The sequence below is a fragment of the Staurois parvus genome, unplaced genomic scaffold (assembly GCF_062004578.1).
Source record: "Staurois parvus isolate SC_StPar_1 unplaced genomic scaffold, SC_StPar_1.0 ptg000184l, whole genome shotgun sequence".
Taxonomy (NCBI): Eukaryota; Metazoa; Chordata; class Amphibia; order Anura; family Ranidae; genus Staurois; species Staurois parvus.
In genome coordinates, this window is record NW_028317980.1 from 6,124,869 (window position 1) to 6,269,047 (window position 144,179).

General features: G+C 43.6%; 4 protein-coding genes across 6 annotated transcripts; 1 reads left to right on the forward strand and 3 right to left on the reverse strand.

Annotated features, from left to right (window-relative positions):
- Window positions 1–24,833: 24,833 nt before the first annotated feature.
- IFTAP (intraflagellar transport associated protein) lies at window positions 24,834–93,417 on the reverse strand. 2 transcript variants are annotated; one of them, XM_089677337.1, is made up of 7 exons: window positions 93,337–93,417; window positions 73,313–73,461; window positions 60,584–60,708; window positions 57,634–57,699; window positions 53,341–53,407; window positions 39,284–39,396; window positions 24,834–25,139 (listed from the first exon to the last, which is right to left on the reverse strand). In XM_089677337.1, exons 2-7 carry the CDS (start codon window positions 73,443–73,445, stop codon window positions 24,972–24,974), a joined length of 672 nt encoding a protein of 223 aa, XP_089533463.1. In that variant the 5' UTR covers window positions 73,446–73,461; window positions 93,337–93,417; the 3' UTR covers window positions 24,834–24,971. The 2 variants fall into 2 exon arrangements, with proteins under 2 accessions (XP_089533463.1, XP_089533464.1); XM_089677338.1 differs by lacking the exon at window positions 24,834–25,139 and adding an exon at window positions 28,430–28,700.
- RAG2 (recombination activating 2) lies at window positions 87,192–100,121 on the forward strand. 2 transcript variants are annotated; one of them, XM_089677336.1, is made up of 3 exons: window positions 87,192–87,441; window positions 95,546–97,038; window positions 99,982–100,121. In XM_089677336.1, the coding sequence occupies exons 2-3, from the start codon at window positions 95,551–95,553 to the stop codon at window positions 100,003–100,005; spliced, it is 1,512 nt and encodes a 503-aa protein (XP_089533462.1). In that variant the 5' UTR covers window positions 87,192–87,441; window positions 95,546–95,550; the 3' UTR covers window positions 100,006–100,121. The 2 variants fall into 2 exon arrangements, with proteins under 2 accessions (XP_089533462.1, XP_089533461.1); XM_089677335.1 differs by having other exon boundaries at window positions 87,203–87,441; window positions 95,546–97,127.
- Window positions 100,122–114,631: 14,510 nt separating this feature from the next.
- Window positions 114,632–115,561, reverse strand: LOC149462156 (olfactory receptor 13D1-like). The gene has a single exon (XM_089677360.1). The coding sequence runs from the start codon at window positions 115,559–115,561 to the stop codon at window positions 114,632–114,634; it is 930 nt and encodes a 309-aa protein (XP_089533486.1).
- Window positions 115,562–133,707: 18,146 nt separating this feature from the next.
- LOC149462157 (olfactory receptor 13D1-like) lies at window positions 133,708–134,637 on the reverse strand. The gene has a single exon (XM_089677366.1). It carries the CDS (start codon window positions 134,635–134,637, stop codon window positions 133,708–133,710), a length of 930 nt encoding a protein of 309 aa, XP_089533492.1.
- Window positions 134,638–144,179: the final 9,542 nt, after the last annotated feature.

The window sequence follows — 144,179 nt, forward strand, 5'->3', positions numbered from 1 at the left end:
GCCGGTCGGGTAATGGGACTTGGCACGGGGGTGGCGGCTGAGGACACGGCGGAAGAAGAGGTGGTAGAGGCGGACATCTTTGCTGGACCAAGGACGTGCAAACGTGGAGGCAAAAGCGGCGTGACCTGTCCAAGTTGCTGGTGCGGCTGTGCCGGCACCACGTTCACCCAGTGGGCCGTAAATGACATGTACTGTCCCTGACCGTAGTTACAGCTCCACACGTCGGCGCTGCCGTGCACTTTGACAGAGACCGACATGCTCAAAGACTGGCCCACCATCTCTTCTACATGTGAATGCAGGGCTGGCACTGCCTTTTTGGCGAAGAAATGCCGGCTTGGCACTCTCCACCGCGGCGCGGCACAAGCCATCATTTCTCGGAAAGGTGCTGAGTCCACCACTTGGAAAGGGAGGGACTGCAGCACCAGCAACTTGGACAGGAGGACGTTCAGCTTCTGCACCGTCGGGTGCGTGCTCGCAAACTGTTGTCTCTTGGAAACGGATTCCAAGAAAGACTGCTGACGGAATCCGTGAAGAGGAGTAGCAGGAGAAGGAGCATCTGAACGAGCGGAAGATGCCAACGAGCGACAACTCCCCTCAGCAGAGGTGTTGGAGCCTTGACTGGCTGATAGAGGGCGATTGACGTCGGGTGACGGAGCAAGTAACGGAGCGGGTGATGGAGCGGGGGCTGGGGCAGGCAGAACCGCCGTATCTTTATCACGGTTTTCCCAGGCCACCGAATGGCGACGCTGCATATGCTGACGCAACGCTGTAGTCCCAACATGGGCCCCCTGGCCACGCTTGACTTTCTGGCCACATAGTCGACATACGGCTACGTTTACTTCCTCGGGCGGCTTGACGAAAAATTGCCACACCGCCGAGTAGGAAACTTTGCCCCCGCTACTCCTCACTGGCTGACTGCTACTTCCTCCGTGCACACCGGCACCACTACTGGCCGTGGTGGTAGGCTGCAGTGGAGCTGGTGCTGTACTCCGTGGCCGTTTGCCTCCACTGACACTGCTGCGACCCTGCTGCCTCCTGGGCAACCCACCGACTGTTTTGCTCGCTGCCAAGCTGGCACCCTCTTCTCCTGATGATGCGGAAGCAATAGCCTGATGACGACGAGGCTGCCAAGTGTGATCAGCCTCATCATCATCAATTAGGGTCTTCGCCTCACTACTAGCCCCCTCGGCTGCGTGTGGGTCAGGAGACAGACCTGTCTCTAGACCGGCTACCGAGCCACTCTCCTCGCCAGTACTTCTTCGCCTGGCTGCTGAAGAGGCGGATGTCTCCCCCCGTTCCTGACCGCCCTCTGTTAGCTCTTCCTCACTGTACAGTGGGGCTGAGCCCACAGCATACGATACTTCGCTTGGTGAGGGAACACCAAAGGACAGGGGCAGGTAGAGGACACGTGATTTCAGTGGGCTTGCTCCCGGGCCATGCCAACTAACGGTTGTGTCTGACGTACCCACCGACCGTTGGCTGTAGGTGTCAGAGGTGACCTGGGAAGAGGAAGACGACCGAGCCAACCAATCGATGACGGCAGGGTTGTCGGTGGAGACACGACCGCTGGATGACACCGGGAGCACTGGCCTCTGGCTGCGACTAGTGCTGCCTCGACCCCTTCCTCTGCTGCCACGTCTCCTTGCTCCTGAAACATTGCCTCCTCTGCCACTCCTCTGCGTGCTGTCTGACATACTCTTTAATTCAACGATTCTGTGTCCCTGAGTAACGATTCTGTGTCCCTCAGTAACGATTCTGTGTCCCTGAGTAACGATTCTGTGTCCCTCAGTAACGATTCTGTGTCCCTCAGTAACGATTCTGTGTCCCTCAGTAACGATTCTGTGTCCCTCAGTAACGATTCTGTGTCCCTCAGTAACGATTCTGTGTCCCTGAGTAACAATTCTGTGTCCCTCAGTAACAATTCTGTGTCCCTCAGTAACAATTCTGTGTCCCTGAGTAACAATTCTGTGTCCCTGAGTAACAATTCTGTGTCCCTCAGTAACAATTCTGTGTCCCTGAGTAACAATTCTGTGTCTGTCCCTGAGTAACAATTCTGTGTCCCTGAGTAACAATTCTGTGTCCCTGAGTAACAATTCTGTGTCCCTGAGTAACGATTCTGTGGCCCTAAAGTCTCTGTGGCCCTAACTCTGTCCCTAATACAGACAGGTCTGTCTCTCTTGAATGACCGGAGGCTAATGGAGAATTCTAAGATGGCCGCAATTTATAGCTCCACCATTACACAGTGCTGGCTGGCTGCTGATTGGCTAATGCGATCACGTCATGAATGAACGCATTATGGGTCAGCGCGCCTTGTCTGCGCCCCTTCCCAGAGATCCCCGCTCCGTCGCCACACATGTCGCCGCCATTTTTGGGAAAATTTGATTCGTGCATCCGAAGTTTGCTAATTTTCGGATTCGGCGCGAATCGAATTTTTCCTGATCTTCGAAACGAATTCCACTTCGCCATGTTCGATTCGCTCATCTCTAATGAGTTGTTTCAAGATAAGTGACAATACACATTTGACATCCGTTCCTTGGGTTGTCCGGGGTCCATGCCACAGGGTCCTATGTTTTAACATCCATTTACCATCCATTTCCCTCATACGTTCTGATCAGAAAAGTATGCTATGTATATTGCTATGTAAATTAATGATGATGTAATCATTTAAGACGTGTATATTGATACCAGGGGCTGACTGACAACTCATGGGACCCCCGGGCAATAGGGGATCATGGGACCCCTGTGTCCTTGCCCAAACTCAAAAAAGCCTATGAAAAAGGTACCAGGGGCATCTCATGGGGCCCCCTACTGACCCCGGGCCCTCGGGCAGTGCCCGAGTTTCCAAATGGTCAGTCCGCCCCTGATTGATACCAATGCTTATACCTTATATACTACTGCCAGGGCCACGGATAAGGGGGTACCACCAGTCTTGCTGTATGGGGCCCAGGCCAGTACGGGGGTGCAGGCAGCTGGGTGAATCAAATGTGGGCAGGGAGGGTGATTGGCACGGCAGGAGGGCAATTACTGGACCCAATCCCCTGTATGGTTCTCTCTGCAGGAGCTGAAAGCTGGCTTCTTCTCCCCAGCTGATTGCAGAGAGAGCCATAGATGGGATTGGTTGTGCACCATATATTTCCCCTGGTGCCCAAGCCCCCCTGTATGCCCCCACTCCCCACAGTGCTGCCAGCTATCCTTCTCTCCTTTCCACTGCTGCAAGGACACAATAGGATCTTTTGGGATGGAGAGTGTTGGAAGGGTTTGGTAAATATTTCACATTTACCAGCCCTTCTTTTCCTGAACGGATACAATGAGTGATCAGTACCAATCACTCACCGTGTTCATTCATAATTACATCATGGTAAACTGTGTTTTGTTTTTTGTTTTTGTTTTTTGGGGGGGCTGTCAGGTTGGCTGTATGGGGCCCTGTGGTTTCTAACAGCAGTCCTACCTACAACAATACCTACCCAACCAGTCCTGAGGAAGCAAGAATCTTCAAGAAACACATTGACTTATGGGTATGGAGAAACTATGGACTCTAATCTAGAGGACTGAGGCCAGGTTTATGCTATTAAACTCTAGACTAGAGTCCATAGTTTCTCCATACCCATAAATCAGTGCGTTTCACAAAGATTCTCGCTTCCTCAGGTCTGGTTGGGTAGGTATTGCCAATGAATGGAGCCACAGCGCACATGCACAGTATTAAAAGGAGTGGGGTGGGGCCAAGTTGGTGGAAAAATTGCTGAACCTAGGAGGAAGATATGTATTATCCCAGGTGGGCTGTGTTCAAGGGGGCTTAGGAGGATTTATAACTAGGATGAAGCGGTCTTTTCATTCTGCCTTCCTTTTGACTCTATGGCATTTAATGGAATGGTTCACAGAGAGTGACAGGCAAGCGCAAACTCCTGATTTTGTTTACCCCTACCCCCACCTGGGACAAGGCAATTTAAAATCTTACCATTGTACTAAACCTTTTGTACTTTACCAAATAACAGGATATGGATTCTAACCCTTCCCTATTCTATAAAAAAAACAAAAAAAAAAAGGAACTGGGGATAGCTGGGGCCTGAAATCCAGCAAAAATGCACACCAACCCTTTGCAGGGATGTATTCTTGCAGTATTTCAAGTTCCCAACTATCCCGAGAAGCAAAGCGGAGGCACAGAGACATCACCCGAGCCTCCTGGAAGTGCAGGAAGCCATGGTCAAGTCAAGTTGATTTTCGGTTTTATTTTGGGATTTTCTTTTTTACCAACAGCTTTAATATTTAAAATGTCATCACTGGCAATTTGCCTTTGGCAGAGCGGAGGCACAGAGACATCACCCGAGCCTCCTAGAAGTGCAGGAAGCCATGGTCAAGTCAAGTTGATTTTCAGTTTTATTTTGGGATTTATTTTTTTACCAACAGCTTTAATGTTTAAAATGTCATCGCTGGCGATTTGCCTTTGGGGGATGGGGGGCTTTTCAAAGAGCAGACTTTCCATCTTCAAAGAAGGTCCACTTTAACCCTTTGAGGACCATAAGATTACGGAAGGGTTAAGACTGAATATTCAGATTCTGTTATAGGCCCCATTGTGAATGGTTCTCTAGAAGGTGATTCCAGCACATATTTAGTTCTATACACAGGAGATGAAACATTTGCCAAACTAACAATTTTTTATTAAACAGGTCACGCCCCAAAAGGACGGAGCACAATGTAGAATTATGAACATTTTAGAAGAAATTTGTTTTATGGTATTTAATATATTTTGATATGGAAGAGGGAAGAAGGTTCCAGAACAAATATCCCACACGTAGAACCAAAAATAATAATAAAAGCCAAAGCCTTAAAAGTAACCATTTTTTATATAAAGCAGAATGGGAACTCTTTCTACATTTAACGTTTGACTGACTTTATCTCATATTGCAGGTCAGTTGGCGCAACTTGTATTATTTTTTTAGTGTCCCGAGAGATTCAACATTAATCTCGTCACTTTCTGCAAGAACAGTTCTTGTCTGTGACTCGACGCCAAAGGATGTGGTACAGTCCCCAGAGCTCCCTTGGGTCTGCCCCTACATAATATTGTTCAAGTGTTCGCTTCTGTGCATCAAAAAAATGTGATATGATATATTTTATAGCTCTATGCCTAATTTACATTACTTACTATATGGAACCACAGGATACCTCCTTTTACCTTTATTAGAGGAGAAACCTTTCTTTGTGAGCCTCCTGGATGTTTTAAAGTAGTCCTACAGTAAATTCAATGACTTAAAGCCGTACTCCAATCAGCAGTAAAATATTTTTTCATGTGATACCCCTTTCTGGAAAGCAAGGCTTAATAGCTCATTTAGTCTAGTATTGTGCAAAGTAGAGGAATACGTACCTTTTTTCCCCAGAGTCAGCAACCGTTTCCACATCAAGGGTCAATTTACAAGCGTTAGACAGCATGCCGGGGGGGAGAAACAGCACGCTAAAGATCTCAAATCAGCTTCCTGCACCTCAGATCAGCCCCAATTCCTACACCTTCAGAGCTCAGATCAGCACCAGTTCCTGTCTCATCAGACCTCAGGTCAGCCTCAATTTATGTACCATTAGACCTCAGATCAGCCCCAATTCCTGCACCTTCACACCTCAGATCATCCTCAGTTCCTGCATCATCAGGCCTCGGATCAGTCCAAAATACTGCACCTTCACACCTCAGATCAACCTCAGATCAGCACCAGTTCCTGCCCCATCAGACCACAGATCAGCCCCAGTGTATGTACCATCAGACCTCAGAACAGCCTCAAATCCTGCACCTTCAGACCTCAGATCAGCCCCATTTCCTGCACCTTCACACCTCAGATCAGCATCAATTCCTGCAAAAATCAGACCTCATATTAGACCCATTTCCTGCACCATCAGACCTCAGATCAGCACCAGTTCCTGTCTCATCAGACCTCAGGTCAGCCTCAATTTATGTACCATTAGACCTCAGATCAGCCCCAATTCCTGCACCTTCACAACTCAGATCATCCTCAGTTCCTGCATCAGCAGGCCTCGGATCAGCCCAAAATACTGCACCTTCACACCTCAGATCAGCCTCATTTATTGCATCATCAGGCCTCAGATCAGCCCAAAATCCTGCAACTCCAGACCTCAGATCAACCTCAGATCAGCACCATTACTTGTCCCATCAGACCACAGATCAGCCCCAATTTATGTACCATCAGACCTCAGAACAGCCCCAAATCCTGCACCTTCAGACCTCAGATCAGCCCCATTTTCTGCACCTTCACACCTCAGATCAGCATCAATTCCTGCACCATCAGACCTCATATTAGACCCAGTTCCTGCACCATCAGACCTCAGATCAGCAGCAGTTCCTGTCTCATCAGACCTCAGATAGCCTCAATTTATATACCATTAGACCTCATATCAGCTCAATTCCTGCACCTTCACACCTCAAATCAGCCTCAGTTCCTGCATCATCAGGCCTTGGCTCAGCCCAAAAGCCTGCACCTCCAGACCTCAGATCAGCACCAGTTCCTGCCCCATCAGACCACAGATCAGCCCCAATTTATGTACCATCAGACCTCAGAACAGCCCCAAATCCTGCACCTTCAGACCTCAGATCAGCCCCATTTTCTGCACCTTCACACCTCAGATCAGCATCAATTCCTGCACCATCAGACCTCATATTAGACCCAGTTCCTGCACCTCCAGACCTCAGATCAGCACCAGTTCCTGCCCCATCAGACCACAGATCAGTCCCAATTTATGTACCATCAGACTTCAGAACAGCCCCGCAATCCTGCACCTTCAGACCTCAGATCAGCCCCATTTCCTGCACCTTCACACCTGAGATCAGCATCAATTCCTGCACCATCAGACCTCACATAAGATCAAGTTCCTGCACCATCAGATCTCAGATCAGTACCAGTTCCTACATCTTCTAACCTCATTACTAATTCCTGCACCATCAGAAATGTAGGAATTTTACATTTGTATTTGTTTCATCTGGTAGTTCTAGGAAGAGAAAACGGTAGGCACTGGAACATCAGTGACATCAGATGAAATGCTTTGATGTATTATGGTTGTTGGTTGGCCTGAGCCAGGCTTTGCAATCAACAACCTAGAGAGCTGTCACTTAAAACTCTGTATGGGAATCCTGGTGAGACAATTGGCGAATAGAAGTGCACATGCGCACAGAAATGAACGATCGTGCACACGCACGGTGAAGATTGGTGCCAGACGGACTATTTAAAAGGTGCCTCTGCCTGTGCTGAGTGCTGACTGGTCTTCAGCTGTTCCCCATTTCCTGCTCGTTCCTGAGTGTGATTTCCTTGTTGCTGACCTGACTCTTGATTACTCTCCTGCTTGATACTCTCCTGTCCTCGGCTCTGCTCCTGACTTTGGCTTGCTTATGATTTGGTACCTCGCTGTCCGCCCATTGATGACCCCGGCTATTCCTATGACATTGCTCCTGTCTCCCATCTCAGCTTCCCGCCTTGCTCTGGTGCACACCTGGTGACCCTCCATACCAGCTCTGCATATCACTACTGTTCCTGAATCGGAGGTTCATCAGCCTTCCAAAGTCTCCAGCTGCAAGAGCTGCAAACAACATCTGCTGGCGCTCTTGCCCCCCTGGTCCCTAGACACCCTCTGATCCACTATCAAATTGCTAATCAGCCAATCACATGGCAGCAACTCAATGCGTTTAGGCATGTAGACGTGGTGAAGACAACTTGCTGAAGTGCAAACTGAGCATCAGAATACACTTATACAGAGTGCAGAATTCAGGAGTGTGTTTTGTGCAGAGTGCAGGATTCAGGAGTGAGTTACGTGCAGAGTGTAGGAGTCAGGAGTGCGTTACGTGCAGAGTGCAGGATTCAGGAGTGCGTTACGTGCAGAGTGCAGGAGTCAGGAGTGCGTTACGTGCAGAGTGCAGGATTCTGGAGTGCGTTACGTGCAGAGTGCAGGATTCAGGAGTGCGTTACGTGCAGAGTGCAGGATTCAGGAGTGCGTTACGTGCAGAGTGCAGGATTCAGGAGTGCGTTACGTGCAGAGTGCAGGATTCAGGAGTGCGTTACGTGCAGAGTGCAGGATTCAGGAGTGCGTTACGTGCAGAGTGCAGGATTCAGGAGTGCGTTACGTGCAGAGTGCAGGATTCAGGAGTGCGTTACGTGCAGAGTGCAGGATTCAGGGGTGCGTTACGTGCAGAGTGCAGGATTCAGGAGTGCGTTACGTGCAGAGTGCAGGATTCAGGAGTGTGTTACATACAGAGTGCAGGATTCAGGAGTGCGTTACGTGCAGAGTGCAGGATTCAGGAGTGTGTTACGTACAGAGTGCAGGATTCAGGAGTGCGTTACATACAGAGTGCAGGATTCAGGAGTGCGTTATGTGCAGAGTGCCGGATTCAGGAGCGTGTTACATACAGAGTGCAGGATTCAGGAGTGCGTTATGTGCAGAGTGCCGGATTCAGGAGCGTGTTACATACAGAGTGCAGGATTCAGGAGTGCGTTATGTGCAGAGTGCCGGATTCAAGAGCGTGTTACATACAGAGTGCAGGATTCAGGAGTGCGTTTCATAGAGGGTGCAGGATTCAGGAGTGTGTTTCATTCAGAGTGCAGGATTCAGAAGTGAATTTCATTCAGAGTCCAGGATTCAGGAGTGCGTTTAATTTAGAGTGCAGGATTCAGGAATGCGTTACGTACAGAGTGCAGGGTTCAGGAATGTGTTACGTACAGAGTGCAAGATTCAGACGTTAGTTAAACCGCAAAGACACCAAATAAACATAGCGCACTTACGTTCTAAAATCTTGATTAACAGCATACAGAGGCAATAATGCAGGTATCAGACAGATAACAAATGAGTGCAGCCGAGGAGGACCCGCAGCAGTGTGAACATCCAGCACAGTCAGGGATTGGCAAACAAGCCGGCGGGGGTACGGCTGCAATGAGAGGGCCAATATGCATTTCAGGGGCTCCGCTTCCTTTTAAAAACAACCTGTTCATAGGGAAACAGCCGGCATGTATACAGTGCCAACTGGGAAAAAGGTGGCAAGGGGCAGGACCAATTGGAACTACTACATATGCACCCACAGCGGTGTATAATTCAGGTTTATTATACACCACTGCAGGTGCATATGCAGTAGTTCCAATTGGTCCTTCCCCTTGTCACAGACTTACTTGACCAGCAATGCATAAATGCTGGCTGTTTGTCTATGCAGTGCTTGTCAAAGGGGGCGGAGGCGCCAACTAAGTGCAGTAGATAAGTATGTGATTTAATGATACAGGATAAAAAAAACACTCACGAGAATAAATATAAAACATGGCTCATCTGTGAATCCATGGGTCGCTCCTTTCTGTCCTGCAGGAGAAACGCCAGCTACGATCCTAGGGGGTCCACGAGGTGGAAATGGGCACAGGAATGCTGGCAGGTCCAGGAAACTGTGCGCCAACCAGCATGGAACGTGTCGGCAGAAAGGAGCGACCCATGGATTCACAGATGAGCCATGTTTTATATTTACTCTTGTGAGTGTTTTCTTATCCTGTGTCATTAAATTTCATACTTACCTACTGCACTTAGTTGGCACCTCCTTCTCTTTTCTGGAGTTGACAGCTGCACACTATCTGATTGCAGCTACAAGCCCCGCTGGTTTGCCTGCTAATCCCTGGCTGTGCTAGATGCTCACACTGCTGCAGGTCCTGCTCGGCTGGAAGTTAGCAAATAAAAAATAGAGTAATGCGGGACAAAGCCCCTGTACACTGGACCATGGGACAAAGGTGAAAATGCGGGAAGGTCCCGTCCAATCTGGGACTGTTGGGAGGTATGGGGACCGAAATGGTGGGAAGGTTGGATTAGTTGAGTATGAATCTCTTCTATTGCTGTGGCCTTTAAAAAATCACACCTATATATTAAGTATTTTGGAGAAAACTAGCTTTACTCATTTTGGAGAACACTAGCTTGGTTGATTCATTTCGAAAACCTGTGTCAATAAATTACATACTTATCTACTGCACTTTGTCAAAAATTGAAGGAAGGTCCCACCAAATCCGGGACTGTTGGGAAGTATGGGGACCAAAATGGTGGGAAGGTTGGATTAGTTGAGTATGAATCTCTTCTATTGCAGGGGCCTTTAAAAAACATACCTATATTTTAAGCATTTTGGAGAACGCTAGCTTGGTTGATGCATTTTGAAAACCTGTGTCATTAAATCGCATACTTATTTACTGCACTTAGTCGGCGCCTCCTTCTTCTCTTTTCTGGAACTGACAGCTGCATTCTCTCTCATTGCAGCTACAAGCCCCGCTGGCTTGCCCGCCAATCCCTGGCTGTGCTAGATGCTCACACTGCTGCAGGTCTTGCTCGGCTGGAAATTAGCAAATAAAAAATAGAGTAATGCTCAGGGGTGGACTGACAACTCATAGGGCCCCCGGGCAATAGGGGATCATGGGGCCCCTGTGTCCTTGCCCAAACTCAAAAAAGCCTATGAAAAAGGTACCAGGGGCATCTCATGGGGCCCCCTACTGACCCCGGGCCCTCGGGCAGTGCACGAGTTTCCAAATGGTTAGTCCGCCCCTGGTAATGCGGGACAAAGTCCCTGTACACCGGGACTATGGCACAAAGGTGAAAATGCGGGAAGGTCCCGCCCAATCTGGGACTGTTGGGAATTATGGGGATCAAAATGGTGGAAAGGTTGGATTAATTGAGTATGAATCCCTTCTATTGCAGAGGCCTATACCTATATTTTAAGTATTTTGGAGAACACTAGCTTGGTTGATGTATTTCGAAAACCTGTGTTATTAAATCGCATACTTATCTACTGCACTTAGTCGGCGCCTCCTTCTCTTTTCTGGAGTTGACAGCTGCACACTATCTCATTGCAGCTACAAGCCCTGCTGGTTTGCCTGCTAATCCCTGGCTGTGCTAGATGCTCACACTGCTGCAGGTCCTGCTCAGCTGGAAGTTAGCAAATAAAAAATAGAGTAATGCGGGACAAAGCCCCTGTACACTGGACCATGGGACAAAGGTGAAAATGTGGGAAATTCCCGCCCAATCCGGGACTGTTGGGAGGTATGGGGACCAAAATGGTGGGAAGGTTGGATTAGTTGAGTATGAATCTCTTCTATTGCTGTGGCCTTTAAAAAAAACACACCTACAGTTGTGACCAAAATTATTCAACCCCCAATGCTGTAAAGGGGTTTAGGGACTATAGTGTACATTTGGAATTGTATTCAGAATCAAATCCTACAAGGACGTTGTAACTACCCAAATGCAACTAAAATGACATCAATTGTTTATGTAATACAGTAGTAAATGGTTCTTATGTGGTTTCTTCATTGCCACAATTATTCAACCCCTTAAAGACTACCACTCTGAAGAACAGAGGTTCATACAGGTGCTTTCCATCAGGTATTGAAAACACCTGTGGATGTCACCGAGCAGCAATCAAGCATAATAAGCACCAATTAGGCAGCTTTAAAATGACTGTGATACTCAGCTCCTTCTAGACATTTACTGGTGTGGTTACAAACATGGTGAAGGCAAGAGAATGGTCCAGGAAGACAAGAGAAGAGGTGATTTCTCTTCACAGGAAGGGCAATGGCTATAAGAAGATTGCAAAGATGTTAAACATACCAAGAGACACCTTAGGAAGCATCATTCGCAAATTCAAGGCAAAGGGCACTGTTGAAACGCTACCTGGTCGTGGCAGAAAGAAGATGCTGACTTCGACTGCTGTGCGCTACCTGAAGCGTAGAGTGGAGAGAAGTCCCCGTGTGACTGCTGAGGAACTGAGAAAAGATTTGTCAGATGTGGGTACAGAAGTTTCAGCCCAGACAATAAGACGCACACTGCGTAATGAAGGCCTCCGTGCCAGAACTCCCAGGCGTACCCCCTTGCTGTCTCCAAAGAATAAGAAGAGTCGACTGCAGTATGCCAAAAGCCATGTGGACAAACCACAAAAGTTGTGGGATAGTGTTCTGTGGACTGATGAAACAAAATTAGAACTGTTTGGGCCCATGGATCAACGCTATGTTTGGAGGAGGAAGAACAAGGCCTATGATGAAAAGAACACCTTGCCTACTGTGAAGCATGGTGGAGGGTCAATCATGCTTTGGGGCTGTTTTGCTTCTGCAGGTACAGGGAAGCTTCAGCGTGTGCAAGGTACCATGAATTCTCTTCAGTACCAGGAGATATTGGATGGAAACGTGATGCAGTCCGTCACACACCTGAGGCTTGGGAGACGTTGGACCTTTCAACAGGACAATGATCCCAAGCATACCTCCAAGTCCACTAGAGCATGGTTGCAGAGGAAAGGCTGGAACATTTTGGAGTGGCCATCGCAGTCACCAGACTTAAATCCGATTGAGAACCTCTGGTGGGACTTAAAGAAAGCAGTTGCAGTGCGCAAGCCTAAGAATGTGACTGAACTGGAGGCCTTTGCCCATGAAGAATGGGCGAAGATACCCGTAGATCGCTGCAAGACACTTGTGTCAAGCTATGCTTCACGTTTAAAAGCTGTTATAACTGTAAAAGGATGCTGTACTAAGTACTAAGATTGAATGTCACTTGGGGGTTGAATAAAACTGATAATGCTGTGAGCACAGAAAAGACATTTGTGGTTATTTCATTATAACTGTTATGTTATATTTGTCTGACCTACAAGTGCCTCTTTAATGTAAATGTAAGCAAGATGACTGAATGATCAAAAGCAATGTCAAACTGGCCAAAACACTCAATTTCAGTGGGGGTTGAATAATTTTGGTCACAACTGTATATATTAAGTATTTTGGAGAAAACTAGCTTTACTCATTTTGGAGAACACTAGCTTGGTTGATGCATTTCAAAAACCTGTGTCATTAAATTGCATACTTATCTACTGCACTTTGTCAAAAATTGCAGGAAGGTCCTACCAAATCCGGGACTGTTGGGAAGTATGGGGACCAAAATGGTGGGAAGGTTGGATTAGTTGAGTATGAATCTCTTCTATAGCAGGGGCCTTTAAAAAACATACCTATATTTTAAGTATTTTGGAGAACACTAGCTTGGTTGATGCATTTCGAAAACCTGTGTCATTAAACCGCATACTTATTTACTGCACTTAGTCGGCGCCTCCTTCTTCTCTTTTCTGGAATTGACAGCTGCATTCTCTCATTGCAGCTACAAGCCCCGCTGGGTTGCTCGCCTCTGGCTTGCACACCTATATTTTAAGTATTTTGGAGAACGCTAGCTTGGTTGATGCATTTCGAAAACCTGTGTCATTAAACCGCATACTTATTTACTGCACTTAGTCGGCGCCTCCTTCTTCTCTTTTCTGGAATTGACAGCTGCATTCTCTCATTGCAGCTACAAGCCCCGCTGGGTTGCTCGCCTCTGGCTTGCACACCTATATTTTAGGTATTTTGGAGAACGCTAGCTTGGTTGATGCATTTCGAAAACCTGTGTCATTAAACCGCATACTTATTTACTGCACTTAGTCGGCGCCTCCTTCTTCTCTTTTCTGGAATTGACAGCTGCATTCTCTCATTGCAGCTACAAGCCCCGCTGGGTTGCTCGCCTCTGGCTTGCACACCTATATTTTAAGTATTTTGGAGAACGCTAGCTTGGTTGATGCATTTCAAAAACCTGTGTCATTAAAGCACATACTTATTTACTGCACTTAGTCGGCGCCTCCTTCTCTTTTCTGGAATTGACAGCTGCTTTCTCTCATTGCAGCTACAAGCCCCGCTGGGTTGCTCGCCTCTGGCTTGCACACCTATATTTTAAGTATTTTGGAGAACGCTAGCTTGGTTGATGCATTTCGAAAACTAGAACCACACCTATGCTTTAGAGATTCAGTTTAAATAGAACTGACTGTCAACAACAGTTTCCAATTCACTCGCCTGTGACTCAGCTCCTGTGTGCACGCCACTGTTTGCTCCAGCAGACGGCGTTCCCGCTGGCTTTTCCACTATGAGATCCATGCACACAAAGAAAACAAAATCACTCGCCGCGTTGGAGAAGGAGTCAAGTGAAACAGCGTGAACCCAACACAAACAGAGCATTTTCTACATACACCTGACAACTCGAATCGAGGATGTCTGCTAAACATCACCCAAGCTGAGAAGGCGCCAGCTACTAATTACATTACGTGGACTTGATGCGGTGTAAATCTCGCTATCAATCTGCGGCTCCCTAATTACGTTTAATCTGCTTTAGCAGATTCTTCTGAAAGCACAGACTGCGTGTGCGTGGTGTGTCGTTATTCCTGACATCTGTAAATAAGACTTGTGTTAAAGAACCCCACTACTTACTTGAAGGATCTCAGACAAGCCACCTGGGCGAGAAGGCTGCAAAGCAGGAACCAAGGGAAGCCAGGATGGATCCCAACCCTACCTTTTGCCTCCTACCTAACGGGTGAGACCTCCAAAATATGGGTGACCTAATAAGGGGTGGACTGACAACTCATGGGATCCCCAAGAAGGCTGCAAAGCAGGAACCAAGGGAAGCCAGGATGGATCCTAACCCTACCTTTTGCCTCCTACCTAACGGGTGAGACCTCCAAAATATGGGTGACCTAATCAAGGGCGGACTGACAACTCATGGGACCCCCGGGCAATAGGGGATTATGGGGCCCCTGTGTCCTTGCACAAACCCTAAGCCTATGAAAAAGGTACCAGGGGCATCTCATGGGGCCCCCTACTGACCCCGGGCCCTCGGGCAGTGCCCAAGTTTCCAAATGGTCAGTCCGCCCCTGGACCTAATTAAGAACGCACTGGCAGACCCCTTTCCCAGGAAACAATTCTTTATCCTGCATCCTGTAGTGTAGACTGGCAGGTTAATTTAGTTGGCTCCTCTGTAATCAGGAGGAGCAGGGGTTAATTACTTAGGGCGGCTAAGTGTCTCAAAGGCTGCTTCTCCGATTGCGTCCTCCTGTCGTCTAGAGGATTCTAGAATACAGGTGTACCCCGAATTTAATTACGTTCTGCAGGACTTTTCGCATTGCAAAAAATTCGTAAACCGAAAAACGGTTTCCCATAAGAATGCACTGAAATCCAATTCATCCGTTCCGGAGGTCAGAAAAAAAATTAAAAAAAGTCTTTTATCTGTTCAAAACACTTTATCAAGTGAACTTTAAAGACATAAATACTGTACAGGGACATGATTAAAAATTAATTTGTAAATGCATTGAAAAGCAATAATCCGTTCTGGAGGTCAGAAAAAATAAATCTTATCTGTTCAAAACTCTTTATAAAGTGCAGTTTAAAGGCATAAATACTGTACAGGGATATGATTAAAAAAATTTGTAAATGTATTGAAAACCAATTAATCCGTTCCGGATGTCAGAAAAAAGTAAAAAAAAGTTTTACCTGTTTAAAACTCTTTATAAAGTGCACTTTAAAGACATAGTACTGTACAGAGACATGATTAAAAAAAAATTGTAAATGCATTGAAAACCAATGAATCCGTTCGTATTGCGAAAAAAATTCGTAAACCGAGGCATTATTTTCAATGGGTTTTTATTCCTGAAAATTACGTTAACTGAGGCGTTCATAAACTGAAGTATGCCTGTATAGTGGGAGGAAGAACAGAATATGCAGCCAGAATATTTATGGGACGCCAACCAATCCCAAGGGAGGTGTGCCCAGTAGGTGGTTGGAGAGCCCTTAAGTAGTGTGAGGCCTGAGGCTGCTGCTGCAGAGTTCCTGGGTCCAGTCCTGCTGGAGAAGACCCCTGTGTAGGGAGCTCTGGCCCTTGGGCAGAATATAAAGAGAAATAATATTATAGGAAAAAAACCTGACTAAAGCCGGCCATGCATGGGTTGAATTCCGAAAGAATTTTCTTCGAAAATCTTTTCTAAAAATTTTAATTCGAATTTCGCTCCATTAGTGGGCCACAGCAACGACTGATCTTCGAGAGACCATTGAATTTGGGTGATCGGGCATGTTGGAAATATTTTGAAAAACAAACAAATTTCCAATGATGGGAGGGTCGTGTGAGAAATGTAATCAAAAAAGAAATGAGCATGAGCTGTGACCTGGAAAGAAAAGAAAATTCTTGGCCACAAAAATTATTTTCTGGAGCAATATGAAGTGAAATTAAAAGCTTGGTTGCCCCTTTTTTGCTCCCCTTTCTTTCTTTCTTTTTTTTTTTTTTGTAACTATTTCTGTTAAAAATTTTGTAAAGATTATTTGAATAAAAAGGTTAGTCGAATTTCAAAAATCAATGGTGGCACCATGGGATTACAAAATGCACAAAGTTTCTGATTTTCTAAAGAAATTTAATTTGGAATTCGACCCATGTATTGCCGGCATTAGGCTCCACCTATATTCATAAATATTTACGAACAGAGGTGGAGCTTTAGTCTGTTTTTTTTCGTATAATATTGTTTCCTATTTAAACACGCTGGCGGCTCCCTCTTATGCAGGTCATACACGGGTCGAATTCTGAACTAATTTCCTTTTAAAAAAATCAGAAATTTTGTGCGTTTTGTAATCGATGGCGCCACCATTGATTTCGAAATTCAACCAACCAAGCCTTAAATTTCACCTCGTGTTGCTACAGAAAAATTTTTTTGTGCCCAAGAATTTTATTTTCTTTCCAGGTCACAGCTCATGCTTGTTTCTTTTTCAATTACATTTCTCACACGATTCTTCCATCATTGATTAGAAATTTGTTCGTTTTTCAAAAAATTTCCAACATGCCCAATTACCAAATTCGATGGTTGCTCAAAAATCGGTCCTTGATGTGGCCCAATAATGGTGTGATATTCAAATGAAAATTCTTAGCAAAGATTTTCTAAAGAAAATTATTTCAGAATTTGACCCATGTATAGCCGGCTTTAGGTTTTTGGGGGGGTTTTGTTTTACATTTTTTGATAGTGTTTTTTTTCTACAGCCAGTAAACCCCCCAGCATGTTATCCTGTGTGTCCATCCCCGGCGTGTTATCCTGTGTGTCCATCCCCGGCGTGTTATCCTATGTGTCCATCCCCGGCGTGTTATCCCGTGTGTCCATCCCCGGCGTGTTATCCTGTGTGTCCATCCCCGGCGTGTTATCCTATGTGTCCATCCCCGGCGTGTTATCCCATGTGTCCATCCCCGGCGTGTTATCCCATGTGTCCATCCCCGGCGTGTTATCCCATGTGTCCATCCCCGGCGTGTTATCCCGTGTGTCCATCCCCGGCGTGTTATCCTATGTGTCCATCCCCGGCGTGTTATCCTATGTGTCCATCCCCGGCGTGTTATCTTATGTGTCCATCCCCGGCGTGTTATCCTATGTGTCCATCCCTGGCATGTTATCCTATGTGTCCATCCCCGGCATGTTATCCTATGTGTCCATACACACCATGTTATCCTATGTGTCCATCCCCGGCATGTTATCCTATGTGTCCATACACACCATGTTATACTATGTGTCCATACACACCATGTTATACTATGTGTCCATACACACCATGTTATCCTATGTGTCCATACACACCATGTTATCCTATGTGTCCATCCCCGGCATGTTATCCTATGTGTCCATCCCCAGCGTGTTATCCTATGTGTCCATCCCCGGCATGTTATCCTATGTGTCCATCCCCGGCATATTATCCTGTGTGTCCATCCCCGGCATGTTATCTTGTGTGTCCATCCCCGGCATGTTATCCTGTGTGTCCATCCCCGGCATGTTATCCTATGTGTCCATCCCCGGCGTGTTATCCTATGTGTCCATCCCCAGCGTGTTATCCTATGTGTCCATCCCCGGCATGTTATCCTATGTGTCCATCCCCGGCATGTTATCCTATGTGTCCATCCCCGGCATGTTATCCTGTGTGTCCATCCCCGGCATGTTATCCTGTGTGTCCATCCCCGGTGTGTTATCCTATGTGTCCATCCCTGGCGTGTTATCCTATGTGTCCATCCCCGGCATGTTATCCTATGTGTCCATACACACCATGTTATCCTATGTGTCCATCCCCGGCATGTTATCCTATGTGTCCATACACACCATGTTATCCTATGTGTCCATACACACCATGTTATCCTATGTGTCCATACACACCGTGTTATCCTATGTGTCCATCCCCGGCGTGTTATCCTATGTGTCCATCCCCGGCATGTTATCCTATGTGTCCATCCCCACCATGTTATCCTATGTGTCCATCCCCGGCATATTATCCTATGTGTCCATCCCCGGCGTGTTATCCTGTGTGTCCATCCCCGGCGTGTTATCCTATGTGTCCATCCCCGGCGTGTTATCCTATGTGTCCATCCCCGGCGTGTTATCCTATGTGTCCATCCCCGACATGTTATCCTATGTGTCTATCCCCTGCATGTTATCCTGTGTGTCCATCCCCTGCATGTTATCCTGTGTGTCCATCCCCGGCGTGTTATCCTATGTGTCCATCCCCGACATGTTATCCTATGTGTCCATCCCTGACATGTTATCCTATGTCTCCATCCCCTGCATGTTATCCTATGTGTCCATCCCCGGCATGTTATCCTATGTGTCCATCCCCGGCATGTTATCCTATGTGTCCATCCCCAACATGTTATCCTATGTGTCCATCCCCAACATGTTATCCTATGTGTCCATCCCCAACATGTTATCCTATGTGTCCATCCCCAACATGTTATCCTATGTGTCCATCCCCGGCATGTTATCCTATGTGTCCATCCCTGCATGTTATCCTGTGTGTCCATCCCCGGCGTGTTATCCTATGTGTCCATCCCTGGCATGTTATCCTATGTGTCCATCCCCGGCATGTTATCCTATGTGTCCATCCCCGGCATGTTATCCTATGTGTCCATCCCCGGCATGTTATCCTGTGTGTCCATCCCCGGCATGTTATCCTATGTGTCCATCCCCGGCATGTTATCCTATGTGTCCATCTCCGGCATGTTATCCTATGTGTCCATCTCCGGCATGTTATCCTATGTGTCCATCCCCGGCATGTTATCCTGTGTGTCCATGCACACACAGACTGGAATCAACGTTTTTTGGCTGGGAACGTTTCTTGGCTGGAAAAAAACCCAGAACTAGTGGAGTTTCTAAAGGAGTTTTTTAGCTTTTTGGTACAAAAAAAACACTAAAAAACAGAAACACAGAAACACGCGGGAAAACACTGCTAAACGCAGCAAACCGCTAATGCAAAAACGCTAAAAAAAAGCTGAATAAATCATGTTTATAATGTGACTTTACACAGCTAACGTTACCAGCGTTATCAAATCACCTCGTGTGCATGGAGCCTAATGAGGAGGCAGCTGGGGCCGGGCCAAGCCACACTCTGTATGTCTTATGGACTCATCAAGCATGCATGAGTGGCTTGCTATTGATACAGCACTTTGGGACATCCAACTTCCTTTGCAATTACCTTTTGAGGCTTTCCCTCCTTATGGAGGGTGTCAATGATGGTTTTCTGCACAACTGTCAGGTCAGCAGTCTTTCCCATGATTGTGATTCCTACTGAACCAGACTGAGAGACCATTTAAAGGCTCAGGAACCCTTTGCAGGTGTTATGGCTTAATTAGCTGATTAGAGTGGGACACTTTGAGCCGAGAATATTCCACCTTTTCACAATATTCTCATTTTCTGAGATTGTGGATTTGGGGTTTTCATGAGCTGTAAGCCATAATCATCACAATGATGACAAATCACGACTTGAACTATCTTGCTTTGCATGTAATGAGTCTATCTCATATATTAGTTTCACCTTTTAAGTTGCTGCACTGAAATAAATGAACTTTTGCACAATATTCAAATTTTTCGAGTTTCACCTGTATCTTGTAAGGGAGATGCTTTTTGCACTTTAGAGGTAAAGAAAGGCACAGTGACCTATGTGTATTATACTTCTGAGAAAGATTTTCTGATGGTGACAACAATGAACCTTGCATGGCAAAATGACAGGGTGACAACACAGGAGCACAGCTTCAAAGAAGGAAAAAGTGTAGTTATCCTGTATTATTTCAGTAAAAGCTGCAGCTTTGAAAAAAATTAAAAATTACTTTTGAAATGATAAACATGTTAAATATTGCATGAGGTTTAACCACTTCCTGTCTGTACACTTTTACCCCCTTCCTGTCCAGGGCAATTTTCAGCTTTCAGCGCTATCACACTTTGAATGACAATTGCGCGGTCATGCAACACTGTACCCAAATGAATATTTTACCATTTTTTTGAGACAGATAAAGCTTTATTTTGGTGGTATTTATTCACCACTGGGATTTTTATTTTTTTTGCTATGTAAATGAAAAAGTCTAAAAAGTTTGAAAAAAAGAGGTTTTTTTTTTATAAAATTTTGCAAATAAATACAATTTCATCATAAATCTTGGCCAAAATGTATTCTGTCATCTTTTTAGTAAAACAAAAAATCCAAATTAGTTTATAACCAAAAATTATAATTTTTACATTTTTTTTTACATTTTTATATTATTTTTTATTTTTATTTTTTTACATACTGTCACCCTAGCAGTACAGTGTAACCATGGTGACACTGTACTACTTGTGGGGGGTGATGAATATTTTATTTTTATTTTTTTTACACTGATTGCATTTACACCCATATAGGATGTAAAAGCAATCATTTGTCTTTCTCTCTGTCTGCATTCTTGCACTCATTTAGAAGTACTAAGTGAGTTGTGATTGGTCACAGCTTGTCACATGGTACAAGGCTGTTGTGAATAGCTTTGTACCATGTGACCTCTGTGATCATTCACAGATTTCACACGTAGTAAGCAATGATGTCACAAGTGACATCTTGCTTACTACTTTGCATGTGATCACTGATTGGCCAATCAGTGATCACATGATCGGGACCTCGTACAGAAGTCCCGTCTGACGATCGGTGTTTCACTGTGTCCGGTGGACACAGCGGGCACCGGATCGCGGTGCTGCGCGCTCCCAGGGAGCACGCACAAGCAGGGTGCGGGGAGGCCATTTATAAATGGCCACCCGACCCTGCAGTACCACCGTCCGGCCGTTTATATGCAACGGCCAGTCGGGAAGTGGTTAAAGTGATTTGTAAAGGTTTACATTTTTTTTTTTAAATAAACATGTTATAATTACCTGCTCTGTGCAAAGGTTTTGCACAGAGTAGCCCCATCCTCTTCTTCTTGGGTTGTCTGTTGGCGCTACTGGCTCCTCCCCCCGCCAAATGCCCCCATAGCAAGCCACTCATGCATGCTTGCTCCTGAGCTGCGCTTGATGTGTCCATAAGACATACAGAGTGTGGCTCGGCCCGGCCCCAGCTCCCTCCTCATTAGGTTCCATACACACGGGGTGTTTTGATAACGCTGGTAACGTTAGCTGTGTAAAGTCCTCAACAAAAATACAAATATGAATCAAGCAGGAAGCAGCAGCAGCACTAAGATGCAACAAAGGATGAAAAAAAAAAAAAAGGTGAACACAGCTATTTTACTTTTAAAATGTAATTTTTTTACACCGTGCTTTGTAGATGGTTTCCTTTCCATCCAGTCCTGAGATTTACACAGCTGTGCCACACAGCACAGTCCTAACTGGCAGGGGAGGGGACCTGATCTTACTCTGCTACAGTTTCCCTTTTTATTGATATGTCTCATCCCACCCCCTGACTAGGCAATAAAACAGTGGTTCTCAACCTTCCTAATGCTGTGACCCTTTAATACAGTTCCTCATGTTGTGGTGACCCCCAACCATAAAATTATTTACCCAGTAATTATAATTCATGAGTGTCGTTTTACCTCCAATACTGCTGCTTTCAACACAGCAGCTGCTTTCTACACAGTAGCTGCTCTTTACACATCGGAAATGTGTTTTCTGATGGTCTTAGGGGACCCCTGTGAAAGGGTCGTTCGACCCCCAAAGGGGTCGCGACCCACAGGTTGAGAACCACTGCAATAAAAGGAGAAGCAGCATGTGATGGACCACTTGGCACCCCACACTGGGTGCTTCCGCCAAACCGTGCCTCCTGCTCACCAAACCCAGACTGATAGCTAAGACCAGCCCTTTACCCCAAGCATCATACACAGACAGGATGTTGAGATAAAACCAAAGGAATAACTGTTTATTAAAACCCAGACACATAATTTGTACCCCCAGGAGGACATTCCCTCCGAAACAGAAGTCCGTCATGAAGCTGTCAGGTTTTGCTCTTCTGTGTCTTTGTCTTCTACCTTTTGATGCCCTCTGTCTTTCAAGAAGTTCAACTCCACTGCGGAAAATTTCGGGGTCAGCGCCACACAGTCGTAATCAAAGCTTTGGTCCAGAGCGAACGGCTGGATCTCATCATCTAGATGCTGCGGAGGAAAAAGCAAGGGTAAGAAAAGTAACCGGATTCCAGTATTATATCTCACACAGAGTATGTATGAGACAAAGAACGGTTTGTAAACCTTCAGAGCCAAGAGCAACTTCATTTATGGTTTCTGGACTCTGCTCGTGGTTGCTGGTCTCAGCACATCTGTCAATTACTGATCAATATAAGGTATGATGGATTTTGCTTTTAAAAAGTAGATAAGGCAAAAAGGTGTGTGAGATGGCTACTACTGCTGCAAGAGAAGTGAGACTCTATAATAGGGGGCAGACAAAGAAAGGAGCTCCATTGGAGAGATCTTTCTGCATGATACTGGAGAGATAAAAAAAAATCCTTACAGTGGAAGTAAAGCCAAGATAGAGTGGGGAAAAGTTCATACCCATGTTAGGTTTTTATTGCTCTCGGTGACTATTCTAGATCTTGGTGACTACTGTTACCAGTATAGAAATTTACATTTTTAAAGTTGTCACAGAAACAGGAGATGAGGGGAAATCTTGGAAAGTGGACACCAGTTCTGGAGATAACTGTGTAAGAGGGGATTCCCCTTTGTATGATGGATTTCTTCCTGCATCCTGTTGTGGCGTTAATAGCCCACCAGATTTTACTTATAAGTAGTCCACTGCACTTTCACGCTGTATGGCCCGTATCCATGTAGGATGTGGAGGTAAAACCAAAAGAATGACTGTTTATTAAAACCCAGACACATAATTTGTACCCCCAGGAGGACATTACCCTCTTGGAGATATTAGTGTAGATAAGACGTGCAACTAGTAAAAACATGACAATGCAACCTTTAACTAGTTGCCGACCGCAGATAGCCGGATGACGGCTACACTGCGGCCGGCCAGTTCTGGGTGGGCGTTATATGACGTCCATCCAGAACGCACTCTCCTGCGCGCCCCCAGGGGCACGCACCCGGTGATCTCCGTAATCGCTATGTCCTACGGACACAGCAGATCATGTGATGTGGTAAAAGGCCAATCACAGTGGCCTTTTACCACGTGATCAGCTGTGTCAAATGACACGCTGATCACCGGGAAATGCAATTGCAGGTTCTCGCCTGCTCTTTCCTTACGCTGTCAGAGCTTGAGGAAAGTACTGGCGAGAACTGGCAGTTGTCAGAGCAGGGATGTAGCCAATATATATATATATATATATATATATATATATATATATATATATATAAATACAGAGGGCAATAACACAGCAAAGAGATAACAGAAAGAAGTTTAGAGAGGTAGATACTTGCCATCAGCCTTGGTTTAAGCAGATCAAGTTTCAGAGCAAAGGGTACCATCTCCTGAGTTGGTTCCGATGTTAAAAGGGAGATTTCTTCAACTCAACTTAACTCTAACTCTCTGCTCCAAGCATAACAGCCTTTTTCTAGGAACTCAGCAGGGTGTCTCCTTGAAGCAGAGAACCAATTGCCTCATTTGGGGAGGGTGTTGTAGGCGGGGGACTCAGGCTAGAACCCAAATCCCTCACAAGTTATACCAGGGCAATAACCTTCCCTAGATACATGTAACATTCTATCCACGGGTAGATTAATATGCAGAATCATCTGCTGAACGTCTACATATCAAACATGGCATAGTTCACTATTTCAGCTGGAACAATATGCTTTCTGCTCTCCTGTAGACTTCAACTAGGGGGTGTAAGATATCAGGCGACTTGTATCGAACTGAGCTATCCGAATATATGCTTTATGTTTATGTAATTATTTCCTACCTTAAGATATAAAATTATATGGAAAAGTTGGTTTTTAAATGTGAGTCTGTTTTACAGCTAGCTGGAATGTCTTTTAAGCTCAGTGAAGGACTGGTTTATGGCTTTACGATCCTTTCCAAGCAAGAGTCTCACAGACATACTGGGGCCAGGCTAATTGGGGTTTATAACCATGAAGCTCATCAGCTGGGGCCTGATGCCCGTGATCTCTCAGCATCATACAGACCACATGTCACTCAACAGAGAGGGAGGGGGGGATTGGAGGAGAGAGAGAGAAATACAAGATGGAGGGTCTTTAGCAAGATGGATGACCGCGTCCATCTCTGTGTGCAAAATTGCTACACTACTATCAACATGTAATATTATAAAAAGTTAATATAAAGTTGGCAGTAGCCAGGCAAAATGGGCAAATGTTGTAATATGCAGCTCTCGAGGACCAGCCAGGGCAAGATAAGAACTATGCCCAAAAAGAATTCTATATTCCCGGCTGATGAAGGTGCGTCTGCATGATCTGTCCGACACAATGTTCCCGTAGACGCAATACTGTTCTGGGGACTTCCTGCCTGCATAATCCTGTTAGATACTCTCAGTCAGTCAAAGGGTTTCAGGACCTGACTCTCCTCCATGCTCTGATCAGGAGGAGACAAAATCCACAAGGCTAATCCATGGTCCATAATTTGTGGGTAGAAGGCTAGCCCATAGTCCCCTCCAAAAGCTCCTATCCTGGTTGGGTCTGTCAGCATACTAATGAGCGTGATTTTCTATCTGCCCTCTCCTTCTGTCAACTCTCGCACCACAATACACCTAATAGGCTCTTTGTGCTGCTTCTCCCTTCCCCCTCTAAGCTCTGGAATGCCGAAAGGCTGATTTTAAGCCCAAATAAGGTACTTGCACTTCTTGCATTTAAAAAAATACATTTAATGATGTTTTAGTGATTACATAGTTGAGTTAATGTGTGTCTTATATACAGTAGCTGCCTTGGATTTTAGCTTTAAAACAACATCCAGCTTTTCCCTCTGAAACAGAAGTCCGTCATGAAGCTGTTAGATTTTGCTCCCCTGTGTCTTTGTCTTCCACCTTTTGATGCCCTCTGTCTTTCAAGAAGTCCAACTCCACTGCGGAAAATTTAGGGGTCAGCGCCACACAGTCGTAATCAAAGCTTTGGTCCAGAGCGAACGGCTGGATCTCATCATCTAGATGCTGCAGAGGAAAAAGCAAGGGTAAGAAAAGTAATTGGATTCCAGTAATATATCTCACACAGGGTACGTATGAGACAAAGAACGGTTTGTAAACCCTCGGAGCCAAGAGCAACTTCATTTATGGTTGCTGGACTCTGCTCGTGGTTGCTGGTCTCAGCACATCTGTCAATTACTGATCAATATAAGGCATGATGGATTTTGCTTTTAAAAAGTAGATAAGGCAAAAAGGTGTGTGAGATGGCTACTACTGCTGTAAGAGAAGTGAGACTCCATAATAGGGGGCAGACAAAGAAAGGAGCTCCATTGGAGAGATCTTTCTGCATGATACTGGAGAGATAAAATAAACTCCTTACAGTGGAAGTAAAGCCAAGATAGAGTGGGGAAAAGTTCATGACCAAGTTAGGTTTTTATTGCTCTCGGTGTCTATTCTACATCTTGGTGACTACTGTTACCAATATAGAAATTAAAATGTTTAAAGTTGTCACAGAAACAGGAGATGAGGGGAAATCTTGGAAACATCTATTATTTTCGGTGGGTGGAATGATCCTTTAGCTTAATTATAGTTGCTGCTTTTAAAACCTCGTAGGCACACAGTGCGTTTTTGCAGCCACATTTAGGGCTGTCAGGTTTTTTTGTTTTTTTTTTACAGCTTCCAAACACCGCTCCATGTTATCTTTTTAGGAGCTGTAAAAAAAAAAAAAAAAACACTGCCAGTGTGTCCAGGAACAGCAACATTTTTGCAGAAAAACGCTTGATGTGTGTAAAAGAGTCTAAATGCGCCTAAACTCACGCTAACACTAGGTGCGTGTAGCACTTGAGCGTTAATTCATTTCAATATCCAGAAAAAATTATTATTCTGGCCAATGAAATAACGCTTGAATGAAATGAAATAACGCCATAACGCTTGATGCCTGTAAACGCGCCTAAATGCTGTGCATGAGGCCTAAAAGACAAGTCTTAAAATGTCAACTTTTACCCATAAAGGACTCGTCAGGACAGAAATACATGGGCTGTTATTGCTAGCCGCTTTTCCTGAAAATGTTAACTGCCTGGCTGTCTGATAATTTGGTTGTGATGCTTTCTTACACAGGGACCCAGGAACAAGTAAAAAGTTTGGGATTTATGGCACTTTTTTCATAATCATATGCTCGGGGTGTGTAATTCAGAAGTGACAACCTTTGTAATTCTCTCATGACAAGTGTCCCCTATGGGTCAGCAAAACTGAAAAAGTTATGGCTTATGAAAGTGGGAACTAGAATTGACTTAAAGGACCAGTCCACCATTGGCAGTCCACATATTTCCTTCCTGACGTGTTCCTCAACATCAAAAGCATGAATTAATCATTCATAAGGTATAAAATGCAATACTTTGCTACACAATGGCCACTTCTTTATGCAAATGACACCAGGGAAGGGGTGGGCAGTCATGTTGAAGCTACATTAAGGTGACGTTATATGGCCACCAGCTCCAGGACAGAAGCATCCTGATGATACACCGGTAGTGGCATTGTGGACACCGGCAGCAGAGGACATACTCAATTGCAGATCTCCTCTCAAGGATTTCTGGCTTTTCTTTGGGTTGGACTGTTGCATTTGCCACCATTAGCCGTGCATCCAAAAAAATTGGAATCTAACTGTTACGTGTGCAGAATGATATTGGATTACATAGCTAGTCAGGTTGAAAAGAGAGGCAAGTCATGTATGGTTAACTCTGACCTCATGCTCCAGCAATGTCCTCACTATGGAATCAGCTTTCAAAATGGTGACAAGATGGTCTCTTGTCCCTTCCCGCTTAGCATTTCTTCACCCATCAGCCCCCAACATTTGCTTCCGAGGCTGTAACGCATCGGGTGATGCTCTACACATATGGTGGACATGCCCCATGCTTTCCCGATTTTAGTCAAAGGTTCTCAAACCACTCCAATCATTACTTACTTATCCCTTCCCAAGAGACCCTTGGTATACTCTCTTACACCTAAAACTTCCAGGTATGTCTAAACATCAATGCAAAGTAGCCACTCACATACTATTGGCGGCCAAACAAACCATAGCGAAAGACTAGAAACAGCAGTTTTTATATTTTCCAGAAGTTCACTGCCGCCTTGACTTCTTAATAAACGAAAAAATGTCTAGTATCCTCTTAGACACCCATGAGAGATTCTTTAAAACTTGGACTCCATGGATCCAATACGCCCACCCCGAGATTTCAGTGAATAGCTTCACCTCACTATAGCCTCATTAAACTTTACAAACTGAACTCAAGCGTTTTGAAAGTCCACCTGCCCCCCCCCCCCAATCTGTCTCCATTTTTCCTTTTTCTTTCCTCTTTTGATTCCTGTACTTTGGCTCTTCCACAGGGATGCCCCATGAACCTCGAGATGTCCTACGTATCCCTTGTTTTGGTAGCATATTAGCATATCATACATAATGCAACCCTTTTACCGACGTCGGCTGTTGAGCTACAGTTAGGCAGCCTTTCTAGGCACTAATTAATCGACCGACACAAGATGTATGTTCTGTTTCTATTTCTTTGACAAGTTATCTAGAACATTATCTACTCCAAATATATTCCATTTGTATAGGACCGCTGTTGACTGTTGTTAATAGTTGCGATTCTGTTTTTGTAGTAGAAAGTGGTTGAAATTGTACTTTGTACTTAAAATATCAAAAAACTAATAAACATCTATTGAAAGGAAAAGAGACGCAAGTCCATCTAGTTCAGCCAAGAGCGAACCATACTCATTCAAAACAATTAGATCTCCTTTACAAGATGGCAGCCTGGAGACCAGTCTTGTAGTGGTTAGGTGGATGACGAGAAACCCTGGTCTCTGAACCAGGACTCAGGACTCCTATGGCCCATTACTGAAGTCACCTGTAGGGTGGTTATTTAAAACCCCCTACATTAAAAACCAGGGTGGATTTGATTTAAATCAAACTGATTTAAATCACGATTTAAATCACGATTTAAATCACTAGTCAGTAAGGCTTGATTTAAATCCTAGTTTTCTACATAAAGACTAATTCTTGCTGGTATAACTTTAATATGCAAGTAGATGAAGATTTTTAGAATAACAACTTTTCATATTAGTTTTTTTATCCCCAGTTTAATAGGTTAATCATTCATATTTGGACAACTTTTCTGTTGTACTTAGAAAGGAGAAAAATAATCATTACCTTAATAATAACAATTTAAATAGATTTATTCAACTGAAACAATAACATTCCAGCATATGTGATTTGCTTAAACATCCATGTTTGTTAACTAATTTGGCTAAACAAAATATATATATTTGAAGAAACTTATACTGTCAGCCCCTTCCTACTCACACTTAGTTTCACTTTCTTCTTGTGCAGATCTATTCCACTCCAAACAATCAGAAAAATATTGTTTCTATTCTATTCACTGAACTTCTTGAAACTTAGCACTGAAGGGGTTGATTCTGTATTCATAGGTTTGTAGAAGTTAGGATGAAGGTCTTTTTCTTAACTCTGTTCATGTTATAACATTTTTGCTGTGAAGAAGAGGCATGTGATCTCCGCTGAGTCAAATTCAGTTTTGAGAACTGTAAAAGTAAACCAATCATCTGTGATAATATCTTGTAGGCAGAGAAACTGCCCAATAATCTTACAGAAACCTCTGGAAGAGCATGACATGGTGAATGGATTCATGGAATTTATTTACCAAAAAAATTAAACATATACAGCCTTATTCTACATAATTAAAAAACTAATCTTTATTTCATGATGGAATAACCTTTGGATGGTTATATATTTTCCTCAAAAAGCATTTTATTCAAAAAATCCAATTTAAATAAAAAAAATCTGATTTAAATCAAAAAAATCCGATTTTTTTGATTTTTGTAAAAAAATCATTGATTTTTATCCACCCTGTTAAAAACTCAAAAAGTGTTCATTGTCTGTTATTGTGTGCATAATTCTATACAGCAACACCATTTGTATTGTTCCGCTTTAAATGTTGGTTTTCGGTAGGCTGATCCATCACAATAAAATAATAACAGTGCAATAAAAGAAGAACAGTTGCCATCGTTACCAAAGAGCAAAATCTTTTCTGTAAGTGACAAACTGCTACCTAGCCCAGAAACTATTTGTGCCTCTCATCTCATTTTACAATTAGATCTTGTCAATGGGCAGGGCCACCTTCTTCTAGCCCACATTTCACTTCTAAGCTGCCTTTGCTTTCCTATTGCATTGTATAAGGGGAGAGGCAGGTTTGACACAAACAAAAGCTGGTTGTCACAAACCCTTAAAATGTTAGTGATTTGAAGAAACGAAAAATCAGCATCGTTCTTAAAGCTCCACTCCGGTCTGCTATTAAATTTAATGGTGTCCCAAGCACTGCATGGGTTAAATACTCATTTTGCTGGAAAGGAGTATTTACAAATACTCAACATATTCATCGCTCCCCCAGCAGCAGATGCTTTTTTCTATGCGGTCTGTAGCTACCAGTTGTGAATGGGCCCTTGCCATCCTCACGTACAATGCACGACTGCTGGTCCTGCAAAGTACGTGATGACGTCAGAGAGTTGTGACCAACTGGGCAGCAAAGTGAAGCTTCAGGGGACTGATCACACAGATAGGAGGAATCCTTGAGGTAATTATTTCAATTGATTTCTTTAGCTCCCAGCCAAATGAGCATTTAACTTATGCAGCACAGGGGGTAAGCCCACTGCATGGGTACATTTAATCACAGCCTAGAGTGGGCTTTTTGGAACTATTCTGAGAGGAGGAGAACTAAAACTTGCACAAAATTGGACAGCCAAGATGTGAAAATAGCTTTTTTTTTTTTTTTATAAACAGTGCCTATTTGTATGGGAAAGACAGCAAATGTTCAGTAACTTATAAGGAGTGGGGGGACACTCCATCTGATCACCCTCCATCATAACATAGTGGTCACATGAAGATTTTATTGACAAAACACGCCTTCAGCCTACAGGTGAACACTACCAGCTTTAGGATGTAGAGGGATTTGCAGTGCCACCTATTTAATCATGTAATTGTTAGATACAATCGCATTATGAAAAAAGATTAAAAAAAAAAAAAGAGAAATGTACAAAAAAGTTTTGTTTTTATTTTACTTTTTGGTCAGAGAACAATAAAAACAGTTTACTGCTAATATTAAATTAAATGTAAATATTAAGGAAAAGACAGCAAATGTGCAGTAACTTATAAGCCTACCCCACCCTCACCTAACTGCTGCTCTCCTTCATTCCTCCTACCACTCCATCCCCCACAGCCACTTCCTCCTGTACCACTACCCCCTCCCTCCTAGATTGTAAGCTCGAAAGAGTAGGGCCCTATAACCCCTCGTGTGCTGTTTGTAGTTGCCTGTAATGTTTCATGTATTGTCCCCCCCTCTATTGTACAGCGCTGAGCAAACCCTTTGGCGCTATATAAACTCAATGTAATGTAATGTAATAATAATGTGGGGACACTCCATCTGATCACCCTCCATGATAACATAGTAGTCACATGTAGACTTTATTGACAAAACACACCTACAGCCTACAGATGAACACTACCAGCTTTAGGATGTAGTAGGATTTGCAGTGTTAATCATGTAATTGTTAGATACAATCACATTATGAAAAAAAAATATTAAAAAAAAGGGAAAGAAAATGTAAAAAAAAAAAAAAGTTTTGTTTTTACTTTACTTTTTTGCCAGCCAATAATAAAAACAGTTAACTGTTAATATTAAATATTTAATTGTTTTAAAAGTGTACCAAATAAAATCCTTCTTTGCACTTAAAATGGGATTCTGGGATATAACATTTTCTAAAACTGCACTTCCCTTTCTAACACCTATACTAACTTCCTTGTGGAAGAAAGATGTACATTACTTTTTGCATAATATAAATTGTAATTTTAAGGAAATTATTTTTGTGTTAGAAGGTTGCCTTAAAAGTCCCATCATGAGTGAAAAAATGTCTTACAGGCTGGTCTGGTCATGTGATCTCTCCTGTGTCAGCCAGCACCAGCTACAGGGGAGAGCGCTCTAAGATGGAATGCCTGAGCAGTGACATCACACATAGGCTTACTAGGGCCAATCTATTGTTGCCGCTCCTCTTCGCTGAAGCCGCTGCTTGCTGACATGTGCTAATCAAGTGACCCAACCGGAGCAGCTTGAAAATTGGTGTGTGTGTGTATATATATATACACACACAGTGAGAAACAGAAGAATTTGAACACCCTGCGATTTTGCAAGTTCTCCCACTTAGAAATCATGGAGGGGTCTGAAATTCACATTGTAGGTGCATTCCCACTCTGAGAGACAGAATTTTAAAAAAATTCAGGAAATCCCATTATATGATTTTTAAAGAATGTATTTTTCTTGCACTGCTGAACATAAGTATTTGAACACCTGAGAAAATCAGTGTTAAGATTTGGTACAGAAGCCTTTGTTTGCAATTACAGAGGTCAGACGTTTCCTGTAGTTCTTGACCAGGTTTGCACACACTGCAACAGGGATTTTGGCCCACTCCTCCACACAGATCTCCTCTAGATCTTTCAGGATTCGGGGTTGTCGCTGAGCAACACAGAGTTTCAGCTCCCTCCAAAGATGTTCTATTGGATTTAGGTCTGGAGACTGGCTAGGCCACTCCAGAACCTTGATATGCTTCTTACGGAGCCACACCTTGGTTATCCTGTCTGTGTGCTTCGGGTCGTTGTCATGTTGGAAGGCCCAGCCACGACCCATCTTCAATGCTCTGACTGAGGGAAGGAGGTCAAAATCTCACAATAAATGGCCCCATTCATCCTCTCCTTAATACAGTGCAGTCGTCCTATCCCCTTTGCAGAAAAGCACCCCCAAAGCAAGATGTTACCACCCCCATGCTTCACAGTAGGGATGGTGTTCTTGGGATGCAACTCATCCTTCTTTTTCCTCCAAATACGACAAGTGAAGTTTAGACCAAAAAGTTCTACTTTGGTCTCATCTGACCACATTACTTTCTCCCATGCCTCCTCTGGATCATCCAGATGGTCATTGGCAAACTTACGACAGGCCTGGACATGTGATGACTTGAGCAGGGGAACCTTCCGTGCAATGCATGATTTGAACCCATGACGGCGTAGTGTTCTACCGACAGTGACCTTTGAAACTGTGGTCACAGCTCTCTTCATGTCATTGACCAGCTCCTCCCTTGTAGTTCTGGACTGATTTCTCACCTTTCTTATCATCAGTGATACCCCACGAGGTGAGATCTTGCATAGAGCCCCAGTCTGAGGGAGACTGACAGTCGTCTTTAGCCTCTTCCATTTTCTAATTGCTCCAACAGTTGATCTATTTTCACCAAGCTGTTTGGCAATTGCCCGTAGCCCTTTCCAGCCTTGTGGAGGTCCACACTTTTGTCTCTGGTGTCTTTTGACAGCTCTTTGGTCTTGCCCATGGTAGTAGTTGGCGTCTGACTGACTGTGGGGTGGACAGGTGTCTTTAAAGAGCTCAGACAGGTGCTACTAAGTTAGATTAATGAGTGGAGTAGAGGTGGACTTTTTAAAGGCACAATAACAGGTCTTTGAGAGCCAGAATTCTTGCTGTCCCTTAGGTGTTCAAATACTTATGTTCAGCAGTGCAAGACAAATAAATTCTTTAAAAATCATACAATGTGATTTCCTAAATTTTTTTTTGAAATTCTGTCTCTCAGAGTGGCAATGCACCTACAATGTGAATTTCAGACCCCTCCATGATTAATAAGTGGGAGAACTTGCAAAATCGCAGGGTGTTCAAATACTTCTGTTCCTCACTGTATATATATATATATATATATATATACACAGTTGCAAGAAAAAGTATGTGAACCCCTTGGGATTACGTGGAGTTGCATGAATTGGGCATAAAATGTGCTCTGAACGTCATCTAAGTCACAACAATAGAAGAACACAGTCTGCTGAACATAATACTACACAAACATTAGATGTTGCCATGGTTTAATTGCACATAACATGTAAACATTCACAGTGCAGGGAGGAAAATGTATGTGAGGCCCTAGCTTAATGACTTCTCCCAGAGCTAATTGGAGCCAGGAGTGAGCCAAACTTGACTCCAATCAGTGTGATGATATTGGATGTGTTGCTGATAGCTGTCCTGCCCTTAAAAAACACACACCTGTTTTGGGTTTACTGGTTTCAAGAAGCACTGTCTGATGTGAACCATGCCTCGCAGAAAAGAGCTCTCAGAAGACCTACGATCAAGAATTGTTGACTTGCATGAAGCTGGAAAGGGTTACAAAAGTATCTCCAAAAGCCTTGATGTTCATGCGTCCACAGTAAGACAGACTGTCTACAAATGGAGAAAGTTTAGCACTGTTGCTACTCTCCCTAGGCGCGGTCGTCCTGTAAAAATGACTGCAAGAGCACAGCGCAGAATGCTGCATGAGGTAAAGAAGAATCCCAGAGTGTCAGCTAAAGACCTACAGAAATCTCTGGCACATGCTAACATTTTTGTTGACACATCTACAATAAGGAAAACATTAAACAAGAATGGAGTACATGGGAGGACACCACGGAGGAAGCCATTGCTGTCCAAAAAGAATATTGCAGCACATTTGAAGTTTGCAAAAGAGCACCTGGATGTTCCACAGCACTACTGGCAAAATATACTGTGGACAGATGAAACCAAGATTGAGTTGTTTGGGAAGAACACACAATACTATGTGTGGAGAAAAAAAAGGCACAGCACACCAACATCAAAACCTCATCCCCACTGTAAAACATGGCGGAGGGAGCATCATGGTTTGGGGCTGCTGTGCTGCCTCAGGGCCTGGACGGATTATTGTCATTGATGGGAAAATGAATTCCAGAGTTTATCAAGACATTTTGCAGGAAAACGTACGACCATCTGTCCGCCAACTGAAGCTCCGCAGAGGATGGGTGATGCAACAGGACAATGACCCAAAGCATACAAGTAATTCAACAAAACAATGGCTGCAACAGCACAGAATACGCCTTCTGGAGCGGCCCAGTCAGAGTCCTACAGTGTCCAAAAATTCAAAATATAAAAATATATAAAATCAAAAAATATGACAAAAAATAATCCCCACAGGTGTAAAGTAAAAAACTGATTCTTCTTCTTTCATCACCAAAAAAACCTTCTTAATATCCACAAATCCTGATGTTCATACACCTCAAAAAGGAAAAAACAAACTCGACATAGTGTCATACCTTAAATAATATTAAAACACACGTGCCACTCACTGTGCAGCATGCAAAATATTTTTTGTAAATGTGTATGCTCTGAACGAGTGTCTATACACATGCAAATATATAAGTGAATATCAGTATAAGTGAAACACATTCACATGGAATGTAAAAATACAACGTGTGAAAACCACTCCAAAAATATCACTGCCAGTGTATATCACCACACCCTATATATATCAGTGATAGCCAAAAACCACTCTCCAAACTCTTATGCTGATGGGTAATTACCCTATAGAAGAAACAGCAGGGCAAGACACCACTCTGGGTTAATTTCACCTCACAACGATTTTCTCCAAGACTAGGGCCACTTCCTCCACCATCCTCAAGAAAATCAGTCACAGTATATAAAAGATATCCTCCTTTATTGGTAACTCACATAAAAATTCGGATGGCAACAGTTCCTCCTCACAAAGGTACAAGCATGGACAGGTTCAGGGAAACATTGGCCGCATGTTCCCACTTCCAAGATGGCCGCGATCGCACTTCCGGTCAACGTCGATACGTCTGACGTCATGTGACACGCGGCCATCTTGTGTTTTAATATTATTTAAGGTATGACACTATGTCGAGTTTTTTTTTCCTTTTTGAGGTGTATGAACATCAGGATTTGTGGATATTAAGAAGGTTTTTTTGGTGATGAAAGAAGAAGAATCAGTTTTTTACTTTACACCTGTGGGGATTATTTTTGTCATATTTTTTTGATTTTTATATTTTGAATTTTTGGACACTGTGGGATTTTGGACAATTCTTCATGGTTTGATGTTTTTGTGTTGGTTTTATTTTATTTTATTTATTTTATTTGTTTAAAGGAAAGTCATATATATTTTGTCTAGTTGGCCTTCAAGGGTGGAGGTGGATAACTTTTCTGGGATACTATAGGGTGTAAGTGTTGCTATATAGAATTACCAGTCAGAGTCCTGACCTCAACCCGATTGAAATGCTGTGGCATGACCTTAAGAGAGCGATTCACACCAGACATCCCAAGAATATTGCTACACTGAAACAGTTTTGTGAAGAGGAGTGGTCCAAAATTACTCCAGATCGTTGTGCAGGTCTGATCTGCAACTACAGGAAACGTTTGGTTGAGGTTATTGCTGCCAAAGGAGGGTCAACCAGTTATTAAGTCCAAAGGATCACATACTTTTTCCTCCCGGCACTGTGAATGTTTACATGTTATGTGCAATTAAACCATGGCAACATCTAATGTTTGTGTAGTATTATGTTCAGCAGACTGTGTTCTTCTATTGTTGTGACTTAGATGACGTTCAGAGCACATTTTATGCCCAGTTCATGCAAAACTCCACATAATCCCAAGGGGTTCACATATTTTTTCTTGCAACTGTATATCCATCTTTCTTCCACGGGGAGGTTAGTATAGGTGTTAGGAAGCGAGGAGGGAGCAGTTTTAAGATTATTTAGTTGAATCCCAGAATTCTACGTAAAAAAAACCCCATAAATATGATTTAGGTATTAGTTATAGAGTAATCGTGAAGATAATGGACTGCTAAATTAGGCCTGGACATCTTTGAGGGTTAAATGTTTGCTGCCCTTTTGATGTCCGATTATCCATAGACACCCATGTTTGCTCCTGATATGAAAAACAACATACACTGCACGAAGTCCAAATATTATAAATATTAAGTGGAACTCAGTGGCAATAGGAATCTCGGTGGAGATAGGGTAGACTCAGTTTTCAGCAAGTCCATAAAATATGAACTCTGAATGCAGCTCAGCCCCCAGTGGGAAATAACTTGCTTACTGAAGCATGACTTGAGCACAGAATGCACAACATTGTGAGGATAGTCCTACCAAGGGATGTTAATATTTTATGGCCATGTTTGTTCCTATCACTTGCCAATATTTTTCTTGGAAAGTTTTCCTTGGAGAGAGTGCACACATACAAGAAGGTCAGGGGGCAAGTCTGGACCAACATGCACAACATCCAGGGTGTCTTCTATCCACCACTAAACTAAATAACTGGAGTTTCAGTGATGTGATTAGGGAAGGAACGGTGTCCATCTATACTGCCCATTCACAGTAACATAAAGAGAACGGTCCTAACCAAAATTTCTTCCAAGGATCTCACTGTGAGAAGTCAAACCACTGGAAATGGTGAAGTATCACAGTGATATAGTTTCCAAATGTTTAGGCAAAAGCCAATCAATACCTCTGAGATCCTTCAGTTCTATCCAGTTATCTGATTGAAAGAGGCTTATCCTCTCTGATCATGTGACTCACCTTGAACGGGTTCCATGGGAGAATGGTAAAATGTCAGTGCCGAGATTGTATACCAGGATAAAAAAAAAATCTTAAAATGCAAGTCCAGCTAAAAGTGGAGAAGGATTAGAACCCCCATCAACCTCCGTTAAAAGAGTTTTCCCCTTACTTACGGTCACAGCGGCCATGCTTTCACCAGACAGGAAGTAAGGGAAAATCTATAATAGGGACACATACATTAGCAGAAATGTTAGCTTTTCTCTATGTAGCACCACCCCATGAATTGCTGAGTTGCACAGTCAAACAACATGCATTTTGTTCAGACCTTGCACACTGGAGACAAACAGTGTCCTTGAGCTTTTTTTTGTTTTGTTTTATTAAGGGGTATTGAACTTGGATGGGGTTGAGGGCTGTAAGAGATGCCCAAGGGAACTACAACTTGAGGACAACTCCTAGCAACTATGTACAGTTGCAAGAAAAAGTATGTGAACCCCTTGGGATTACGTGGAGTTTTGCATGAATTGGGCATAAAATGTGCTCTGAACGTCATCTAAGTCACAACAATAGAAGAACACAGTCTGCTGAACATAATACTACACAAACATTAGATGTTGCCATGGTTTAATTGCACATAACATGTAAACATTCACAGTGCAGGGAGGAAAAAGTATGTGAACCCCTAGCTTAATGACTTCTCCCAGAGCTAATTGGAGCCAGGAGTGAGCCAACCTTGACTCCAATCAGTGTGATGATATTGGATGTGTTGCTGACAGCTGTCCTGCCCTTAAAAAACACACACCTGTTTTGGGTTTACTGGTTTCAAGAAGCACTGTCTGATGTGAACCATGCATGCAGAAAAGAGCTCTCAGAAGACCTACGATCAAGAATTGTTGACTTGCATGAAGCTGGAAAGGGTTACAAAAGTATCTCCAAAAGCCTTGATGTTCATGTGTCCACGGTAAGACAGACTGTCTACAAATGGAGAAAGTTTAGCACTGTTGCTACTCTCCCTAGGCGTGGTCGTCCTGTAAAAATGACTGCAAGAGCACAGCGCAGAATGCTGCATGAGGTAAAGAAGAATCCCAGAGTGTCAGCTAAAGACCTACAGAAATCTCTGGCACATGCTAACATTTTTGTTGACACATCTACAATAAGGAAAACATTAAACAAGAATGGAGTACATGGGAGGACACCACGGAGGAAGCCATTGCTGTCCAAAAAGAATATTGCAGCACGTTTGATGTTTACAAAAGAGCACCTGGATGTTCCACAGCACTACTGGCAAAATATACTGTGGACTGATGAAACCAAGATTGAGTTGTTTGGGAAAAACAAACACTAGGAAACAAAGGCACAGCACACCAACATCAAAACCTCATCCTCACTGTAAAACATGGCGGAAGGAGCATCATGGTTTTGGGCTGCTTTGCTGCCTCAGGGCCTGGACGGATTGTTGTCATTGATGGGAAAATGAATTCCAGAGTATATCAAGACATTTTGCAGGAAAACGTACGACCATCTGTCCGCCAACTGAAGCTCCGCACAGGATGGGTGATGCAACAGGACAATGACCCAAAGCATACAAGTCATTCAAAAAAACAATGGCTGCAACAGCACAGAATACGCCTTCTGGAGTGGCCCAGTCAGAGTCCTGACCTCAACCCGATTGAAATGCTGTGGCATGACCTTAAGAGAGCGATTCACACCAGACATCCCAAGAATATTGCTACACTGAAACGGTTTTGTGAAGAGGAGTGGTCCAAAATTACTCCAGATCGTTGTGCAGGTCTGATCTGCAACTACAGGAAACGTTTGGTTGAGGTTATTGCTGCCAAAGGAGGGTCAACCAGTTATTAAGTGCAAAGGTTCACATACATTTTCCTCCCTGCACTGTGAATGTTTACATGTTATGTGCAATTAAACCATGGCAACATCTAATGTTTGTGTAGTATTATGTTCAGCAGACTGTGTTCTTCTATTGTTGTGACTTAGATGACGTTCAGAGCACATTTTATGCCCAATTCATGCAAAACTCCACGTAATCCCAAGGGGTTCACATACTTTTTCTTGCAACTGTACATGTCCACAGTCAAAGATTCTTTTCTTGGAGAGCTCTCCATCCCTCCTGGTGTACCACCGCAGACCCCAGATAAATTCTCCTCTTCACCCAGCTGCCTGTGGGAATCCCTGAGCAAGGGGGGCCAAGAAACTGCCACTTTTAAATCAACAGTCCCAGATGGGGGGTAGTCAGGTTTCTCAGGGGACCGGTGAGGCTGAGAGATCCTCCCTTCTAGCTTCTGCCTGCAGGTAGTCCTCTCTCCCGGGCCCTCTCCCAGGCACCACACTCCAGCCTTCTGTCCATCTTCCACCCAACACTACTCGTTCTGCTGAGCAAGCTCAGTCATACTTAAAGGCTGCCCTGGCCCCATGCCAAGCCTCCTGCTTGGGCATTGGCCAGAGACCCTGAGTATGCAGATCAGCCCCTTCTCACCACTGCCTTCTAGAAACTTTTGAAGCTTCAAGAGCAGGGGGAGGTATCAGGGAACGGATCTGCAGAGTCCTCAACCTAAAAATGACCTGGCTGACTCATCCCAGGCTGACTCATCCCAGGCTACTACTCAGTCTCTGACTGAAAACCTATCTAGCTCTACATCTACTAAAAAAAAAGGAATTTCCCCAAACATTCTGCGATAACTAATCATTTTCTTCATACCGCATCAGGTGTAGTCTGCTGCTGGAAGAATGTCTGAATATCCAAACAAGTATTTCTCATGATGGGCTTATCATTAAGTGATTCTTCCGTGTCCGCTTCTCCTGGATATAATACTAGGAAAGATAAAAAGTCAGTGAAAAGTGATATATTTTGTCATTGTATATATTTAAAGCCGTATTAAACCCAAAAACAAAAATGTATTATATTGCAACTTACCCGTTCTTAGATATGGCAGTTTTATTGGTTTCCTTTTTTAGGCGTTCTTTCATCTATTTACATCTAGTGATCTAACCATGAAGGTCTGCTGTTTTTCAGAAGCTCAAGCTCTCCAGCTGAATGTATCAGTTTACATGAATGAGACAATCCTTTTACCACTGGCAGGGATGATTAAAATGATCAGGTTTTATATATTCATGTAAAACCTTTATTCCGAAAGGTAAAAAAAACTTTTTCTGTAACTGGTTACAAAGTGTGAGCTGTAGTTTGGCTTCAATTTGTTATTGTATTCAAATCTGCTAATACATTTAACACTCCCCTCCTCCCCAGACTGGCAATGCTCCTATCCTCTGTGCCTCCTGTGTTTATTCCTCCACAGTTGTGTTTCTCATTGGGCAGATCACCAGAGAAAAAAAGCTAAAGAAAAGAAAACTGATCCAGCCAACACATCTAAGGATTGGTAAGCTGCAATATATTACATTTTTAGTTTTGGGTCTAATATTGCTTTAAATTTTAATTACAGGTTCTGTATACGTGAGTTTTTTGGTGAAAATTGTGTAATTAAAAAAAAACATGAAAAATTAAAATTGTGTAGTAAAAAAACTATGAAACATTAAAAAGAGACATATGCCATACAAAGCCGTCCACCATACTGCCCCGAACTACATCACTGACCTAATATCCAAGTACCGCCCACTCAGTACACTCTGCTCCTCACAAGACCTCCTTCTCTCTAGTTCCCTGGTCTCCTCCTCCAATGCCCGCCTCCAGGACTTCTCCAGGGTGTCACCCATCCTTTGGAACTCCCTGCCCCAACCCATCAGATTATCACCTACTCTCCTCTCCTTTAGGTGCACCCTGAAAACCCATCTCTTCAGGGAAGCCTACCCCACCCCCTGCTAACTTGCCGACCTCCTCCACTCTTCCTACCACTCCATCCCCCACAGCTATCTCCTCCTGTGCCACCATCCCCTCACTCCTAGATTGTAAGCTCCAAAGAGCAGGGCCCTCAATCCCCTCATGTTTTGCATTGTATTGGTATTGTTCTGTCACATGTTCTGTCCCCCTTTGTAATGTACAGCGCTGAGCGAACTATTGGTGCTTTATAAATACTGTATAATAATAATATAATAATAATATGCAAGTGTAAATAGATACCCAACTCAAAATTGCAAGCAGCTGAGAAATTGCAACAAACTTCAGTATCTAATATTGTTCGTAGGTGACGCATTAAAATCCTTTACAGGTTATCAGTGTAGAGGTCATCTTGAATAATGGCCCTAGAATCATCGCTCTGATGATCCTGGCAATACCTTCCATATGTGGTGCAAACGCTATTTATGTATGTATGCGTTCAGGACCTGTGAGCACATTTGAATTTGTGTGTATGCAGAGGGGTAGTTTTCAATGTTTAACATTTTTTTTTTAATTCAACTTTATTTCTTTTTACACTTTTTCTTTTTATTAACCTCTTCACGCCGGCCGCACACAAATGTGTGGCCTCCCGGCGTCTGGGCCTAGACGCAGAGTGGCCGCACATTTGTGTGCAATTAAGAAAAACATATGTTCTGAGAGCGCGCGCCCTGCGTGCTCCCAGCACACATGTCCAGTACTCAAGGAAAGATCTCGATCTTCTCTTTCGATCAGGACCTTTCCCAATCATGTCACCACCGTGATTCGCCATCGGCGGTAACATGACCCTAAAACTCCGCCCCATCTCCCGGCTTCTGAAACCCTTAAAGGGCTGGGAGGCGCCGGCGCCAAGGGGTTACACAAGCCATCTCTGTGATAGTTTTAGGCAGTGACAGGTACACTTTATGGAGACATCAAGGGTTGCAACGTCTCCCCTGCTGTCAGGCACCGCCCGGCGGAATCTTTAGTGATCCACAGAACGGGATTCCCCAGGACGCGGAGTCTAAGTCCCAGTCTGCCTTTTCACCAGAGCCCCTGATGGTGGGGATGGACTTGGTGCGAGACAAACCAGGTCGCGACCCGAGTGCACCCAACTGTGGTAGAGGGGTCCCGCCAAGGGTACGTGCCGGGGGTGTGAGCCTGCTGTGAAGAGGCTGACAAGTCCAGGTCCCGAGCGGGATGGATGGATGACAGTCAGGAGTGAGCGTAGTCAGACTAGCTAGGTCGGTAACGGTGGAGGCGGGTAGGTACCAAACAGTAGACAGAGAGCAGGTGGGTCACGAGCCAAGGATCAGCAACAGGAGGTCCTGTTATAGTAATATAACAACAGGCAGGAGAGTAGTCAGGGACGAGCCGGGGGTCAGAGCAGGAGAAGGTCAACACAAATCAGGACAAGCAGGATCGGCAACAGGAACACACTTCAGAACACGGGTACAGGAACTAGACCTTGCGGCAACCTAGTCACCGTCTGGCCAGTTTAAATAGTGCGCCCTGCACCATCAATGGTGCAATTGCCGACGCCGACACCCAGGTCCTAGTGCCTGCACATTAGTGCACCTAGACCTGTGCCCTGCTGCGAGGCCTGCAGTCCCTGACACCTGCCCTCCAAAGCACAGATCATATTTGATCAGCTGCTTCCCTTGCTGCAACAGCCAGGGCATGACAGCTCTGAAACCAGAAGTGACAAAATACAAAATACGTGTCACTTCTGGCTTCACTTGTTACAGAGGAGATGGGGGAACGGATGTTCCTCCATCTCCTCTTTGTGAAGGGATCCCAGCCATTTAACATAGTTTTGAGAACCATCGTGGTTGGTGGCGAGGGGGGTTTGTGCCTCATTACTATAAAAGTGATGTAAAGCCGACCAGATCACTTTTACAGAGAATTGCAAGCTGTATAAAACAATATCAAGAACATCCAGTTGCAGCCATGATACTTTAGTGACCACTTGCTGGATATACTGTATATATCCACTTAAAGACCCACTTTTTATTTACATGTAAAAAAACAGTATTTTTTGCTAGCAAATTGTAAAAATAGATAGAACCCCTAAACACTTATATATATATATATATATATATATATATATATATATATATATGTATCTCTTACCAGAGGTCCTAGAGAATAAAATAGTGGGTTTTGCAATGTTTTATGTCACATGGTATTTGTGCAGCAGTTTTTTTAACATAATTTTTTGGCCAAAAATACACTTTCATGAATTTTTATGCACACAAACACAATATAATACCGGATGTTTGGGTGTTACGCCAAGTAATTAGATACCAAACATGCCACAATTTAAAATTGTGCATGCTTGTGGAATTGTGTCAAACTACGGTATTTAAAAATCTCCATAGGCGACGCTTTATAAGCCCTTACAGGTTACCAGTTTAGAGCTACAGAGGTCTGGTGCTACAATTATTGCTCTTGCTGAAGCTTGCAGCAATACCTCACATGTGTGGTTCCATTTACATATGCGTATGGGAGCAATGTGTGCTTTGTCCTTTGCGTGTGAGCAACTGGTCACTTTAAAAAAAAAAACATTTTATTATTATTATTTATTTGTTTGGTTTTTACACTCTTTTTTTCTTTAATCACTTTTATTGATGTCACATGGTATGTGAACGTCACTTATGACAGCCATAGGCAGTGACAGGTCCTCTTTATGGAGAGATCTATTAGACCCCCGACATCTCCTCTGCCCTAAAAGCATCTGATCACACCAACGTCAGTTAGATCAAATGCTTTCAAGATTTAAAAATGGCACGTTTACTTCTGGGGAAACCAGAAGGGACAATAGTACTCTTCGTATCTGGTTTCCAGTATCAGAGTTCATTGGAGACCTTCCGGTCCTCCATGGGCTCTATGATAAGTCAACCGTCTCCTACGGCCTGTAAAAGCAACCCAACGGCTAATTAGCTGCCCAGATGACTTTTACAAAATAGCCAATCACCTCCAGGAAAAAACAATACCGGGATGATGCCTGCAGCTGCAGGTATCATCCCGGTATATCACTTGAAAGCCATAACGTATATGTATTAATTTCAAGTTACTCATACATTGACACCCTGATGACATCAATTGGATGACGAAATGCGTCAGTGGAGCTTCGGCGTGTAACGTCATCAGTTTTTTGGAGGAATAGCGGCCATTTTCTTGGTTGGAAACTCAATTCAAATGCTGGTAACCATCCAAAACAATGTACAAGTAACTTGAAATTAAACAGGGTGATTTTATTACTTAAATACTACACTATGACTGGCCTTTTTCTTTTATCCTGTATCTAAATATTGGATGAGAGTATTCTTTTTAGATCCGACTTCAGATCTTTAAAGGGGAAGATTGATATCCACCTGGATGAGGATTGCTGGTTCCATGATTTACATGTTCGTCTCCCATTTGAGTTGCCTATATTGACCGGTGTGTTTCGGTCAGAATGTCTGGTAAGAGGCTGAACCATTCGGGTGTCTTGTTGATGGTGGATCGTGGGAATATTTTTTGGGACTTTATGTTTTATTGGACTATATGTTTTTTTTTTATTAGCGCTGAATTTTTATATTTGTTTATTATTATATTTATTGCCTAATGTGTTTCTATGTTATTTTTTAAGATTAGTTGATTTACCCAAGCGCAGGTTATTTGTTTTTGTTTTCATAACGTATATGTAATGTATATGTGGGCAGCACAGTGGCTAAATGGTTAGCACTTCCGCCTGGCAGTACTAGGGTCGTTGGTTCAAATCCCAGCCACGGCACCTGGAGTTTGCATGTTCTCCCTGTGCCTGCGTGGGTTTCCTCCGGGTACTCCGGTTTCCTCCCACACTTCAAAGACATGCTAGTAGATTAATTTGCTCCTGTCTAAATTGGCTCTTGTATATGAATGTGAGTTAGGGACCTTAAATTGTACACCCCTTGAGGGTTAGGGACTAATGTGAATGTACAATATATATGTAAAGTGCTGCGTAAATTGACGGCACTATAGAAGCACCTGAAATAAATAAATAAAATAAAAAAATACACAATGTGCTCTTCAAGTGGATATATACTGTATGAATGGCAGTCAGCAAGTAGTTAAAGTAGATCTAAATCTGAAGCTTTTATTATAAGAATATTTGTGATTCTGACATGAAGGTTTTTGTTCAGTTACTTCCTGTTATGGGGTGACAACTATCTTCTAAATGTGCTCCTGAGTTGTCACTGGTGGAGACAAGTGGCTGTGCTGGCACGTAATGCACAGACATGGTCAGGCATCATCAGGAACCCGTCAACTTGGAAAATCAATTTATCAGAAAAAGTGGCATATGACAATTTTCCTGCAAAGCGCTAAAACAAGAGACAGCCGGCAGTGCATACTAATAGAGAATTTCATCTGGAACGTATCGGCAAAATGAAGAAATCAGAAATGCTGCACATCAAATTCCGTCCGGCAGCTGCCTGGGAAAGTGGCGGGGCTATTTTTGAAGTTGAAAATAAACATGTTTGCGATTAGCGCCAGTCACGGCCACAAGAGCGGAGCAATCAGTCTGTGTTTACCGGGATGATGTGTCAGACAGGGAACATCGCAGCTCTAAATTTAGCCGGTGTGACAATAAATGAAAGTGTGTAATCTGCAGCCTTCACTCTGACTGGTAATGTTTAATCAAGCATCTTCTTCACATGCAAAATGTCCCTGACAGCACTAATCAGGAGGAGGGATGTGCCAACGGGAAGACAGACCAAGGTATGGATGCATCAACGCTGAGGATGATTTGTATTGGAAACGTCCATCATCAAACCACAGTAGACTGCAACTGGTCTGCAACATATAACTAGAATCGTACCATACATGTCACAATGTCATTGTACAATCCCCTTTATTTATTTATTTCAGGTACTTATATAGCGCCATCAATTTACACAGCACTTTACATATATATTGTACATTCACATCAGTCCCTAACCCTCAAGGGGTGTACAATCTAAAGTCCCTAACTCACATTCATATATACACATACTAGGGCCAATTTTTTAGACAGGATCCAATTAACCTACCAGGTAGGTCTTTCGAGTGTGAGAGGAAACCAGAGTACCCGGAGGAAACCCACGCAGGCACAGGGAGAACATGCAAACTCCAGGCATGAGGTGCCGTGGTTGTGATTCGAACCAACGACCCTAGTACTGCCAGGGGGAAGTGCTAACCATTTAGCCACTGTGCTGCCCTTTACCCTAGGTTCACATCTGTGCGGGTGGTGCCACTGCGGATCCGCATGAAAATCCTGCACAGAGAAATGCGGACCTGCAGGTGGGTGCCATTCGTTCTAATGGCACGCCGCCCGCACTGGATATATATCATACATTCACATCAGTCCCTAACCCTCAAGGGGTGTACAATCTAAGGTCCCTAACTTACATTCATACATACACATACTAGGGACCATTTTTTAGACAGGATCCAATTAACCTACCAGGTAGGTCTTTTAAGTGTGAGAGGAAACCAGAGTACCCGGAGGAAACCCACGCAGGCACAGGGAGAACATGCAAACTCCAGGCAGGAGGTGCCGTGGTTGGGATTCGAACCAACGACCCTAGTACTGCCAGGGGGAAGTGCTAACCATTTAGCCACTGTGCTGCCCTTTACCCTAGGTTCACATCTGTGCGGGTGGTGCCACTGCAGATCCGCATGAAAATCCTGCACAGAGAAATGCGGACCCGCGGGTGGGTGTCATTAGTTCTAATGGCACGCCGCCCGCACTGGAAAACGCAACCGTACTGGGAACCGAGGTTCCCGTGCGGGCTGCATTTTCCAAAGAAGTGCAGGGACTTCCTCCTTGCGTGTCACAGGCACGAGAGTCCATTCAAATGAATGGGCTCTCGTGTCCATGCAAAAGGCGGCCCGCACGGCCACATAGATGTGAACCGGGGGTTAGAATGGCTGACTGATTGGATACAAATTGGTATTTTATATAGGTTCTTTCATTACATGGTTTTGGGAGATCTAAAGCTGATTGTACATAGATTGCAGGGTTATATTGTAATGTGCATACTGAGCCTTGGATAAAAGGGGGGCCCTGGGTAAAATGTCATTGTACAATCCCCTTTACCCTAGGTTCACATCTGTGCCGGTGGTGCCGCTGCGGATCCACACGAAAATCCGTGCAGCCACACCACCCGCACAGAAAAATGCGGACATGGTGACGGGTGTCATTAGTTCTAATGGCACGCCGCCCGCACTGGAAAACGCAACCGTACTGGGAACCGAGGTTCCCGCGTGGGCTGCATTTTCCATAGAAGTGCAGGGACTTCTTCCTTGCGTGTCAGGGGCACAGGAGTCCATTCAAATGAATGGGCTCTCGTGCCCGTGCAAAGAGCGGCCCGCACAGCCGCATAGATGTGAACCGGGGGTTAGAATGGCTGACTGATTGGATACAAATTGGTATTTTATATAGGTTCTTTCATTACATGGTTTTGGTAGATCTAAAGCTGATTGTACATAGATTGCAGGGTTATATTGTAATGTGCATACTGAGCCTTAGATAAAAAGGGGGCCCTGGGTAAAATGTCATTGTACAATCCCCTTTACCCTAGGTTCACATCTGTGTGGGTGGTGCTAGTGAGGATCCGCATGAAAATCCGTGCAGCCGTCCAACCCGCACAGAGAAATTCGGACCCGCGCGTGGGTGCCATTAGTTCTAATTGCACGCCGCCCGCACTGGAAAACGCAACCGTACTGGGAACCGAGGTTCCAATGCGGGGTGCGTTTTCCAAAGAAGTGCAAGGACTTCTTCCCTGCGTGTCACGGGGCACGATAGTCCATTCAAATGAATGGGCTCTCGTGCCCGTGCAAAACGCAGCCCGCACGGCCGCATAGATGTGAACCGGGGGTTAGAATGGCTGACTGATTGGATACAAATTGGTATTTTATATAGGTTCTTTCATTACATGGTTTTGGTAGATCTAAAGCTGATTGTACATAGATTGCAGGGTTATACTGTAATGTGCATACTGAGCCTTAGATAAAAGGGGGGCCCTGGGTAAAATGTCATTGTACAATCCCCTTTACCCTAGGTTTACATCTGTGCGGGTGGTGCAACTGCGGATCCGCATGAAAATCCGTGCAGCCGCACCACCTGCACAGAGAAATGCGGACCCACGGGTGGGTGCCATCACTTCTAATGGCACGTCGTCCACACTCGAAAACGCAACCATACTGGGAACCGAGGTTCCTGTGCGGGCTGCATTTTCCAAAGAAGTGTAGGGACTTCTTCCTTGCGTGTCACGGGCACAAGAGTCCATTCAAACGAATGGGCGCTCGTGCCCGTGCAAAATACAGCCCGCCTGGCCGCATAGATGTGAACCGGGAATGGCTGACTGATTGGATACCAGCTGGATACAAATTGGTATTTTATATAGGTTCTTTCATTACATGGTTTTGGTAGATCTAAAGCGGATTGTACATAGATTGCAGGGTTATACTGTAATGTGCATACTGAGCCTTAGATAAATGGGGGCCCTGGGTAAAATTTGAAATGGACTGAATACTGATCACCTTCCAACGTGATCAAGTTCATAAAGTACAAAATACTATACCCCTGTAAGGGAATTCCTGTACGGCGACTGGCGCATAGAAATGAGCAAGGGCGCGTTGCTAATAAAAATGGGCATAGGCTGGCGCATGCGTGCAGGAGCGTGCCCGTGGTTCTTGGCGCCAGACGGACTATTATGTACATGTATGTACGTATGATCTCAGCAGGGATGATAGACTGCAAGTACCTTCAGGGGCAAGCATCACTTGTTTGGATGTGCCATGTAGAATGTGTCATTAATGTCATAATGAGTCAAGTGCCCATGAGATGAATGCAGAAGGAGAGGGGATGCGTCAGCCTCCCATCCTTCTTCATTCCTTTTGCTGCCGATTGTCTCAGGTAACTGCTTGGAACTGAGCACCTATAAAACCGCCATCTCCTTCCAAGCCATGTTATCGGATGGCTGCGGGGCGAGAGGGGGCACCCTGTCCAACCTCATAGCTAAGATTAGGATGCATCTAGCAACATGTCTCCCATGGGGGACAGCACAGCAAAATAAATTGAATGATCGATCTTCTTTAACCCCTGCAGTGCAGGAGGTCCCCACTGCAACAGGAAGGTCCGGAGTAAGAAAAAAGAAGACCTGAACGAAGGGCCGGCATTAAATGGAGTTGGGAGAGGCAAAGTCCCATTAGCATAAGGGGGAGTCAAAAATAGTTAAGGAAGGAGAGGGGGGAGCTACGAGGGGTGGTCTTACAGGGTGTGGCAGGGGGTTTTCAGTCTGAAGAGAGTTTTCACAGGGCAAACTTCCCTCCCACCTGCCCGTTGTTTGATGCAAGGGCGGACTTACCATTCGAGCACACGGGCACTGCCCGAGGGCCCGGGGTCAGTAGGGGGCCCCGTGAAATGCCCCTGGTACCTTTTTTATAGGCATTTTTGAGTGTGGGCAAGGACACAGGGGCCCCATGATCCCCTATTGCCCGGGGGCCCCATGAGTTGTCAGTCCATCCCCTGGTTTGATGGTTTGCCTTGGTGGTGGTTGTGCCATATTGGTGCTGGGGGATGTCCGGTGGGGTGCAAGGTCCTCTTTGGTTAATGTGGGCACGAGAAAAGGCACTTTGTAGGAACCTGTCTGAGGTACAGCTTTCATTTGCTCTGGTGGGGGTATCTGCGATGGTGTCTCAGAGTCGGTGATGTTGCGGTTGGATGCCTAGTTAAGCTGGACGCAAGTATTCATTTTTTTGAGGCCTACTGGGACCTTGAAAGTACATATGTTTATAATGTGTTTTTCTGTTATTTAAAAAATGTTATTTATTGATGGTTGTAATAAAAGGCCGGTTTTGGGCCATTAACTCCATTTTTTGTCAGTGGGGTTACTTAGGTTAAGGATGGGGGGGGTAGATATTGGTTTAGTGGGACTTACAAGCCATCTTTAGTCCCCTGGTCAAGTATTTTTTACCAAAAAACCCCAGTTGGATTTAGATGGCACACGTCCACAAAGTTTAAACAAATGGTGCAGAGTAAAAGTATAGATCTTATATATAAGAGCGATCATGATAACTTCTTTGAAAGGAGACCTCCCTTAACCAGGGATGCAAGTTAGATTACATGTGCCAAATAAACAATCGTCCAGCTGCCAGCTAAATTAATTGGCGCTCGTTCATTATGCAATCTAATTACTAAGAACCAAATAAGTGCAGTTCCTCGTGGCTCTCCTGTATCTCCCTGTGCTGTGAGCTCCTCTGGTCTTTGTGAATATTTGATCCCGACTCATGCTGAGATCTCTGATAGACCGACCTGAATTTTTCCTGCTCATCTCTACCACTCCATACAATTCCATGCTCATAACCTCTGCGGGGCAGCAGCTTGGGGCGAGTGGGCGGCGGGGGGTTTGTATCAGCTGTATCTGCCCCGTGAAGTTGGCTGCTGGTGCTTTTGCAGCACAAGGCCGCGATGATCCTAATTAAGCTGCTAATTACATTCTCAGTGGAGGTGATTAATGAGGAATAGGAATGCAGTGCTTGCTGCCAATGAGAGGGAGATAATTGAGCAAGTATTGACATGTCATGCTAGACACAATCTGCAAATTATTTTTCATGTTCTTGACTTAGATGAACTTAGATGTCTCAGTGACCATGCTTGGGAGATGCAAAACAGGAGCAAAGCAAGGTGTGGACCGTATCTGGTACGGCACCATAAGGACATAGACAGGCAGCATTTTATATAATTTTTTACCATAATGTATCATTAAACGTACCCTTCACCGGAAACACCTGAACTCAATACATGGAGGAGTGTCTAAAAATACATTTTTTTTCCAGTTTGATCCCACGGTGCACAAAAACTAAACATCAAAATTAAGTGCACACATTATAGTGCACTAGAGTGTGTCATATGGTTCCTTCATGAAGTGGAAGGACCCTTCCCTGACCCCCCCAAGGATGTAAGACTTCTGACGGAGGCAAGGACCCTTTCTCCTCGAGATCAGGCTAAGGAGATACTAAGGAGAGACCGCCAAAGCAGGGGAGGAAGGAACCTAATGGCCACACATCTTCCTTCTAGACTTCAGGGTAGGCCCAAAGACCCTCACCCTACCATCCTTTTGGAGTGAAAAAAGACACAAACACAAGTGCAGTGACAAACAATTGGAAAAAAAATAAACAAAAAGTGCCAATGTCTAATACAACGGTCAGGCCTTGAGGTCTGGTATCAAAAATTGCCCCAGTCTCAGCCAAAAAGCCTAGCCTATGGGGCAAGAAACAAAAAAAAAGCATTTGGTGTCACGGCCTAAATTCTATTTTAAACAGTAGCATTCCAAACCCATAATGTTACTTCAGCATCCCCCAGGTTGCCATTCTCAGGGAGCGCTCGACACAACAGGCTCTCTCCCTACCCAGCCCAGGCAAGTTATCACCACAAGTCTAGAGGCACTGGGCCCCTCAGGATCCTCCACACTAGGGGAATACTCAGGACCCCAACCTAACCCAGTGGACGCTTTATTCAGTTTCATTCCCATGAGAGAGATCACTTAAGATCCCATCATACCAGCAGGGATGCCATACAGCCAGCCATTCCAGCCAGAAGGCCACACTGGAGGTGGAGCATCCTACTGGACACTGATATGAACAGACAGTACACTTGATCTTAAAGGTGTTTGTTTTGGCACCTGCACTAAGGCGTGCCTAAATGCCCACCTGCCACTCTACAAAATGTGCGCCCCCTGTTGTACTGTAGTGACTAAAATATAAACATTTAGGGCCAGCTCACACCATGTCAGGATCTGACTTGCACAGGAACGCGCTGCGTCTATCAAACCGCATACGAAATGCACTACATTTGCAGTCTGTAGCGGGTGTCAATAAAAAGTTAACATCACCCCAAATGCAGGTCACAAACGCAGTACACCTGCCCTTACCGGATTGCATGGTACTTTTCTACCATGCAATCCAGTTGCAGTGAGTTTTAAAAACGTGGTGCATGTACTACCTTTGGTGTGGTGCGGTGCAATTTCAGCCCATTGTAAATGAATGAGCTAAAATCGCACCGCACAGAACCGCATGTGAATCGCTCTGGAACTCACAGTGCAATCCTGCGCGATTCAGAGGTGGGCATGGTGTGAACCGACCCTTGGTTTTGATTTTGCGCTAGTAATCCACATTTCAATAGTGCCGCGCTTCTTTAGTTTACACTTGATCTTAGCCACAAGGCTGAGAAGTTTTTGGCCATATACAGTCAGGTCCATAAATATTGGGACATCGACACAATTCTAACATTTTTGGCTCTATACACCACCACATTCAAATCAGGTGAACGGTGTAGGAATTACAACAGTTTGCATATGTGCCTCCCACTTGTTAAGGGACCAAAAGTAATGGGACAGAATAATAATCATAAATCAAACTTTCACTTTTTAATACTTGGTTGCAAATCCTTTGCAGTCAATTACAGCCTGAAGTCTGGAACGCATAGACATCACCAGACGCTGGGTTTCATCCCTGGTGATGCTCTGCCAGGCCTCTACTGCAACTGTCTTCAGTTCCTGCTTGTTCTTGGGGCATTTTCCCTTCAGTTTTGTCTTCAGCAAGTGAAATGCATGCTCAATCGGATTCAGGTCAGGTGATTGACTTGGCCATTGCATAACATTCCACTTCTTTCCCTTAAAAAACTCTTTGGTTGCTTTTGCAGTATGCTTTGGGTCATTGTCCATCTGCACTGTGAAGCGTCCAATGAGTTCTGAAGCATTTGGATGAATATGAGCAAATAATATTGCCCGAAACACTTCAGAATTCATCCGGCTGCTTTTGTCAGCAGTCACATCATCAATAAATACAAGAGAACCAGTTCCATTGGCAGCCATACATGCCCACGCCATGACACTACCACCACCATGCTTCACTGATGAGGTGGTATGCTTAGGATCATGAGCAGTTCCTTTCCTTCTCCATACTCTTCTCTTCCCATCACTCTGGTACAAGTTGATCTTGGTCTCATCTGTCCATAGGATGTTGTTCCAGAACTGTGAAGGCCTTCCTGTTTTTGAGGCTCACCAATGGTTTACATCTTGTGGTGAACCCTCTGTATTCACTCTGGTGAAGTCTTCTCTTGATTGTTGACTTTGACACACATACACCTACCTCCTGGAGAGTGTTCTTGATCTGGCCAACTGCTGTGAAGGGTGTTTTCTTCACTAGGGAAAGAATTCTTAGGTCATCCACCACAGTTGTTTTCCGTGGTCTTCCGGGTATTTTGGTGTTACTGAGCTCACCGGTGCGTTCCTTCTTTTTAAGAATGTTCCAAACAGTTGTTTTGGCCACGCCTAATGTTTTTGCTATCCCTCTGATGGGTTTGTTTTGTTTTTTCAGCCTAATGATGGCTTGCTTCACTGATAGTGACAGCTCTTTGGATCTCATCCTGAGAGTTGACAGCAACAGATTCCAAATGCAAATAGCACACTTGAAATGAATTCTGGACCTTTTATCTGCTCATTGTAATTGGGATAATGAGGGAATAACACACACCTGGCCATGGAACAGCTGAGAAGCCAATTGTCCCATTACTTTTGGTTCCTTAACAAGTGGAAGGCACATATGCAAACTGTTGTAATTCCTACACCGTTCACCTGATTTGGATGTAAATACCCTCAAATTAAAGCTGACAGTCTGCAGTTAAAGCCCATCTTGTTTGTTTCATTTCAAATCCATTGTGGTGGTATATAGAGCCAAAAATGTTAGAATTGTGTTGATGTCCCAATATTTATGGACCTGACTGTAAATTTCATTTGGGTGCAGCGTTGCACGACCACGCAATTGTCAGTTAAAGTAATGCGGCGCCGTATCGCAATAAATGGCCTGGTCAGGAAAGGGGGGTAAATCGTCTGGAGGGCAAGTGGTTAAAGATGCAGCATAATACAACAATAAAAACTTACAGAAATGTGGCCTGGTCTCATCATCAGAGGGAGTGTCCAAGTCAGACATATTGAGGAAATTATCAACCTGGGAAATAAGAAATGAAGTAAATAAATAAAATAAATGACCTCCTAACACATATTATTCTAAGTAAACTAAACTAAAATAATCTGTAAACAACCTTTATGTGACACTAAACCATATCCTTAGTCTTCAAAAATAATCCATACACATCAACTACTTAAAGTGATTATAAAGGCTTAAATTAAAAAAACAAAACAAAAAAAAACCAAACATGTCTATACTTACCCTCTGTCTGCAGTGGTTTTGCACAGAGCAGCCTGGATCCTCCTCTTCTCGGGTCCCCTGTAGGTGCTCCTGGCCCCTCTCACCTGTCGAGTGCCCCCAAAGCATGCAGCTTGCTAAGGGGGCACCCGCTGCTCCATGTGTCCATTCAAACATGGAGCTGCCGCTTGGCCCCGCCCCTCTCTCTTCTCATTGGCTCACTTGCTGTGACTGACAGCCAAAGTCTCCCGCTGCTGTCTCGGTCAATGAAGAGAGGGAGTCCCAGGATTTCCGAGACTCCTCGCTGGATCGAGAGGGGGCTTAGGCGAGCCTTTACAACCACTTTAATGGCCCGTAAAATTTGTTTCATGAAATTATTTCTTACTGTGTTTTTCTGAATCGGTAACATACTCTGTGAGCTCCTGATCCTCTCCTTGTCCCCCTCCCTTCTGTTTGTTTGGAACGAGCGCTGTACTCTGTGTACACTACAAATCCCATAGTCACTCTTGGGAGCAAGGAAGACCAACAGCGAGACAGAGCAACACAGAGGTAAGAACCAATTTGTGGCTGTCAGCAGGATATAGATAAAGAAGTGTGCAAATGTCGGGATCTCCTTTTTTTAATGTAAGACAGTGTCCTGACTTTGAGAAATCGGGTTTAAAACTGCACTGCCCAATTTCTCACAGTCAGGACAGTATTACCTGAAAAAAGGAGATAGCATTGTTGTCGAACATTTATCGAACTAAAAAGAAGTGGGGTTAGCTGACAAAGATGGTATCTCCTTTTTCAGGTAGTACTGTCCTGTAAGAGATTGGGCAGTGCATTTTTAAACCCGATTTCGAACAGTCACTGCTTGCTGGTGCCATCACTAGGGCCTCTTTCACTTAGCAGGTCCGATCAGGTCTCCCTGTCAGTCCATTCACCCAGGCAGGTGTAAACACATCAGCGTTCCAGAACAGGTGTTAAGGGACAACAGCTTCCCTGCGCTGCTCTGCATATAGAGGACACCGCTTCTGTACCATAGACTGCGCCCCTCCCACGTACTGTGCCCTCCTGACACCCTGTACTGTGCTCTATGACCTTCTAAACCCCTGTACTGTGTCCTCCTAACTGCCCTGTCATTTTCCTGCTGACCCCCAACCACTGCCCTGCTCATGAATACATACTGCAGACCTCTTGACACTGCCTTACATACTACAGACCTCCAGATACTGCCTTACATACTGCAGACCTCCAGATACTGCATTACATACTGCAGACCTCCAGATACTGCCTTACATACTACAGACCTCCAGATACTGCCTTACATACTGCAGACCTCCAGATACTGCATTACATACTACAGACCTCCAGATACTGCCTTACATACTACAGACCTCCAGATACTGCCTTACATACTGCAGACCTCTCTACACTGCCGTACATACTACAGACCTCCAGATACTGCCTTACACACTACAGACCTCCAGATACTGCCTTACACACTACAGACCTCCAGATACTGCCTTACACACTACAGACCTCCAGATACTGCATTACATACTACAGACCTCCAGATACTGCATTACATACTACAGACCTCCAGATACTGCATTACATACTACTGACCTCCAGATACTGCATTACATACTACTGACCTCCAGATACTGCATTACATACTACTGACCTCTCTACACTGCGTTACATACTACAGACCTCCAGATACTGCATTACATACTACAGACCTCCAGATACTGCATTACATACTACAGACCTCCAGATACTGCATTACATACTACAGACCTCCAGATACTGCATTACATACTACAGACCTCCAGATACTGCATTACATACTACTGACCTCCAGATACTGCATTACATACTACTGACCTCTCTACACTGCCTTACATACTACAGACCTCCAGATACTGCATTACATACTACTGACCTCCAGATACTGCCTTACATACTGCAGACCTCTCTACACTGCCTTACATACTACAGACCTCCAGATACTGCCTTACATACTACAGACCTCCAGATACTGCATTACATACTACAGACCTCCAGATACTGCCTTACATACTACAGACCTCCAGATACTGCATTACATACTACAGACCTCCAGATACTGCCTTACATACTACAGACCTCCAGATACTGCCATACATACCACTGACCTCCAGATACTGCCTTACATACTACAGACCTCCAAATACTGCTTTACATACTACAGACCTCCAGATACTGCCTTACATACTACAGACCTCCAGATACTGCATTACATACTACAGACCTCCAGATACTGCCTTACATACTACAGACCTCCAGATACTGCCATACATACCACTGACCTCCAGATACTGCCTTACATACTACAGACCTCCAAATACTGCTTTACATACTACAAACCTCCAGATACTGCCTTACATACTACAGACCTCCAAATACTGCTTTACATACTACAGACCTCCAGATACTGCATTACATACTACAGACCTCCAGATACTGCATTACATACTACAGACCTCTAGATACTGCATTACATACTACTGACCTCCAGATACTGCATTACATACTACTGACCTCCAGATACTGCATTACATACTACTGACCTCTCTACACTGCCTTACATACTACAGACCTCCAGATACTGCATTACATACTACTGACCTCCAGATACTGCCTTACATACTACAGACCTCCAGATACTGCATTACATACTACAGACCTCCAGATACTGCCTTACATACTACAGACCTCCAGATACTGCCTTACATACTACAGACCTCCAGATACTGCATTACATACTACAGACCTCCAGATACTGCATTACATACTACAGACCTCTAGATACTGCATTACATACTACAGACCTCCAGATACTGCATTACATACTACAGACCTCCAGATACTGCATTACATACTACTGATCTCTGCACACTGCCCTACATAATACTGACCTCTGTACACTGTCCTACATACTACTGATCTCTGTACACTGCCCTACATACTACTGACCTCTCTACACTGCCCCACATAATACTGACCTCTCTACACTGCCCCACATACTACTGACCTCTGTACACTACTCTACATACTACTGACCTCTGTACACTGCCCTACATACTACTGACCTCTCTACACTGCCCTACGTACTACTGACCTCTCTACACTGCCCTACATACTACTGACCTCTCTACACTGCCCTACATACTACTGACCTCTCTACACTGCCCTACGTACTACTGACCTCTCTACACTGCCCTACGTACTACTGACCTCTGTACACTGCCCTATATACTACTGACCTCTCTACACTGTCCTACATACTACTGACCTCTGTACACTGCCCTTCATACTACTGACCTCTGTACACTGCCCTTCATACTACTGACCTCTCTACACTGCCCTACATACTACTGACCTCTGTACACTGCCCTACATACTACTGACCTCTGTACACTGTCCTACATACTACTGACCTCTGTACACTGCCCTACATACTACTGACCTCTGTACACTGCCCTACATACTACTGACCTCTGTACACTGCCCTACATACTACTGACCTCTGTACACTGTCCTACATACTACTGACCTCTGTACACTGCCCTACATACTACTGACCTCTGTACACTGCCCTACATACTATGACTGCATCCATAAATATTCATATAATAGATATGATTCTTGTAGAACCACGCCCATTTTACATGAATTCCCTGCCTACAATTGCTTGCTGGATACAATGAAAAAAGGTGTCCTTGAAAACGTTTTGGAAATGTTGGCAACTATGTGTAACATGTCTTGCACCCCCCCCCCCCTCCCCCATGGCACTTCTCAGAAAGGGTTTCCTGATGGTGACAACAGCAAACAATGCCTCTGAAATGTGTGTTGAAATAATCACATAAAGTCTCCATTGGATGCTGGGGTGACAACGCAGGAACATATTTGAAAGGCAAGGGCAAAGTGTTGTCACCCCATACCAGGAAGTACCTGAATATGACAATACTTTAGTCAATATATCAGACAGATGAGCAATTTACCTGAACTCTTCCGGAGTGTGTAAAGCTGTGACAACATCCTACGTTTTCTCCTTCACCGACAATCAGCTGTGAAAGTATAAAAAGGGATCATTCCATTCCAGTTCATTTCTTAATCAAAAACTACATTTAGGGTTCATGTTGTCAGAATACTCAGAATTTATTCTAATTGTGCAGGCTCACCAATGAAGGAGTAAAGCAAAACTGCATGATTTACTGCCCCCTTCACTGCCACCACCTGCCCCCCCACACCCCGTGAATCCCCCCCCCTTTTTTTTATTTTTAAATAAACAATCCCTATGCATACACTTTTCTTTCTTGAAGTTTTCTTGCCCATCCAAAGACTTCAATGAACACGCAGCAGAAATGAATGTAGTACGTTTTTGAAGCGTTTTTTATGTGTTTTGCGGGGTTTTATTGCCAATAGGAATATATTGACTTTGAGGTCACTTTGGTGCAACTTTGATGAGACTTTGGATGGGTCCAACTTTGATGAGACTTTGGATGGGTGCAACTTTGATGAGACTTTGGATGGGTCCAACTTTGATGAGACTTTGGATGGGTCCAACTTTGATGAGACTTTGGATGGGTCCAACTTTGATGAGACTTTGGATGGGTCCAACTTTGATGAGACTTTGGATGGGTCCAACTTTGATGAGACTTTGGATGGGTCCAACTTTGATGAGACTTTGGATGGGTGCAACTTTGATGAGACTTTAGATGGGTGCAACTTTGATGAGACTTTGGATCGGTCCAACTTTGATGAGACTTTGGATGGGTGCAACTTTGATGAAACTTTGGATGAGTGCAAATTTGATGCCAACTTGTTTATGACAGTTCTGTTCACGTAGTCTAACTTTGGTGCAACTTTGATTCACTTTGGATGGGTCCAATTTGATGAGACTTTGGATGGGTCCAACTTTGATGAGACTTTGGATGGGTGCAACTTTGATGAGACTTTGGATGGGTGCAACTTTGATGAGACTTTGGATGGGTGCAAATTTGATGCCAACTTTTTTATGACAGTTCTGTTCATGTAGTCTGACTTTGGTGCGATTTGATTCACTTTGGATGGGTGCAACTTTGATGCCAATTTTCTGCTAGTAGGAAAGTATGAAAGTTGACTTTACACTATCTGGCACTCAAAGTCACATCCAAGTCGCACCCATCCAAAGTCACATCCAAGTCACACCCATCCAAAGTCACATCCAAGTCACACCCATCCACAGTCACATCCAAATCACACCCATCCAAAGTCACATCCAAGTCACACCCATCCAAAGTCACATCCAAATCACACCCATCCAAAGTCACATCCAAGTCACACCCATCCAAAGTCACATCCAAGTCACACCCATCCAAAGTCGCATCCAAGACTCACCCATCCAAAGTCGCATCCAAGTCGCACTCATCCAAAGTCAAATCCAAGTTGCAGCCATCCAAAGTCACATCCAAGTCATACCAATTCAAAGTTGAATCCAAGTCACATCCAAACCACACCCATCCAAAGTCGCATCAAAGTCGCACCCATCCAAAGTCTCATCCAAATCGCACCCATCCAAAGTTGCATTAAAGTCGCACCCATCCAAAGTCACATCTAAGTTGGTCTGGGCTCTGGCTTGTCCTTTCCAAAACTTCCATCTTCTTCTGGTGAAGCCATTCCTTCATTGATTTGGATGTATACTTTGGGTTGTTGTCATGCTGAAAGATGATGTTCCTCTACATGTTCAGCTTTCTAGCAGAAGCTTGAAGGTTTTGTGTCAGTATTGACTGGTATTTGGAACTGTTCATAATTCCTTCTACCTTGACTAAAGCCCTAATTCCAGTTCAAGAAAAACAGCCCCAAAGCATGATGCTGCCACCACCATGCTTCACTGTGGGTATGGTGTTCTTTTGGTGATGTGCAGTGTTGTTTTTGCACCAAACATATCTTCTGAACTTATGGCCAAAAAGTTCATCATTGGTTTCATAAGACCAGAACACATTTTACCACATGCTTTTGGGAGACTTCAGATGTGTTTTTACAAAATTTACCCGGGCTTGGATGTTTTTCTTCTTAAGAAAAGGCTTCCGTCTTGTCACTCTACCCCATAGCCCAGACATATGAAGAATATGGGAGATTGTTGTCACATGACCACACAGTCAGTACTTGTCAAATATTACTGCAGCTCCTTTAATATTGCTGTAGGCCTCTTGGCAGCCTCCCAGACCAGTTTTCTTCTCGACTTTTCATCAATTTTGGAGGGATGTCCAGTTCTTTGTAATGTCACTGTTGCACCATATTTTCACCACTTGATAACGACTGTCTTCACTGTGTTCCATGGTATTTCTAATGCCTTGGAAATTCTTTTGCACCCTTCTCCTGACTGATACCTTTTAACAAAGAGATCCCTCTGAAGCTTTTGAAGCTCTCTGCGGACCATGGATTTTGCTGTAAGATGCGACTAAGAAAATGTCAGGAAAGACCGACTAGAACAGCTGAACTTTATTTGGGGTTAATCAGAGGCACTTTAAATGATGGCAGGTGTATCCTGACTCCTATTTAACATGATTTTGAATGTGATTGATTAATTCTGAACACAGCTACATTCCCAGTTATAAGAGGGTGTGCACACTTATGCAATCACATTGTTAGTTTTTTTTGTTTAATTCCTCACTCCTAAAATATTTCAGTTTGTTTTTCAATTGAGTTGTACAGTTTATAGGTCACATTAAAAGGTGGAAAAAGTTGATCCCTATATAATGTGCATTTTGCACCAAAGGCACAGCAAGCAGGACTTTTTCTACAGCACTGCAGAAAAGCTTAGGTTGGAATGTAGCCGCACACAAGGACATTGAAAAAAAGTGGTTTGATTCCAATCAGTAAAAAAAACCACAGTGCACTTGAGAACCAGATTAGATTGAATTTGATGGACCGAGCATGAAAGGACAATGAGGGCACATGAACCCGCACCTGCTCCAGTTCCTCCACTTCTTCCCTATCAGCGCTGACTTCAGGTCTTTTCCCAGCTGGGACATTTTCGAAAACGGAACAATGATTTTGTGAGTCGTCAGTCTGGATCTGCCAATCTTGTCTCTCTGTCAAAAACAAATCACATGAAAGGATCTGGGATCACTGAAGTGAAATTGACTTGGAAATTAACCTGGACTAAGACTCTTCTAAGGTACCAACTATGCTATTGAATAATCAGACTTTGCATTTTAATCCAAAGTCCACTTTAATGTACACCTATATCTAAAATGTCAACATCATTATCACTGAAACACAACTGCTAACCCTTCCTGCCACTGCAGAACAATTTTCTAGCCAGGTGTCCATAAATTGAAGAATGAGACATAGGGCCACCTTTTGGATTCCTTCTCCTGGCCTCCATGAAGTGAGGACCTCAAAGCCCCTGGTGACATTCTGGGGAAAAGAAAATAATTTCTTCACTCCTATTCACAGCCTTTCCCAAAATTAAAAAAAAAAATGAAGAATCCTTGAAATAACTTTCTGGTCTCTGGGAACCCCTGCCAATTCCTTTTTTTGTCTTTTTTGGAGCCTGCAGTGCAGTGCTCAAAAACTAAATACCAAAAGTGAATAGTGCATAGTCCCCTGCCAAAGAAGAAAAACCCTTCCTTGACCCCCTATCTCCCCAACAGCCCCCCAGGGAATAAGGCTCCTGAAGAAAGTGAGGCACACTTAGGTCCACCTAGCCTAAAGGCCCGGCAAACCCTTCTACTCATGATCAGCCAAGACAACCAATGAGTACTAGGTAGGGGCTCTGCCAAAGAGAGACCACCTAATGCAAGGGGTGAGAAACCTAATGGAAAAATATTGAGAATGACATAAAAATCCAAATCCAGGCTTATTTTAAAATTTTTTAAAAGGTTCTTCTGCAGTTATCAGCAAACAGAAGATGCTATACAATAAGTCCTCAAAAACTATGTGCAGTCCAAGCCCTATAAGTCCAATCTTTAATTCAAATTCTTCTTGTGTTCAAAAAATTCCTCCGATAATATACCTCAAAAAGAAAAAAATATTCACATAGTGCATTATCTTTTTTTTAGCTAAATAAATAATAGTGACTTCATTCAAGTGAATACCCAATCACATTAATAATTCGTGAAAAAGTGGATCCCTTATGATTAAGTCGATGACGAAACACGTCAAGGGGAAGTGACGTTAAACACGCACACAAGAACCGGAAGTTGGCCGGCGGCCATCTTGGATGAGGGAAACGATCGTTTGATCTCCCCTGGGCACTTCCTCGATTACAGTAAACCACTTCTGAGTACTTTTTAAGCGTTTTTATGCTGGTAAAATGTGAGCATCCTGATTAAAGTTGATTTTAAGATTGATTCTGGCGGTATTATACTATTGTGTTTCCTATATATTTATATTTATATGGAATATGCCTGATGTGGATATATGGAGTTTCAAGGCTGGTGGATCCTGATGCTAATGTGAAGGCGGATTGTATTGGGTGGAGATCAATAGGAGGACTGTCTCCCACTTTCCTTTTGGAAAGATATTAAAAAAAAGCGTCTGTTTTCTGAATATTGGTAAGGGTATGCATTCCTTACTACACTTAGAAGTGTCACAGTGCTGGTTGGAATAGAGCACTGAAGAGTGATTCACATTCACAAGGGTTTTTTATTTTTTACTGTTTTGGCTTCACAGTTTTTTTCACTTTGTTCACTTTTTCACGAATTATTAATGTGATTGGGTATTCCCTTGAATGAAGTCACTATTATTTATTTAGCTAAAAAAAAGATAATGCACTATGTGAATATTTTTTCTTTTTGAGGTATATTATCAGAGGAATTTTTTGAACACGAGAAGAATTTGAATTAAAGATTGGACTTATAGGGCTTGGGCTGCACATAGTTTTTGAGGACTTATTGTATAGCATCTTCTGTTTGCTGATTTTTGTACATCTTTTGGGGTAAAGGTGTTGATGGTGCTGTGGGGAATTGGATTTATTTATTAAGAGAGTGTTTTTTGATTTTATTTCTTCTGCAGTTATGTCAATAAAAAGCCAGCTCTGGCTGAAATTCTTCCTCTCCAGCTCTGTCACGCACAGTAACAGCTTTCCACCACTAGATGTCCACAGTCTTAGTCATTCGGTGAAGACTAAAGGCATCCTTTAAGTCCAGAGTGTCATGGTCCCACCCCCGAGGAGGCATCACCTCAACGCCCTGCATTCACATGCAATGATGTGATTTTACTGTTCGAATAAGATTCTCAGAGGAAGGGGACCTTGCACATCACATGACAGGACTGAAGGCTTTCGGATAAGGCAAGTATAAATAAAAAAAAATAATAAATAAGCATAAAGGGGATTGAGGTGTAGTGGGGTGACTGTCAAGGTCCTACCTTTTCCCTGATGTTATGTTACTCCATGTGCTGGCGTCCATCTTGGATTCTGCTGTGCATGGTGGGAATCCTTTTATGCCTTCAGGTCCCTGTGGTCCATCCCCCAGAGGGGTGTGGCTGATGACATATAAGCCTGTGGCCCGCACATGCTCTTTGCACTTGTGTTTTGTGTCTTTGTGTTGCTATTACTCTGTTCTGACTCTCGTAACTCTCCTGGTATCTGATTCGGCTTGTGACTCGACTATTCTTTGTATTCTCTTTTGATCTGACCCTCTGTTGCTGAACCCGGCTCATGACCTGTGATTCTCGTCTGCTGTCCTGTACTGTTTTGTCCTGTTGTTGTTGACCCGGCTTGTCTGACTACTCTTTTGTCTCTTCCACCAGCTACACGCCATTGGCGGCGGCCATTACTGCAGCTGAGGTGTCTCGGGGGCCGCGACCTGGTTCCTGGCTGCGTCAAGTCCATCCCCACCATCAGGGGCCCTGGTGAAGGGCAGCCTGGGACTTAGACTCCGCGCCCTGAGGGACTTCGGTCTGTGGGTGGTGGTTGTCGTCAGCCAGTGCGTTACATTGTTAGGCCTGCCTGTCCGTTCCTCGGCCCCTGCCCTGACAGTGACTGGAAAGATGAGCCCAAAGTTGGTCTTTAACATATTACTGTGTATATAAAATTTTAGAGATTGGGTTTACATATACTTAAAACATTTTGCAAACCTCAGCTTTGCCTATCAACAATATTTCACCTCCAACCGCTGAACATGCTGCATATGCTCATTCAGAGACATCTTATGACACTTGGCAATTGACTGACCCTCCAATGACTTTACACGGCCACTACCCATAACTGGCAATATTTTTTTCAATGCTTTCATGCTACATCCGCAAAGTGCTTGATCAAACAACTGCTAGAATTAACCACAGAGGGGATGACACCAGGTAGGACACAAAGGCAGTGATGAATGTTTTACGCTCCTCTGAGATCTCCCCAACCCCCACCCCCGGGGCCCCCCTGCGTTCTAGCGCTGCTTGTTCCCTTCTGCCAAGATCCTCATAAAACTTTCATCCTTGCTTCAGCTCTTTTCGTGAAGACAAAGAGACATCTGGTCAGCGGTAGCCCTTCACAGTCGGATATGAATCAGGTATGAAAATAATATTCCTCTGAAGATTGAACGGGAGACAAAAAAAAAATCCTGCGGTCTTTAAATTTAGCTCTTCACATCAAACAATAAAAGGGAATCTTTCATTCAAATGAGGTGTACGGCGTCCCTGGAATAGAGACAATTCTGAAGCTTATTGCCTCAATCCCGATGCCTCACACCAACATCAATCGCTAATCGCCGGCTGAGCCGGTGATGGCTCTCTTCTTTCTCTTCATGTTGGCTGACGCTTTTATTTTCCTAGGTGCCCTCTTCACCTACTTTTCATGTGGAGCCTGATTCTCCTATAAGTGCACAAAGGCAGATAGAATACCTTTTTGGTAATCACCCCATGAGGCTTTACAGAAGGGGATAGAAAGAGGAACCCAAGAGAGATAGGCTCCTTCCGAGCTCATCGGTGAAACAAAGGGTTTGTTAAGGATCTTACAACAGTCATTTTTCTTTTACCGTGAAAGGAATCTTGTTCTTTAGTTTTAGAATATCTGTATAATTCTTTATACCCAACATGGGGTCCTGTTACAAAAAAAAAATAAAAAACACTTCTCTCCTACAGCAAAAACGTTTGGGGAAAAATTTAATTTCTAAGCCCACTGTGAAGAAGACAAAACAGCAGTTTCTGCAGTCCATCAAAATGGAATTTGTTTGCTGGGCTGGCAGGAAAAGTGGATGATGAACACTCCTAGGTTTATAGAACAGCAAAAAAGTTTTATTAAGGTGCAAAGCATGAAAAAAGTACCAAAATGGTTGTTCTCCCAGTTGCAAAAGGTAATGAACTGCTGTGTGGCCAGAAATAGAAAGAGCACCCAAAGAGACCCGAAGTGTCACCAACCTATACCTATAAAAGGTAAACATCTCTAGTTAAAGTGTGTAGGATGGGCTAATTAAACACAGGCGTATCGTATTTTGATTCAGGCTTTGGGCCTCCACTAACCTACCATGGACCCACACTCCCGTAAAGATCAACTACTCAAAAGAGTCCTCATAGCCATCTTACACACCTGACCACTAATTCGTGGGGGATTAGGTACAGAGAGCATACCCTAGTAACACTGGCCATTGGACTGGCTCTTCTCCTTCCCATATACAGTGCCGTGAAAAAGTATTTGCCCCCCCCCCCTTTTTTTTTTTTTTTTTGTGCATATTTGTCACACTTTAATTCATTTTAATATTACACAAAGATAACCTGAGTAAATACAAAATGCAGTTTTTAAATGATGATGTCATTTGTTAAGGGAAAAAAGCTGTCCAAACCTTCCTGGCCCTATGTGAAAAAATACTTGCCCCCCTTGCTAAATCATTAATGAACTGTGATTAACCACATTTTTTTGGAAAGCAGAGTTAAATCTCACTTGTCACACCCAGGCCCGATTACTGCCAGACCTGTTGAATCAAGAAATCAATTAAATAGAAGCTGTCTGACAAAGTGAAGCATGCTAATAGATCTCAAAAAGCAACCTATCATGCCTTCTAAGGCTTTGGGACTCCAGTGAACCACGGTGAGTGCCATTATCTACAAACAGAGGAAACTTGAACAGTGTTGAACCTTCCCAGGAATGGCCCCGGCTCACCATAATTATTTCAAGAGCACAGCAACTCATCCAGAAGGTCATAAAAGAACCCAGAACAATATTTAAAGAACTACAGGCCTCACTTGCCTCAGTTAAGGCCAACAATAAGAGACAGGGCAAAAATGGCCTCCATGGGAGATTTCCAAAGCGAAAGCCACTGCTGGTCAAAAAGAACACAAAGGCTCGTCTCACATTTCCCAAAAACATCTACATTATCCCCAAGACCTTTGGGCAAATATTCTGTGGACTGATGAGACAAAAGTTGAACTTTTTGGAAGGTGTGCAGTCCGTTACATCTGGCGTAAAACTAACACAGCATTTCTTACAAAGAATATCATACCAACAGTTAAACATGGTGGTGGAAGTGTGATGAACTGGGGCTACTTTGCAGCTTCAGGACCTGGATGACTTGTCATAACTGATGGAGCCATGAATTCTGTGCTCTACCAGAAAATCCTGAAGGAGGATATCCACCCATCAGTCCGTGACCTCAGGCTCATGCGCACTTGGGTTATGCAGCAGGAGAATGATCCGAAACACACCAGCAAGTACACCTCTAAATGCCTCAAAAAAAAAAAAAAAAGGTTTTGGAATGGCCAAGTCAAAGTCCAGGCTTATACCCGATTGAGATGCTGTGACATGACCTTAAACAGGCCGTTCATGCTGGAAAACCCTCCAATTTGGCAGAATTAAAACAATCCTGCAAAGAAGAGTGGGCCAAAAATTCTCCACAGCGATGTGAAAGACTCATTGCCAGTTATCTTAAATGTTTGATTGCAGTTGTTGCCGCCAAGGGTGGCACAACCAGGAATTAGGTTTAGGGGGTAACTACTTTTTCACATAGGGCCAGGCAGATGTGGACACCTTTTTTCCTTTAGCCTCCTCGGCGGTATGATTATTTCTGATTTTTTGTGCTGAAAGCTGTACCTTTTTTTTGCATGGAAATATATAGTTTTTTATTGTAGGCTGTAATTTTTAGGAATAACTCACTGAAATCTGTCCAGACAAGAGTCTAGTAAACATCCCGGGTAGGATAAAATTTGAAACACGAAATCATAAATTATAATTTAATAAATAATCATAAAAATATTAATATAATAATAAATTTAATTCAATAATATAATCAAACCAAAAACACTGAAATTTGAAATACAGAGACAAATTCGCACATTGCTGAGCAAAGTCGCAAAATCGTTTTCAGTGTCTGATGACGAATTTCCCCCATGAATCATTATCACTCAATTCTGCAAGTGGTTCTGATTTACTATCGCTGTTCTCTAGCCGGTCTAAAACCGCTTTTGACGTAAAAGGGACGCAGAAAGAACAGTCAAAATGCAGGCAGGGCACATGACAAAGCAGTAGGGACAAAATATATGTGAAATGCATTGAAGCAGCAATGTTTTACTATATAATAATCATTTTTAAAAAAATTAAATTTTTAAAAAATGTAAAATTTGCCGCCGGTTCCAGCGCCCGTACGTCCCGACGTCACAGGGACCGGAACAAGGAAGCCGGATGCCGGCATCGGCCGGAGGAGATGGCCGGGGACGCTGCAGGGGACACATCGTGGGAGCGAAAGACAAGGTAAGCGCTGCAGGGACTACCTGAGCAACGCCGCATGGTAAGCCCGAGTGTAGCTCGGGGTTACCACTCTTGGTACTGAAATTTTACCCCGAGCTACACTCGGGAATACCGCCAAGGAGGTTAATCAATGAAATCATAATTTTAAAACTGCATTTTGTATTTACTCAGGTTGTCTTTGTGTAATATTAAAACATTTTGATGATCATAATCATTTAAGTGTGACAAATATACAAAGAAAAAAAACAGGACAGGGGCAAATACTTTTCACAGCGCTGTATTCTTGCCCGATTTCTGGCTGAGCCTGGTGTATAATCACTCCTCTAAGTATAGACACAAAGTAAGGAAGAAGAGACAGGTCCAGGTTTTCTATTTTCTTGCATTTCACTGAAGCACTGGAAATATTATAGTCTGGTAAACTTTCAGTAATAAATAAATATAAGGAATGCGCTAAATAAATAAATAATACAAAATGAATGTGAAAAATAAAAAAAATAATAAAAAATTATTTAAAAAAATCACAAAAAATGTTCATAAATCAATAAATCAATTTAGGAACTGGATTGCTATATACGGTCCCAGAGCAAAAAGTGTTTGTGGTTAGTCCAATGATTTATTCAGCATTGAGCTCTGATGAGTGTTCCAATTTTCTCTGGTGGTGGATTCAACACAGTGTGGACATTATTTGAAGACTTTTTGAATATTTATTGATTTATGAACATTTTTTTATAATTTTTTTTTTTTTTTTCACATTCATTTTGTATTATTTATTTCTTTAGCGCATTCCTTATATTTATTTGTTTTGAGCAAAAAATTAATTTATGATTTTTTGAAGTGGAAATTTGCTGCTTTTGAGATTTAGGGTGTGGCGCTTTTCTAAAAATACTGAGAAACTTTCAGTAATATTCACCACAGTGTTCAACTTCTGTCCATTTTCAGGGTACTCTTGACCGAGTTTTTGCTCTCCCTAACGTCAGCCCACCTGGGGAAGACCATTATCTGGAGCTGGTATATCTGACCACAAAAAGGTCTCAAGCATTCTGATGGGGGCCATAACAGATACGATGCACTGCCTTTCTTTCAAGGCTCCACTCATTCCTCCACCCTTCCCTCCTCTATCTTGGGTGAATCTCATGGAGGAGAACTCAATGACCGTTAGGAAAGCAAACAAATGTTCTGAAAACAAAATTCTACTAGTATATCGTCAGCTTTAGATTTTTAATATAAACATTTTGGTAATATTATGATTATACTACAGGATTTATATAGCGCCAACAGTTTGCTCAGCACTTTAATACCCAGAATGCGCATCCACAGTTTTTCTTTCACACTCCACATTTGTGTTTTAATTTCCTGAAGCGAGGAGCAATCTTTGCAGTTGGTCATACCATTTTTCGTGTATTGTTGTTCTGCAGTTTCAGATGTTTTTGTACTTTGAACAATACAGTCTTTCCAGTACTTTCATGCACGCTTGACAAAACAATAACATGCGGAGCTAGAAGGAGCAGATGTTATCTAGTGGGCTGTAAACCAAAAACTAAAAAACAGCTTTAAATAATCTCAGGAGACTCTGCATGATCAGACAACGAAACCACAACTTTCTGCCTGCTGTTCTCCATTCCATGCATTCCAAGAAATGGCCTTAAAGCCGTATTAAACCCCTCAGCATTTTATAGCCTAACACATTGAGAACAATAAAATAAACATCCCAAGTAAACTATTTTGTAAAATTCTTACCCCAGCTCTTTCAGCTTAGAACCTTCAGTGCTGCTGGATCCTGCTCTCCTGGACTTCCAGTCTTAACAGGAAAGAGTTAAAGGAGAAGTAGGGCCAAAACTCTTTCGGGCCCTGGTTCTCCTATGGATTACATGAGTGCACTTAGTTCTGCACTCCTGTGACCTGGTTTCAGCTGACAGCGGGCTAAAGCCTGCTGTCAGCTGACGTCACAAAGCCAGTCTAGACTCTGGAAAGATCCTGACTTTATTGAGTGTCCTCATTGGTCAGATCCTGTGTGCTTTCTGTCCCATAAACAGTGGTCACCAGGACAGAAAGTGAGGGAAAGTCTCCACAATGGGCACAATGACAGCAATAAAAACTTAATGAAGGCTTAAAGTGGTTGTAAACAGGCCCGGAACTAGGGGTGTGCTGGGGTGGGCTGTGCCCCCCCAGATTTTAGTTGTGCTCCCCCTAGACTTCTGAGAGTCCATTCACAAATCCTTGAGACCTGATGGGGACAGTTGATGAAAGGGGGCACTCTGATGAGGCAATTGATGCAAGGGGACACTCTGGTGAGGACACCTGATGAAAGGAGGATCTCCGAGGAGAACTCCTGATAGAAGGAGGATCTCCGAGGAGAACTCCTGATAGAAGGAGGATCTCCGAGGAGAACTCCTAATAGAAGGAGGATCTCCGAGGAGAACTCCTGATAGAAGGAGGATCTCCGAGGATAACTCCGGATAGAAGGAGGATCTCCGAGGAGAACTCCTGATAGAAGGAGGATCTCCGAGGAGAACTCATGATAGAAGGAGGATCTCCGAGGAGAACTCCTGATAGAAGGAGGACCTCCGAAGAGAACTGCTGATAGAAGGAGAATCTCTGGAGGAGAACTCTCGATAGAAGGAGAATCTCCAAGGAAAACTTCTGATAGAAGGAGGATCTCTGAGAAAAACTCCCAATAGAAGGAGGACCTCTGAAGAGATCTCCTGATAGAAGGAGGATCTCTGAGAAGAACTCCAGATAGAAGGAGGAACTCTGAGAAGAACTCCTGATAGAAGGAGAGACTTTGTTTGGGACACTTGATATAAGGGGGCACAAGTTCTGTTTAATTACCCTAAAGTAATGACACCATTCCCAGTTCACTCCTGCACCACCTCTACACTACCTGTCAGATGTTACTTCCTGGTTATGACTCCGTGGTACAGATGTGTGCCGAGTGAACAGGGAATAGTGGTTCCATGCATTCCTGTCACACTACTGACATTACGCCCCTTGACTTTTTTTTACTGCACCCTTAGATCAGATACAGCCCTGATTGTAAACCCTTATATATCCAGTGAGGTGACAGGTCTCAAATGATACACAAAAATGAAACAAATCCTCCTACGTAAGTTGCACCTGTTTATTTATTTATATGTACTTATATAGCACTATCAATTTACGCAGCACTTTACATATATATTGTACATTCACATCAGTCCCTAACCCTCAATGAGTATACAATCTAAGGTCCCTAACTCACATTCATACATATACATACTAGGGCCAATTTAGACAGGAGCCAATTAATCTACCAAAATGTCTTTGGAGTGTGGGAGGAAACCGGAGCACCAGGAGGAAACCCACAGAGACACAGGGAGAACATTCAAACCTCAGGCAGGTGGTGCCGTAGTTGGGATTCGAACCAACAACCCTAGTGCTGCTACGCAGAAGTGCTAACCACTAAGCCCCTGTGCTGCCCACAGGGAAAAGTGTAGAAATTATCCACTTGTGGACTGTCAGTGGTTATACTGGGATGATGCCTGCAGCTTCAGGAATCATCCCGGTATTGTTTTATGCAGCTGGTGATCGGCTGTCTTGTAAAAGTAATCCTAGCAGCTAATTAGCCTCTGGATTGCTTTTACAAGCAGTGGGAGGGGACATTCCCTCTCCCCCCCTTCCCCGCAGCTCTCTCAGGCTCTCTGTGCGCAATATTAACCACTTGCCCTCCAGAGGATTTACCCCCCTTCCTGACCAGACCATTTTTTGCATTATGGCGCTGCGTTACTTTAACTGACAATTGCACGGTCATGCAACGCTGCACCCCAAGTTCTTCTTTTCCCACAAATAGAGCTTTCTTTCTGTGGTATTTGATCACCTGTGCGGTTTTTACTTTTTGCGCAAAAAAAAAGACGACAATTTTGAGGAAAAAAACAATATTTTGGACTTTTTGCTATTAAACAAGTCCAGAAAATTTTTTTAAAAAATCTAAATTTCTTCATACATTTAGGCCAAAATGTATTCTGCTCCATATATTTGCTAAAAAAAATCCCAATACACGTAAATTAATTGTTTTATTTGAACGTTATAGCGTTTACAAATGGCGGTATAGATACTGGGAATTTTTTTTCTACAAGTAATGGCGGCGATCAGCGACTTTTAGCGGGACTGCGGCGGACATTCTGACATTCGGGGGAACTGACTTGGTGTCACTAACATCCCCAGTGACACCAATACTGTGATCAGTGCTAAAAAAAAAAAAGCACTGACACTGTACTAATGACACTGGGCAGAAAGGGGTTAATATGAGGAGCACTCAAAGGGTTAACTATATGTACGGAGTGTCTTACTAAGGGGCGGGGGGGGTGTTCTTCATTGTAAGCACACTGATCTGGATGGCTGTACTGTGCGCAGCCATCCCGAGCAGTGTGCCCGAGCTGACAGGGAGGAAGACTGTTTGTAAACAAAACAGTCTTCCACCCCATCGGAGATGCTCGGTAATCACCGGACCCCGGCGGGCAATTACCGTCCGGGGCCCGGTGATTGACAGCCGCGGCCACGAATGGCGGTGCGGGTAGGGCGCGCACCCCTACCCGGAAATGCAAAATCGCGTATAAATACACGTGATTTTGCGCACCTGTGCTGCCCTGTAGCAGTATTTCTGCTATAGAGTGGTCGGGAAGCAGTTAAAGAGTGACATGTTTGGTATCTATTTACTTGGTGTAACATCTTTTATATTATAGCAAACATTTAGGTATTATATTGTGTTTTTGTGCATTAAAATTCAAGAGTGTATTTTTTTCCCCAAAAAATTGCACTTGAAAAACATCTGCGCAAATACCGTGTGACATTGTAATGACCACCCTTTTATTCTCTAGATCAGGGGCGGACTGACCATTTGGAAACTCGGGCACTGCCCGAGGGCCCAGGGTCAGTAGGGGGCCCCATGAGATGCCCCTGGTACCTTTTTCATAGGCTTTTTTTAGTTTTGGCAAGGACACAGGGGCCCCATGATCCCCTATTGCCCGGGGGCCCCATGAGTTATCAGTCCGCCCCTGCTCTAGATAGATATATATATATATACATACAGTATATATATATATACATACAGTATATATATATATATATATATATATATATATATATATATATATACACATACACATACACACACACATACAATGCTTGGAAGTTCTAAGTCATTTTCTAGCAAAAAAAATTACTGATTTTTACTTTTTAGAAAAAAGTGTCAGAAAAGGCCTGGTCTTAAATTGGTTTAGAGCTTACCTGAGCTGTCAGTAAAAAGGGGACAGAGACCTGAAATTACACTCTACAGAGCTCAGTGAGGAGAGCTCTAAGAGCTGATTGGAAAAAGAGACACACCCACCTTCACACAGCTCACAGGAACAGAGCTGAGGCTGTCAATCAGAGGCTGCATGCTGGAGCTCCCTCTCCTGTCACCATTTTTCTCTTGGTGTCAGGAAAACTTGTCAGAAGAAATTCATTCTGATAGCAGAGGAATGCATCAACAGACACTTAGTGCTCCGGATTGAGACAAGTACACACTATAGAGGGATATGCTTTGTTCATATATCATGTCTGAGATTTACAACCACTTTAATGCCATTGGTTCATACAAACATTTGCTGGAGCTCCCTCCCCTGTCACCATTTTTCTCTTGGTGTCAGGAATACTTGTCAGAAGAAATTCATTCTGATAGCAGAGGAATGCATCAACAGACACATAGTGCTCCGGATTGAGACAAGTACACACTATAGAGGGATATGCTTGGTTCATATATCATGTCTGAGATTTACAACCACTTTAATGCCATTGGTTCATACAAACATTTCGGAATAGCCTTCTACTCACCGCTGATTGTGAATGGGTGCACCATACATATGAGCCTATACTATCTTGGCTAAATTTTGCTTTGTCATTTCTTTTATTTTTCTCTCCCCACTCTAGCCCATAAAAAAAAAAATGGCTGCAATTTACCGCCATTAAATGATATCAACTATCAGTGTGATGTGAGTGAAGCTCACCTTGGGGAAGATAGGTGAATGCTGTTAGGAAGTCTTCATACGTCTGCTCTGGGATGCCGACAAACCTATTAAGGACAGTACAGGCCATCTCCTCTTCTGTCACCGCAGGGCATTCGTCACAAGAACTCGGCATAGCGCCAACTCCAGGCCTAAACAAGAATAAAATAGTTCATTTCTATAACAAATCGTATCTTCGCAAACATCAAGATTTGTGCAAACTGCAGCAAAAAAAAAAAAAAAAAGTAATAGCTGTTGTCAATAGCATTCTGTTAGGTTTGTCACCAATGAAGCATAGGAGATACGTCTTGTACAGGGGCGGACTGACCATTTGGAAAATTGGGCAGTGCCCGAGGGCCCGGGGTCAGTAGGGGGCCCCATGAGACGCCCCTGGTACCTTTTTCATAGGCTTTTTTGAGTTTGGGCAAGGACACAGGGGCCCCATGATCCCCTACTGCCCGGGGGCCCCATGAGTTGTCAGTCTGCCCCTGGTCTTGTAACAAGAGATACAATGTAACATTTCTAGGGAACACAAATGTAACAAAACTTGCTAATACCCTCCTCAGCTCCTTCTGCTGGCCATAATGAGGTACTACTGCTCATGATGACATTTGTTCAGAACAGAAAATATCCCAAAGAACATTCCTTTTTTTCTCTATTTGCACAGAACGAAGGTATATGCAGATTTACTGCGTGAATGGCTATTTGAATCTTTTATACACAGACCCCTACGTGTCCTTTAGTTAGGGCTTATATCTACTTTAACCACTTCCAGTCCGGACACTTTCACCCCCTTCCTGTCCAGGACAATTTTCAGCTTTCAGCGCTATCACACTTTGAATGACAATTGTGCGGTCATGCAACACTGTAACCATATGAATTTTTTAGCATTTTGTGAGACAGATAACACTTTATTTTGGTGGTATTTATTCAGCACTGGGATTTTTATTTTTTTGCTACATAAATGAAAAAGTCCAAAAATTTAGAAAAAAGTGTTTTTCATAAAACATTTTTCAAATAAATTATCTTTCTTCATACATATTGGCCAAAATGTATTCAGCTATTTTGTTAGTAAAAAAAAAAAAAACAAATTAGTTTATTACCAAAAATTATAATTTTTCTTTTTACATTTTTATAACTTTTTTATATTATTATTTATGGTTTTTTTTTTTTAACATACTGTCACCCTAGCAGTACAGTGTCACCATAGTGACACTGTACTACTTGTGGGGGGTGATGAAGATTTTTTTTTTTTTACACTGATTGCTTTTACAACCTTTATGGGTGTAAAAGCAATCATTTCTCTTTCTCTCTGGCTGCATTCCTGCAGCCATTGAGAAATACTCTGAGAGCTGTGATTGGTCACAGCTTGTCACATGGTACAAGGCTGTTGTGAATAGCCTTGTACCATGTGACCTCTGTGATCATTCACAGATTTCACAGGTAGTAAGCAATGATGTCAGAAGTGACATCTTGTTTACTACTCTTCATGTGATCACTGATTGGCCAATCAGTGATCACATGGTAGGGACCTCACACAGAGGTCCCGTACAGTGTTCGGTGTTCCTCTGTGTCTGGATCGCGGTGACGCGCGCTCCCTGGGAGTGCGTGCAGGCAGTGATTGCAGGGGCCATTTATAAACGGCCACCCGCTTCGGCAGTGCTCCCGTCTGGCTGTCTATATACATGGGCCGGACGGGAAGTGGCTAAGCATGTGATCTGGGGATCTATATCTATGTCCGATTAAATATCAGAAATATTGGACAGCTAGGATATCCCTGCTTCTTGTACATCAAGGTTTAAAGAGGTCCAACCCCAAAAATGTCATATATTGCAGCTTACCAATCATTAGATGTGGTCAGGACCGTGGATAAGGGGGTACAACCAATCCTCTTGTACGGGGCCAGGCCAGAAGGGGGGCCCAAGTAGCTGGGCGAATCAGATGTGGGCAGGAAGGGTGATCGGCACAGTGTGCATGCGAGGGTGGGGGCAATTACTGGAACCGATCCCCTGTATGGTTCTCTCTGCAGCAGCTGAGAGTCGGCTTCTTCTCCTCTCCTTCTCGCTGGTCTTCAGCTGCTGCATAAGGAGCCATACAGGGGATCAGTTCCAGTAATTGACACCCCCCCCCACCACACCCATCACCCTCCCGGTGCACCAGAGGTTTCCCACTTCAGGATGGAGAGTGGAGGAAGGTTGCAGTAAATATGTCACATTTACCAGCCCCTTCCTTTCCTGAATGAACACAATGAGTGATCGGTACCGATCACTCACTGTGTTCATTTATAACTAAAGCATAGTAAACTGTGTTCATTGGGGGGGAGTTTTCAGAAAAGGGGGGGGTGTATGGGGCCCCGTGGTTTCTAACGGCAGCCCTGGATGTGGTAGCTGCATTCATCTTTTTTTTTAGGATTTTTTTATCCTCCTGGTGATCTGGCCAGTGACACACCTCCTGTGTTAGAGCACCCCCACTCTGGATGAAGGAGCACAGAGAACACAGCAGACAGCAGCATTGTCAGTCTGGGGGTAGGGGAGTGTTAGATGTACTAGCAGATTTAGATACACTAACAACTTGAAGCAAAACTCCAGCTAATACTTTATATGCAGTTATAGCAATATTTATTTTTTTTCATTTGGGATAAAGGTTTTACATAAATAAATAAAAGTTGACACCTGTCAGTGGTAAATGGTTTGTCTCAACACTCTAACTGATACATCTACAGGACAGCTTGTTCTTTTGAAAATTAACAGATTTATTGGCTGGATTACCAAATAAAAATAGAAGAAAGAAAGCCTAAAAAAAAACAACTAATGCAGCCATCACATCTAAGAATTGATAAGCTGTAATATAATATGTTTGCTTCACTCGCCCTCCTGAGGATTTACCCCCCTTCCTGACCAGGCCATTTTTTGGCAATACGGCGCTGCGTTACTTTAACTGACAATTGCACGGTCATGCAACGCTGCACCCAAATTAAATTTACGTCCTTTTTTCCAGCAAATAGAGCTTTCTTTTGGTGGTATTTGATCGCCTGTGCGGTTTTAATTCTTTTGCGCAATTAACAAAAAAAACCAACAATTTTGAAAAAAAAAAAAACAATATTTTTGACTTTTTGCTATTAAGCATATTCAGTAAAAAAAGTTTAAAAAATCAAATTTCGTCATAATTTTAGACCAAAATGTATTCTGCTCCATGTCTTTGCTAAAAAAAAAATCCCAATACGTGTAAATTAATTGGTTTATGTGAAAGTTATAGCGTCTACAAATGGCGGTACATATGCTGGAATTTTTTTCTATTTTTACTAGTAATGGAGGCGATCAGCGACTTATAGCGGGACAGCAGCGGGCATTCTGACACGGGGGGGAACTGACTTGGTGTCACTGACATCCCCAGTGACACCAATACAGTGATCAGTGCTAATAAAAATCAATGGCACTGTACTAATGGCACTGGGCAGAAAGGGGTTAACGTGGGGTGATCAAAGGGTTAACTGTGTGCTTTACTATGCAAGCACACTGCTTTGTATGACGGTGATATGCAGAGCAACACAAAGCAGTGCGCAAGAGCTGACAGCGGAGAGATCTGTATTGTTTACATACAGGTCTCTCCCCCGTCAATAATACTCAGAGATCGCCGGGTGCCTGCAGGGAATCACTGGTTGGGAGCCGGTGATTGACAGCTGAGGCCGCAAATGGTGGTGCGGGTAGGGCGTGCGCGCCCCCTACCTGGAACTGCAAAATCACATATATATACACGTGATTTTGCGCAATCGTGCCGCCCTGTAGCAGTATTTCTGTTACAGTTGATGTTTTACACTAACTGGGCAGCACAGTGGCTAAATGGTTAGCACTTCTGCCTGGCAGTACTAGCATTGTTGGTTCGAATCCCAGTCACGGCACCACCTGCCTGGAGTTTGCATGTTCTCCCTGTGCCTGCGTGGGTTTCCTCCAGGTACTCCGGTTTCCTCTCACGCTCCAAAGACATGCTGGTAGGTGAATTGGCTCCTGTCTAAATTGGCCCCTAGTATGTGTATGTATGAATGTGAGTTAGGGACCTTAGATTGTACACCCCTTGAGGGTTAGGGACTGATGTGAATGTACAATATATATGTAAAGCGCTGTTTAAATTGACTGCAATATATAAGTACCTGAAATAAATAATAAATAAATAATACACTAACAAAGGTTTACTTCCCTTATCCCAAAAACAAAAAAGTGTTTTCCTTCTGTCCAAGCATCCTCCAGCCATTGCAGGCCTCTACTGCCCCCATGGGCTTCGACACGCAGACCGCACTAACCGCAGATGTTTGGTGGTTATTATGTAAATTTTGGTGTTTTAAGGAAGGAAATGTGTGTTTTTATTTCTCTTGTTTTTCAAGTTTCGGTTCATGGCGGTTAACACAACATGTCTGTGGCTGCAGACACACAGGGCTCACTTTGATGTTGTTTGACTGCTGTAGCAAAAACAGCACCGAAGGTTCAAAATAAGCCTTGTCACCGTTTATAAGGTTCCAAATTTTCACTCATTAAAAGAAAAGAAAAACGGACACCTTCCTCATGATTGTCATTTTTTTTAACCACTTCAGCTTTGGAAGATTCTATCCCTTTCATGACCAGGCCATTTATTTTTTTTTGCTCTTCGGCACTGAGCTACTTTAAAGTGTTACTAAACCGACAACAGTAAAATCAGTCTGTAGATGCAGTAAAGCATGCTTGTTATACTCACTGTGGAACCTAAGGGGTTAATCCTCTGCATTGTGTACAAAGGCTGTTTGATCCTGGCTTCTCTAATCCTCCCCTTCTTTCAATGCCCACAGCACACAGTTAACCCTTTGATCACCCCAAATGTTAACCCCTTCCTGCCCAGAGCCATTAGTTCAGTGTCAGTGCTTCTTATTAGCACTGATCACTGTATTGGTGTCACTGGGGATGTCAGTGACACCAAGTCAGTTCCCCCCCAGTGTCAGAATGCCCACTGCAGTCCCGCTATAAGTTGCTGATCACCGCCATTACTATAAAAAAAAATCCAGTATACTAACTGCCATTTGTAGACGCTAAACCTTTCACCAATTAATTTACACGTATTGGGATTTTTTTTTTAGCAGACATGGAGCAAAATATATTTTGGCCTAAATTTATGATGAAATTTGAGATTTTACATTTTTTTACTGGACAAAAAAAACGTACAGGCGATTGAATACCACCGAAAGAAAGCTCCATTGGTGGGAAAAAAAGGACATGAATTTCATTTATGTATAGGGTTGCATGACCGCGCAATTGTCAGTTAAAGTAACGCAGCGCCGTATCGCAAAAAATGGCCTGGTCGGGGGGGGGGTAAATCCTCTGGAGGGTCACTGTACTAATGGCTGGGAAGGGGTTAACACAGGGGTGGGCAAACTTTTTGACTTGAGGGCCGCAATGGGTTCATATATTGGACCCGGGGGCCGGACCAAGAGTAGATGAATGATGTGTATGTGTCATCCATAGTAAGTATAGTAATATTCCCCCATAGTAAGCATAGTAATTCATCCCCCATATAGTAATTCATCCCCCATAGTAATTCATCCCCCATATAGTAATTCATCCCCCCTATAGTAATTCATCCCCCAAATAGTAATTCATCCCCCATAGTAATTCATCCCCCATATAGTAATTCATCCCCCATAGTAATTCATCCCCCATATAGTAATTCATCCCCCATAGTAATTCATCCCCCATATAGTAATTCATCCCCCATAGTAATTCATTCACTTACCTTTGCTCCGCGCGTTCCTCTCGCCGTGTTCCCGCGCCGTTCCGGTCTTCAGGGCGGACTGTGAGAGGAGCCTAGCTCCCCTCCCCTCACGTTCATCACGCTGCCCCGCCTACACACATCCTGACAGCATCACGCTCCACGGGCCGGATTAAAAGGTCCGCCGGGCCGTATACGGCCCGCGGGCCATAGTTTGCCCATTGCTGGGTTAACATCTAGGGAGATCAAGGGGTTAAACATGTGCCCAACTATGTGTAAAGTGTGCTGATTTTACTACTAGATCTCTCAGTTTCTCATTGCTGCTTTGCAGGGCAGAGCGTTCCCGGTGTACAGTGCCCTGTGTTGTTTACCAACACAGAGCTCTGGGCTGTGATTGCACACAGCCATCAGCCGATCAGTAATGATTCATGGTGGGGAGTTGCTGGCAGGCTCCTGCTGTGTGCAATCATGTCAGGTGCCGGGGAGGGGGGGATGCACGCATCGAAAACCTGAAGGCAGGCAGCGGCGGGTACATTGCTTTGCCTGTCCGCAGTACATTGCAGGTGGGTGGAAACTGGTTAATATATACCTACAGTAATAAAGACCTCAGGCCCATGTCATTTTTAGCTCCCATACAATCATGTATCTACGATTGGGACCTAATTGAGGGGCGGTAACACCCTGCAGATGAGACGTATTTTTACCCAAGAAAATGCTCCCCCTTTAGCAGCAGAGGCAGTGTCCGGGGGCATACCCATGCCATGGCTGCGGTGCTTTGCTGCCCCAGTAGGAATTCTGCCCCCCTGTCGTGAGTTGGCGAACAAAACCCCATTCAACTGAATGGAGCTGCTCTGCTAGCGCCCAGCAACCTTGTGCAGTGCAGGCAGTTGCGTCATCCTAGTGCGGGATCCAAAGGGTCAAACCAGGCAGCGAGAAGGCGATACAAGTGGTTGTAAAGGCTCAAGGTTTTTTTGCCTTCATGCATTCAATGCATGAAGGTAAAAAGCCTTTGGTGTGCAGCAGCTCCCCCCCCCCCCAATATTTTCCTGAGCCTCATCTTGAACGTGATGTGCATGAGAGCAGCTGCTCTCCCGGGTCTCTCCCTCCTCATTGACTGAGACTGCAGTAGGAGCCATTGGCTCTCACTACTGTCAATCACAGCCAGTGAGCCAATGAGGAGATAGAGAGGGTGAGGCCAAGCCGCACTCCATGTGTGCATGGATACGCAGCAGCTCAGGAGCAAGCCTTCTTAGGTGCTCCCTTAGCAAGCTGCTTGCTATGGGGGCACTCAGCAGGAAGGAAATGCTCAGGAGCGCTGGCGGGGGAGCCGAGGAAGATCGGGGTTGCTCTGTGCAAAACCACTACACAGTGTAGACAAGTAAAACTTGTTTGTTATTTAAAAAAATAAAAATTGCCTTTAATATCACTTTAACCACTTGCCGCCCTGCCACTGTAGAAATACGGCGCCAGGGCGGCACTGGCAGGTAAAACCACGTTTTAAAACGTGTGTTTTGTAAACTAATAGGGGGCGCGCGCGAGGCCTATCTGTTCCGCCGATCACCGCAGCGGATGTCAGTCGCCGGGTCACAGCCGGTCCTTAGCGGCTGTTTCCCGGCGATCGGCGGTAAACAGTGACAGACAGCACAGCTGAAGTAGCTGTGCTGTCTGTCACTTCCTTGTCAGCTCCAGGACGAGCTGATCAAGAAAGAAGAGTTTCTCTCTCGATCAGCCTTGTCCCGTCCAGTACACCCCCCGCCCCCTAGTAAAACACTCCCCCTCACACAGATAACCCTTCCTTGCAAAATAAAGTTAACCCCTTCCTCCCCATTGCCATTAGTACAGTGTCAGTGTTTTTCTTTTTACACTGATCACTGTATTGGTGTCACTGGGGATGTCAGTGACCCCAAGTCAGTACCCCCCAATGTCAGAATGTCCGCCGCAGTCCCGCCATAAGTTGCTGGTCGCTGCCATAAGTCGCTGATCGCCGCCATTATTAGTATAAAAAAAAACCTAAAAATCCCAGTATCTTTCCCGCCATTTGTAAACGCTATAACTTTCACGTAAACCAATTAATTTACACGTATTGGTTTTTTTTTTTTAGCAAAGACATGTCGCGGAATGCATTTTGGCCGAAATTTATGACTAAATTTGATTTTTGCATTTTTTTTTACTGGACATGTTTTATAGCAAAAAATCCAAAATATTGTTTTTTTTCCTCAAAACTTGTCAGCCTTTTTTTTATAGCGCAAAAAATAAAAACCGCACAGGCGATCAAATACCACCAAAAGAAAGCTCAATCTGTGGGGAAAAAAAGGATGTAAATTTCATTTATGTACCATATTGCATGACCGCGCAATTGTCCGTTAAACTAGCGCAGGGCTGTATAGCAGAAAAATGGCGTAAATTGCAGTATCTATACCATAGTTTGTAGACGCTATAACTTCCACACAAAGCAATCAATATACACTTATTGGGATTTTTTTTACCAAAAACATGTAGCAGAATACATTTTGGCCTAAATTTATAACCAACTTTGAGTTTACTATATATTTTTTATAGCTGAAAGTAAAAAATATTGTTTTTCTTCGAAATTTTTGGCCTTTTTTTGTTTATAGCGTGAAAAATAAAAAGCGCACAGATGATCAAATACCACCGAAAGAAAGCTCTATTTTTGTGAAAAAAAGGACGTAAATTTCGTTTGGGTGCAGCATTGCATGACCGCGCAATTATCAGTTGAATTAGTGCAGCGCCGAGTAGCAAAAAGAGGCCTGGTCATTAAGGGGGGTAAATCCTCTGGAGCTCAAGTGGTTAATATTTCAGGTGCTCCTTGTGTGGAAGCAGTGGTCTCTCTGCAAAGGTCCGACGCACCCCCTGCTACGTCAGAACTATCACTCTCCAATCAGAATGAGCTTTGCAGACTTACTGTATATATGCCAGACCTCTGCAGAGTGACCACAAAGAGGGGTAGACCAGGGCCGGCACCCCAAGGGTGGATATAAAACATACAACTGCCTAGGGCAGTACAGATTCTAAATACCTCTCCACTGAAATCCCTCCTCCCAGCACAAATCTTTGTTCCCCCACATCCGCTAAATACCCCCATCACAAATGCCCCCCCCCCAAAAAAAAAATAAATAAATCACCCCTTCTAGCACCAAGTGTAATTGTTTCTGCTGTACAAAGTCGCACGTTCAACATTCAGGTGCGGCTTTCATGTAACTTTGGAGGGTTTCCATGAAGTCTATGGCCCTCAAGTCGCATGAAAGTTAGACCAAAGTAGTGCAGGAACTACCTTGAAGTTGCACAGATATGATGGGTACACATAGGGAAACATGGGGGGGGGGCGACTTGATATGCGACTTTGGACTCCAAAGTCGCATGACAAGTCACATAATTGTGAATGGAGCCTTAACTCACCAAATATGCCCCAAAGATGCTGCAAGCAGGAGTTTTTACACCGTAAGCACAACGCCTCAGTGTGAAAACATACATAGATATACATTCACATATACATTTTTCTTGAGCTTTTCAGGCACTTTTTTTAACCGCAAAGGCGCTTCAAGAGCTCCTCAGTTTGAAAGTTGCCTTAGGCTACTTCCACACTGATCCGCCGCAAAAACGCATAGGAGTTTTTACCACGCTTTTGCCACGCTTTCTGAGGGTTTTTAAAGCACACGTGACTTAAAAACTGCACCAAGAACTCTTCTCAGAGATGTTTTTGAGGTGCTTTTCAGGCGTTTTCCATTGATTTCAATGGAAAGAAACATTTTTGGGGCATTGTTTTTAGGCTCCAATCGCACTTGTGCGACTTCAAAATCGTGCAATTTTCATCGCGACTTGATGTGACTTTGGATGAGCATAACTTTGGCTTTGACCAAGGATGAAGGATCATTGTTTCTGCTGTACAAAGTCGCACACAAGTTGCATGTTCGACATTCAGGTGCGGCTTTCATGCGACTTTGGAGGGTTTCCATGAAGTCTATGGCCCTCAAGTCACATGAAAGTAGGACCAAAGTAGTGCAGGAACTACTCTGAAATCGCACAGATTATGAATGGTACACATTGGGAAACATGGGGGGAAACTGGTCATGCGACTTTGGACTCCAAAGTCGCACGAAAAGACGCATCAGTGTTAATGGAGCCTTAACTCACCTCACCAAACATGCCCCAAAGATGCTGCAAGCAGGAATTTTTACACCGCACCGCAAGCACAACGCCTCAGTGTGAAAACATACATAGATATACATTCACATACACAGGGAAGCGTTTTTCTTGAGCTTTTCAGGCACTTTTTTTTGTCACAATTCATATTTTTTTTAATAGTACCCATACCAATCTATGCGACTAAACTCTTAGCGACTTTAAAAAAGGTTCCTGCAACAAAATATTGTTGCAACTTTCTTGTGACTTGAGTGCCATGGAGCAGTGGTCTCCAAACTGCGGGGTGGGGGCCAGATGTGACCCTTTGTCTGGCCCTTGGGGCACTATTCCATCAACTGACACCAATGTTGGAGCTCCATTGCCCCTACTGACACCATCAATGGGGTACTATTCTTCTCAATGATAGCAACTTTGGGGCACGACTCCTCCCATTAAGGCTCCATTCACACTTATGCGACTTTGGGGTCCAAAGTACATGACAAATCGCCCCCATGTTTCCCATCAGTGTGCATGGAGCCTTAACTCACCAAACATGCCCCAAAGATGCTGCAAGCAGTTTTTGCACCGCAAGTGCAACGCCTCAGTGTGAAAACATAAATACAGGTGAAACTCGAAAAATTAGAATATCGTGCAAAAGTTCATTTATTTCAGTAATGCAACTTAAAAGGTGAAACTAATATATGAGATAGACTCATTACATGCAAAGCAAGATAGTTCAAGCCGTGATTTGTCATCATTGTGATGATTATGGCTTACAGCTCATGAAAACCCCAAATCCATAATCTCAGAAAATGAGAATATTGTGAAAAGGTGCAATATTCTGGGCTCAAAGTGTCCCACTCTAATCAGATAATTAAGCCATAACACCTGCAAAGGCTTCCTGAGCCTTTAAATGGTCTCTCAGTCTGGTTCAGTAGGAATCACAATCATGGGAAAGACTGCTGAACTGACAGTTGTGCAGAAAACCATCATTGACACCCTCCATAAGGAGGGAAAGCCTCAAAAGGTAATTGCAAAAGAAGTTGGATGTTCCCAAAGTGCTGTATCAAAGCACATTAATAGAAAGTTATGTGGAAGGGAAAAGTGTGGAAGAAAAAGGTGCACAAGCAGCAGAGATGACAGCAGCCTGGAGAGGATTGTCAGGAAAAGGCCATTCAAAAGTGTTGGGGACTTTCACAAGGAGTGGACTTAGGCTGGAGTCAGTGCATCAAGAGCCACCACACACAGACGGAGCCTGGACATGGGCTTCAAATGTCGTATTCCTCTTGTCAAGCCGCTCCTGAACAACAAACAACGTCAGAAGCGTCTTACCTGGGCTGAAGAAAAACAGACCTGGTCTGTTGCTCAGTGGTCCAAAGTCCTCTTTTCTGATGAGAGCAACTTTTGCATCTCCTTTGGAAACCAAGGACCCAGATTATGGAGGAAGAATGGAGAGGCCCAAAGACCCCGAGTATGGAGGAAGAATGGAGAGGCCCAAGGACCCGAGTATGGAGGAAGAATGGAGAGGCACACACTGCAAGATGCTTGAAGTCCAGTGTGAAGTTTCCACAGTCTGTGTTGATTTGGGGAGCCATGTCATCTGCTGGTGTTGGTCCACTGTGCTTCATTAAGTCCAGGGTCAACGCAGCCGTCTACCAGGAGATTTTGGAGCACTTAATGCATCCTTCCGCAGACGAGCTTTATGGGGATGCTGACTTCATTTCCAGCAGGACTTGGCACCTGCCCACACTGCCAAAAGCACCAAAACCTGGTTCAATGACCGTGGGATTACTGTGCTTGATTGGCCAGCAAACTCGCCTGACCTGAACCCCATAGAGAATCTATGGGGCATTGCCAAGAGAAAGATGAGAGACATGAGACCGAACAATGCAGAAGAGCTGAAGGCCGCTATTGAAGCATCCTGGTCTTCCATAACACCTCAGCAGTGCCACAGACTGATAGCTTCCATGCCACGCCGCATTGAGGCAGTAATTGCTGCAAAAGGGGCCCAAACCAAGTACTGAGTACATAGGCATGCTTATACTTTTCAGAGGTCCGATATTGTTCTATGTACAATCCTTGTTTTATTGATTGCATATAATATTCTAATTTTCTGAGATTGTGGATTTGGGGTTTTCATGAGCTGTAAGCCATAATCATCATGACAAATCACGGCTTGAACTATCTTGCTTTGCATGTAATGAGTCTATCTCATATATTATACAACAAAATTAGCACTCAACTCCCTCTACCAAAACCCCAACAAGTCACTTAGCATTCCTTCCCCTGAAGTACATAAGTAAATAAAATAATAATAAGCAAACTTGACTGACATAAATGAAAATAAAGTGTCCCATACACCTAGAGTCCAAATAAAGTCCAAATTAAAATACAAAAAATTCTTGCAGGTGATTTCACAATAAATCTTTATCCCCGAATAAGATTGATGGAATACTACAGAAGATCTTCATATACCTCAAAGAAAAAATATAAACACAGTGTATTATCCCAGGTATTATAATAAAGTGCCACACGTGTCACATGCAGACAAACTAAAGTGCCACAGCAATCGTGAAATATCAGGACTCCAACAACTCAATGAATAACTCCACTGCACACAATATAAAGAGTGCAGAATTACCCTAACATATATCAAATCAGCATAGGATCCATAATAAAGATGAGATTGCCTCCATTGTTCTACCATCTTCTCCAAACACTTCCCATAGACCTCATAAACAGACCAGGGATCAGTATATGTATTAGATGACAAACATATTTTATTGTAGCAACTTACATTAAAATTTGATGAAATCAGCTTCCATATAGTGAGATAGTCGAAAATAACCCCACTCCTCAGCGGTAACTCTATTTATATGGCCATACCACTCTGAAGGAGAGCCAGGCAGAGAATGGAAGTCTCTAGGGTAGGAACAGCCGCGTGTTCCAGAACCCAAAATGGCCGCCACGGCACTTCCGGAAAAACGTCAATACGTCACGTTCCCCCGGACGTGTTTCGTCACATCCGGACTTTTTCAACAGGGATCTCTCTCCTTCAGAGTGGTATGGCCATATAAATAGAGTTACCGCTGAGGAGTGGGGTTATTGTGGACTATCTCACTATATGGAAGCTGATTTCATCAAATTTTAATGTAAGTTGCTACAATAAAATATGTTTGTCATCTAATACATATACTGATCCCTGGTCTGTTTATGAGGTCTATGGGAAGTGTTTGGAGAAGATGGTAGAACAATGTTTGGAGGCAATCTCATCTTTATTATGGATCCTATGCTGATTTGATCTATGTTAGGGTAATTCTGCACTCTTTATATTGTGTGCAGTGGAGTTATTCATTGAGTTGTTGGAGTCCTGATATTTCACGATTGCTGTGGCACTTTAGTTTGTCTGCATGTGACACGTGTGGCACTTTATTATAACACCTGGGATAATACACTGTGTTTAGATTTTTTCTTTGAGGTATATGAAGATCTTCTGGAGTATACCATCAATCTTATGTGGGGATAAAGATTTATTGTGAAATCACCTGCAAGAATTTTTTGGATTTTAATTTGGACTTTATTTGGACTCTAGGTGTATGGGACACTTTATTTTCATTCAGTCAAGTTATCTCATATATTAGTTTCACCTTTTAAGTTGCATTACTGAAATAAATGAACTTTTGCACCATATTCTAATTTTTCCAGTTTCACCTGTAGATATACATTCACATATACAGGGAAGCATTTTTCTTGAGCTTTTCAGACGCTTTTTTTTTTTAAATCACTTCTTTTTTAAGTGCAAAATTGTTTCAAAAACTCCTCAGTGCGAAAACTGCCTAAATGACCTCCTCCCGGTACTGCCCGTGTGCAACGGGCTTCTTGTTCTCCCCCCTCGACTCTTTCGTGGTGAACGTTCACAGCTGCGATATTCTCTGAGCCTGTGCTGGAAAGGGTTAAGTGAGTCGCAGGGCGCAGAGCGAGGTAAGACGGTCACAGACGGTTACCCACATTGCACTGGGGATGGGGCACATCTGCACAGAGTGAGCGTACACACCGCACTGCTATACAGGGACCTGAGCCAACAGTTTGCAGGAGGACACAGAGGCCGCGGGAGGACACAGAGGCCGCGGGAGGACACAGTGGCCGCGGGAGGACACAGAGGCCGCGGGAGGACACAGAGGCCGCGGGAGGACACAGAGGCCGCGGGAGGACACAGTAGCCGCGGAAGGACACAGTAGCCGCGGAAGGACACAGCGGGACAGGTCAGTGATTATAGAACTAGACCCATTACGATGGTTAGGACCCCCTTCTGAACCTCTACGGACCCCAATCTGTAACTTCCCCACACTGGAGCTCACATGTGCAGATATTCTGATCACCTACTCCGGTGTTTCTTAAAGTAAAAATACATTATTTGAAAGTTAGGCTCCGTTCCCACTAGTGCGACTTGTCATGCGACTTTGGGCACATAAAGTCGCATGACAAGTCGCAGCCCATTTCTGTTTAACGGCAACCATACAAATCTGTACGACTAAAGTCTTAGCAACTTTAAAAAGAGTTCATGCACTACTTTGATGCGACTTGAGTGCCATAGAGTAGTGGTCTCTAAAATGTGGGCCGGGGGCCAGATGTGGCCCTTTGCTTGCCTTTGTCTGGCCCTTGGTGTACTATTCCATCAACTGACGCCATTGTTGGAGCTCCATTGCCCCTACTGACACCATCAATGGGGTACTATTCTTCTCATTGATAGCAGCTTCAGGGCACTAAACCTCCCATTAAGGTTCCATTCACACTTATGCGACTTTGGGGTCCAAAGTCACATGACAAGTCGCCACCAATGGGTACCATTCATATCTGTGCAACTTCAAAGTAGTTCCTGCACTACTTTGGTCCGACTTTCATGCGACTTCAGGGCCATAAACTTTAATGTAAACCCTCCAAGGTCGCACAAAAGTCGCACCTGGATGTTGTACATGTGTCTTGTGTGCATCTTTGTACAGCAGAAACGATTATTCTTGGTGCTAGTGCGGGTTATTTTTTTGGGGGGGCGGGGGGTGTATTTGTGGGATGGGGGGGGAAAGTTTTGTGCTGGGAGGAGGGATTTCGCACCAGATTTGCACTCATTCAAAGTCGCATTAAGGTCGCAATGAAAATTGCACAATTTTGAAGTCACACAAGTGTGAATGGAGCCTAACAAAATGCCAGAAAAACGCCTCTTCCCATTGAAATCAATTGAAAACGTCTGAAAAGCACCTCAAAAACGCCTCTGAGAAGCGTTCTTGGTTCAGTTTTTAAGTCACGTGTCCTTAAACACCTATGCGTTTTTTCTGTGTTGTACATGCGACTTGTGTGCGACTTTGTACAGCAGAAACAATTCTCCTTGGTCAAAGCCAAAGTCGCACCAAAGTTGCACTAATCCAAAGTCGTATCAAAGCATTACTGTAAAGTGTACGATTTCGAAGTCGCACAAGTGTGAATGGAGCCTAAAAAATGCCAGAAAGACGCCTCTTCCCATTGAAATCAATGGAAAACATCTGAAAAGCACATCAAAAACGCCTCTGAGAAGCGTTCTTCGTTCAGTTTTTAAGTCACGTGTCCTTAAACACCTATGCGTTTTTGCTGTGTTGTACATACGACTTGTGTGCGACTTTGTACAGCAGAAACAATTCTCCTTGGTCAAAGCCAAAGTCGCACCAAAGTTACACTAATCCAAAGTCTCATCAAAGTCGCACCAAAGTTGCACTAATCCAAAGTCGCATTAAAGTCGTATCAAAGCACTACTGTAAAGTGTACGATTTTGAAGTCGCAGAAGTGTGAATGGAGTCTAAAACCAATGATGGGGAACTGATGCCGGGGCGGTTTCGGCTCCCACTGGCCACAGTTCAGCCCCCCTAAAGCCTGAAGGACAGTAAACCGTCCCTTTATGGGGACAGTTTGGGGACCCCTGCCATAGATTATAAAGTCACACTTCAAAGTCGCACTGGAAATCATCTGACTTTGGAGTCGCACTAGCTTGAACAGAACCTTAGTAGATTAACATTGCGGTCACACCGATCCCAACTTTGAAATCGCACTACTTCCAGTGAAGTCGCAGGATTTCAAAGTCGGATGTCATTCCCACTTCAAGACGCCAAGATGTCGATGCAAGTCGCACCTGTATTAGCGCATGCACTACTTTGGAAATCAGTGCGTCTTTGACCAAGCCGGAACCGCACCGATATGACTGCTTTAATTGCGGACAATGGGTGCGTCTTGCCATGCGATTTGCAAGTCGCATGGCATGGCAAGTCTCACCCAGTGTGACCGGGGTCTAATAGAAATCTGCGAAGCATTGTCCTGTACATGGTATGTGTGTGTTATTATATCAGGTACAGGGGGGGACTGACCATTTGGAAACTCGGGCACTGCCTGAAGGCAAGGGGTCAGTAGGGGGCCCCATGAGATGCCCCTGATACCTATTTCATAGGCTTTTTTGAGTTTGGGCAAGGACACAGGGGCCCCATGATCCCCTATTGAGGGCCCGGGGTCAGTAAGGGGCCCCATGAGATGCCCCTGGTACCTTTTTCATAGGCTTTTTTGAGTTTGGGCAAGGACACAGGGGCCCCATGATTCCCTATTGCCCGGGGGCCCCCATGAGTTGTCAGTCCGCCCCTGTCTGGAGGGCAAGGGGTTAAAGACGAAAAGTGGTCCTTGTAAACATCCCGGCACAGGGTCCATGGTCTAGGCCAGGGGTAGGCAACCTGCAGCTCTCTAGCTGTTGTGGAACTACATTTCCCATGAGGCATTGCAAAGAAGACAAAACTGATAGTTACAGCTATGACTTGCAGAGGCATGATGGAACTTGTAGTCCTGCGGCTCTCAGGTTGCCTAGGCCTGGTCTAGTCCCTCCATGCGCTCTGTTTTCAGTTTATCGACACAACGTGCGACACCACAGAGGTAGCGACACCTTGGGGAGACGAAGCGCTGACGCAGCTCAAATTTTTTCGCCTAGTTAGGAAACTAATAAAAAAAAAAGCAGAGTCTACCCAAATAACTGCCGGCGTGACCTTTCTGCGCCGCCTTCCAGTATGGATGTCTCTCAGTAACACAGTAAATTGGGCCGGATAAATTATTCATGGCGTAACATTTCACATAAAACGCAGCGCTCTGCCGCCGTTTACTGCACGCCGCTCACCGCTCGGCTATTTAAAGCCACGCGCCGGCACGGAGCAAACATGCAATTAGCAGGGAAAGTATTAAATTAGGAGGTATAATGTGCGCCCGGCGCGGACGGCGGGGAAGTGATTTTAGGGATTTAATGTTCGTCTGATACCGCCAATGACTCAGCCACGGAGTCTGCGATGGAGGAAGCAGCCTGCAAGTATTAAGGCAAGGCTCACACCTATGTGGTTTGCGTTTGAGCCTTTTCTGCAGTGCGTTTTAAGGTTTGCACCTGCGAATCTGATGCGTTTTGCTTTTTTTTTCTTCTTGTTGCTAGGCAGATTTAAAACGCAAAACGCATCAAAAACTACTATTTCTTCAATTTAAATAGGGACTTGTACGTTCCAGTGCATTTTTGGTGCATTTTGCGCTTTTTTTTCTTGTTGCTAGGCAGATTTAAAATGCAAAACGCATCAAAAACTAATATTTCTTCAATTTAAATAGGGACTTCTACGTTCCAGTGCATTTTTGGTGCATTTTGCGCTTTTTTTCTTGTTGCTAGGCAGATTTAAATCGCAAAACGCATCAAAAATGACTATTTCTTCAATTTAAATAGGGACTTGTACGTTCCAGTGCATTTTTGGTGCGTTTTGCGCTTTTTTTTTTTCTTGCTGCTAGGCAGATTTAAAACGCATCAAAAACGACTATTTCTTCAATTTAAATAGGGACTTGTACGTTCCAGTGCATTTTTGGTGCATTTTGTGCTTTTTTTTCTTGTTGATAGGCAGATTTAAAAAGCAAAACGCATCAAAAACTACTATTTCTTCAATTTAAATAGGGACTTGTACGTTCCAGTGCATTTTTGGTGCATTCTGCGCTTTTTTTTTTCTTGTTGCTAGGCAGATTTAAATAGGGACATGCACGTTCCAGTGCGTTTTTGCTTTTTTTTCTTGTTGCTAGGCAGATTTAAAACACAAAGTGCACCAAAAACACACTACATGTTTTACTGCAGCATTTCCATTGAAGTCTATAGAACCAAAAAAGCAATGTTTTGCATTTAAAAAGGACCATTTCTAAAAACAATTTCGGGTGAAAACGCGAAGATGTGAACCTGTCCCATAGGAAATCATATTAAATGAACTGCTGTGTGTTTCTGCAAAACGCAATGGAAAACGCATAAGTGTGAACCTAGACTAAGAATTGGTTCCAGTGCATTTTTTATACATTCCAGTTAATTTTTTTCCCCTCTCTTTTTCTTCAATTTAAATAGGGACATGTACGTTCCAGTGCGTTTTTGGTGCGTTTTGCTTTTTTTTTTCTTGTTGCTAGGCAGATTTAAATGCATAAAAAATGCACTACATGCTTTTCTGCAGCATTTCTATTGAAGTCTATAGAACCAAAAAAGCAATGTTTTGCGTTTCAAAAAAGTCTCTGACCCTTTCCAAAAAACGCACCGGGTGAAAACGCGAAGATGTAAACCTGTCCCATAGGAAATCATGTTAAATGGACTGTTGTGCGTTTCTGCAAAATGCAATGGAAAACGCATAGATGTGAACCTAGACTAAGGATTGGTTCCAGTCAGCGGCGGACTGACAACTTATGGGGCCCCCGGGCAATAGGGGATCATGGGGCCCCTGTGTCCTTGCGCAAACTCAAAAAAGCCTATGAAAAAGGTACCAGGGGCATCTCATGGGGCCCCCTACTGACTCTGGGCCCTCGGGCAGTGCCTGAGTTTCCAAATGGTCAGTCCGCCCCTGGTTCCAGTGCATTTTTTATGCATTCCAGTTCATTTCCCCCCCCCTCTTTTTTTTCAATTTAAATACGGACATGTACGTTCCAGTGCGTTTTACTTTTTTTTGTTTTGTTGTTGTTAGGCAGATTTAAAACACAAAATGCATCAAAAACGCACTACATGTTTTTCTGCAGCATCTCCATTGAAGTGTATAGAACCAAAAAGGAAACTTTTTACATTTGAAAAAGTCCCTGACCCTTTCCAAAAAACGCACCGGGTGAAAACACGAAGATGTGAACGTGTCCTATAGGAAATCATGTTAAATGGACTGCTGTGCGTTTCTGCAAAGCGTAACAGAAAATGCATAGATGTGACCCTAGACTAAGGATTGGATCCAGTGCCTTCTTTATGCATTCCAGTTCATTTCCCCCCCCCCTCTCTTTTTCTTCAATTTAAATAGGAACATGTACGTTCCAGTGCGTTTTGCTTTTTTTTGTTTTGTTGTTGCTAGGCAGATTTAAAACACAAAGTGCATCAAAAACGCACTACATGTTTTTCTGCAGCATTTCCATTGAAGTCTATAGAACCAAAAAGGCAACTATTTACGATTAAAAAAGTCCCTGACCCTTTCCAAAAAACGCACCGGGTGAAAACGTGAAGATGTGACCGTGTCCCATGGGAAATCATATTAAATGAACTGCTGTGCGTTTCTGCAAAACGTAACGGAAAATGCATAGGTGTGAACCTAGACTAAGGATTGGATCCAGTGCCTTCTTTATGCATTCCAGTTCCTTTCCCCCCCCCTCTCTTTTTCTTCAATTTAAATACGGACATGTACGTTCCAGTGCGTTTTTGGTGCGTTTTGCTTTTTTTTTTTTCTTGTTGCTAGGCAGATTTAAAACACATAAAAACGCACTACATGCTTTTCTGCAGCATTTCCATTGAAGTCTATAGAACCAAAAATGCTACTTTTTGCATTTAAAAAAGTCCCTGACCCTTTCCAAAAAACGCACCGGGTGAAAACACGAAGATGAGAACCCGTTTAAAAAAAAAATTAAAAAACTAAAATGAAATATTTTTGTGCATTTTAATTACTGTTGGTAAATATTCATGTAACGTTCAGGATGGCCATCATTGGAAGGGGCGGGTGGTCATTCCTGGACCCCACGGACATTTCCAGGGACAATGTTCCCCATGGCAACTGCAAACACATGACTGCCAACATGCTGGCTCTTGTAGTTCCACCGCAACCCCAAATTGTCCCTTCATTTCCACTCCTTCATACCTGAAATTCCTCCTCTGTGAAGCTGCCAGATCTAAAACCTACAGCCGGAAGGGAAATTCCTTTAAGTCGGTGAGAAAAGGCTGCTGGGAAATCTAGTTTTTTTCCTGATAGCATTGCATTGCAGCAAGAGGAACTGGAACTACAACTCCCATGATGCACCACACCTCCCAGGATCAGCTGTCTGCAGCCTTGGAAACAAATGTCAACCAAGCTTTGGATTAACCCCATGTGTGCTGCAGAGCAGATTGCACCGCACCCTGCAGGGCTGCCGTATGCTGGGAAAAAACTATTTGGGAAAAATTGATTCAACTGACAATATTTTTGGGTTTTTTTCCTTGTGTATGTAATCGTTATTTGTGCATTGTTGTTTTAATTTGTTTCTTTATTCTTTTTTGTGTTTTTTTTAACGTGTTACTAAACCCCGAACCCTGCATTCACTATATCCAGTCTCCCTGGACCCTGCATTCACTATATCCGGTCTCCCTAGACCCTGCATTCTCTATATCTGGTCTCCCCGGACCCTGCATTCACTATATCTGGTCTCCCCGGACCCTGCATTCACTATATCCGGTCTCCCCGAACCCTGCATTCACTATATCTGGTCTCCCTGGACCCTGCATTCACTATATCCGGTCTCCCTAGACCCTGCATTCTCTATATCTGGTCTCCCCGGACCCTGCATTCACTATATCTGGTCTCCCCGGACCCTGCATTCACTATATCCGGTCTCCCCGAACCCTGCATTCACTATATCTGGTCTCCCTGGACCCTGCATTCACTATATCTGGTCTCCACGGACCCTGCATTCACTATATCCAGTCTCCCCGGACCCTGCATTCACTATATCCGGTCTCCCCGGACTCTGCATTCACTATATCCGGTCTCCCTGGACCCTGCAGTCACTATATCTGGTCTCCTCGGACCCTGCATTCACTATATCTGGTCTCCCAGACCCTGCATTCCCTATATCCGGTCTCCCAGGACCCTGCATTCACTATATCTGGTCTCCCCGGACCCTGCATTAACTATATCTGGTCTCCCCGGACCCTGCATTCAATATATCCGGTCTCCCTGGACCCTGTATTAACTATATCTGGTTTTCCTGGACCCTACATTCACTATATCTGGTCTCCCCGGACCCTGCATTCACTATATCTGGTCTCCCTGGACCCTACATTCACTATATTCGGTCTCCCTGGAGCCTGCATTCACTATATCTGGTCTCCCCGGACCCTACATTCACTATATTCGGTCTCCCTGGACCCTGCATTCACTATATCCGGTCTCCCCGGACCCTGCATTCACTATATCCGGTCTCCCCGGACCCTGCATTCACTATATCTGGTCTTCCCGGACCCTGCATTCACTATATCCGGTCTCCCCGGACCCTGCATTCACTATATCCGGTCTCCCCGGACACTGCAATCACTATATCTTGTCTCCCCGGACCCTGCATTCATTATATCCGGTCTCCCCGGACACTGCACTCACTATATCCGGTCTCCCTGGACACTGCATTCACTATATCCGGTCTCCCTGGACCCTGCATTCGCTATATCCGGTCTCCCCGGACCCTGCATTCGCTATAGCCTTTTTCATAGGCTTTTTGAGTTTGGGCAAGGACACAGGGGCCCATGATCCCCTATTGCCCGGGGGCCCCATGAGTTGTCAGTCTGCCCCTGGTTACCCCTCTCTTCCTGCTCTGGTAAGAACTAAAAAATGTTGAATTTCCTAACCCTTTCTATCTTGTTGACTATGGTAAACTAGAAAAAAAAGTGTTTGCCATGCATACTCTTGAACTGGAGGTGAAAATTGTGAAATTGGGTACAAATATTAGGAAAATAAAATGCCCCATCATCAGTGGGCATAAACAATACTCCATCATTGGTTTTAATGGGAGGAAAAAGGCCTCACTGTTTATTCCAATGGAAAGAATAGTGCCATCGATGGTGTCAATGGAAGGAATGGTGTCCCATCATTGGTGTCAGTTGGTGGAATAGTGCCCCAAGGGCCAGATAAAGGCAAGCACAGGGCCACATCCAGCCCCTGAGCCGCAGTTTGGAGATCGCTACTCTGTTGTAAGTGGGTGTATATCAAGCTGCCATGGGTTACAAAGTATTTGTGAAAAAAAAGGAACGTAGAATATAGATATGTGGATATTGATCTAAAATATGATATTATACTTTTTTTTCTTTCTTCTTGTCTTTAGGTGTGATGACCCTTCAAACGGTTGTTGCCACATCTCACACTTCTCTAATCCAGCCAGGGTTCTCCTTGCTTCGGTTTGGTCGTCATGTCTACTTCTTTGGTCAAAAAGGTTGGCCAAAGAGAGTATGTCCAACAGGCATGTTTCTGGTGGACTTGAAAAAAGATGAGTTGAAACTACGACCTACTACATTCACCAATGAATCTTGTTACCTCCCTCCGTTGAGACACCCAGCTGTGACCAGCTTGCCTGACAGCCCCGGAGGTGAAGTCAGTCAATATCTCATCCATGGTGGAAAGACACCAAATAATGAACTATCCCAAAAACTGTACGCCGTATCTATTGTGTCATTGGCCAACAAGAAATCAGTACTTTGCTGTTCAGAAAAAGATTTGGTTGGTGACATTCCTGAAGCAAGGTATGGTCATTCCATAAATGTCGTTCACAGCAGAGGCAAAACTGCTGTGGTACTGTTTGGTGGAAGATCTTTCATACCTTTGAATCAAAGGACTACAGAAAAATGGAACAGCGTCACTGACTGTCAGCCATTCGTTTATCTTATTGATCTTCAATTTGGCTGTTCTACCGCATACACCATCAAAGAGATACAAGATGGGTGCTCTTTTCATGTTTCAGCATCAAGAAATGATACAGTCTACATAATAGGTGGTCATACGCTTGAAAGTAATATAAGGTCTCCAGACGTCTACAAGATTAAAGTGGACCTCCCGCTCGGAAGTCCAGCTATAACGTGTACAGTTTTACAAAGTCATCTCTCTGTCTCAAGTGCTATTGTGACTCATACCTGCCCAGATGAGTTCCTGATTGTTGGTGGATATGAGTCCGACAGCCAGAAAAGAATGACCTGTAACAAAGTCTCCATAAGCAATGACTCCATCGACATCCAAGAAGTGGAGACACCTGACTGGACAGGAGATATTAAGCATAGCAAGACATGGTTTGGTGCTGATATGGGACATGGAGTTGTTCTTTTTGGAATTCCAGGAGACAATAAGAATCAGAATTCAGACAATAACTTTTTCTTTTACATGCTGAACCTTGGTAGAGAAGAAGATTTGATGCAGTCGTGCAGCCAAGGGTCTTTGGAAGAACAAGAAGACTCAATGCCTCTAGAAGACTCAGAAGAGTTCACCTTCAGTGGAGATGGAGCCTTTGATGTTGATGCCTACAATGAAGATGATGAAGAAGACGAATCAATTGCAGGTTACTGGATCACATGCTGTGATGACTGTGATCTGAGCGAAAACACTTGGGTCCCATATTATTCCACAGAACTCAACAAACCAGCCATGATCTACTGCTCCAGTGATGGAGGACATTGGGTCCATGCCCAGTGTATGGATCTCTCAGAAAGCATGCTTATCTATCTGTCTGAAAACAACATCAAGTATTTCTGCAATGACCATGCTAAATTGGAAAGAGGTCTGCAAACTCCCAAAAAGATGGTCCCTGTCTTGAAGCCTTCAATGAAGAAAGTAGGTCGAAAAGCATCTATCAACAGAATGTCAGCAGCGAAGAAGTCTTTCCTCAGACGCTTGTTTGACTAAAGTCTTAGTTTTTCTAGGTGATTAGAAAGTTTACTGAAATGTAGGAGTTGCTAGTGTTGAAAGTATACTAAAAAACAGTAAATGCTTTCATGACCATATAGGCTAGATTTGTTCTTCATTGTGAAACAATTTATTGTAGATTGTTCAGAAGGCATTGCTAGATTATATAGACAAATTATGACAATTTTGACTTTATGAGATAATAAGGTGAGCATATAGCTGATAAAGCCTTTTTAGTTAGCATGGGTTACTCCATTTCAGACTACACTATATTGCCAAAAGTATTGGTCGGCCTGCCTTTACACGCACATGAACTTTAATGGCATCTCAGTCTTAGTCCGTAGGGTTCAGTATTGAGTTGGTCCACCCTTTGCAGCTATAACCCAATGCCCACCAGTGATGCCTGTCAATGCCCATCAGTGCAGCCTATCAGTGCCCATCACTACAGCCTATCAATGCCTATCAGTGCAGCCTCATTAGCGCACATCAGTGAAGGAGAAAAATTACTTATTTACAAAATTTTAAAACAGAAACTAAGAAAAAACTATATTTTTCAATATTTGTAGTCTTTTTAGTTTTAGCAAAAAGTAAAAAAAACCCAGTGGTGATTAAATACCACCAAAAGAAAGCTACAGTATATCTGTCTCATAAAAAGATAAAAATTTTGTTTGGGTGCAGTGTTGCATGACCGTGCAAATGTCATTCAAAGTGCAACAGCACTGAAAGCTGAAAATTAGCCTGGGGGAGGAAGGGGGTGAAAGTGCCCTGTAGGGAAGTGGTTAAAGATCATCTGCTGGAGAAGGTAAAAATCCTCCCTTGCAGTTGGACTGTCCCTGCATTGCATTGAATTGCCCCCTCTACATGCAAAGAAGGTAGATACTTACTTTAGGTCACTTTAGGACACTTACCTACTTAGGTCTAAAGGACCAGAAACCGTAGTTTTACTTACCCGATCCAGCAGGTACTCTCCTCTACTCCCCTCTGCTCTAGCAGTGACTGTCCCTCGATGTCCATACATCTAATGCAGTGCTATGGGCTCCACATTAGACTTGATGACAGCAGAGGACCTGCAACCGCAGGAGCATCGGGGAGGCTGCGGGGGCCGGTCTTACAGCCAAGGAATTGAGGACTGGGTAAGTTAAAGCATGTACTGCCTTTCAGTGCCCATCAATGATGCCTGTCAATGTCCACCAGTGATGCCTGTCAATGCCCATCAGTGCCACCTACCAGTGCCTCCTCATCAGTGCTGCCTATCAGTACCCACTAGTGCAGCCTATCAGTGCCCATCACTGCAACCTATCAATGCCCATCACTGCAGCCTCATTAGCGCACATCAGTGAAGGAGAAAAATTACTTATTTACAAAGTTTTAAAACAGAAACTAAGAAAAAATGTTTTTTTTTTCAAAATTTTCAGGCTTTTTTAGTTTGTTTAGCAAAAACTAAAAAAGACAGTAAATAGATAGGAAAGTATATCATATTTACTTGTTTTAAAGCATTTTTCAATTTTTTTTTTAAATTGCTTCCTAGTTTCCATGCCTAGGCAAATGATGTCATACATCCCAGGAGTGTTCTGGAGGGGAGGAGGGGTTTTCTTGCCTAAGGACATCCCTCTGCCTACGTGCCTGAGATAAAGGCAATTGAATTCCAGGAAGTAAATACTACATGAATCATCTGTCCTTTCTGAAGATGGCCACTGCCAGAAATGCCCTGGGGGTGCTTTCTCAAGAAAATAAAGCATGGAGACATGGATGGATGGGGAAGTTTCCCACATGGAAGAATAATATATTTGAAATATATTTTAAAAATATTCTTCTCAAATATATTGACATATATTTTAAATACTACAATTTTGGCCATATTCAATATATTTCAAAATATATTTCAATAAATATATATATTTATATAATACTGCATGTTGAAATGTGTTTTTATTATAAAATATATGGAAAATATTTTTAAAAATACATTTTCAAATATACTGTATGTCTTTAAAAATACATATCTACATTTTTGGAATGCATTTACAAATATATGTAAAAATATATGTTAAAATGACTTTTTTATATGTAAAAAAAACCCTGAAGAATATATATTTTTTAAATATTTTTCATATATTTTGTAATATATAAAAAACGCATTGCAACATGCAGTGTATGTATATATATATATATATATATATATATATATATATATATATATATTATATATATATATATAATATGGCCAAAGTTGTAGTATTTCAAATATATGCCAATATATTTGGGAAGAATATTTTTAAAATATATTTCAAATATATTTTTCTTCCATATGGGTTGTTTTTAATATTATAAATGAATTAAATAGCACTTTTCATTTTGTGGCATTCAGATACAGTGTAGTTAAACTTTAAAGTGCTTTTTGCTGCCTAGATCAAAAAGGGCATTTAACCCTTGCAGTGCAGGGGCAGCCCCACTGCAAGGGAGAATTTTTACTTTCCTTGGTATTCATCTTTAGGTTTAAATAGGTAATTGCACTCGATTTATACATTTTTTATTTTGCAACTAGTAACATTTTATGTGAGCCCTAGCAATAAACTCTTCTTATTTGAGTGAAAAAAAAACTGAAAAAAAGAAAAACTAATGCAGCCATCACATCTAAGTCAATTTGGAGGAGAGTCAGAGAAAACCGTGCAACAATGGAAGGTGTGCCAGGCCAAAGGATAAAAGAATCCAAATGTATTAAATAGCTTACACTAAAATTTCAATTAATTTCAGAAGTCATAAAACATTCTCCATTCATCGGGGCTTAAAATAAGAACTTGAATGGACATAATATGAACTCTTACAGTAAACAGAATATTGTGACATTTCTTTTTTACTTATTTTTTGTAGGATTCTGCAGATAGCAAAAGTTGACCTCAGATCCCGACAAGATCTTCTGTGTTCTGATTGGATCGAAATGTTGGCAAAGCCTACTAGTCTCGGGGGATCTTGGATTTAAAGGAGAACTCAATAAAAAACAATTAAAAATACTATGTGTGTCGGGTTCTTTGAGAGTTAACTTTGTTAAACTATTTTTTAGTCTTTTGAATTGCAGCGCTGGAGTACATTTTCTAATATTCCCTGCCTGTGTTAACAGACCTGTGCACCCAAAAGTCCCTTGAAAGACCAATATCTGTCTACAACTGATTGATAGTTCTTCAATGGTCAACACGTTAGCTACTTTTTTCCATTAATTGGGGTGCTTTTATTTTTTTTAGGTTAGGTTCTAACCAGGGGCAGACTGACAACTCATGGGGCCCCCAGGCAATAGGGGATCATGGGGCCCCTGTGTCCTTGCCCAAACTCAAAAAAGCCTATGAAAAAGGTACCAGGGGCATCTCATGGGGCCCCCTACTGACCCCGGGCCCTCGGGCAGTGCCCAAGTTTCCAAATGGTCAGTCCGCCCCTGGTTCTAACCTTTAGCTGATTAGAAGGCATCAGGTACTTGCTGTTGAAAAACCATTATAGAGATACCTTTTTTCCCACTGCAACTCATGGAACCTTTTTTAAAAAAGTATAAAAGCCCAGTGTACCCAAAACAATGCACACCGTTAATCCAGGTGCACCACATTAGCCTGCTTTATCTCCATTGTAAAACGAGCTGCTTTTGGGATGTCTTGATTCTAATAAAGGATGACTAGATCTTAAAATAGTGCATAATAAAGAGTATAGCGGGGTGGGGCGTGTGATATAATCAGTGTGGACCTTCAGGGTATTATCCTATATATATGACCATTCTAGAGAAATCGAACGAACGGGACTTTAAATATACCACTGATATCCAGCAAAAAAAAAACTAAAAGAGAAGTTATGCCCCCCCCAAAAAAAAAAATAATTAAAAGTCAGCAGCTACAAATAATGTAGCTGCTGACTTTTATTATTAAGGCGTTTACCTGTCCAGGCATCCAGTGGTGTCCTCACCCCGAGCCGATTCTTCAACCGGCTATCAGGTACTGGCATCGCCATCTTGACTAAGAGAAACTGGCAGTAAAATGTTGCTGCTTTACTGCTGGTTTTCTGCTGTGAAGTGCGTTGTGCTTTGTGAATGGGCATCAGTCTTCTGGGACTTGTGAAGTGTCCCACAAGGCAGCGGGAGACGGAGGGGGGCCGAACTTCCAGGTCAGTTTGCCATTGCAAACTAAGCCGGAAGTGGGAGCGAGTAGCCGTCAAAACCAGGTATCCGCTCGCCCCCAAAAGGTGCCAAATGTGGCAGCGGAGGGGGAGAGGCAAATAAATGGAGCTTTCCCTTTTGGGCTGAACTCCACTTTAATATATACTGTATATAAAAATATATTTTTTATTCACTATTGAGTTAAAAGACAAGTATGTATAAAGAAAAATAAAACCAATATTACAGTTGAATAATCATATTGAATATTAGTTTGTGTCCTTGAAATAGGTTTACGCGTTTCGTGGATCCTTCCACTTCTTCAGAACCAATATGAATTGTTTATGGAACGTAGAATTGTACAAAGTAGATAAAATGAAATTCTACAAAAGGAAAATCGTGTATCTATTAAGCAAATATATACATTATCATATTTGGCTTTTTCAAGACTACCCAAGACTCATCCCCAAAGCCTCTCAATCCTGAGAGCGACATAAAATGTCACTTGCCCCGGTTAGACTTGGGCACTCTTCTCACCCGCTGCTCTATGAGCAAGCAGTTCCCTCATTCTTTGACTGCTTTCCCCCAGGAAACGTATCTATCTACTCCACAGTTGAAACTCCCCCTAGCAGGGTTGAGACCCCATTCATAACTTTAGAACTGTCTGTGCACCCTAATACAGTTTAATTCCGTGAAGCTACCAAGATCTTTATATCCTAATGTTCGACTTTTGGTCATGTATGACATACAGTCATGGCCGAAATTGTTGGCACCCTTGATATTTCTCCAGGAAATCATGTATTTCTCACGAAACGTATTGCATTAACACATGTTTTGCTATACACATGTTTATTCCCTTTGTGTGTATTGGGACAAAACAAAAAAAGGGAGGAAAGAAAGCAAATTCGACATAATGTCACACAAACCTCCAAAAATGGGCTGGACAAAAGTATTGGCACCCTTTCACAACTGCGGATAAATAAGAATGTTACAAGCATGTGATGCTCCTGTAAACTCACCTGGGGCAAGTAACAGGTGTGGGCAATATAGAAATCACACCTGAAAGCAGATAAAAAGGAGAGACGTTCACTTAACCTTTGCATTGTGTGTCTGTCTGTGCCACACTAAGCATGGACAACAGAAAGAGGAGACGAGAACTGTCTGAGGACCTGAGAACCAAAATTGTGGCAAAATATCAACAATCTCAAGGTTACAAGTCCATCTCCAGAGAACTAGATTTGCCTTTGTCCACAGTGCGCAACATTATCAAGAAGTTTGCAACCCATGGCACTGTAGCTAATCTCCCTGGTCGTGGACGGATGAGGAAAATTGATGAAAGATTGCAACGCAGAATAGTCCGGATGGTGGATAAGCAGCCCCAAACATGTTCCAAAGACATTCAAGCTGTCCTGCAGGCTCAGGGAGCATCAGTGTCAGCGCGAACTATCCGTCGACATTTAAATGAAATGAAACGCTATGGCAGGAGACCCAGGAGGACCCCACTGCTGACACAGAGACATAAAAAAGCAAGACTACAGTTTGCCAAAATGTACTTGAGTAAGCCAAAAGCCTTCTGGGAAAACGTCTTGTGGACAGATGAGACCAAGATAGAGCTTTTCGGTAAAGCACATCATTCTACTGTTTACCGAAAACGGAATGAGGCCTACAAAGAACAAAACACAGTACCTACGGTAAAATATGGTGGAGGTTCAATGATGTTTTGGGGTTGTTTTGCTGCCTCTGGCACTGGGTGCCTTGACTGTGTGCAAGGCATCATGAAATCTGAGGATTACCAAAGGATTTTGGGTCGCACTGTAGGGCCCAGTGTCAGAAAGCTGGGTTTGCGTCCAAGATCCTGGGTCTTCCAGCAGGACAATGACCCCAAACATACGTCAAAAAGCACTCAGAAATGGATGGCAAAGAAGCGCTGGAGAGTTCTGAAGTGGCCAGCAATGAGCCCAGATCTAAATCCCATTGAACACCTGTGGAGAGATCTTAAAATTGCTGTTGGGAAAAGGTGTCCTTCCAATAAGAGAGACCTGGAGCTGTTTGCAAAGGAAGAGTGGTCCAAAATTCCGGGTGAGAGGTGTCAGAAGCTTATTGATGGTTATAGGAAGCGACTGATTTCAGTTATGTTTTCCAAAGGGTGTGCAACCAAATATTAAGTTAAGGGTGCCAATACTTTTGTCCAGCCCATTTTTGGGGTTTTGTGTGACATTATGTCATATTTGCTTTTCTGCCTCTGTTTTATATTTGTTCCAATACATACAAAGGGAATAAACATGTGTATAGCAAAACATGTGTTAATGCAATACCTTTTTTGTGTGAAATACTTGATTTTCAGGAAAAATATCAAGGGTGCCAACAATTTCGGCCATGACTGTATGCTTCATCATTTTATAAATAAACAAAACTTGTTGAGGAAAAAAAAAAGCTCATTCCTGTCCTAGGCACAGCATTGAGTTTCTTTTGAGCAGATAATCGCACAGGATGTCCATCCAATCCTTCCCCTTTCAGGAACCTTGTTGGCCAGGAGTCCTACTGGTCAAATGATAACAACCTCATGCATTCATCTAGTCTTCTATGATGTTGGCCTTCATACAGAGTCCTTTGCAGTTTGGAAAATTCATATTGTGCTCATATCCAAGCTGCATTGACATAATTTTGTTAACCAAAATTACACCCATATATCCATTTTTTTTAAAATATCAGAACTCTAGCCCTTAGATATGGTTTGGTTAAAAAGTGGCCAGCACCAGAACAGCACATGAACATGACCAGATAGAATAGGCTAAAATGTGGAAACACAAACAAAACAAGTGTTTAACTAAACTAGAAATTCACCTCCGCAACATCTCCAAGATACGCCCGTTCCTAACCTCGGAAACCACTAAGCAACTTCTTCACTCCCTTGTTATATCTCGCCTTGACTATTGTAACTCCCTCCTCATTGGCCGACCTCATCGCAGGCTATCCCCTCTTCAGTCTATCATGAATGCTACTGTCGGACTCATCTACCTTACTAACCGTTCTGTATCTGCCACCCCTCTCTGCCAATCCCTCCTCTGGCCTCCACTCAGTGTCCTCCATCCCTCTCTGCCAATCCCTCCACTGGCCTCCACTCAGTGTCCTCCATCCCTCTCTGCCAATCCCTCCACTGGCCTCCACTCAGTGTCCTCCATCCCTCTCTGCTAATCCCTCCACTGGCCTCCACTCAGTGTCCTCCATCCCTCTCTGCCAATCCCTACACTGGCCTCCACTCAGTGTCCTCCATCCCTCTCTGCCAATCCCTCCACTGGCCTCCACTCAGTGTCCTCCATCCCTCTCTGCCAATCCCTCCACTGGCCTCCACTCAGTGTCCTCCACCCCTCTCTGCCAATTCCTCCACTGGCTTCCCATTGCCCAACGGATAAAATTCAAAACATTAACAATAACGTATAAAGCCATTGATAACTCTGCCCCAAATTACATCAACAATCTTGTCTCTAAATATCACCCAAACTCTAATCTCCGCTCCTCGCACGACCTCCTGCTCTCTAGCTCCCTTGTCTCCTCCTCCCATGCTCGTCTCCAGGACTTCTCCAGAGCTTCCCTCATCCTCTGGAACTCTCTACCCCAATTTATCAGACTATCGCCTACTCTGCTCACTTTTAGGCAATCTCTGAAAACCTATCTCTTCAGGGAAGCCTATCCTGCCCTCAGCTAATAATGGAATCTTCTACTCTTCCAACCAGTCCATCCCCCACAGTTACTACCTTTTGTACCACTAGCCCCTCCCTCTAGATTGTAAGCTCCAAGGAGCTAGCCCCTCCCTCCTAACCCTGTTGAATTGAACTGTATTGTTGCTGTATTGTCTCCCGTTATATTGTAAAGTGCTGAGCAAACTGTTGGCGCTGTATTATTTCTGCATAATAATAAAATAATAAGTGTATCATCTCAGAGACAATTGGAAAAAAAAGACCTGCAGTAGAATTTTGTGAGCTGACGCAAGAGAGAAAAGGCTTATATTTAAACAAATTATTTTTATTAAAATGTAAGTATTCAAGTACAAAATAGTGCACCCAATTGCTCAGCAGAGCTTGGAGCAAATAATACAAAATACATTATACAATAACAAATCAACCTCTAATAAAAAAAGATAATAACCCCCCCCCCCACCCCGCTCCAGGTGTAAAGTGAGTCAACTAGGCCATGTGATACCTAAGTAGCCTGTCCTGAAAACATAGGAAAAGTGTCAGGAGCATAGCAGGAGCCATAAAGTCTATGCAATTAGACATCTAATAAAATGGTGAACTGTAGCCAAACAAATTCATGTATGATAAGCAAGACAGAACCTAACATAAAAGAGGAATACAAAAAACGTGAATCATGGCATAGCCTGCAATCATAGTGTATGAGTTAAAAATTGAAAGTGTCCCAAAATTACATACATCACCCTAGGCCTTGGTGGAGGGAGAAGACAACCAAGCCTGCCAAACCTTATCAAATTTCTTAGGACATCCTCTACTCAAATAAGTAGCTTTGTAAAAAGGGACCATTTTGTTGACTAAGGACTTCCAAAAGGACACCAAAGGGGTCGCAGGGGCCTTCCAGTGCAGTACAATGGCCTAATGGGCATAGAATAATAGAATATTGGGCAGTGTTCTCTGAACCACTTTCTCCACCAATCCCAGCAGGCACACCTCAGTCGTCAGAGGTAGTGAAGTAGCAATGATATAATAAATACTTATTGCAATGTCCGCCAGAACTCCTGGATAACACGTCAGTACCAGAAAATATGAACAAATTCAGCAGGTGTGTAAGGGCATGCTGACTCTCATCATGGGTAAAGGGATAATCCCAAATATCCTCCCAGACCTCCCCATGTAGGTCAGGGACATCACCAACCCACTTAGCCTTTCACTTTGCTACCAAAGAAGGAGTGGTAGAAAATAGTTCTTTGTAAATCCCAAATAAGTGCTTTTTGGGGGAATCATCATACAAGAGATCCTCAATAAGGAATGTGTGAGTCTCTGTTTGAGGAGCATCAAATTGCGCAGTAAAAGCATGCCTCACCTGTAGATAGCGGAAGACGTAAGCGTGAGGGCATACTGCATTTTTAACTCATCAAAGGTGAGCAATCTTCCCCCATGAGAAATATCACCCAGGGTTTTGATACTTTTTTGCCCAAATGGCTGGATCAGGAATAGTATCAAATTAGGGTAAGTGTGGATTTAGCCAGAACGTCGATGCCGGTGTGATGTCTGCCTGACAAGTACAATGAATATTAAGAATATGATCCCAGGCCTGAGGCCACTTCATAGAAATGGAAATGGGAAAGACAGCGATAAAAGGCAATATTTAATGCATGTATTTTGTTACACTTGTTATTGTCCCATAAAAATTTCAGAAAAGAAATTAACCAGCAGCAGGATAGTACTTTAATGTATGCAGGTAGAATAACCTAAACTTTACAGACACAAACAAGACAAATGTGTTTTCTACAAGCGTAGTTTATCAAATCCACTTTGAAAAAAGTCATTGGCCAAAGTGGTTGATGTTCCCTCGAGTTGCCTGGATATCTTGGGGCCCCTTATTCCAAAGGAGGCTTTCAGATTCTAATAAGTCGCCTCTGCAAGACCCAACATCATCTTGGGGGCATCATGTTGGATGTGGGGGATGAGGCCTTTGTCCCCTCAACATGTGAACATGGTGCCTAGCAAGGGGGAGAGGCTTTACAGCCCCCTTTGCAGGGTACCTTCCCAATGTTGAAAGCATGTGGCCTGGTATGGTTTGGGAAAGGGGATGGCCTTTCCTAGCCATCCATTTGGCACACTTAGAGCTGTAGTTTGATTTTCTTTCCATTTTTTTTGTTTAAATGGGCACCAAATCTCCTTAAAAAACTGCGTTGGTTACCCTTTAAAATTCATACCAGACCCTTATCCAAGCATTCTGTCTGGATGGCTAGAAAAGGCCAAAACCATATGAGCAAGTGGGCCCTGCTCAGTTACACATTAGAGACTCCACCTGGTATCCATTAAACACGTAGAGTTCACCCTTAAAGTTTTCTTTGCTTCAACAGACATTCTCACAGGTAACATCAAGACATACTTTGTCTTAACCAGTTGAAACCTGATCTAGCAGTATCTCTTAACAATACAAGTCTTTGTCAGTTATACAATAAACTCAAGAGCCTTCCAACCACCAGTGTTGTGTGTGCGCAAATTCTGTACACAGTATTGGGCATATTTTGGATATACAGTATATTTCATTTTGTATACAGCAAACAGGTTCTAACTTTATCACATTCTAAGCCACATTACGAGGGCATCTTGCAAGGGGTATGTGGTGAAGCCTTCCCCCACTCACAAGGCATCTTATCCCCATGCTAACTGAACAAGAACCTAATCCCCACATCTGGTCTCCAAGAGGATGTGGGCAGTTTGTGGGGGGTATGGGAATCTGTGTACCTTTGTGTGATAAACGTGGAATGAGTCAACATTGTTGAGTGGCAGCATGGAAGATTCGTTGAATGGCAAACATACGTGATTGACATTAGGTTTAAATTTTTTTTTATTTACAATACAGGCTTTTATCATGGTATGTCTTCTTTTTTTGTTTTTAACTTTTTGTTATCATTTTAAGGGAGCCTCCAGGCAATTTTTGAAAGGGACAGTACATATTTAAAAAAATTGGGAAAAAATTAGAGGTTACCGAAAATTTACACTAGACTCATATCCAGGCATGAAGCCTGGGTGGCCAGGAAAGAGAGGGCAGTGAGCATGTGCCCCTTTGCTCTACCGTACCAGGCCACATGCCTTTCAACATTGGGAGGATAACTTGCCCAAAGCCCAACAGTTTAAGGGCACCCCCCAAGCATGAAATTTAAAGGAATTTTGCGTTTTTATTGTTTCACTTGTAGTATTGTTAAAATTGCTGCTCCTCACCAAACAGAATTTTTTTTACATTTTTCTTTGGAACGTGTCCTCCAGGGCAGTGCCCATCCTTCTATGTCATTTGTTTTCGCAACCCTTTTCCTATTAGCGTAGAAAATGGTCAGAACTGATTTTTAACAGCTCATTAACTTCAATGGGGTTGGAATTCAGCCCCCGTACGTCTGTAATGTTCACCAAACCTGCCTCCAGCCAAACCCAGGTACCTTCAGCTCATCCCTAATCCTTAATATCACAATTTGGCATGTGTTGCAATTGTATATGCTAATTTTTTTTTATTTTCCCCACAAAAATGGAGATACCCTATACTGTTAGGTCAAAATTCACAGTCAAGGAAATTTATACCCATATTTGTCATGTGTATTTTTTAAAATGAAATTCTTTGCATGACCTTTAAACCAGAGGCTTAGAAGGGCTAATAATGGAGCTTTTGAATAAGCAAGCTGGCTACGTGCGAAATTATAGAAGCGTCAATATACCTCAACTTTCAAAGCTTAGCAAAACCTCTTTTTCAAAATATCATATTCCTCTTGCAGATTTTTAAATTTTTTATGAACACATAACTGATAGAGTTGGTGCATATATGGGCAGCTCAGTGCCTATGTGGTTAGCACTCCCGCCTAGTGGCACTAAGGTAATCAGTTTGAATCCCAATTATGGTGCTACCTGCCTGGAGTTTGCATGCGGTCCCTGTGCCTGCATGTGCTTCCTCTGGGTCCTCCCACATTACAAAGACATGCTGGTAGGTTAACTGGCTCCTATCTAAATTAGCCCTAGTATGTGTATGTATGAATGTGAGTTAGGGACCTTAGATTGTAAGCGCTTTGAGGTAAGGGATTGATGTGAATGTACAATATATATGTAAAGTGCTGCGTAAATTGACTGCACTACATAAGTATCTGTAATAAATATGCAATGCTTAAAGCTCACCATTTTTCAGAGTTCAGGGTAGTTGTGGCTGTCCCACAGGAGTAAGTACTTAGAAAAACCTTCATAGTGCATGATCTGTTTTACCAGTGTCCAAATTATAACTTACATAAATAAAGTGGCAGCACTGGGTATAGTTCGGAAGCAGTCTACTTTAAGTTTCAACATGGAGGAGTCGAAAAAAAAAATACAGGTCTCATCCCTACTCGCTATATAATATTTCTAAGAGCCAAAAATGAATATTTACTATTCGTGACTATTAGCCCTCCAACATCTTTGGGAAATTGAAGTGTTTCAAGTTTAATTTTACAGTACACAGGCTTTTTTTCCAAATCAGGTCTTTGAATAAAGCGTCTTGTTGTTTTCTGGCTGCTACCGATGGGAAGTGTTTGTAGGAGGTGGTCAACTGGAAGTAACATGTATTTGTCACAGTTTATGGAGAATACTAATTGGGATCAAATTCAGACACTAGATACATTACAGAATTTGTAAACTCTCACCTTGTAAAACAACCCATTCAGTTTAAAATAGAAATGAAAAGCAAAACATTTGTGTATGTGAAGAATTATCTAATAGCTTGCAGCCTTGGTGGCTAGCAAAGAGAGGGCAGTGAGCATGCGCCCCCTTTGCTCTACCATACCAGGACACATGCCTTTCAACATTGGAAGGATAACTTGCCCAAAGCCCAACAGGTTAAGGGCACCCCCCCCCCCCCCCAAGCTTTTTGTCTCTTCTTTATTGTAAATAATCACATAATCTCTGTTCTCAGCTGATAAAGAGGATTAGAGAGATCGGGATGGAGAAATAGTGGTACAGTGATCTTCCCAGGGAATGGCTGTGCAAGGGGGGGAGGGATCAGCACATGTCTTGGCCACTGGAGGACAGGCAGGCTGTGCTTCCAACAGAGCCAAAAAACTGACAAAACTGGGATAGATGTGCCCTCATGCCTAACATGGTCAGTTTGCAAAAGGAAAGCAGGGGGACTGGAAGGATCACCATGTTTTTCCAAGGAAGCAATGCAAAAGGAAAGGATACATTTTAATAGAAGTACATGGTACACCATACACATATCAGGAATATGAAATGTTGGTGCTTCAATTGCAGAGGTGTCCAAAAAAAATAGTGCATCAATGGCATTTAAGACAATTTTATTCCTCAATATCAGCCCTCCAAAAACCAGCAACGCTTGCCTCTGAATGAACAATAAAAGCTAAGGGCAAAATAGCCAGGGCAAATAACCATGGGCACCCCTGGCTGGTACCCCTCTGCAAGCAGCGTGGTTCTGAGAGGCTATTTAATCAGACACAAACCAATGAGTTTGAATACAATAGCTGAATCCAAGTAATAAAGTTGTAGCCTACATCAAAAGTATAGAGAACTTGAAGGAGGCATTGCCAATCCATGTTTTAAATTCCTTGGAGGCATCTAGTCATAGGACGGTTCAAATACCATGGTAATCAATTGGAATCTGCTCAATTTGTTGGATCTAAAGCCGTGCACATATCCAAAAGTCCCAGTGCCAAACATTGTGGCTGTATAATGACTGTATACATACAATCTCGTTCTAGGTAGTCATGGCCATCACCAGGTTATACAAATAGTTCCAGCAGCTCGCGCACAACAGGATGATCCAATCCCTAATCTGGGTGCAACCCTTTGTCAGAACTTCTGTGTCGTTAGATCGAGATAGCCACACCTGGACGACACTGGCCATGGGTGGCAAATAGCAAAATTAGCCTATAAGATTAGGGTAGTAATGGGTCCTATTCTGGTTTTGGTAATACTGTTATTGTCGATTTATTCATGGGCTTTCTTTTGTTGAGGTGGGTAGCGCCCCCAGTTTGTTGCCTCTAGTAACATAAAGAGAAGCTCCAGGAGCTTCTGCATACTTTTAATAACTATCAATAAGTAAACCATCATTCCCTGGTGCTTTATTATTTGAGGATTCTGCCACTGCATTTTGTAGCTCCACAGTGGTAATTGGTGGATTCCACATAGCCCATCTGCTTCAACGTGGTACAAAAGCACGTTGTAAAAATTGGGCAAGGGGGTCTTGGTTATAAGTGACTTTTTTTTTTCTTTTTTTTTAGTATTTAAGAACTGTTTGGATTCCCATAGGATAGAGCAGTGGTTCTCAACCCTCCTAATGCCGCGACCCTTTAATACAGTTCCTCATGTTATGGTGACCCCCCAACTTTAAAATTCTTTACCCAGTAATTATAATTCATGTGTCGTTTTACCTTCAATACGGCTGCTTTCAACACAGCAGCTGCTTTCAACACAGCAGCTGCTTTCTACACAGTAGCTGCTCTGTACACATCGGAAATATGTGTTTTCCGATGGTCTTAGGCGACCCCTGGGAAAGGGTCGTTTGACCCCCAAAGGGGTCGCGACCCACAGGTTGAGAACCACTGGGATAGAGGGTGTAAGTGAGAATCTGTCCTGATATAGAGGATTTGGCATCAAAATAGGTGGAACCTGCTTGTGCTTTGGCTGTCATAACCAATATACTGTATTGAATATATTTTCCCCATCCTTATAATAATCTTGGGCTGTAAAGAGTCTTTTATTTTCTCACTTAGTTCTAGAGACATTTATATATAACTGTTGAGCCTTAGTCCCCAACTTTTGGTTCTCTGGGCTGGTTCATTAGCATAAGTTAGTTCACTTCTATCTTTGCTTGCATGATATCTAATTCCCAATGCCTAGATGTCATTAATGTGTGAGATTTTGTGAGATATACATCATGTGAGGTGAGGTATACATCATGTAGAAAAGCTTATAATGTATTCCAGATAATACAACACAATTTTTTTTCTTAGGCTTATGTTGGCAACTTTGATGTTTGCAGTACTATTGTTTTTCAAAATATGCAATAAATCAGAGCTGGAACAATGATGAGGGCACGTGCCGTGGGCAAAGTGTTGACTTATGGAGAGGGGACACACTGAGAGCTTCAGTTGCTTTGTTCTTCTGTTCTAATGGTGAATGGAGGATTGTTGGCCAATTGGCCTTATTATCTATATTGATCTCAATAAAGCTGTTTAACTTCATTACACCGCAGTTGGTTCTCTTTTAAACCGCTGTCTCAGAGTATGCATCTGATCTCCTAACTATTTTTGGGCTTTGTTCTTTTGTGCCTCACTGACAGGAGTGACTGCAGTGTCACTGTCAGGGCTCCGGGTATGACCAGAGGTATGTGAGCTGACGCAGGGAAACGCAGGCTTCAGATATGTTATAAACAATATAATTTATTAATACTAACAATACAAAACGCAGTGCAATATTAAAACATAAACAAAGTGCAAACGAACCAAACCAAGCCAACCACAGATAACAATACATACAATGCAAGCGTAGTCAGGCAGGCCGGGTCAATAACAATCGGGCAGGTAGGAACAGGAGGAGCAGGCAGAGAGTAGTCAGGTCACGAGCCGGGTACAGCAACTAACGGGCAGGTAGGTACAGGGGGTCAGGCAGAGAATGGTCAGGGTCACAAGCCAGGGATAAAACAGGAGAAGTCAGCAGAGGTCAGGATCAAGCAGGGTCGGCAACAAGTCAGTCAGGCAGGAACAGGAATGCAGGTAACAAGATACAGGGGCCCATGGAAAAACACACACCAAGGCCCAGACTGCAGGTCTGGCCATCCCTTAAATACACCTCCATAATCAGCTTCAGGTGTTTGGCTGACTGCAGGGTTGAGTCTCTGATTGCTGAGAGCACCCGCTGGCCAGCCCTGATACTGCAGCCCACAAGGCAGGTGAGTCCCACCATTACTGGCAAGTCCATTCCTGACAGTCACTCCTGTCAGAAGGAGCAGGGGGCTTAATTGCTGCTGGAGGGAGGATTCTGCTCTCTTCTACCTTCAAAAGAAGTACTGTGGGCAGAAGAGAATGGACCCCTGCCAAGGACACAGCTCAGTCTTAGCGCAGTGCTGATGAGAAATGAAGGCAGACTGTTCTTCTTCCTGTCTTTTCTTGACATAAGACATGTCACAAGGTCTGAATTATGAGTACAAAGGGGGGGAGGGGGAACTCTGCCCTAGAACTCCCCTCTCCTCCTCAGAATATCTCCAAGAGCCCTTTTACCTCCTCCCTTCCTTAGAGCTCTTCACCCCCCTCTCTACCTCAGAACCCCCACCCCCAGATATCTTCTTTAGTTCAATGAACTCTGCAGAAACCCACCTCTCGGCTCCCCTCCTTCATCCCACTGACATAGATGCCAAAGCAGTCCTCCTCGGCTTGACATCACTGACCCTGAGACATTTTTCCCTCCAATGACACCACCAACATAGGGACATTTTTCCTTCCAATGACACCACCAACACAGGGACATTTTTCCTCCAGTGATACCACCAACAAAGGGATATTGTTCCTTCTAGTGATACCACCATTGCAGTGACATGTTTTCCTTCCAGTGACACCAGCAACACAGGGACATTTTTCCGTCCAGAGATACCACCAACACAGGGACATTTTTCCTTCCAGTGATACCACCAACATAGGAACATTTTCACTTTCCAGTGAAACTACCCTTCCAGTGACCCCCATCTCATGCTTCCCCCTAATACAGGTGGTCAGACACTATAGCTGGCTTTTGTGTTCTTCACCTATAGCAGCCTCCTTTAATATAAGACAAGCAGGCCTACCAGTACTTGGTTACCCCCAGGACAACAGGGAAATCTAAGCAGCAGGGTAGATAAACAGGGAGCTTTCAGCACTTGTTACAAACGCAATATCTCAAGCATGAGACTGCAGGCTTGGCTTGATTAAATCAGATTTGGTCTCCACCCAGAGACTGACCACATTAATCACCTTGCAGGTGGACAGACAGACAGGGAGAAAGCATCATAGCTAAAACTAGGATGCTGGAATGAGACCAGTAGCTATGGTGGATCAGGAGCTCCAGATGCTCCTGACACCCCACCAACACAGAGACATTTTTTTTCCAACAACGCAGGGACATTTTTCCTTCAAGTGATACCAATGATGCTGGGCATAGGCATGTGCACAGCGTGTGCCAGGTGTGCCTAGGCACACCCTAATCACTCATAGTTGCCAGCATTCCTAGATGAGTTTCATATTATCGAGATAACTCCCGTCCCCCTACCATCTCCCCCAGCAGTTTCAGGTGCTCCTGCCTCTCATGGAGGACTGCAGAAACATCCCCAAGGGGGATCCTGCCTCCTCCTTGCTTTCTACTAGTACTGCAGTTAAGTTTGAGTGGGCAGGATGGTGATGCATCTGGCCTCTGAGATCGTGCCTGGCCCACCTTCTTCTCGTGGTCTGTCACATGTGAGCTGAGCAGAAGAGATCAGAGTATGACCATTGATGCTGGGACATTAATTCCTTCACCACTGTTAGCCCCGTCTTTGTCCCTACCACAAACATTAGTATTATTTCAGCCCATGCCAAAAACATTAAATACATTTCTGAGTGCACGCCTCTATTAGCCCCATCCACTCTTCCAACAGGCAGGGAGGCACAGTTTGCCACCTTCGCCCTGAGCACTGGATGACCTTGTCCCAGCACTGCTATACATGTTTACACAAAACCTTTTTTAGTGCTGATTTAACGTCCTTATTCCGTAGTGAATAAAACAATGGATTCAACATCGGTATAACTGTTGCATAATAGATGGCAAAAAGTTTATCTACATCACGAGATCCATAGGATTGAGGTCTCATATAAGTAGCTATAGCTGAGCCATAGAACAAGATAACAATAGTTATATGAGAGCCACATGTGGAAAAGGCCTTTCTTTGTCCAGCAGAAAGGTTTATTCTAAAAATGGCTCTTAGTATTTTAAAATATGTAACAATAATAAAACTAATGGGTATAATTAAAACAATGATACTATTAACAAAAATCACAAGTTCAACCATTTTAAAATTCCCGCATCCCAATGATAAGATTCCAGGTATTTCACACAAAAAGTGGTTAATTTCATTATTTCCACAAAGATCGGCACTAAACGCCAGGGCAACAGGAACACTAGATAGGAGTAATGAACAAATCCAAGTTCCAGCAGCTATCTTGATACACAAGGTTCTATTAATGATCGAAGTATAGTGTAAAGGATAACAAATTGCTATATAGCGGTCGTAGGCCATTATGGCTAAAAGAACACATTCTGTTTCCCCCAACGAAAGAGCTATGTACATTTGTGTACCACATTCTGCAAAGGAAATATTCTTTTTGGCTGACAACATATCTCTCAGCATCCGCGGTATAAGTGTGGATGAATAGCAGATGTCTAAGATAGATAGATAAGTGAGGAAAAAATACATGGGAGTGTGAAGAGCGCTGTCAGTGACCGTGGCCAAGATGATAAGAGAATTTGCACTCAAAATAATCATGTACATGATCAAGAATATCACAAAAAGTATGATTTGTATATTGGGACTACTGGAGAGTCCAAGAAGGATAAATTCTTTGATGATTGTGTCATTTTTCATAGCCATTCTGCAAAAAAAAAAAAAAAAAAAGAAGACGTTACAAAAATAATACTTATTACACTGGATAACAAAGATTTTGCTTCCTCAATACTTTTTGGTGCATCTTATAGATTTTTGGCTGCTAATCACCAAATTACCTGTAATTTAGCATAAAGGTTTAGAGAAATCTGTTTTTGCAATTTGCAATACCCGTTGGCTATGCTGCACGTAGGCAGGTTGCCTACATTAGGCATCAGCCAGACAGACTTTTGGCGCAGGATGGGGAAGGGTTCAATAGTTTTGCCTACATTAGGTATCAGCCAGGCAGACTTCTTGTGCAGGATGGGGACGGGTTCATTAGTTTTGTCTACATTAGGTATCAGCCAGGCAGACTTCTTGTGCAGGATGGCGAAGGGTTCATTAGATTTGCCTACATTAGGTATCAGCCAGGCAGACTTCTGGCGCAGGATGGGGAAGGGTTCAATAGTTTTGTCTACATTAGGTATCAACTAGGCAGACTTCTGGCGCAGGATGGGGAAGGGTTCAATAGATTTGTCTACATTAGGTATCAACTAGGCAGACTTCTGGCGCAGGATGGGGAAGGGTTCATTAGATTTGTCTACATTAGGTATCAACTAGGCAGACTTCTGGCGCAGGATGGGGAAGGGTTCATTAGATTTGTCTACATTAGGTATCAACTAGGCAGACGTCTGGAGCAGGATGGGGAAGGGTTCATTAGATTTGCCTAGATTAGGTATCAGCTAGGCAGACTTCTGGTGCAGGATGGGGAAGGGTTCATTAGTTTTGTCTACATTAGACATCAACCAGACAGACTTCTGGCGCAGGATGGGGAAGGGTTCATTAGTTTTGTCTACATTAGACATCAACCAGACAGACTTCTGGCGCAGGATGGGGAAGGGTTCATTAGATTTGTCTACATTAGGTATCAGCTAGGCAGACTTCTGGCGCAGGATGGGGAAGAGTTCATTAGTTTTGTCTACATTAGACATCAACCAGACAGACTTCTGGCGCAGGATGGGGAAGGGTTCATTAGATTTGCCTACATTAGACATCAACTAGACAGACTTCTGGCGCAGGATGGGAAAGGGTTCATTAGATTTGCCTACATTAGACATCAACCAGACAGACTTCTGGCGCAGGATGGGGAAGGGTTTATTAGTTTTGCCTACATTAGGTATCAGCTAGGCAGACTTCTGGCGTAGGATGGGGAAGGGTTCATTAGTTTTGCCTAGATTAGGTATCAGCTAGGGAGACATCTGGCGCAGGATGGGGAAGGGTTCATTAGTTTTGCCTACATTAGGTATCAGCTAGGCAGACTTCTGGTGTAGGATGGGGAAGGGTTCATTAGTTTTGCCTAGATTAGGTATCAGCTAGGGAGACTTCTGGCGCAGGATGGGGAAGGGTTCATTAGTTTTGCCTACATTAGGCATCAACTAGGCAGACGTCTGCAGCAGGATGGGGAAGGGTTTATTAGTTTTGTCTACATTTGGTATCAGCCAGGCAGACTTCTGGCGCAGGATGGCGAAGGGTTCATTAGATTTGCCTACATTAGGCATCAACTAGGCAGACGTCTGGAGCAGGATGGGGAAGGGTTCAATAGTTTTGCTCTGTTCCCGGGATTTCTAGACCCAGCCTACCTACAGTATATCCACTTCAGTACCGGACACTTTTACCCCCTTCCTGCCCAGGCCAATTTTCAGCTTTCACACTTTGAATGACAATTACTCAGTCATGCAGATAAAACTTTTATCTTTTTTTCCACACAAATAGAGTTTTCTTTTGGTGGTATTTAATTACCACTGGGTTTTTTTATTACTTGCTAAATAAACAAAAAAAGACCAAAAAATTTGACAAAAAAGGCATTTTTCTTAATTTCTGTTATAATATTTTGCAAATAAATAATGTTTCTGCATAAATTTAGGCAAAAATGTATTCTGCTACTTTTCTTTGGTTAAACCCCCCCCCCCCAAATCAGTGTATATTAATTAGTATGTGTGAAAGTTATAGTCTTATGACGTCCTCCCAGAACGCTCCCTCCCGCGCGCTCCCAGGGGTGCGCACCCGGCGATCTCCATGATCACTGTGTCTTACGGACACAGCTTATCACATGATGTGGTAAAAGGCCAATCACAGCAGCATTTTACCACGTGATCAGCTGTGTCCAATGACACAGCGGATCACTGGTAAATGCAGTTGGCAGTTATGGGCTGCACTTACCTTACCCTATCACAGCGTGAGGAAAGTACTGCCAATAATTGGCAATTGTCAGAGGACGGATCGGCACCAATCATCAGGGCCACCAGTCAGTGCTATCAGTCAGTGCCACCCATCAGTGCCCATCAGTGCTGCCCATCAGTGCTGCCTATCAGTGCCATACTCATCTTTTCTGACTGTTTTTCATTAGTTTTGCATTTTTCACTACTGGTAGCATGAGGCGATACCTGGACCCTACAGATGTTGCACAGGCAGTCCAACTCCCCCCATGATGCCTGAAGGTTTGCTGTGTCTCCCAGCACAGTCTCAAGAGCATGGAGGAGATTCCAGGACACAGGCAGTTACTCTAGGAGAGCTGGACAGGGCCGTAGAAGGTCCTTAAGCCATCAGCAGGACTGGTATGTGCTCCTTTGTGCAAGGAGGAACAGGATGAGCACTGCCAGAGCCCTACAAAATGACCTCCAGCAGGCCACTGGTGTTAATGTCTCTGACCAAACAATCAGAAACAGACTTCAGGAGGGTGGCCTGAGGGCCCGACGTCCTCTAGTGGGCCCTGTGCTCACTGCCCGGCACCATAGAGCTCAATTGGTATTTACCACTGAACACCAGAATTGGCAGGTCCGCCACTGGCGCCCTGTGCTCTTCACAGATGAGAGCAGGTTGAGAGCAGATGAGAGCAGGTTTACCAAGGTTCCCCCTGAGCACATGAAAGGGTCTGGAGAATGGTACGCTGCCTGTAACATCGTTCAGCATGACCGTTTTGGTGGTGGATCAGTAATGGTCTGGGGAGGCATATCCATGGAGGGACGTACAGATCTCTGCAGGCTAGACAATGGCACCCTGACTGCCATTAGATATTGGGATGAAATCCTTGGACCCATTGTCAGACCCTATGCTGGTGCAGTGGGTCTTGGGTTCCTCCTGGTGCACGACAATGTTGTGAGAGCAGGGACGGACTGACAACTCATGGGACCCCTGGGCAATAAGAGATCATGAGGGCCATCAGTGTCTCTGCCCAAGCCACACCCACACAAAGCCCCACCTCCATATTGCCAAGACATGGAGGAGTAGTAATGTTCAGTGACAGGACACATAGGAGCCTCTGTATGTAGAAATATTTGTTGATAAGTTCTGTCACCTTAGAGGAGCCTTCATCCCTCATATCAGCTCAGAGGAGCCTCCATCTCCTCACAGACAGTCTTTGTTCCTCATATCTCCTCATAGACAGCCTCTGTCATCTCAGGCACAGCCTCCATCCATAATTTCACTTCAGAAGGAGCCTCCATCTCCTTGCACTCAGCCTCCTCTCCCCTGACAGAACTTTTCCCTGTAATTCCTGAGGAGAGTTGCCACTCTCCCATCAACCTGGACTACAGCAGCTGCTGCCTGGACTTCGCTAGGACTACCTGGACAACTACGTCCTCAACCAGAGACTGTGCGATGGGAACATCAACCAGACTATGCTGTCCAACGGAGTGGCAGGAGACTTAAAGTTGGTGACCCAATAAAGGTACCAGGAGCCTTTCATGGGGCCAGGGTTGGCAAACTCCTGCAATATTTTTCACTGACAAAACATAGAAAATTTACTGAAAGACAACCGATATTTAAACAGTATAAATATAATATGGAAACACTGACAATACCCCAGTAATTTGCCTGGTTTACACTTCAACTGAATCAACTAATAAATAAGTTCTGCTATGCATGCCACAGACAGGAATGGGCATGGCTAGACTGCATCTTAGAGTGGCTCAAAAGAGAACTGCCTTTTGACCACCTCTCTGTATGTGAACAGAGCAGCTAATTGGGTGTATACACATTGTTGTGATGGTCAATTAATGAGATTTTGGGGGCCTCAACTGCAGCCCCTGACACATCAAAATGACATGCATATTATTTAGTGCTAGACATGCTACAGGAGAGGGTCAAAGACAGCAGACCTACTACAGGAGATGGTCAGAGACTGTGGGCATGCTACAGGAGAGGGTCAGAGACTGTGGGCATGCTACAGGAGAGGGTCAGAGACTTTGGACATGCTACGGGAGAGGGTCAGAGACTTTGGACATGCTACGGGAGAGGGTTAGAGACTTTGGACATGCTACAGGAGAGGGTCAAAGACTGCAGAAATATTAGAGGAGATGATCAAAGACTGCAGACATACTGCAGGAGATGGTCAGAGATTGCAGACATTGAATAGGAGATAGTCAGAGATTGCAGATATAATTCAGGAGATGATCAGAGACTGCTGACATACTACAGGAGAGGATCAGAGACTCCAGACATACTACAGGAGATGATCAGAGACAGTGTACATATTACAGGAGATGGCCAGAGACTGCAGACATACTACAGGAGATGACCAGAGACTGCGGACACACTACAGGAGATGATCAAAGACTAGACATACTGCAGGAGATGGCCAGAGACTACAGATATAATTCAGGAGATGGTCCGAGACAGCAAATACATTACAGGAGATGATCAGAGACTACGTACATATTACAGGAGATGCTGGGAGACTGCAGATATACTACAGGAGATGGTAAGAGACTGCAGACATACTACGGGAGGCGGTCAAAGACTGCGGACATATTACAGGAGGGGGTCAGAGACTGCAGATACAGTACAGGAGATGGTCAGAGCAGGGGCGGACTGACAACTCATGGGGCCCCTGTGTCCTTGCCCAAACTCAAAAAAGCCTGTGAAAAAGGTACCAGGGGCATCTCATGGTTCCCCCTACTAACCTCGGGCAGTGCCCGAGTTTCCAAATGGTCAGTCTGCCCCTGGGTCAGAGACTGCAGACACGGTACAGGAGACAGGAGATGATCAGAGACTGCAGACATACTACAGGAGATGGTCAAAGACAGCAGACATTCTACAGGAGATAGTCAGCAGGTAAGTGTGATATCTTTTTAATTTTAAAGAAAAAAAAAACTTTTAGTATCACTTTACCAAACCAACAATGGTGAATCTTTTGAGAGCATCTTGGATATAAAACAGGTCACCATAAACAACATATGGCTCATTGCCAAGACATTAAAAAAAGGAAGGCATAAGTGGATTTCACCAGAGGGGACTGATTCCCACATAGGGAGAAACTAGACAAAACAGGAGTGCAGCCCCCAATGTGATAGGCACACAGTACACACAGCCTGGATAGGAAGGTGTAGCTGAGGTGGGGATGTGCAACTTCTATACACTCACCATGCCATATACATCAAGGATGACAGGCTGGTTGGCTATCCCCCCCCTCGCTCGATCAGCTCAGGAAGGAAGATATCTTTCTGTGCCTTATCCCGGGAATGTGGTGACTGTTACATTTGTGCTTTTATCAGTAGGGGGCGGCAGACTGGATGAAGATGAATGGTCATGATAGGGGACCAGACTCGCGGTCCGGACAGCAGCCAGTTCCATTCTGCCGAGGCCTCCATGCATCGGGTATCACACACAGCTCACAGGTGGGAAGCAGCGGCGGGAGTGGGAGACTCCTAAAGCTTCAGGGGGAAGCCAGCTTCAGTATTTTTAGAGACAGTTTGACAACACTGTATGGAGCCCCCTACTGACCCCGGGCCCTCGGGCAGCGCCCAAGTGCCTGAATGGTCAGCCCACCCCTGGGCAAGAGAATTCAGGCAGTTCCTAGAGGATGAAAGAATTGATACCCTTGAATGGCTCCCACACTTGCCTGACCTAAATCCAATAGAACACCTCTGGGATGTCATGTTTTGGTCCATCCGACGCCGCCAGGTTGCACCTCAGACTGTCCAGGAGCTCAGTGGTGCCCTGGTCCAGATCTGGGAGGAGATCCCCCAGGACACCATCCGTCGTCTCATTAGGAGCATGCCCCAATGTTGTCAGGCATGCATACAAGCACATGGGGGCCATACAAACTACTGAGGACCATTCTGAGTTGTTGCAATGAAACTTCAGCTGCATCATTTTTTCCCTTTGATTTTCGGGGTGTCTTTGAATTCAGTCCTCTGTAGGTCGATCATTTTCATTTCCATCAAACCATGGGGCATCCTAATGTTCCTGATACATTACCCAGTCCAGATCCGTATAGATATCCTGCAGGAGAATTTTTCCCCATTAAGATCTGATGTGTTTTCAAAGTGTTCCTTTAATTTTTTGAGCAGTGTATTTGAAAATTGATCAATCCTGATGTACTAATGGCCGATCTCATTTTTTGAGACCCAAAAATGCCAGGACAGTATGAATATCCCCCAAATTACTCCTTTTTGGAAAGTAGACAGTCCAATATATTTAGTAAGACTCATGGTGAGTGTTTTGAAGTTGTAATTTTATTGTCACAATTTTTTTGAAAATAAAGAAACTTTAACAATTCCCTTTTTTCACAATTTACTGTCACCAGTGCAGTACAGCATTGTCATATAACTGGTGTGGCGGTGATCAGTGATATTGACTGGTGACAGTATGTAATATAAAATGTAATAATTTTTTTTCAATTACTTTTTATATTTTTTTTACAATTTATTTAAACATACTGTGACCAGGGCAGTACAGTGTTACCATAGTAACACTGTACTACTCTAGGGAGATGATCAAGATTTTTTGTTTACACACTATGATAGCTTATAACAGTGATAATCAATAGAACAATAACAGAAAATAAAAGAAAAGAATGGACTAGAATAAAAAAAATTAAATAGAGTAGAATAGAAAAAATACAGCTGTCTTACAAAATTCGAACTTCAAATAGAATAGAAATAGTTATTCTTCACAATGAATTTGGATCGATAAATTTTTTATTCAAATTTGATTCAAAGTATTTGAATCAAACTTGAAAAAAAAAATTAGAATCTGGTTAAAAATGAATAAACGTGATGAAAATAAACGTTCTGCACATGTCTAATGGTAATGTCACCATATTTTACTATTAATTTCTGTCTAAGGGACAATGATTATCAGGACAAATAGATGGCGATTCTCCCCAACGGGACCCAAAGGGTAATAAAAACATTACTCTGTTCAGAAAAAAAATTAACTTTACATACACTTTGGGGTCTATTTCTAAAATATTTTCTGTGCCTATGAACAGTCACTGCAATGTGTCTAATATGTTTATTTCCTGATTTAATATGTATATTTTCCTGATTGAGGTATTTCAGAAAAATATTGCATTATGATCACTAGGTGGAGCTGAAGGTCATAGGAAATAAACAGGTTAGACAACTTTTCATTGTTTTTTAATAACTAGACCCCTTAAAGTAAAGACGGCAATTCACTTCATCTTAGACTTTAGTTTAGTTTGTTCATACTGTATATGCACAAACTTCTGCTAAGTGGTGTCACTGCCTCCATTTGCCACAGGTCTCCTGCTGGGTGCTTTGTGTCCGGTGCGTTCTTGATATGACATCATATGATGTCCACCCAGAACGAGAGAACTCCCGTTCCACCCAGCCTGATCAGGATGCTGTCATACTGTGAACCTACGAGGGGCTGCTGTGCCCTGCAGTCCACCCAGAGATACTGGATCCTGGAGAAAGCCACTTTATGGACAATGCCAGTGATGGACTAACTCCTTATTGAGGTATGACTGGGCCAACTAGTTAGAGAGTTAGGGAATGTTCTTGTTACTGCTCCTGATGGACTATGCTGCATTCATTAAGTAAAAGTTGTATCTTCTGTTCTAAGCCTGGTTTGAAGTTACTTTAAGGGGGTGATGAACATGGTGATGATTTTCACCAAGTGTTGGAATACAATGTCCAAGTATTTTTTTACAACAGCTACATTTGTGTCAGTATTCATAGAGATATATTCTTCCACCAATAGATGGCAGTGTTTGTAGGTTTGTTGCTGCATCTATGGTTAAACTCTATGTCTTTTCTCTGTAATAAAGTTCCCGCTTCCTGTTAGCCAACAAGCAGCAGATAAGCACATGTGGACTGTCTGTTCTGTAGGGCTACATACAAAAGAAGTGCAAGATACAACAACAAAAAGAAGACTGCAACAGAATAAAAGAAAATGGCCAGTGACACAGCAGCAACAAAGCTTTCATTTGCAAATCTGACAAAATAGAACTACAAGTCTTGGAAATTGAAAATGAAAATGCTGCTAGTAAGAGAAGGTATGTAGAAATGTATAAATGAAGTCAGGCCAGAACACCCTTCAGATGAGTGGATTGAGAAAGATCAGAAAGCTCAGAGCGCAGTATCTCTTAGCATATAAGATGATAAAATCATACATATATTTAAGTGTCAAACTGCTAAAGATATGTGAAAAGGATTACAAAAGGTGCATAAAAGAGCTAATCTCAGTGATAAACTGTATTTGATTAAAAAACTATACCAAACCAAGCTGATAAAAGGCCAGGAAAAGCAGGATTACATTATTATAATACAGGATTTATATAGCGCCAACAGTTTACGCAGCGCTTTACAATATAAGGGGGACAGTACAATTACAATACAGTTCACACTCTAAAGGGAGGGGGAGGTGGTACAAAAGGTAATAGCTGCAGGGCAGGAGACCCAAGTACAATTTTTAGGTGGAAAAGGTTAGGCTTTCCTGAATAAATGAATTTTCAAGGATGGCTTAGAGAATGCAAGGCCACGCAGGAATTATCTGTTGCGACTTTGGGACCTTGCATTTTCTGTCACTTTTTGTTTACGTGACAATCAGTATTTTTTGCTAAAAAATCTTAGATCTCCCAAACATTATATTTTTAAAGCTCAGGCCCTAGAAAATAAATTGGTGCATGTTGAATTTTTTTATGTCATACAGTATTTGCAGAGCGGTTTTTCAAACACAATTTTTTTGCAAAAATTACACGTTATAAAAAAATGTACTGCACAAAAACACAATATAATACCCAACTGCTTGGTAAAATATAAAATAAGATGTTACACTGAGTAAATAGATACCACACATGTCACTGGGCAGCAGGGGGAAATGTATTGTGCACAGGGAGGATGATGGGTAAATCGGGGGGGCAATTAATGGAACCGATCCCCTGTGTGGCTCTTTCTGCAGCAGCTGAAAGCCAGCTGGAGGGAGAGGAGAAGAAGAAGCCAGCTTTCAGCTGCTGCATAGAGAGCTATACGGGGGATCGGTTGCCCCCACCGCCTTGCTGATTGCCCTCCCTGGCCACATCCTACACACCCAGCTGCCTGCGCCCCCCTGCTGGCCTGGGCCCCGTACAGGAGGACTGGTGGTACCCCCTTATCCACAGCCCTGCCTACAACCAGACCAAAAACCATTAATTCCTCTTCTCTATTGCCATGTACAAAGACCAAATAGGGAGGGAACCTAGCACCCAGAGCCATATGCACTCCAGTGCCAGTCTTTCTAGGTATCCATCCCAGGAAGGAGACATTGTGAGGCTTTTCATTTTCAGTATTTGCTATAAAATAGCTTGAATCTGAACTCCAAAAAAAAAAAAAAAAAACATTGTCTAAATACCAGACATGTATTCTTGAATTTTTGTGTATTTCTTCCAGATCTGTTTGGTCCTCCATCCAACGTTGCCTCTGTGCTGGAGCTCTCTATAATAAAGACCGGTCACTTCTGCTGTCTCCCCCTCTGCAGGGTGACTGGCCTTATCACCATCTCCAGTGATCATGCTTTGCAAATTCCTGGGGGAATAAATAATAAATTCACATCCCCCCCCTGCAAAAATATATGCATTTATTATTTTTTTCTTTAAAAGTGAACTTGGTCTTTAAGTCATTGCAATAGCAGGTTCTCAACCCTCTGGCCAATAAACTCTTTAAAGAAAAAATATCATGTAACATCACATATTAAATTATAAACAATTCCAAATACCTCATACTGAAAACATATTCATTTAATGGAAATGGTAACATACCGGAAAAAAGGTTAAGAAGCACTCAGTGGGAATATGACGTGCCTCAAAGATCAATGGGCTTACAATATTTTTCTTATATAGCTGCCTTTAAACAGGAATAGCTTTTTTTCCTTGGGGTTGTATGTCCCAAATGAATAATTAAAGTTTGAACTAATTATGTATCTGAGCAGGTGCAAGAAATGACTTACAGACGTCAATTATCCGGAAATACTCTTTATTGAGAGCCTGTAACATAATGGTTCAAATAAAATAAACAAATCAAAAAAAAAATTCTCCTTTGTTTTGCATTACCTTACCTATTAAACTTTTGACACCTATAACATGTTATTAAATCTCCAGGATAAAACCCAGGTTTGCCATTACCATGAGTTATGTGTGCAGAAGGATTCTCTGAAAAAAGGACTTTTGTTTTGGGGGAGGGATAGTTTGGGGTTTCATTTATTTTTGAGGGTTTATTATTTTATGTTGATTATTATTATTATTATACAGTATTTATAAAGTGCCGATAGTTCGCTCAGCGCTGTACATTACAAAGGGGGACAGAACATGTGACAGAACAATAACAATACAATGCAAAACATGAGGGTATCGAGGGCCCTGCTCTTTCGAGCTTACAATCTAGGAGGGAGGGGATGGTGGCACAGGAGGAGAAAGCTGTGGGGGATGGAGTGGTAGGAAGAGTGGAGGAGGTCGGCAAGTTAGCAGGGGGTGGGGTAGGCTTCCCTGAAGAGGTGGGTTTTCAGGGTGCGCCTAAAGGAGAGGAGAGTAGGTGATAATCTGATGGGTTGGGGCAGGGAGTTCCAGAGAATAGGTGACACCCTGGAGAAGTCCTGGAGGTGGGCGTGGGAGGAGGAGACCAGGGAACTAGAGAGAAGGAGGTCTTGTGAGGAGCGGAGTGTGCGTGCTGGGTGGTACTTGGATATTAGGTTGGTGATGTAGTTCGGGGCAGTATGGTGGACGGCTTTGTACGTCAGTGTTAGGATTTTGAATTTGATCGGTTGTGCAATCGGAAGCCAGTGGAGGGATTGGCAGAGGGGGGTGGCGGAGACGGAGCGGTTGGAAAGGTGAATGAGTCTGGCAGCCGTATTCAGGATGGAATGAAGCGGGGATAACCAGCGGCGAGGCAGGCCAGTGAGGAGGGAGTTGCAGTAATCGAGTCGTGATATGATGAGGGAGTGGATGAGCTGTTTAGTGGTTTCTGGGGTTAGGAACGTGCGGATTTTGGTGATGCTGCGGAGGTGGAGTCTGCATGAGTTTGTTAAAGATTGGACTTGGAGCTGGAAGGATAGGTTGGAGTCCAGAATGACACCAAGTACTCTGGCCTGCGGGGCGGGTTTGATGGTGGTGTTGTTGGACATGATGGAGAAGTCAATAGGGGGTGGGGTCCGAGCTGGGGGGAAGACAAGAAACTCGGTTTTGGAGAGGTTCAGTTTAAGGAAGTGGAGCGACATCCAGTCTGATATGTCGCTCAGCAGGTGTGTGATTCGAGCGGAGACTGAGGGGGTGAGGTGGGGGGTTGAGAGATAGAGTTGTGTGTCATCAGCATATAGGTGGTAGTTGAAGCCGTGAGAGTGTATGAGTTGGCCAAGGGAGGAGGTGTAGATGGACAAGAGAAGGGGCCCGAGGACGGAGCCTTGAGGGACCCCAACAGAGAGGGGGAGGTGGTAGCATTATAGGTAACGCTGAAAGAGCGTTGTGACAGGTAGGATGAGAGCCAGGAGAGAGCAGAATCTCTGAGGCCGAGGGAGTGTAGTTTTTTGAGGAGGAGGGGATGGTCGACTGTGTCGAAGGCCACGGAGAGGTCAAGGAGTAGGAGCACTGAATAGTGGCCATTAGTTTTGGCGGTTAGCAGGTCGTTGGAGAGCCGGAAGCCGGACTGTAGGGGACTGAGGAGGTTGTTGTCGTTGAGGTGAGAGCTTAGGCGGGTGTAAACTAGGCGCTCGAGGAGTTTGGATGTGAATGGGAGCAGGGAGATGGGTCTGAGGTTGTTTGGGTCATTGGGGTCCAGGGAGGGCTTTTTAAGTGTGGGGGTGATGTGTGCATGCTTCAGAGGGGAGGGGAAAATGCCGGAGGAGAGGGAGAGATTAAAGATGTGGGTGAGGGAGCATAGGATGGAGGGGGAAGGAGGTTGTAGGAGTTGTGAGGGGATAGGGTCGAGGGGGCAGGTGGTGAGGCGGGCATCAGAGAGGATCTTGGAGACTTCCTCGATAGTAGTAAGGTCAAAGGTGCGGAGTGTTGAGGGGGCTTCAGTATGAGGAATGTAGGGTGGGGTGGAAGTGGAGGTCAGAGCAGTGGTGGGGCCGTGGGAGAGGAGTGATGAGGGGGTAGCTGAGTGAGGGGGAACAGGGTTGGAAGGAGTTTGAGCAGTGACGAAGTCCCTGCGGGTTATGTCGAGGGGGAGGGAGGATGAGGGGGTAGCTGTGTGAGAGGGGACGGGTTGAGAGGGAGTGGGAGTTGCGGAGATGTCCTTGCGAATTGTGTTAATCTTGTTTTTGAAGTGATTGGCAATCTCAAGGGCGCTGAGTGAGGTGCTGGGTGGAGGTGGGGGTGGAGAGAGTAGAGAGTTGAAGGTGGAGAAGAGTCGGCGAGGATTGGAGGAGAGGGCCTTGATGAGGGTCAGGAAGTAGGCTTGTTTGGCTGCGTGGAGGGAGGAGGTGTAGGTGTGGAAGGCAGATTTGTAGCGGGTGAAGGCTTGTTGGGATTTGGTTTTGCGCCATAGTCGCTCCAGGGCACGACTGTGTCGTTTGAGGGTTTTGGTGTGATCAGTTTGCCAGGGCTGGAGCGGTCGGGGTCTGATGTTGCATGTGGTTAAAGGCGCTAGTGAGTCAAGGGCTGTTGACAGTGCGTTGTTATAGGCAGTCATAGCCAAGTTGGGGCAGGACAGGGGGAGGATGCTGTTGTGGAGTTGATCAGCTGCCGAGTGGAGAGGGGCAGGGTTAAGTTTGTGGAGGTTACGGCTGGTAGTAGTGTGACATTTTGAGGGGTAGGCGTTGGAGGACAAGGAGATAGAGAAGGTAATCAGGTTGTGGTCAGAGAGAGGGAAGGGGGTGTTAGTGAGGTTGTGGGGAGCACAGCGGTTGGAGAAGACAAGATCAAGGATATTACCATCGGAGTGGGTGGTGGATTGTATGCACTGTGCAAGTGCAAAGGAGAAGGTTAAGTGGAGGAGATGGGATGTGGCTGGGTTGTCGAGGTTGACAGGGATGTTGAAATCCCCAAGGATGATGGTGGGTAGCTCAGAGGAGAGGAAGAAGGGTAGCCAGGAGGAAAAGTCATCCAGGAAGCAGGATATGGATCCAGGAGGCACTTTTGTTGGGGTTTTTTTTTTCATTTAAAAAAAGTGGTCTTTGTTTTATGGGTGGTATTTTCAGGTTTTCATTTCTTTTGTTTTCTTATTTTATTTGATTTTATTTTTATAATATAGGATTTATATAGCGCCAACAGTTTGCGCAGCGCTTTACAAAATGAAGGCAGACATTACAGTTACGACACAAAACCAGTGTGTAGTTTTGCACTGCTCACTATAGAATATCATAAATACATCCAAAAACAATGTGAAACATTCGACAGTAAAGGTAGAAATAATCGTCCCAAAGAAGTCTCTTCAGAAATATTGGTGGGAAGTGTATTTATGGGGCTGTACAACACAAGCGCAATGGGCTGGTGTTGGCCATGGACATTAAAAAGGCTTTCAACACCATCAGGTCGTTTTTGTGGGAACCACTGTCCAGATTTGGCTTTGGCCATCAGTTTATTAAATGGGTTCAACTCCTTTATTCTAATCCTTGTGCTAGAGTACGTATCACATTTCTCCTATTTTCTCTGTCCAGCTTGGTACTCAGTATGGTTGCCCCCTATCACCTGTCCTATTTGACCTGGTCATTGAAATGTTGGCTATTTCCATTAGAAGGATTAGAATTTGAATGAATGGTTGGTAGTATTGGGACGCGGTGGATGAGAATTTTCACTTTATGCAGATGAATCATTGATTGACCTAAACGGTACTGAATCTTCCTTCCAGGGGTTTTTGCAAGTGGTGGAGGGTTTTGGAGTGGTCTCGGGTCTTCAGGTTGGATGGGATAAACCTGTATCGTTCCCCCGAGACCCTCCCCTTTCCTATGAATATTTACAATCCTCTAATTTACAAGTGTCTACTATGTTTAAATACCTGGGGATTAATGTTACAGCCAATTTTACGGAGTATGAATCCCTTAATATTTCCCCCGTACTGACCAATATGGAAGTGAAGCTCCGTGCATGGTCATCCCTTCTTTGCATTCTTTGCATTCTTTGTGCTTCACCGATCTTTCCCCAAAATGTCTGTTTCGATGTATTGATTCCCTTATATCTTCAGTCATCTGGAGTAACTCCCATCCACAATTTGCTAGGGCCTCCCTTCAAGCATCTACCTCGCTTGGCAGCCTGGCCTATCCTACTTTCTACAATGATTTTCTAGTCTCTCGGTTGACCTACATTTACAACAGAAATTTTCTCCTCCTCTTTCTTAGCCTGGTCCGTAACTGAAAGCTTTTCTCTTGGGCTATCGTGGGGTAAGGCCCTTGTCACCCGAATGCGCCACTGTGGTAAAATCGCAACTTTAAAGGACTCTACCATCACCCAGATACACCCTGCTGGATATCTAAGGGGGTTATATATGTATATAGATGGTATTATGGAATGGACTTGTGTTTCTAACAAATTCTTCTTTAGCCACTTCAATGCCAGGCACTTTTATCCCCTTCCTGCCCAGGCCAATTTTCAGCTTTAAGTGCTCTTGCACTTTGAATAACAATTGCGTGGTCATGCAAGGCTGTGCCCAAACTAAGTTTTTATCATTTTGTTCACACAACTAGAGCTTTCTTTTGGTGGTATTTAATCAGTACAGTTTTTGTTTCTACTAAATTAACTAAAAAAGACTTTTCAAAATGTTGAAGCATGCTCCATGATTAAGCCCCATGAGTGGGCGAAATGCATTGAATCCGTGGCCTGGATGGAGCTAGGCTGAGACTGCTTTAGCTCAAGCAACTGTTGGGCATGTTGGTTTCCGGTGTTCAAGATATCTTCCTTTTCTCGATTTAGTGTACTGAGCCGGGAAGGGCTTTCCCCAGCCAGCACCCACAGGGTAAGTCATTGGATCAGGACGGAGGAGCCTGGAGTGTTACCTCCAGTTTTCTAAAGTGAATTCAAACAAGTTGATTTTCTCATTTCCACGGATGAACCTTAGAATAGCAAGCTTTGCTTTGGCTATTTCATATGGTATAATTATTCGTTATCCACTAGGGTATCCATCTGATCTCCTAACTATTTTTGGGCTTTGTTCTTCTGTTCCTCACTGACAGGAGTGACTGCAGTGTCACTCCTGTCAGAAGGAGCAGGGGTCTTAATTGCTGCTGGTAGGAATATTCTGCTCTCTTCTACCTTCAAAAGCAGCCTACTGTGGGCAGAAGAGAGTGGGCCCCTGCCAAGGACACAGCTGAGTCTTAGCACAGTTGGGAAATGAAGGCAGACTATTCTTCTTCCTGTCTTTTCTTGACATAAGTCTTCATCCCACTGACATAGATGCCAAAGCAGTCCTCCTCGGCTTGACATCACTGACCCTGAGACATTTTTCCCTCCAATGACACCACCAACATAGGGACATTTTTCCGTCCAATGACACCACCAACACAGGGACATTTTTCCTTCCGGTGACAGCACCAACAAAGGGATATTTTTCCTTCCAGTGATACCACCATTGCAGTGACATGTTTTCCTTCCAGTGACACCAGCAACACAGGGACAGTTTTCCGTCCAGTGATACCACCAACACAGGGACATTTTTCCTTCCGTTGACACTACCAACAAAGGGATATTTTTCCTTCCAGTGATACCACCATTGCAGTGACATGTTTTCCTTCCAGTGACACCAGCAACACAGGGACATTTTTCCGTCCAGCGATACCACCAGCACAGGGCCATTTTTCCTTCCAGTGATACCACCAACATAGGGACATGTTCATTTTCCAGTGAAACTACCCTTCTAGTGACCCCCATGTCATGCTTACCCCTAACACAGGTGGTCAGACACTATAACTGGCTTCTGTGTTCTTTACCTATAGCAGCCTCCATTCCCATAAAGCAAGCTGGCCTACCCATACTTGGTTGCCCCCAGGACCTATAAACAATGCTATAGTGCCTGATTACCATGCTGGGGCAGGTGCGAACTGAGCACAGCAAACAGGTTGTGGTTGGCAGACAGGCAGAGTGGTTCAATGACTGTCCAGGTACATGGCAGACAAGGTTCAGAATAGTCAGGATCAAAATCATAGTCAAAAGACAGGCAGAATACAGAGAATAGTCGTAATCTGATCCGATGTCAAAAACAGGGAAATCTAAGCAGCAGGGCAGACAAACGGAGCTTGCAGCACTTGTTACAAATGCAATATCACAAGCTTGAGACTGCAGGCTTGGCTTGCTTAAATCAGGTTTGGTCTCCACCCAGAGACTGACCACATTAATCACCTTGCAGGTGGACAAACAGACAGACAGGGAGAAAGCATAATAGCTAAAATTAGGTGTGGCGGAACCGTTCCGCCTGGGCTTCCTCGTGTGGAGCAGTACATCTCAGCCAATGGTACCCTCTTCCATCAAGTCTTCCAGGGCTCTGCCAAGGCAGGTATTAGAGCTCAAAGGCAATCCTTCCCCAAACCACGAGTCGGAACTTCGTGTAGGGTGAAAATGAATGACTCTTTATTAAACACAGCTCGGTATATACAGCTTCACAATGGGGAGAAAACTGGAACAGAAAGGGCAAAATGTTATCACAAAGGGACGGTTCGTCACACTAACACCTGTAACACCCGGCGAGACCTTCAAACGGGTCCGCTTAGGGCTGGTCGGTTCAGAGGGTTACGTCTCCAACTCGGCTTGCAGGGACAACCCATCCACGTTGGCATTTTGCTTCCCCGGTCGGTACTGGATTGTAAAGTTATAGGGTTGGAGGGCCAAGCTCCACCGCAGCAGACGACCATTGTCCCCGGAGACCCGGTTTAGCCATACCAGGGGGTTGTGATCGGTGAGTACGGTAAAGGAGCGCCCGTACATCCATCTGGCTTAGCAGGGACACCTCCGTGAAAAAGATGGGGTCCTGGTTGGTGGTTTGGACTTTCTCCGCAATGAGGAAAGATCCCACCGCTGCCACCAATTGTGGCAGAACCGTTCCGCCTGGGCTTCCTCGTGTGGAGCAGTGCATCTCAGCCAATGGTCCCCTTTTCCGTCACGTCTTCCAGTGCTCTGCCAAGGCAGGTATTAGAGCTCAAAGGCAATCCTTCCCCAAACCACGAGTCAGAACTTCGTGTAGGGTGAAAATGAATGACTCTTTATTAAACGCAGCTCAGTATATACAGCTTCACAAAGGGGAGAAAACTGGAACAGAAAGGGCAAAATGTTATCACAAAGGGACAGTTCGTCACACTAGGATGCTGGAATGAGACCAGTAGCTGTGGTGGATCAGGAGCTCCAGACGCTCCTGACACCCCACCAACACAGAGACGTTTTTTTTCCAACAACGCAGGGACATTTTTCCTCCGTGTGACACCAATGATGCTGGGCATAGGCGTGTGCACGGGGTGTGCCAGGTGTGCTTAGGCACACACTAATCACCCAAAGTTGCTAACATTCCTAGATGAGTTTCATATTATCGAGATGACTCCCGTCCCCCTACCATTCCCCCAGCAGTATCAGGTGCTCCTGCCTCTCATGGAGGACTGCAGAAACATCCCCAAGGGGGATCCTGCCTCCTCCTTGCTTTCTACTAGTACTGCAGTTAAGTTTGAGTGGGCAGGATGGCCTCTGAGATCGTGCCCGGCCCACCTTCTTCTCGTGGTGTGTCACATGTGAGCTGAGCAGAAGAGGTCAGAGTATGACCATTGATGCTGGGACATTAATTCCTTCACCACTGTTAGCCCCGTCTTTGTCCCTACCACAAACATTAGTATTATTTCAGCCCATGCCAAAAACATTAAATACATTTCTGAGTGCACGCCTCTATTAGCCCCATCCACTCTTCCAACAGGTAGGGAGCCACAGCTTTCCACCTTCGCCCTGAGCACTGGATGACCTTGTCCCAGTACTGCTATACATGATTACACAAAACCTTTTTTAGTGCTGATTTAACTTCCTTATTCCGTAGTGAATAAAACATTGGATTCAACATCGGTATAACTGTTGCATAATAGATGGCAAAAAGTTTATCTATATCATGAGAAGCATAGGATTGAGGTTTCATATAAGTAGCTATAGCTGAGCCATAGAACAAGGTAACAATAGATATATGAGAGCCACATGTGGAAAAGGCCTTTCTTTGTCCAGCAGAAAAATTAATTCTAAAAACGGCTCTTAGTATTTTAAAATATGTAACAATAATAAAACTAATGGGTACAATTAAAACAATGATACTATTAACAAAAATCACAAGTTCAACCATTTTAAAATTCCCGCATCCCAATGATAAGATTCCAGGTATTTCACACAAAAAGTGGTTAATTTCATTATTTCCACAAAGATCGGCACTAAACGCCAGGGCAACAGGAACACTAGATAGGAAAAATGAACAAATCCAAGTTCCAGCAGCTATCTTGATACACACAGTTCTGTTGATGATCGAAGTATAGTGTAAAGGATAACAAATTGCTATATAGCGGTCAAAGGCCATTATGGCTAAAAGAATACATTCTGTTTCCCCCAACGAAAGAGCTATGTACATTTGTGTACCACATTCTGCAAAGGAAATATTCTTTTTGACTGACAACATATCTCTCAGCATCCGCGGTATAAGTGTGGATGAATAGCAGATGTCCACGATAGATAGATAAGTGAGGAAAAAATACATGGGAGTGTGAAGAGCGCTGTCAGTGACCGTGGCCAAGATGATAAGAGAATTTGCACTCAAAATAATCATATACATGATCAAGAATATCACAAAAAGTATGATTTGTATATTGGGACTACTGGAGAGTCCAAGAAGGATAAATTCTTTGATAATTGTGTCATTTTTCACAGCCATTCTGCAAAAAAAAAAAAAAAGAAGAAGACGTTACAAAAATAATACTTATTACACTGAACAACAGAGATTTTGCTTCCTCAATACTTTTTGGTGCATCTTATAGATTTTTGGCTGCTACTCACCAAATTAACTGTAATGTAACCTATCGCATACCATTTTAGAGAAATCTGTTTTTGCGATTTGCAATACCTGTTGGCTATGCTGCACGTAGGCAGGTTGCCTACATTAGACATCAGCCAGACAGACTTCTGGCGCAGGATGGGGAAGGGTTCAATAGTTTTGTCTACATTAGGTATCAGCTAGGCAGACTTCTGGTGCAGGATGGGGAAGGGTTCAATAGTTTTGCTCTATTCTATCTGATACAGTTGCAAGAAAAAGTATGTGAACCCCTTGGGATTACGTGGAGTTTTGCATGAATTGGCCATAAAATGTGCTCTGAACGTCATCTAAGTCACAACAATAGAAGAACACAGTCTGCTGAACATAATACTACACAAACATTAGATGTTGCCATGGTTTAATTGCACATAACATGTAAACATTCACAGTGCAGGGAGGAAAAAGTATGTGAGGCCCTAGCTTAATGACTTCTCCCAGAGCTAATTGGAGCCAGGAGTGAGCCAACCTTGACTCCAATCAGTGTGATGATATTGGATGTGTTGCTGACAGCTGTCCTGCCCTTAAAAAACACACACCTGTTTTGGGTTTACTGGTTTCAAGAAGCACTGTCTGATGTGAACCATGCCTCGCAGAAAAGAGCTCTCAGAAGACCTACTATCAAGAATTGTTGACTTGCATGAAGCTGGAAAGGGTTACAAAAGTATCTCCTTGAGCCTTGATGTTCATGTGTCCACGGTAAGACAGACTGTCTACAAATGGAGAAAGTTTAGCACTGTTGCTACTCTCCCTAGGCGTGGTCGTCCTGTAAAAATGACTGCAAGAGCACAGCGCAGAATGCTGCATGAGGTAAAGAAGAATCCCAGAGTGTCAGCTAAAGACCTACAGAAATCTCTAGCACATGCTAACATTTTTGTTGACACATCTACAATAAGGAAAACATTAAACAAGAATGGAGTACATGGGAGGACACCACAGAGGAAGCCATTGCTGTCCAAAAAGAATATTGCAGCACGTTTGAAGTTTGCAAAAGAGCACCTGGATGTTCCACAGCACTACTGGCAAAATATACTGTGGACAGATGAAACCAAGATTGAGTTGTTTGGGAAGAACACACAACACTATGTGTGGAGAAAAAAAGGCACAGCACACCAACATCAAAACCTCATCCCCACTGTGAAACATGGCGGAGGGAGCATCATGGTTTGGGGCTGCTTTGCTGCCTCAGGGCCTGGACGGATTGTTGTCATTGATGGGAAAATGAATTCCAGAGTTTATCAAGACATTTTGCAGGAAAACGTACGACCATCTGTCCGCCAACTGAAGCTCCGCAGAGGATGGGTGATGCAACAGGACAATGACCCAAAGCATACAAGTCATTCAACAAAACAATGGCTGCAACAGCACAGAATACGCCTTCTGGAGCGGCCCAGTCAGAGTCCTGACCTCAACCCCATTGAAATGCTGTGGCATGACCTTAAGAGAGCGATTCACACCAGACATCCCAAGAATATTGCTACACTGAAACAGTTTTGTGAAGAGGAGTGCTCCAAAATGACTCCAGATCGTTGTGCAGGTCTGATCTGCAACTACAGGAAACGTTTGGTTGAGGTTATTGCTGCCAAAGGAGGGTCAACCAGTTATTAAGTCCAAAGGTTCACATACTTTTTCCTCCCTGCACTGCGAATGTTTACATGTTATGTGCAATTAAACCATGGCAACATCTAATGTTTGTGTAGTATTATGTTCAGCAGACTGTGTTCTTCTATTGTTGTGACTTAGATGACGTTCAGAGCACATTTTATGCCCAATTCATGCAAAACTCCACGTAATCCCAAGGGGTTCACATACTTTTTCTTGCAACTGTATATACAGTATATCCACTTCAGTACCGGACACTTTTACCCCCTTCCTGCCCAGGCCAATTTTCAGCTTTCACACTTTGAATGACAATTACTCAGTCATGCAACACTGTACCCAGATAAAACTTTTATCTTTTTTTCCACACAAATAGAATTTTCTTTTGGTGGTATTTAATCACCACTGGGTTTTTGTATTACTTGTTAAATAAACAACAAAGGACCAAATATTTTGGCAAAAAAAGGTATTTTTCTTCATTTCTGTATAATATTTTGCAAATAAATAATGTTTCTGCATCAATTTAGGCAAAAATGTATTCTGCTACTTTTCTTTGGTGAAAAAAACCCAAATCAGTGTATATTATTTAGTATATGTGAAAGTTATAGAGTCTACAAACTAGGATATATACCCTGCTCAAAAAAATTAAAGGAACGCTCTTTTACCACTTGCCAACCATGCTATAGCCAAGTGACGGTTACAGCACGGTTGTCCAGTTCTGGGAGGGCGTCATATGATGTCCTCATAGAATGCGCCCTCCCGCGCGACCCCGGGGCGCGCACCCAGCGATCTCCGTGATCGCTGTGTCCTATGGACACAGATGATCACGTGATGAGGTAAAAGGTCAATCACAGCAGCCTTTTACCACATGATCAGCTGTGTCCAATGACACAGCGGATCACCGGTAAATGCAGTTGGCGGTTATCGGCTGCACTTACCTCACCATGTCACAGCGTGAGGAAAGTACTGCCGATAACCGGCAATTGTCAGAGGACGGATTGGCACCATCAATGCCCAGCAGTGTCACCCACCAGTGCATCCCACCTGTGCCCAGCAGTGCCACCCACCTGTGCCCATCAGTGCCTAGTAGTGCCACCCATCTGTGCCCAGCAGTGCCACTCACCAGTACCCGGCAGTGCCACCCATCAGTGCCACCCATCAGTGCTGCCCAGCAGTGCCACCCATCACTGCACAGCAGTTCCGCCAGTCAGTGCCATCAGTCAGTGCCACCCATCAGTGCCCAGCAGTGCTGCCTATCAGTGCCATGCTCATAATTTCTGACTGTTTTTCATTAGTTTTGCTTTTGTCACTACTGGTAGCATCAGGCGATACCTGGACCCTACAGAGGTTGCACAGGCAGTCCAACTCCTCCATGATACCTGAAGGTTTTCTGTGTCTCCCAGCATAGTCTCAAGAGCATGGAGGAGATTCCAGGACAGGCAATTACTCTAGGAAAGCTGGACAGGGCCGTAGAAGGCCCTTAACCCATCAGCAGGACCGTTAGATGCTCCTTTGTGCAAGGAGGAACAAGATGAGCACTGCCAGAGCCCTACAAAATGACCTCCAGCAGGCCACTGGTGTTAATGCCTCTGAACAAACAATCAGAAACAGACTTCATGAGGGCAGCCTGAGGGCCTGATGTCCTCTAGTGAGCCCTGTGCTCACTGCCTGGCACCATAGAGCTCAATTGGTATTTACCATTGAACACCAGAATTGGCAGGTCCGCCACTGACGCTCTGTGCTTTTCACAGATGAGAGCAGGTTCACCCTGAGCACATGTGACAGACGTGAAAGAGTCTGGAGAAGCCGTGGAGAACGTTATGCTGCTTGTAACATCGTTCAGCATGACTGCTTCTGTGGTGGGTCAGTGATGGTCTGGGGAGGCTTATCCATGGAGGGACGCACAGACCTCTACAGGCTAGACAATGGCACCCTGACTGCCATTAGGTATTGGGATAAAATCCTTGGACCCATTGTCAGACCCTATGCTGCTGCAGTGGGTCCTCGGTTCCTCCTGGTGCCCAACAATGCCCAGCCTCATGTGACCAGAGCAGGTGCAGACTGACAACTCATGGGACACCCGGGCAATAAGAGATAATGAGGGCCATCTGTGTCTCTGCCCAATTCACACCCACACAAAGCCCCACCTCCATATTGCCAAGACAAGGAGGCTATTTATGTAGTAAGGTTCAGTGACAGGACACATAGCAGTTTCTTTATGTAGAAATATTTGTTGATAAGTTCTGTCACCTTAGAGGAGCCTTCATCCCTCATATCAGCTCAGAGGAGCCTCCATCTCCTCACAGACAGTCTTTGTTCCTCATATCTCCTTATAGACAGCCTCTGTCACTTCAAGCACAGCCTCCATCCATAATTTCACCTCAGAGGGAGCCTCGATCTCCTCATCCTCCTTTCCCCTGACAGAACTTTTCCCTGCAATGTTTGAGGAGAGTTTCCACTCTCCCATCAACCTGGAGTGTATGAGCTGCTGCCTGGACTTCGCTAGTCAGGAACAGCTAGCAAGCCTGACCTCCATCGCCAGCCATTTCTGATCCCTGAGGGACAAGCTGGTGGTGCTGTAGGACCCGGACTGGCTGAATCAGATGATTATTATTATACAGGATTTATATAGCGCCAACGGTTTGCTCAGTGCTTTACATTATAGGATGATGAGGCAGGACTACCTGGACAACTATCTCCTCAGCAAAGCGAAATAAAAACGAGAAGCGCACAAACCTTGCGCATTACCTCAGTAAACAGAAATTTATTAAAAAGAAAGGTACTCACAAACAGCGAATAAAATCAGGCATGTAAGTCCTCACAGGGACTTCAGAGATAGAGGGCCAGCGCGAGTCCCATCGTGGGGGTAAGCACTCAGTTCAGCTGACGCGTTTCGAAGGCCAGACCTTCTTCATCAGAGCTGCTGATGAAACGCGTCAGCTGAACTGAGTGCTTACCCCCACGATGGGACTCGCGCTGGCCCTCTATCTCTGAAGTCCCTGTGAGGACTTAGCTTATAACAGTGATAATCAATAGAACAATAACAGAAAATAATAGACTAGAATAAAAAAAATAAACTAGAGTAGAATAGAAAGAATACAGCTGTCTTACAAAATTTGAACTTCAAATAGAATAGAAATATTTATTCTTCACAATGAATTTGGATCGATACGATGCAATATTTTTTATTCAAATTTGATTCAAAGTATTTGAATCAAATTTGAAAAAAAAAAATTAGAATCCGGTTAAAAATGAATAAACGAGATGAAAATAAACGTTCTGCACACATCTAATGGTAATGTCTCCATATTTTACTATTACTTTCTGTCTAAAGGACAATGATCATCAGGACAAATAGATGGCGATTCTCCCCAACGGGACCCAAAGGGTAATAAAAACATTACTCTGTTCAGAAAAAAAATTAACTTTACATACACTTTGGGGTCTATTTCTAAAATATTTTCTGTGCCTATGAACAGTCACTGCAATGTGTCTAATATGTTTATTTCCTGATTTAATATGTATATTTTCCTGATTGAGGTATTTCAGAAAAATATTGCATTTTGATCACTAGATGGAGCTGAAGGTCATAGGAAATAAACAGGTTAGGCAATTTTTCACAGCATTTTTTTTTTTAATTGACCCCTTAAAGTAAAGACGGCAATTCACTTCATCTTAGACTTTAGTCTAGTTTGTTCATACTGTATATGCACAAACTTCTGCTAAGTGGTGTCCCTGGCTGCATTTGCCACAGGTCTCCTGCTGGGTGCTTTGTGTCCGGTGCGTTCTTGAAATGACATCATATGATGTCCACCCAGAACGAGAGAACTCCCGTTCCACCCACCCTGATCAGGATGCTGTCATACTGTGAAGCTATGGGGGGGCTGCTGTGCCCTGCAGTCCAGCCAGAGATACTGGATCATGGAGAAAGCCACTTTATGGACAATGCCAGTGATGGACTAACTCCTTACTGAGGTATGACTGGGCCAACTAGTTAGAGAGTTAGGGAATGTTCTTGTTACTGCCCCTGATGGACTATGCTGCATTCATTAAGTAAAAGTTGTATCTTCTGTTCACTGGACACCTTAGCTGCCATTGTGCTACATGCTGGTGTCCAGTGCGCTCCTGTACCTTTAAGGAGGGGTGGGCTCCCTCAGGTCCATCTGCCCTTGGTCTATCCATTAAATACATGTGCCTCTACTATGGGGGCTCTTAAAATGGAGAGTTAGGAACGGAACTACAGAATACTGGGGTGCCGTGACGAGGCTCTGTAGCTTACGCATGTATTTGCAAAAGTGTGCTAACTAAACCCCTGTTTTTAACGCATACTGCTAGACGGGTTAATTCGGTTTGTTTGCAGGCTGGTTGGTAAGTGTGAGCCGGGAATTTTTCTTTTTTGTTGTTTGTCATGTGTCGCCCGTCCATGTGCTCCTTGCTGTGAAGGCCAGTTATAGACTGGGGCAGTGGTCTGAAGTTACTTTAACCTCCCTAGCGGTCTGATTATGTCAGTATTTCTGTGCTCAACTCGGTACATTGTTTTCAATGGAAATATGTTGTTGTTTTAACCTCCCTAGCGGTATTCCCGAGTGTAGCTCGGGGTAAAGTTTCTGTACCAAAAGCGGTAACCCTGAGCTACACTCGGGCTTACCATGCGCGCTGCATAGGGAGTCCCTGCAGGGCTTACCTTGTCCTTCGCTCCCGCGATGTGTCCCCTGCAGCGTCCCCGGCCATCTCCTCCGGCTGATGCCGGCACCCGGCTCCTGTGTTCCGGTCAATGTGACGTCGGGACGTACGGCGCCGTCGGCGGCGGGAAATTTGAAAATTTAAAAAAAAATTCATTTTTTTCAAAACGATTTTACATAGTAAAACATTGCTGTTTCAACCCATTTCACATACATATTGTCACTAGTGCTCTGTCCTGTCCCCTGTCAGCATTTTGACTGTTCTTTCTGCCTGGAAACTTAGAAAAGTCCATGGCGTCCAAAAAGTGTCCCTTTAGGTCAAAAGTGGTTTTAGACCGGCTAGAGAACAGCGATAGTAAATCAGAACCACTTGCAGAATTGAGTGATAATGATTTGTGGGGAAATTCGTCATCAGACACTGAAAACAATTTTGAGACTTTGCTCAGCGATGTGCGAACTTGGCGCTATATTTCAAATTTCAGTGTTTTTGGTTTGATTATATTATTGAATTAAATGTATTATTATTATATTATTATTTTTTATGATTATTTATTAAATTATAATTTATGATTTTGTGTTTCAAATTTTATCATACCCGGGATGTTTACTAGACTCTTGTTCGGACAGATTTCAGTGAGTTATTCCTAAATATTACAGCCTACAATAAAAAAACTACATATTTCCATGCAAAATAATGGTACCGCTTTCAGCACCAAAAATCTGAAATAATCAGACCGCCAGGGAGGTTAAATGTAGGCCTGTAATTCTTAGGAAAAACTCACTGAAATATATCCGAACAAGAATCCAGTAAACATCCCGGGAATGATAAAGTTTGAAACACGAAATCATAAATTATAGTATAAAAAAATAATCATAAAAAATAATAATAATATAATAATATATTTTATTCAATAATGTAATCAAACCAAAAAACACTGAAATTTGAAATATAGCGCCAAGTTCACCAGAGCTCAGTCGCAGAATCATTTTCAGTGTCTGATGATGAATTTCCCCCATGAATCATTATCACTCAATTCTGCAAGTGGTTCTGATTTACTATCGCTGTTCTCTAGCCGGTCTAAAACCGCTTTTGACCTAAAGGGACGCTTTTTGGATGCCATGGACGTTTCTCAGTTTCCAGGCAGAAAGAACAGTAAAAATGCAGGCAGGGCACAGGACAAAGCACTCGGGACAAAATGTATGTGAAATGGTTTGATACCGTAATGTTATACTATCAGATTTTAGTGTATTATGTGTATGTAAAATTTTGACATTTTTTAATTTCCTGCTGGTTCCGCCCCCCATACGTCCTGACGCTCGCGGGGAACGGAACCCGGGAAGACGGATGCTGGCATCGGCCAGAGGACATGGCCGGGGTAAGTGATCCAGGGATCCCAGAGCAACATTGCAGTATAATCCCGAGTGTAGCTCGGGGTTACCACTTCTGGTACTGAAACTTAACCCTGAGCTACACTCGGGACTACCGCCAGGAGGGTTAAGGGGGTGACGGACATGGTGAAAATTTTCACCAAGTGTTGGAATACAATTTTCTTTACAGAAGCTACATTTGTGTCAGTATTCAGTAGAGATATATTCTTCCACCAGTAGATGGCAGTGTTTATAAGATTGTTGCTGCATCTATGGTTAAACTCTATGTCTTTTCTCTGTAATAGAGTTCCCACTTCCTGTTAGCCAAGAAGCAGCAGATAAACACATGTGGACTGTCCTGTAGGGTTACATACAAAACAAGTGCAAGATACAACAACAGAAAGAAGACTGCAACAGAATAAAAGAAAATGGACAGTAACACAGCTGCAACAAAGTTTTCATTTGCAAACCAAAACTACAAGTCTTGGAAATTCAAGATTAAAATGCTTCTAGTAAGAGAAGGTATGTAGAAATGTAGAAATGAAGTCAGGCCAGAACACCCTTCAGATGAGTGGATAGAGAAAGATCAGAAAGCTCAGAGCGCAATATCTCTACAATCATACATATATTTAAATGTCAAACTGCTAAAGATATGTGAGATTACAAAATGTGCATAAAAGAGCTAATCTCAGTGATAAACTGTATTTGATTAAAAAGCTATACCAAACCAAGCTGATAAAAGGCCAGGTTAAGCAGGATTACATTATTATTATACAGGATTTATATAGCGCCAACAGTTTACGCAGCGCTTTACAATATAAGGGGGACAGTACAATTACAATACAGTTCACAATCTAAAGGGAGGGGGAGGTGGTACAAAAGGTAATAGCTGCAGGGGAGGAGACCCAAGTACAGTTTTTAGGTGGAAGGGGGTAGGCTTTCCTGAATAAATGAGTTTTATTAAGGATCGCGTAAAGAATTCATGGCCACGCAGGAATTATCTGTAGCCATTTTGGGACCTGCTCTTTTCTGGCACTTTTTGCTTACGTAAGAATCAGTATTTTTTGCTAGAAAATTTCTTAGATCTCCCAAACATTATATTTTTAAAGTTCAGGCCATAGAAAATAAATTGGTGCATATTGAAATTTTTTATGTCATACAGTATTTGCACAGCGGTTTTTCAAACACAATTTTTTTTGGGGAAAAATTACATGTTATAAAAAAAATGTAGTGCATAAAAACACAATATAATACCCAACTGTTTGGTAAAATATAAAATATGATGTTACACCAAGTAAATAGATACCACGCATGTCACTCTTTAAAATTGCGCACGCCCATGCAATGGTGGCAAATGGCGATGCATATAAAGCCTTTACAGGTTACCACTTTAGATTTATACAGGAGTTCTGGTGCTAGAAATACTGCCCACAATCTGACGTTTGCAACAGGGGCACTTTAATTTTTTATTATTATTATTTAATTTTTTTAATTATTTTTACACTGTCATTTTAACTTTTTTACACCACTTTTATTGTTACCACAGGGAACATAAAAATCTCCTGTTATAGCAATAGGCAGTGACAGGTACTCTTTATGGAGAAATCTGGGATCTATTAGACAACATACATCTACTCTGCCCTCACAAGCATTTGATCAGATGCTTTTCCTTTTTAAAAATGGCGCTGTTTACATCCAGAGAAACTCATTGCTTCTGGTTTCCTATATCATAGAGGC

What these genes read in the sequence shown, in the direction of transcription:
- IFTAP (XM_089677337.1), bottom strand. Translation starts at nt 73,445, where the DNA reads ATGCCGAGTTCTTGTGACGAATGCCCTGCGGTGACAGAAGAGGAGATG. An exon ending in ATTCACCTATCTTCCCCAAG is followed by an intron (nt 60,709 to 73,312) that starts GTGAGCTTCACT and finishes TGTTTTTGACAG; the next exon opens with AGAGACAAGATTGGCAGATC. An exon ending in CACACTCCGGAAGAGTTCAG is followed by an intron (nt 53,408 to 57,633) that starts GTAAATTGCTCA and finishes CTTATTTCCCAG; the next exon opens with GTTGATAATTTCCTCAATAT.
- RAG2 (XM_089677335.1), top strand. Translation starts at nt 95,551, where the DNA reads ATGACCCTTCAAACGGTTGTTGCCACATCTCACACTTCTCTAATCCAG.
- LOC149462156 (XM_089677360.1), bottom strand. Translation starts at nt 115,561, where the DNA reads ATGGCTATGAAAAATGACACAATCATCAAAGAATTTATCCTTCTTGGA.
- LOC149462157 (XM_089677366.1), bottom strand. Translation starts at nt 134,637, where the DNA reads ATGGCTGTGAAAAATGACACAATTATCAAAGAATTTATCCTTCTTGGA.